The sequence below is a fragment of the Ranitomeya imitator genome, chromosome 5 (genome assembly GCF_032444005.1).
Source record: "Ranitomeya imitator isolate aRanImi1 chromosome 5, aRanImi1.pri, whole genome shotgun sequence".
Lineage (NCBI taxonomy): Eukaryota > Metazoa > Chordata > Amphibia > Anura > Dendrobatidae > Ranitomeya > Ranitomeya imitator.
In genome coordinates, this window is record NC_091286.1 from 107,784,196 (window position 1) to 107,928,374 (window position 144,179).

Sequence of the window (144,179 nt, forward strand, 5' to 3'; positions counted from 1 at the left end):
AACCTCCGATCGACCAAACCGCTGCATGACCAGCTCTACCCTCGCCTAGTGTATTCTCACCCATCCCTTGTAGATTGTGAGCCTTCGCGGGCAGGGTCCTCACTCCTCCTGTACCAGTTGTGACTTGTATTGTTCAAGATTATTGTACTTGTTTTTATTATGTATACCCCTCCTCACTTGTAAAGCGCCATGGAATTAATGGCGCTATAACAATAAATAATATTAATAATAGGCACAATTTTATGAGATTATTACCCAGTGTGCCAGGCAAACATGACCAACGTTCCAGCTGTTGCACACGCACACATGCCAAAAGTTGCTTACCCTTAATCTTTATTTTTTTGTTTTTACCCAGATTATAGGTGCTAGCCTATAGGTGAAACTGAAGAAAGAGTTAATGATATGTTTCATATTCACTCCATGTGAGATCTTGTAGGTCCCATGAGAATCCACCCCTTAGATTTCTATATCAGCGTAGTGTATGTCTCTCCTGTGGGTGCCATCCTGTGGTGTACATGTATTGTACTTTAAAGCACCACACCAGCGGGGGGTTTTATCAGCGCTGGAGTGATGCTTCTAATCTAAGGTCCTAGACTTACCCATTGCTGTCTTCACCTTTTATCGGCGCCACTCTGGTCCTGCGGTGCCATCTATTGACCGCAACTTCTGACTGGCTGAAAGTCAGATGTAACGGTTCCAAGCACTCAATGTAAGGCTGCCGTCACACTAGCAGTATTTGGTCAGTATTTTACCTCAGTATTTGTAAGCCAAAACCAGGAGTGGAACAATTAGAGGAAAAGTATAATAGAAACATATGAACCACTTCTGGGTTTATCACCCACTCCTGGTTTTGGCTTACAAATACTGATGTAAAATACTGACCAAATACTGCTAGTGTGACACCGGCCTAAGTCTGTGAGAGCCAGAGCGAGGCCAGAACGAGGCTCTCATAGACTTGCATTGAAAAGCGATCTGTGGCTCGCTCTTGCTCTATGAAACACTGTAGTGATCCGCAGGTCACAAACTACTGGCGACCGACCGGAGCGGCGCTGATAGGTGAAGACTGCAGCAGCTAAGTATGATAGTAGGTTCCGGGATCTTAGATTAGAAGCACCACTCCAGCATTGCGATAAAATACTCTCTGAAGTGGTGCTCTAATATCTTACATATCCAGTCTTATTATGACTGTGTACAGTCTGGGTTGTACAGATTAATATGGGGTCATGGTCTATCATTATATGACTCCCATTTTCATATATGATGTGATCACTTTACTGCAGGGACACTGTGTGCCGCCATACAGACTGTATATCAATCTAATATATAATTGCCTAGAATACTACTTCCTGCAATTTGTGCCAACTTCCGTGGCTTTGTCCGGAGCTAATGTCCGGAGCTAATGTCCGGAGCTAATGTCCGGAGATTAATTGCCTAGAATACTACTTCCTGCAATTTGTGCCAACTTCCGTGGCTTTGTCCGGAGCTAATGTCCGGAGCTAATGTCCGGAGCTAATGTGCGGAGATAATGTCCGGAGCTAATGTCCGGAGCTAATGTCCGGAGCTAATGTCCGGAGATAAGTGACGTCAACAGTGTCCAGTGTCTGATTGGTTGCCGCCTGCTGCGAGCGACCAATCAGAAACGTGCCGTACTGTGACACACTCCGCCCGCCATTTTGGTGTGATTTTTGAATTTTTACCTCACAGCAAGTTTCTACTGCGTGGAGGCGGGCCCAGTGACGTTGCTCTTCAAGCTCCTGCCGAATTTCGTCAAAAAAATGATAATACCATTTACCAAAACTATATATATTTAGTTGTGAAGTGGTTCAGTGACATTTTCACACCAATTTTGAACTTTTGTTTGGTGTTTTCTCCATATACTGCCTATTATTTTTGTTCTTTCTTACTATTATTTATTAATTGTATTATTCTTACATTTGAATAAATAAAGTATATATGGATTCTAGACTCCCGATTCTTTAGAATCGGGCTGCCATCTAGTTAATAATAATTTTATTTCAAAAGTGCCAATATATTCTGCAGCACTTTCATGCATGCACGCGACCCTTCCTATGTACATCAAAACACCCGGTGCACCCCTTGGAACTTGAAAGAAGCCGGAAAACAGTATTATCTTCTATCACCTGCAGAGTGTTGTGTAACTACGGTTGACAGATATTAATCTCCTTCTGCGTGCCTTTAATCATTAGGTTGGTGACTTCATAAATGTGCTATAAACATGTTTATGTGATTGCACATGAAGTTATTCATTGTGGTGAGAGGGAGGAGTAGGTGTGTGATGCTGGTTTGCTGCTGAACAAGGGTTGGAAAGTAGAAGAAATGTCTTGTATTTTAATTACTGTTCATTTGCATACTAATGCTCATTGTCTGAATGTTTGCAGTTTATGATCTAATAAATGGGGCACGTCTCAATCAGATAACGAGGCACGTGAAAGTTCACATGATGTGTTTGTTTTGTATCACTACATTTAGTAGACGGCGCCCAGTAGAGATTAGTGAATTGGTTCGATATGAATCAAATTCATGTTGAATTTTTGAAAATTCCCAGGACTTGGTGAATTTTAACAATTTGCTATTCATATTGCAGAACACAGTGCAAAAGATCGCATCAGACTGAGAAAGCTCACATGATCTTGTCCGTGATCATCTAGGCTTTTCCATATGGAAAGCCATATAGTGTATTAAACCTACAGCGTCGTTCCTATTTTTATTTTTTCTCATTCACAAAATTATGGGTTAACTGTAGGGTATTTTTTAAAATTTAATTGAATACTAATCACCATGGTGGTATATATATTGAGCAATATGACTTCTCCATAATAAATTATTAAAGGGAACCTGTCACCCTCAAAATCGATGGTGAGGTAAGCTCACCGTCGTCAGGGGCTTATCTACAGCATTACAGAATGCTGTAGATAAGCCCCTGACGATGGTGAGCTTACCTCACCATAGATTTTGAGGGTGACAGGTTCCCTTTAACTGCAAGGCACACTGAACATACGGCTCTTGGATTGTCAGGAGAGGAACGCGTGAAAAATATCACTGGCATCATTACAATTGCTAAGGTTTTTTTTGTTTTTTGTGAATGCTTAATCTAAAAAGAAAAAAATATCTTTCTATCATATCTATCTATCTATCTATCTATCTATCTATCTATCTATCTATCTATCTATCCATCTATCTCATAGTATAGCACAGTCCATTATAGCCTGTATGAAAGCCGAGGTAGGGAATGTAGCGTAGCAACCATTTTTGGGTGAATCTGCTTAGAGAGAGGATGTCATAGCTCACATCTTAGTAATAAAAAAAAAATGATACCATCCATATAGTTGTATATGTGGAGGCCATTTTGACATTTTTGAATAAGGCTGGAAACAGTTCTCGGAGACATAAGAAGAACTGTTCTCACTTTTGGGGTACTTGAGATTCCACAAAAATCTAATTTTTAGGAAAAATTTGCTTAATATGGCAAATTTGAATTTTGAAACATTCGACCACTTCTAGATTATTTCATTCTACCATTTGACTTGCGTTAAGTGTTGTTACACTATTACAATAAAGAATGAATAAACATTTAATATAATTCATATAAAGTCAAACTGCTACATTCAGGTGTAATCTGATAAGAAACTTGCAGGGCATCATACAATTCATATTCTCCATCCTATGAAGGATTTAACAGCAAAAGCTTCAGGAGACAATGCTAAATTTATCGAGATTTGGCAGCCTTGGATTCTTTTCAAATAATCTACTGAATTTCCGAGCCGGTTCTCTGTTTAGGGCCCAGTTAGCCAGGGTGCCTTCTAAGAGAGGTTACAATACCAATAATACATTAACAAGCTTATTGATTATACCTTATCATCTACCCATCTCCACCTTCCCATCTGCCTATTCTTGACTAGGGTCTAAGGGGTATCGTTTCTCCTTATGGAGAGTAACATACCATCTCTGGCTTGTCAAGGTAAGGAGGCTTTCTCGCCGTGCAATGCTCCTCTGGGAAATATAATATGCAAATTGCCTCTTCTGAGAAAAAGAGGACTTAAACTCTATAGCACCACCTGTTGGACGTAGCGATCCTACAAGTCACAATCAACTCTTTAACGAGTCGTGCAATATGACTTAGGATAAAAGCCAAATCAGTATCTCAATTCGCAGACACGGTGTTTCGGGCTGTTGGCCCTCATCAGTGCGAAGCATGAGAACTAATTTGGCTAGGTGAGAGGCTCTGGACTGGGGTCTAAGGGGTATCGTTTCTCCTTATGGATAGTGACATACCATCTCTGGCTTGTCAAGGTAAGAAGGTATTCTTGACTATATTTCTTTGTTCTTTTTCCTTACTCATTCCTCTATAGTGCCCTCCTTCATTGTAACTATCTTTTAGACTGTAACACGAATTACAGGGAGTATCTGCTCATCTCTTTTATATTCAAGTTACAAAGGAACTCTTTATGGTACATTGCTTCACAATATTGTACTGTTAATGTGGTCCACAATGTAGCCCTGCGTGGCTATATTCTTGCTATTGACTTTTTGATTGTTCTTTTCTGTTTTTATGAAAATGTTCCCTTAATGAAATATGATTAAACATAAAATTCATATTCTCAACCTGCCATGAATCTGTAAATAGAATTGCAGGTTGCCATTTACAGCGGCCTAGACAATTTGTGGAGCAGTACGCACTGCATGACATAACTCTTGTGCCTGTTATTGGACTGGCGAGGCATCCCTAATGATTTTAATTTCACCATTTTTAATATTAATTGGTTGATTGATTGCTCTTTGTTGTGATGTCTAGTGAGGCTTCAGTTGAGAAATGCCAGAAGATTGCAGACAAGGGGGGAAAGTGGTAGAGCACCAAGTATTTTATGATTTGGTGATGGTTCAACATTTGTGGTACAAATGTGGACTGTAACGTTCATGCAATTCCACTCTCTTTTGCCTTAGCCCATAGAAGTCTATAGAAACTAGCACCATTATAATAGCACATCACATGTTAAAAACTACAGAACAGTCATGTGTTTTGATCAAAAAAGCATAACAGCCATTCCAACACGATAAGGTGTACCCAACCGGGAAAGTCCCTAGCTCTTGTAGTTCGCCTCACTATGTGGCAGCAGACGTAAATGTAGTTAAGGGCAGAGCAGGACCGGGTCCCAACTGTTCAGGCACCTACCCATGGAAAGCTATGTAAAAAAAAATAACCTCCCATAAAGGGGAACCATGCCCCTGTTTGTGCAAAGTCCAAAAAAACTAAAACAGCTAAAATCCCAAAAATCAAGCCGACACCTATGTTTGTATAAGTGCAATGCATAGGTGAGCATTCACACTGTGACCATTTAACAGACAGTATCTACCATAAAAACAAAGTTGCATTGCCACATCCTCTCTTCTACAAAACTGGAATGGCTGCATGTTATTAGGTCAATTCAAAGGAATCTCTTGATGATGCTATTGAAGTCACATTGATCTGAGTATAAACAAAGGAGTAATGCTACATTGTGTTCTGCTGATTTCTAATGGTTTTTTTTTTTATAATTTTCAATGATCTATTAGGTATATTTGACTTTTTAGGAACTATTTAAGCTGAGCAGTATTTCTAAATAATTTCAAGCCAAGAACATAAGAGAACACCTGTCACCCAACATCCATCAGAAAATCTACGACTTTCTGCTGTGCGCGCAGTTTAAGGAATGGGATGACATTGTTTTTCGGTAAACACTGATTTTTGTGAACATAACACAGGATTTCCTGACGGATGTTGTTTAGTTTAAACAACATCCTGGAGGAATAATGTGAATGGGAAGTAAAGCTGACGTATCTGAGCTGACCGGTGACAATGGACTCACATTTACATCCTTCCTGATTTTCCATGTATCGTACAACACCGGATCTTGCTGTTTGATTCCATTTATTGTCACATGGCTGCAAGTGCTTCACTGACAATTAAGCCTCCCATAGTGTGCGCCGGTGCTGGCCTTCTGATCTCAGGTTTATGAGTTCATGCTTTGAAGTAATGGAGTGGGGCCTTACGTTTGATGATTGCGTGTTTTGCCCTATTTGTGATGGCGGCCATTTAGTTAGCTTGATATTGAAAGAATATAAATTCTGTTAGATGTTACTGGTTTAAGGGAACTCAATCTCTTTCATTTCTGTGAAATATTTCGTAATGAATCACATGATGAGCTCCTCTCCAACAGGGATTACTGCATGCAGAGTGTGAAATGGCATCAAGAAATATTTCTCTGGTATCCAGTGTCTCTTGTAGTAAAAGGGAACCTGTCATGTAAAATATTAACCAGTAGATATGGGACTAATCTGCAGGTTAATAGCATTCTGACACCACATGGTGCCGGAAGTGGATGCCCCACTGCCAGGAGGAAATTATCTTCCAATATTAGGGTCGGCACCTGGTTTCAGTCACTGCTCAATGTATAGAAAGTGGCAGCTGTACCCGAGCCTGTGGCACTGACTGACATTATGATCATCATTAGAGCTGGCTGTCAGTCAGTGCCAGGGACTCGATTACAGCCATAACTCTATGCACATTGAGTGGTGACTGAAACCATGCTGGCACCACCCCTACGACTGGAAGCAGAACACTGTTTGGGGGAACAGAGTTCATTTCCTCCTGGCATCGGGGCTCTCAGTGTCGGGCCACACAGTGTCAGAATGCTATAAATCTGCAGAGTAACCCCCATATCTACAGGTTAATAGCGTACATGTCAGGGTTTAAAGGGACTCTCTCAGAATTCAATATTGATGACCTACCCTTAAGGTACCTTCACACATAACGATATTGTTAACGATATCGTTGCTATTTGTGACGTAGCAACGATATCGTTAATGAAATCGTTCTGTGTGACAGCGACCAACGATCAGGCCCCTGCTGGGAGATCGTTGGTCGCTGAATAAAGTCCAGAACTTTATTTCGTCGCTGGACTCCCTGGAGACATCGCTGGATCGGCGTGTGTGACACCGATCCAGCGATGTCTTCACTGGTAACCAGGGTAAACATCGGGTAACTAAGCGCAGGGCCGCGCTTAGTAACCCGATGTTTACCCTGGTTACCATGCTAAAAGTAAAAAAAAACAAACACTACATACTTACCTACCGCTGTCTGTCCTCCAGCGCTGCGCTCTGCACTCCTCCTGTACTGGCTGTGAGCCGGAAAGCAGAGCGGTGACGTCACCGCTCTGCTTTCCGGCTCCCAGACAGTACAGGAGGAGAGCAGAGAAGCAGAGCGCAGCGCTGGAGGACAGACAGCTGTAGGTAAGTATGTACTGTTTGTTTTTTTTTACTTTTAGCATGGTAACCAGGGTAAACATCGGGTTACTAAGCGCGGCCCTGCACTTAGTTACCCGATGTTTACCCTGGTTACCGGCATCGTTGGTCGCTGGAGAGCGGTCTGTGTGACAGCTCTCCAGCGACCAAACAGCGACGCTGCAGCGATTCGGATCGTTGTCGGTATCGCTGCAGCGTCGCTAAATGTGAAGGGGCCTTTAGTCTAACCTCTGAAACCCCTGCTGATCACCTCAATTAAATGGAGGTGGCATTTCTGCAAGCCCTGAGTCCACTTGACTGCTTACACAGGCGCATCCGTGCATGCAAGAATCTGTGCTAGTTAAGGGGAACCTGTCAAAAGGACTATGCACAATAACCTACAGACAGTGTCATGTCGGCGCCGTTATACTGATTGCAATGATACCTGGGTTGATGAAATCTGTCTTGTGGTTGTTCTTTAATCTGTGTTTTCAGTTTTTAGTTAATGATATGCTCGTGCTTCAGGGCGGCATTTGGAGGTCTGCATGTGGTGCTCTGCTTAGGTATTCATAATACAGACTTCTGACAGGTCATTGATTTCTCACTGAACTGCCCCCTAGTTTGCATTATAAAGATCTGTACATACTTAAAAAAACAAAAAATCTTATGTAGACAGGCGCCAGCCATGGCACCTGCGCTGCAGCATAATCGCATGTTTCATTTCCCAATAATACATGTTCCTGATGTTATTCTGCTAGAAATAAAATCAATTTGAAAATGGCACCCACTGTGCGTGCGCAGTAGGAGCTATCGGTGCTGTGATACTTCAGCTGCTACTGTACATGCGCCAGCGGCGCCAACTTACTGGAGAAGATGAAAAAAATTCCTCCTCCAAGATGGGCCGACACATGGGCAGTATCAGCTATACCTAATCAGAGCAGCACATGCAGACCCACCACAGGCCACCCCAGAGCACGAGCCTATCATTAACTCAAAACTGAAAATAAAGATTAAAGAACAACCACAAGACAGATTTCATCAACCAAGGTATCATTTTAATCAGCATAATGGCATCGATCTGACACTGTCTGTAGGTTACTGTGCGCAATCTTGCTGACTGGTTCCCTTTAAGGTGCATTTACACTACATGATTATTGGGGAAAAAGTGTTCCTAGGAAGGGGAAGTCTCTTTTCCCATGGGCTGCCGATCATCTAACAAATGAGCAAGACAATCTTTTGGCTGACTTAAAATTTCATCATTCTCTGCGGCACATCATTCTGTGTAAACTGGACATGTGCTTGCTGTCTAAACAGTCTATTAAAATGACCATAAATTGGTAAATATGTATCTATTGTCATTTTAATGCTGCACATCATGTAAATGTATCCTCACTAGGGGCTGTGGAATAAGTAAGCCTAAGTTCCAACTGCAGCTCTTCTATTTCTCTATCAGCACCCAAACACACTGGTTAAACCCGTTTTTGATAATTAGTTGCTTTAAATTGAAGATCATGAAATATGTCTATATTAACACTTCTAAACTTTTCTACATTCCTGTGAAAAGTCAATAAATGAATTGTACAATCTTAGTAACAGCCAATATACGGTATGTTTATTTTTAAAGCTGAAGTTTAATTTCATACCTTTCTGCCAATTCCGACTCTGGATCCACAGCCATAGCTGCAAATTTTTAACTTTGAGCCTCATTCATGAAAAATAAAGCATCTTCAGTGGAAAGCGCAGGACCTCCTGTCTGGACAAGCCGCTGTACATGAGTAAACAATGTATTCTACAGGGTCACTCCCAATGATCAGATATTGGTGGCCTCTTCAACCCTCAACCTATGGGGACAATTTCGTTTTTTTTTTTTACTTCAACATCTATTTGTGGCTAAAAGTCGTTTTTCCAATTAGGTTTCACTAAAAATGTTGAACCATATACTTTCTCTAGCCTGTGTGTTGCAGTGTCTATTGTTGGCTGCAGAGTGAGTCAACTGTGAATCTACCAGTCTGTCCACTGTGACAGGGAGTTTTGTACTAGACCACATCAAAGAGTACGTTTCCAGGAAACGAAGAGCTTTGTAAAAGCCTAATAATGCAACATTTTTAATAAAACACAATTGCAAAAATGCTCCAGTGATCACCAAAGTCCCTTTATCCTGCAGTTTGCTAGAGCTCTTGGCCTCCATTTACCATATGTAGTCTGCCCATTCTTATATAAAGCCATCAAGAAAAAAATAATTGAAGACGTAATATTATTTTTGTTACAATCACTTTAAAAAAAAATTGCTTACAGATTTCCTTTAATGTAATCTGAGAGTAGCATAATATAGAGAACAAGACTCTGATTCCAGGAATGTGTCACTTTTTAAGCTGTGTGTTGTAGCTTTAATGCAATCAGGCTAATCTGTCCAACCCCACTCCCACCCTCGAGTAGCAGTTTGCTCACATTGCACAGTGTATGCAAGAAGCTGTCAGTCAGGTGTGTGGGCGGGTTATACACAGAGCAGAAGACTTAGCTCTGTTACATCAGGCGAAACAGGTATTCTATGAAAACTAAACTAAGCAGTCCAGTAAGTGATACGTCTCTGGAATCAGGCTTTCTTACCGTGTATTATGCTACTCTTAGATTATATGCAGTGGCTAGTGTTGAGCATTCCGATACTGCAAATATCAGGTATCGGCCGATATTCGTTGTATCGGAATTCCGATACTGAGTTCCGATATTTTTGCGATATCGGGAATCGGGATCGGGATCCATATTCATGTAAAAAATAAAGAATAAAAATAAAAAATATGGATATACTCACCCACCGACGGCCCCTGGCTCTTAGCGGTGCAACCGGCAGCTTCCGTTCCTAAGAATGCAGTAAGTGTAGGACCTGCGATGACGTCGCGGTCTTGTGATTGGTCGCATGACCGCTCATGTGACCGCTCACGTGACTGCGACGTCATCATAGGTCCTTCACTCTCTGCATTCTTAGGAACGGAGGCAGACGCTTGCAGCAGTGACAGCCAGGGCTCATCCGAGGGTGAGTATATCCATATTTTTTATTTTTATTCTTTATTTTTTACATGAATATGGATCCCAGAGCCTGAAGGAGAGTTTCCTCTCCTTGAGACCCTGGGAACCATCCAGGATCACTTCCGATATTTGTGTCCCATTGACTTGGTATCGGGTATCGGTATCGGCGATATCCGATATTTTTGGGATATCGGCTGATCCAATGCGATACTTTCAAATATCGGAAGGTATCGCTCAACACTAGCAGTGGCATATAAAAGTTTGGGCAGCCCTGGTCAAGAGTACTGTTATTGTGGAAATAAGATAAAATGATCACTAAAAGGCCTAAAGTTAAATATGGCACATTTTCTTTGTATTTTAGGCAAAAAAAATATTGTCATGTTTTACATTTTAAAAATTACACAAACGTAAATGGGCTGATGTAAAAGTTGAGGCACCGTTGGAGATTTGTGGGCTCAGATATCTTTGACCAAGGTTTCAGACCTTACTTAGCCTGTTGGGGTTATGGCTTGTTCACTATCATTCTATCACTATCGTTCGGAAAGGCCAGGTGATGCAAATTTCACAGCTTCATAAAAACCCTGCCTTCTCCAACCTTGTGCCAAAAACAGCAGCCATGGGCTTTTCTAAGCAGCTGCCTAGCACTCTGAAAATTAAAATGGTGGAGGTCCACAAAGCAGACAAAGGCTATAAAAAGATAACAAAGCATTTTCAAGTTACCCTTTCCTTAGTTCGAAATGTAATGAAAAAATGGCAGTTAACAGGAACAGTAGAGGTCAAGATAAGGTCTGGAAGACATTTCAGTAAGAGCTGCACGGAGGATTGCTAGAGAGGCAAATCAGAATCCCCACTTGAATACAAAAGACCTTCAGAAAGATTTAGCAGACTCTGTAGTTGTGGTACATTGTTCTACTGTTCAGAGACATCTGCACAAATATGACCTTCATGGAAGAGTCATCAGCAGAACACCTCTTCTGCGTCCTCCCCATAAAATTCAGCATCAGAAGTTTGGTGATGAGGTTAAAACAGAACTATTTGACCAGAATGATCAAATGTATGTGGGGAGAAAAAAGGGGTAAAGAATTTCTGGAAAAGGGCATCTCGCCAACCATTAAGCATCAATCATACTTGGGGGTTTAGTTGCAGCCAGTGGCACGGAGACGCCTTCATGGGTAGAGGGAAGAATGGATTCAATGAAATTTCAACAAATTCTTGATGCAAACATAACATAATTTAGGAAAAAGCTGAAGTTGAAAAGAGGATGGATTTTACAAACAGATATTAATCTAAACGCACATCAAATTTCACAATAGACTACCACCAAAGGCACAAACTGACGGTCTTACAATGGCCCTCACAGTCCCCTGATCTGAACATAAATGAAAATCTGTGGCTAGACCTCAAAATAGAGATCATTTCATGTTCAACTTAGTAACATTGTAACATAGTAACATAATTAGCAAGGCCGAAAAAAGACATTTGTCCATCCAGTTCAGCGTATATTCCATCAGAATAAATCCCCAGATCTACATCCTTCTAAAGAACCTAATAACTGTAAGATACAATATGGTTACGCTCCAGGAAGACATCTAGGCCGCTCTTGAACTCTTCGACTGAGTTCGCCATCACCATCTCCTCAAGCAAGCAATTCCAGATTCTCACTGCCCTAACAGTAAAGAATCCTCTTCTATGTTGGTGGAAAAACCTCCGCAGAGAATGCCCCCTTGTGACCGTCACCTTCCTCAGTATAATCAGATCCTCAGAGAGATATTTGTATTGTCCCCTTATATACTCACGCATGGTTCTTAGATCACCCCTCAATCATCTTTTTTATAGACTAAATAATCTTAATTTTGCTAATCTCTCCTTATTTGTTCACAATAATAGTAACTTTGGCCAGTGGTGCCCAAACTTTTTCATGCCACTGTATCAAAAAGCTGGTGACAGATTCCCTATAATATGTAAATTCACTGTTATTTTTTCATTTTCCTCTTTACTGCAGAGATCATATTAAAGGTCTCTATAGTTTCCATACAAATATGTCAGAGTGCAAGTTGTATTACAGTGGACTGTATTCTGCCTAACGACGCAGTTTGCGACTTGCTGACGTGCGTTGATGAGCTGACTGGAAGATATTACATTTCCACATAGCTTCTGCTTGTAATTGTGCAATCCGAATAATGGACATGTGAAGGGAATTTCATGCACGTGTTGGTGAATTTAGACTTCAACCCCTCACAGATTTTATACACACAGTGAATAATCTTGTAATGTAAAAGCATGTCCTATTGATTGATTTCATTAATGTATAGAAATCTAACAACTCAGACCGTAAACATTGAGCGTTACTTATATAAGGGCAACACCTGGTATTTGTTAATGTTACAAAGCCCGTGAGTGAAGGGTCTCGCCAAGTCATCCCATGTAAAGCTACTATATAAGGAAATTTCCCTGGCCACGCTTCAGCTATAACACCGTATAACATATCTTGGCTGTGTTATGTTGGACATTCTGTATTTTCTCTTTGGGACGTTTGCTCCGCTTATCATAAATCACATCTGAGTTTCATTATTTCTGTTTAGGATAGAGGAATAATGGACTTAATGGTTAATATATTTTATAGAAAGGTTATTAATTTTTCCAGGAGTCATTTCAATTTTTGTGACTGGTTACATCAGTAATAAGTGAACATTTTATTTTTTTGATTTGCTACATTTGGATAGCTGAAGCTGATGTATGTGTGATTGACAGTGAATAAAATATAACACTTCATTGGATACATATATTTTCACTGGGTTTGACAATGGCTGATTTTAGTTTATGCACCACATAACATAAATTAGAATTCTTGTTATAGTTATGGCATATGTCAAAGAACATTTTTATGAATTGCTCTACTGCTTAACGTGAACAAGACTTTTTTATAAATTGTAGAAGAAATGTGATTGATCCATTGTAAAATATTTTAGAGTCTACATATAATAGTACAGTATTTAAGGGTTTTAAGGGCACTGTTTTAGATTCAGACACCCGGGACTTCAAATTACTTCTCCACATGATACATTGTGACTAGAGTGATTAATTGCAGAGCATGATTGCCGAAGTAAGAATAGGATTTAAAGTTGTAATTGTGACACCAAAGACTTAAGTACTTCCTTTTGGAGTGAGAAAGGAGGCCACAGTCCACAAAACTTACTGCCTATACAGCATAAAGTCCACTACATTAGTGGATTTTGCTGGCTGCTTACAGGAACAAGTTTAGCCTCAAGTAAGTGCAATTTGGTCAAAGTGCTATTGAAAAAAAACAAGGGTTGTGTTACACACAACAGATTGCAATAAAGCCATCTTAAACTCTTAGAATTAAGGGACGGGGTTTATTTTAGGGCTGATCTATATCTATATAGATTTGTACATGTAAACTAAATCCAATGTTCATGATTTCTTCAACGGTGTATTCAAATTTGGCATTCCTAGCCTGTTTTGGTTATGTTTTAGGCTAGGGTCACATTAAAGGGGTATTCTCAAGTAATTAAATTTCTTTAATTAGCATGAAATAATCTAACTTTGAAATTGACTTGCTTTTTCTATCTGCTGTCATTCTCCTGTTCTAAGAGCTTTTATCTTACACAGTGTACAGCTTGTTTACATGGAACTTGGCCAGAAGAGCCCAGTTGAGTTTGTGCAATAGTAACATTCAAAGTGAGGAGTTAAAGGGAACCTGTCATCCCCAAAATGGAAGATGAGCTAAGCCCACCGGCATCAGGGGCTTATCTACAGCATTCTGTAATGCTGTAGATAAGCCCCTGATGTATCTTGAAAGATGAGAAAAAGTGGTTAGATTATACTCACCTGGGTGGGTGGTTTGATCCGATGGGCGTCGCGGTCCGATCCGATGGGCGTCACGGTCCAGTCCAGGGCCTCCCATCTTCATAGGATGACACCCTCTTTTTGTCTTCACGCTGCGGCTCCTGCGCAGGTGTACTTTGTCTGCCCTGTTGAGGCGCCGGGCCTCTGACCTTTCCTGGCGCCTGCGCACTGCAGTACTGTGCTCTGCCCTCAACAGGCAAAGTATACCAGCGCCGGAGCTGCAACGTGAAAACAAGAAGACGTCATCGTAAGAAGATGGGAGGTCCCAGACCGGACTGCGACGCCCATCGGACCGGACCGCAGCGGGACCACCCCTGGGTGAGTATAATCTAACCTCTTTTTCTCATCTTTCAGGATACATTGGGGGCTTATGTACAGCATTCCAGAATGCTGTAGATAAGCCCTTGATGCTGGTGGGCTTAGCTCATCTTCCGTTTTGGGGGTGACAGGTTCCCGTTAACGCCTAACATCCCAGTTAGCTCATTCTAGCCCATTGATTTGTATAGAGCGGTTTGCTGCTCTCCTCTCTCTTCCTCCCTCCCTGCCCCTTCCACTCAGCTCCTGATAGGATTCTTATCAGAAAATTATTAGTGTACAAAAAATATAGCACACCAAGAATAGGCACGGAAAGGAACTTTTTTTGAATGCTTTTTATTTTATCTCCTTATATTTAAAAAATGACACCGCAAGGTGAAGTGGTGAAGTATAGTAATATTTTGTGTGATGTACCCTTCATCAAGCTTTAAATGAGATAAATGAGGTGTTTGTCTTGGATAAAAAAGCACCAAAAATTCTCATGTACCAGTATATGAAGGAAAAGGAATCGATGGGCTGTCCAGAAAGAGAGTATAGAAATTACTGTTACCGTAAGGGACGGGGTCCAGTGATACAAAAAGCAGCGGATGTAGAGAAATGCGGTATGACAGTTCTCCACCAAAAAAAGGGGATTGCAGAATTTCAAGTGACAACTTTAGAATAACCCTTTCAGTTTGTGCCTTAAATTTGTCATGCGCTTGTGAAAAGTGCCACTGAATTCATGCTTCAGACATAATTAATAATATGCCATCATCTGGGATTAAAAATGAAATTTATAGTTTGCAGTAAAGATTTTTTCTGTTTTATATTTGCTGAGATGATCAGTCATTGTAACTTTACTAATAAGCTTAGAAAGTATTACTTAAAAAAGTTTAAAGTAAATTACATCTACATACAATAAGGCACAAGGTGACAAAATATAACAGTAGATTAAAAACAGTCTATAATTATAAATGCTACAAAGATGTACAGGAACAGAGATGAGAAAACAAGACAAGGATTAGAGCCTATCAAAGTTCCTGGCATGTCTTGACAAGATCCAAGCTTCCCTTTTTAATGATTAGTTAAAAACTCAATTCTTAAGATTTCTGGGGCTTCAAATCTACTATATAATTGTCTAAGGTGTACTTCCGTCTGTTCTTCTGTCTGTCTGTCTGTCACGGATATTCATTGGTCATGGCCTCTGTCTATCATGGAAATCCAAGTTGCTGATTGGTCGCCGCAAAACAGCCATGACCAATCAGCAACGGGTACAGTCCGGAAGAAAATGGCCGCTCCATACTCCCCGCAGTCAGTGGCCGGTGCCCGCTCCATACTCCCCGCTCCCCACAGTCAGTGTCCCCGGCGCTCCGCTCCCCGCAGTCAGTGTCCCCGGCGCTCCGCTGCTTACTCCCCGCAGTCAGTGTCCCCGGCGCCCGCTCCATACTCCCCTCCGGTCACCGCTAACACAGGGTTAATGCCGGCGGTAACGGACCGTGTTATGCCGTGAGTAATGCATTCCGTTACTGCCGCTATTAACCCTGTGTGTCCCCAACCTTTTACTATTGATGCTGCCTATACGGCATCAATAGTAAAAAAAAGTAATGTTAAAAATAGTAAAAAAACAAAAAACCTGCTATACTCACCCTCCTTTGTCCGCTGAGGCGCTCGCCTGCCGCCATCTTCCTTTCCCAGCGATGCTTTGCAAAATTGCCCAGAAGACCTAGCGGTCTCGCGAGACCGCTAAGTCATGTGGGTAATTTCGCAAAGCATCCTGGGAACGCAAGATGGTGGCAGCCGTGCGCCCATCTGCACAGCGCCGTTGGATCCAAGGAGGCGGAGAGACGGGGACACTGAGGAGCAGCGACAAGAATGGTGAGTATGTTAAACTACAAGGGGCCCTCGGATCATTAGGTGAGTATGTTTATTTTTTATTTTTTTAACCTGTGACATACGTGGCTCGGTAATATACTACGTCACTGGGCAATATACTACGTGGCTCTATGCTGTATACTACAAGGCTGGACAATATACTACGTGGCTCTGTGCTGTATACTACGTGGCTGGGCAATATACTACGTGGCTCTGTGCTGTATACTATGTGGCTGGGCAATATACTACCTCGCTGTGCAATATACTACGTGGCTCTGCTGTATACTACGTGGCTGGGCAATATACTACGTGGCTCTGTGCTGTATACTATGTGGCTGGGCAATATACTACCTCTCTGTGCAATATACTACGTAAATGGGCAATATACTACGTAACTGGGCAATATACTACGTCGCTGGGCAATATACTACGTCGATGGGCAATATACTACGTGGCTGGGCAACATACTACGTAGCTGGGCAATATACTACGTGGACATGCATATTCTAGAATACCCGATGCGTTAGAATCGGGCCACCATCTAGTGTCTCTATAATCAAACCCCTAAATTCTTATACTATTAATGAAAATATATTTTTGCAATTACCGTATATACTCGAGTATAAGCCGAGATTTTCAGCCCATTTTTGGGGGCTGAAAGTCCCCCTCTCGGCTTATACTCGAGTCATACCCAGGGGTCGGCAGGGGAGGGGGAACGGGGCTGTCTAATTATACTCACCTGCTCCTGGCGCGGTCCCTGCACGTCTTTTCCTCAGTGCCGGCAGCTTCTTCCTGTTCTGAGCGGTCACATGGTACCGCTCATTACAGTAATGAATATGCAGCTCCACCTCCTATTAGGGTGGAGCCGCATATTCATTACTGTAATGAGCGGTAACGGTGACTGCTCAGTACAGGAAGAAGCAGCAGCGCTGGGGAAGCAGGGACTGCACCGCGCCAGGAGCAGGTGAGTATAACGAGGAGGGGAGCGCAGCTCTGCGCGATATTCACCTGCTCCTCGTTCCAGCCGCCACTCTGTCTTAAGCGTCTTCTGCAGTGACGCTCAGGTCAGAGGGTGCGGTGACGTGGTTAGTGCGCACCCTCTGCCTGAACGTCAGTGCAGAAGATGGAGCGGCGCCGGAACGAAGTCAGGTGAATATTGAAAGTGCCAGGGGCCTGAGTGACGGAGAGGTGAGTATGTGATTTTTTTTTTTATCACAGCAAATGGGGCAAGTGTCTGTATGGAGCCTCTTCTGGGGCCATAACGTTTGTGCAGCACTAAAATGGGGCAAGTGTCTGTATAGAGCCTCTTATGGGGCCATAACGTTTGTGCAGCACTATATGGGGCAAGTGTCTTTGTAGGGCCATAATCAATGTTTGTGCAGCACTATATGGGGCAAATATCTTTATGGAGCATCTTATGGGGCCATAATCAACATTTGTGCCGCATTATATTGGGCAAATGTGTTTATGGAGCATCTTATGGGGCCATTATTAACCTTTATACAGGATTATATGGGACATATTTTAATATGGAGCATCTTATGGGGCCCATCATAAACTTTATGGATCATTATATGGGGCTCCTGATTCAATATGGATATTCAAAAACACTTAACCTACTGATGTCTCAATTAATTTTACTTTTATTGGTATCTATTTTTACTTTTGACATTTACCGGTAGCTGCTGCATTTCCCACCCTAGGCTTATACTCGAGTCATTAAGTTTTCCCAGTTTTTTGTGGCAAAATGAGGGGGGTCGGCTTATACTCGGGTCGGCTTATACTCGAGTATATATGGTATGTTAACTACTTAACATGAATGTCTACTATCAATGATTGGTTTTAAACAATGAACATTTCAGCAATAATTAACTAGTTGATAGAAATATTAAACATTTATTCCACCGTTTCTAGAAAAGTTAGGTAACTGGAACTATTACTGATAGTATTCGGGTTATCATCTGGTTTTCTATCTAGGTCATCATTGCATAACTTGGCAGATCTTCATTTCAGGAATCTGGTAATGATTGGTGGCAACCCAAAAATTATAAATGTTTTTAATGTCTGATTTTTTTTACCACTTGACAGACAAGGACACTTCAATTGATTATATTTGCAAAGTTAAATAAGCAAAATTCATGAGTTTGGAAGTTAGATGAGATGGAGAAAACTTATTGATGTGCATCTTCGCTCTATTCATTCTCAACCTCCTTTTCATTCAGGCAAAGGCTGTTTAGAACACTGTGCTCCCAGTGATCAGGAAGTTATCCTCTAATTTCTGAACAAGAAATTAAATTTGGGTAAAATGCTTTAACTGTTAACTATTTTAAAACAAAGAAAAAATCGTCGATAACCAGTAAAGCATCAAAAGCTACTACTTCCTCCAAAATATATCCTTTCCTGGCTACTGTCTTCTTTTATTCAACAGCTTTAGTAATTTCGGTATAATAATGGTGTCTGTTTTCGATAACTAGGATACTTCAACTTGGAGCTGCTTGACAAACAGGAAACTAACTCTTTATAAATATCTTCATATCATAGGAGATGTAGAAGCTTGAGTGGAATACGTGATGGGACGCAGAAGTTGAGTGCTTAGCTAGTGGAAATGGATCCTGTAGAGTATAACTGACTGCTGACCTACTGATAAAATACATGTGCTCAAAGTATTATGCTATGAGATACAAGCACTATTCTCTCTTTGGGCAGTCGAGTAATCTTCTATTTTATTGAGAAAGACAGTTTCAGACAGATAAAGTCATCTACTCCCATCTTATGATACTATAAGAAAGTTCTGTTAAATTAATAAAATGTATTAACCAATGTGGCAGTTATGGGTGATAAATCTTGACTAATGGTTATTGGCAGTAAAACCTAATGTCTACTTTAACTTTAATGATATTACATGATGGCTAGTTTTAGATGCTGGACACAGATCCTTCTACCGAAGAACAAGTATGTTTGGGATTTAATTAAAAGAAACACATACACTTTATGGAACAATGCAAATAGGACTGCAAACTCAATGAGCAGAGAGTATGACTAATGGTTGTCCCATCAAGATAACACATGCCCATATGCCTGTCTGACCAAGACTGCGTGAACTCATGATTTCCTTTATTAACCAGAGCTGCAGCTCTTGAGGCCTCAGTACAATTATGCCTTATACTAAGCTCACACTTCCTTTTTAATAATATGTTGCTCTGTTCCATTTTTAGCATTAGACAAAATATTGTAAAAAATGGATTAGCTGCATGACTGATTCAGATGAACCCCATTGATTATTATGGGTTCTGTCTGGTTTCCATTATGTGTCAATTTATAGAATGGAAGAAAATCGCATCATGAAAACAGACACATAACGGCTCAAAAATAGAGCCCATGATAATCCAGATTATTTCTGTGCTACCTTTTTGCGTCAGTTATGTTACGAATACTTTTTTTACATCATTGTCAAAAGGGAAATGAGAACATAGCTGAACATAATCACCCATTCAACACATAATACATTCAATTGCAGTCAGTAATGTAAGTAGAAGTAAGTGATCCTTTATTCAGTACAACCAGACAGATGTATACAGATACATATCCGACTTTTTGACCAGAATCTGTCTTTGTCCGGACTTTCTGAATACATATAAAATAATATCATGAAAATAATATACCAAAAGGACAAATGGTGACTAAATAACATCAAAGAGAAGTACCGGTATATAAATATTGTGACATATAGTTGCGTTAAAAAATGTTTGGGCCCTTCCTGATTTCCTTTTCTTTTGATGAAGAATGTCCCCACTATCTTTGTACCCCATATACCACACCATACCATCATTTTTTGTGTACCAACAGTCTTGGAGGGATCTATCCACTGTGTTTTGCTATCAGTGTGTCAAGAGTGGGAGAAGAGGGTTGCATTGACAATGCAACACAATGAGCAACACTTGGAACACATTTTATAAGTTGTCATAAACTTGTAAATAACTCATGTACGAATAAAGTTACATTAAAACCAAGCACACCATTGTTTTTCTTGTGAAATTCTCAATAAGTTTGATGTGTCATATGACCCTCTTCCCATTGGAAAAAATAAAGTTGGGTCCAAAATGGCCGCCTTCAAAATGGCCGCCATGGTCACCACCCATCTTGAAAAGTTTTTCCCCTCCAATATACTAATGTGCCTTAAACAGGAAGCTGATATCACTAACCCTTCCCATTTTATTTAGGTGTATCCATATAAAAGGCCCACCCTCAGGGGGGCCATCATTATTGGCACCACTTCATTTTTTTCATAGACTGTACAATATCTTCAGAAATAAATGGAAACGTACCATAGTTATAGCCTCAGGATTTTTAATTAGTGGTCCAAAGTAATGCAACAATAAAACTTTGTTTTTCAATTTACATGTTGCAAATTCAAAGAAGAAACAGAGTAAACAGCATGTGCAGCAATAAAGGAACCCCTAATTAATACTTGGTTGCACACCCTTTGGCATTGAATCCAGTTTCCAAATGTTTATTCTAGCAATCTATAAGTATCTTGCATTTCTAAGTTGATATTTTCTCCCAGCGTCCTTTGCTGTTTGTTCAAGCTCTTGAATGTTTGCAGGCTTTTCTCAGTGGCAGATTTCATCTCACCCCAAATATTTTCAATTGGATTGAGGTCAGGACTCATTGCTGGCCATTTAAAAAAAGTCCATATTGTTCTTTTTCAACCATTCTTGGGTACTTTTTAATGTGTGCATTGGGTCCTTGTCTTGCTGGAGGATCCATGATCTTTGACTAAAACCAAGTTTTCTTACAATGGTTAGGACATTTTGCTTTAAAATCTCTTGATAATTCTCTGAATTCATGATTCCTGTGATACAGTCAAGGCCTCAGTACCAGAGTCAGCAAGGCAATCCCACAGAATTATGGATATTCCACCATGCTTAACTGTTTGTAGGGTGTTTTTTTTCTTATAAGGGGCATTGCGCCGTCTGTAATCAAACTGTTGCTCTGTAAACAAACTGTTGCTTTGCATTGCCAAAAAGCTCTATTTTTCTTTCAACTGTCCACAGAACATATTCCCAGAAGGATTGTGGTTTGTTAAGGTACTCTTTGACAAATGTCAGTCGTTTCTTTTTAAGTCTTATTTACAGCAATGGTTTCTTCTTGGGCCTTCGCCTGTAAAGCTGCTTGGTTTAGTGTGTGGCATATGGTACTTATTGAAGCCATGACTCCAGACAGTTCCAGGTTTTATTTCAGGGGTCTTTGGATGTTTTATGTGGTGTTTTTTCCACCTTTTGCACTAGGCTTATCTTGTCAGTTTTCCTCTTTACCCACGTCCAGGAAGGTTCTTCACAGTTCCATGCTTGGCAAACTTCTTAATAACATTGCGCACTGTTGAATCTGGAATACGAAGGTCTTTGGAGATGGCCTTATACCCTTTGCAAGTCTTGTGTTTGCTAATAATAGCAGTTCTGATGTCCTCAGACAGCTCGTTTGTCTTCACCATTGTGAAAAAGGAACAGGGCTTCCCATGTGGCTTTTTAAAACACTGAAGTCCTCATTTACGGGCTAATTCATGTCACATGGGCACTGTCAATTAATCACAAGTTATTCTCATTGGTAATTTACCCCAGGCAAGTGAAAATGTATTTCCATACTAACTTAATTTAAAGGGTGCCAGTACCAGTGTCACAGCAAGATTTAGGTTTTTCTATTTTTCCCTCCCATTGTTTTTTGTTTTAAATCATTGTTTATTATATGCTCTTTTGTATTTAACACGAGGGCTCTTTACAAATTAACTGTATCACTTGGTTCATTTTTTTTCAGGAGATGTTCCACATTATGTACTTAAACTTCATAGGTGCTAATAACGATAAGCAGGACTGTGCGTGTTTATACAGGGTGGTCCAAAAGTAGGTGGACAGAAAATAGCATTTATTATTATTATTATTTATTTAGAATTTTTATTATGTTAAACCAGAGAGGTATGTGACACAAAATGGTTAATAAATAACATTTCCCACATGTCTACTTTACATCATCACAACTTTGGAAACAAATTTTTTTTTTCGTTAGGAAGTTATAAGGGTTAAAAGTTGACCAGCGATTTCTCATTTTTACAACAAAATTTGCAAAACCATTTTTTTTTGGGACCACCTCACATTTGAAGTCAGTTTGAGGGTTCTATATGGCTGAAAATACCCAAAAGTGACACCATTCTAAAAACTGAACCCCTTAGGATATGTGCACATGCTGCGGATTTTGCTGCGGATTCCGCAGCTGCAGATCCTCAGCGGTTTCCCATGAGTTTACAGTACCATGTTAACCTATGGGAAACGAAATCTGCAGTGCACATGCGGTTTACGTTCCGCAGCATGTCAATTCTTTGTGCGGATTCCGCTGCGGTTTTACACCTGCTCCAAAAGAAAACTGCAGGTGTAAAACGGCAGCGTAATCCGCAGTAGAAACCGCGAAACCGCGATAAATCCGCAGGAAAAAACGCAGCGGTTTTGCACTGCGGTTTTTCCAAATCCGCTGTGGAAAATCCCCAGTCCTCCAGAATACGTGTGCACATACCCTGAAGGTGCTCAAAGCCACATTCAAGAAGTTTATTAACCCTTCAGGTGTTTCACAGCAGCAGAAGCAACACGGAAGAAAAAAATGAACATTTAACTTTTTAGTCAAATTTAGTTTTTTATTTTTCCAAGGGTAAAAGAAGAAAGTCGACCACAAAAGTTGTTGTTCAGTTTGTCCTGAGTACGCCGATACCCCATATGTTGGTGTAAACCACTGTTTGGGCGCACGTCAGGGCTCGGAAGGGAAGTAGTGACGCTTTGGAATGCAGACTTTGATGGAATGGTCTGTGGGTGTCATGTTGCGTTTGCAAAGCCCCTGATGTGCCTAAACAGTAGAAACCCCCCACAAGTGACCCCATTTTGGAAACTAGACCCCCCAAGAAAATTATCTAGATGTGTGGTGAGAGCTTTGAACTCCAAAAACCATGTTTGATAAATCTCCCCCTTCATAACCCTATTACACCTACTGTCCACCTACTTTTGGACCACCCTATTATGTATATACTTCTTTTCTATTTTATTTAGTCATCATCGGTCCTTTCATAATATTATTTGTATTAGGATAATCTTTATAAAAGCTGATTCTGGTTAAAAAATCAGATATTTATCTGTATACACCTGTCTGGTTATACTGGAAAAGCATAATTTCTACTTACCCTACTACATGATATTTTGTATCGAAGTTAACCCTCGCTATTTATGACTGTGGTAATTTCTTCAGAGCACCATTCATCTACTGCTAGTAGTGCTAACTTACTGTATCTACCTATAATCACCTATTCAATTCTGTTTGCTCAAACATCCATGATTATTTTATTAGCAGTAGGTCTTCACGTTAGGGTATGTGTCCACTTTCAGGATGGCCGGCGGTATCGCCGGAGCGGCTTAGCCGCTCTGCGGTAAGCCCCGCCCCCTTTCTGGGACGCGATGATGCCGGATGTGTTCACCGCACACATCCGGCATCATCGCTCCCCACCATAGGGCCCTGTGCTATATCTTGCGGCGACGCTGCGTCGCCGCAAGATATACGGACATGCTGCGATCTGAAAAGACGCGCAGCATGTCCGGAGTCGCAGGGCCGCCGCGTGCGTGTTACCACGCATAGTGGAGACGGGATTTCATTAAATCCCCTCCACTATGCTGTAACATCTGGACGCTGCGTGTCTGACGCTGCGGCTCTATGCAGCGTCAGACACGCAGCGTTTCCTGCACGTGGAAACATACCCTTAGGTTGTACAAGTGGGACAAAATCTTTAAATGAAGCAGAGTGGTGAATTCAAGATAACAACAAACCAGCTCATATCAAGATGAACTTCCCTTCAAGATTAAGTACAAGACTATTTCCATCTGACTTAACCTACAATGTGTCTCTATTAATACTTCTACTTTGACAAGTTACTAAATACTATAAAAATGTAATATAATATATTTTATTTAGATAGAAAGTGTGTTGGCTGTTTTTTGGCTGTAAAGTTAAAGTTTTGGTCTAACCCTATTGTTTAGTTGTATTCCACAGCTTTTGTTCTGCCAAGTTTTAAAAGAATTATGGTGGTGGATTATATCAGTTATTGAAGCTAAGCTGTAAATTATACTTTCTTTGCTCAGTCTTGCAAGTTGTGTTCTTTTTCTTATGGCAACATAAATTCTGTATGTTATTACTAATCTTGTTATAAACTTTTAAGTCTCTAAGGAAGATTGAATCTTTCCAGTTTGTTTTGTGAAACGTCACAATTATCTATGCTGATGGATCTGTTGTCTAAATAGTTGTATTTTTGGGGGTGGAAATATAGCAGACAGTAATGATCAATTACTATCAAATGTGATAGTTATTCTAACAGTGAACATTGACAGATCCATGGCTCCTGAATGTATTCAGATTGTTACAGTCACATTTGACCAAGTTGAATAAATAATACGCTTTTTTGCATTAATAATCATTATCTTTATTTTTTTTATATAGCGCTAACATATTCCACAGCGCTTTACAGTTTACACACATTATCATCGCCGTTCCCGATGGATCTCACAGTCTAAATTCCCTATCAGTATGTCTTTTGAATGTGGGAGGAAACCGGAGGAAACCCAGGGAGAACATACAAACTCCTTGCAGATGTTGTCCTTGGTGGGATTTGAACCCAGGACTCCAGCGCTGCAAGGCCGCAGTGCTAAGCACTTAGCCACCATGCTGCCCATATAGCAGCTTTTTCCACTTGACTATCGGGTTGTTTCATCAGAGATAATATTTACATATTTCTAGAATGTCTGAGTACTGTGATACCCACCAATCACAGGAATAAAGTGGCTGCAAAAAAGCCAATAGAACGTCCTGGAAATGAAGTGGAACTGTGTGTTCCTAGCACCACTGCAATTTGGTCTAGAAGTGTCAAGTGAGTAACGTCAGCCTGGGGGTAAAAGATCACTGGGTATTGTGAATCGCAGATCTTCCATTTAGCCTGTGTGTTTGGATCACATATTAAATAAATTTTGGTTTCCTTTGGTGCGGAAGAGGTTAACGACGCTTTCTACGCTGATCAGACACTTGCAGCTTCATTTCCAGCTGTTTCTGAGTTGGCCATTACCTCTCCCTATAAAACATGGCCAGACCCTCTCTGTCTTGCTGGTTAAAGCTTTGATTCCTATCTCCTTGGAGACACTCTGCTGAATTGGAGATTTTTGTTGCTACTAGAGATTGTTGTGTGCTGTTTATGGTGTAATCTTTCTGCTTTGTTCCTATTCCTATTTGGTTAATACCTGCTTATCCTTGACTATATTCCTCCATACACTTGGTGAGTGTTTTTGTATGTAAGTTGCCTTTTGTTATCCCTGCTTGTCTTATGTGTTTATACTCTAACATATCTGTCCCAGGCCTCTTGGGGGAGGTGAAAGCTCTGGGTATCACAGGAGCATAGTAAGGTTGGAGACTCAGGCCTCTCTACCATCAAGAGTACCCCAGGGGCAGAGATATTTAGGGTTCCAGAGATAGTTTGAGGTTCTCCTTCCTTACCGCAGACAGTCACAACAGGACAAGCGGTCATTGAAGTCAGAGCAGATATGTAATAATAGGGAATTCATGGGTTAGCAGTTACACTTGGAGCCTGAAGGGTCCAAAAAATTATTCTGCTCCATATGTGGTCAATACCAGCACTGTGGAGTCGGAGTCATGGTGTTGGAGTCTGTTTCCACTTTAGTGGAGTCAGGTTTGGAGTTGGTATAAAATGGACCGAGTGGGAGCCCTCATCTACATTTTGCATTGGGGCCCAGGAGCACCAGATCAAAAATGTATTGCCTATCCTACATAGAGAGACCCTAATCACAGGACAATAAAACAATCCTTATCTAAGAATTGGCCCAATATTTATGGACGTAACTGTTTATCACCCATGGTAATTCTGCTTCATGTCACCTGGCTTATCCATGGTTTTTTTTTTTTTTTTTTTCCTATACTATGTTGTGCATAAATATGTGATTCTTCAGAATTTGTTTTAGTCTTTGCCTGATGAAGAGACCTGTGTAGTCTCGAAAGCTTGCAATTTGTTACCATCTTTTCAGTTAGCCATTAAAAGGTATCAACCACTGAGGACTCTCAATTCTAAATATTTTTCTTGCCTATCCTAGCAATTTTTCATAGTCTTTGATGAGACAGCTCTTATAATGAATAGATTCTCAGTGGATACCACAGCTATTATAGAATCTACAGGGTATAAGCAAGCACATTTTCCACAAGCCCTAAATAATATATGTCTACATAATATAAATAATAATTTTCAAAAACTATCAATTTTTGTGAGGGACGGGATCTTTAGTAAATGGTATTGCTATCTATCTCCTTATTTCCTCACCATTTTTCCCACCATTCACCTTCCTATCCACGTCTCATTGGTTTATCTCCCGCCCTCTACCAATAAAGCAAAGCAAGAATACATAACTACCCTCCCCTCTCTCCTGTTTTCCCTCTCCCTTTACCATATGTTTGTGTTTGTTGAAGAAAATGTTTAAAATTCTTAATAAAGTGTTTGGGAACATGATCTCTAGTAAAGTGGATGACTCCACATATTGCGCTGTAATGTCGGCTATTAGAAGCTGGAAAATAACTTCTGTTACTGATACTCATGTGGGGGGATCAAAATAACCACAAAATAAATTAATAGAATATTTAAATGGGATGCACCAATGTTGAATATTATCCCCTATCCTCAGGTTATCCTCTATACAGTTGTTATTGGTCCAACCAATGGCGCTGAGTATCCCACCAACCTGAGAACTGTAGCACTGAAGAGCTCCATGTGAATGGAATAGTGGTCAATCATGTACAGATCCACTCCATTCATTCTAAATGGCAGTACCACAGATTTGCTGACTGCTGCACTGGATGATTTATTTTGACTTTACCCAGTGCTATATTGCCATTTATTCCACAGTGCTTTACAGACATTAAATATTATGTTTAATGATTGGTCTGAGAACTGCACTCTTAAGGCTCACTCCCACTTGCGATGCAATTGGACGAGGGCAATCCGATGAAAAGTCGGATTGCACTCGCCCCAATGTTGCTTTATGTAGCTCATATCTGTGATCATTTTATCATACCGATTCAGCATACAAAAACAATCGCAGCATGCTGTGTTTGCACCCGGGTATCGGATCGCACGCACACATACAGTATAAGTCTATGGGTGCGTGTAATGCATCGCACTGCACTTGGATATCACATGAGTGCAGTGCAATTACGGATGGAGAAATGACTGAGCAAAGGATGAGAATGAGCAAAGGAGATTCAAAGGAGATGGAGAAATGACTTTCTCCATCTCCTCCACAGCTGTGCTCCGATCCTCTCAAGCGAGAGGATCGGAGCTCTGACAATCAGCTCACGCTCGCAACAGAGCAGGAGCTGAGAGTCATTGGTATATCGTATTCGATGATCTCGCATGTGAGAATCATCGGATGCCATACGCTAATGGGACCCCTGCCTTACTGTTTTATTAAGCTCAAAAATGCATTACATTTAAAAGAGGAAAATGATGACTAAGAGGAAGTGTCATTTCTTGGTCATCATTAAACACATTCTGAAGTTGGATAGGAAGTCATTTTACTGTGAGCTTTGTGATGTAATCTCAGTCCATGAGGGTTGTTTTCTATGGCCATTTATATGCATAGCAATTGGTCATTTCCTGGTTTCTTGCCACAAAGTAATGTGAGGATTTGACAAAGGGTGAAGTCACCAACTGGTTGTCAACCACTGAGGAAGTTCAATAAATTTTGTAGATACAATCATATCCTGAAAGAATTACCTCATTTACCTTTGATAGCAAATGACTACTTCAGATCTTCAAAATCCAGAGTTAGTAACATGCACATTTTTTTCTTAGGAGACATCATTAATTTGTGATTGGTGCGAGTCTGATCTTCTGAAGATAAACCATTATAATATGTTCCTTGAAATATCTTTTTAAGCAGCCTTCCATGACTTAACAGGTTGATTAGACTTTAGGACCCAACATATGAGTGGTGATAATCCATCTCCCAGTGTATGAACCTAACCTCAGTAAGTTCAGCACTTCAGCAAAGACAGTTTTTCTTATGCACATTTTGGATACATGAGGACTTTTTGCCAAATTTTTCTTGTTTAACTCGACACACAATGTAATAGTGGCTACGAACGGAAATAAAACATTTTAGTTGGTTAGTAATTGCGCGCCTTCATTACAGAGATATTAGCAATCAAAGTATTTGACATCTAATCAGTTAACTTCTGTTATTTCTCCACAGTATTCACGGAGGAAAATAAAATGCTAGTTGAGATGCCGAGAGACAAAGAAAACCCTATATTAAGGGTCACCAATCTAACCCAAGAAGAGGTGCAAAACTGGCTAAATTAGATTAAAATAGATAAATCTCCGGGTCCGGATGGCATACACCCACAAGTACTAAGAGAACTAAGTAATGTAATAGATAAACCATTATTTCTTATATTTAGGGACTCTAGAGCGACGGGGTCTGTTCCACAGGACTGGGGCATAGCAAAAGTGGTATCAATATTCAAAAAGGGCTCTAAAAGTGAACCTGGAAATTATAGGCCAGTAAGTCTAACCTTAAACCTATGTGCACACGTCCGGAATTGCTGCCGCAATTTCCGCGGCAATTCCTCAACTGTGCGCTGGTAAAAAGCATGCAGAATTGGCATGCGTTTTCCCGCTAAACACTAGCGTTTTACAAGTGTAATTAGCTTGCAGAATGCTAGCGTTTTCCAAGCGATCTGTAGTATCGCTTGGAAAACTGATTGACAGGTTGGTCACACTTGTCAAACATAGTGTTTGACAAGTGTGACCAACTTTTTACTATTGATGTTGCCTATGCAACATCAATAGTAAAAAGATCTAATGTTAAAAATAATAAAAAAAATCATGATACTCTCACCGTCCAGTGTCCCCCGCAGCCTTCCCGCTACTTGCGATGCTCTTGTTCCCAATAAGGCCTCGCGACAATGACCTGTGATGACGTAGCTGTCTCACGAGACCGCACGTCATCACAGGTCATTGCTGCAAAGCTGGGAACGGGAGCATCGCAAGGAGCGGGAAGGCCGCCGGTAGGTGAGTATATCACGATTTTTTCCTTTAATTCTTTTTTTACAGGTATATGGTTCCCAGGACCTGGAGGAGAGTCTCCTCTCCTCCACCCTGGGTACCAACCGCACATGATCCGCTTACTTACCGCATGGTGGGCATAGCCCCATGCGGGAAGTAAGCGGATCAATGCAATCCTATGTTTGTGGAATCCCCACGATTCTGCACAAAGAATGAACATGCTGCGTTTTGTTCCAGAATGTGATTCCGCCGCGGAAAAAAACGCAACATGTGCACAAAAATTGCAGATTGCATTCTAATAATAAAATGCTTAATGTATGCGTTTTTTTCACTGTTTTATCATGTTTTTATAGCGAAAAAACACAAAAAAACGTGAAAAATCCTGAATGCGTGCACGTAGCCTTATTGTTGGTAAAAAATTTGAAGGGTTTCTGAGGGATGTTATTCTGGATTATCTCAATGAGATTAACTGTTTAACTCCATATCAGTATGGGTTTATGAGGAATCGCTCCTGTCAAACCAGTTGTTACGGAACTGCAACACAGAACTAGGATAGAAGGGGGAAAAGTGAACCTGCACTGAGACTAGGCTGATACCCTATGATGGAGTGGGCAACCCATTCCTTGCAAATAGACCCACCGACGATCCTAGGTTAATCTCAAGCGAAGACATATAGATAGGGGGAAGGAGGTCCCTAAAAGATCTAAGGACTAGGTACAATAAAAGGTCACCTCCTAATAGAAAATACAGAGAAGGCTGCAGAAACCAACAGAAAACAGAAACTAAGGATAGCAGGTCTGTCCTCTCATCATGGCACCTCATATCTTTTGACTGGCTCTGCTTTAATGGCCTCCTGATGAACCGTGTGGACTGGGAAACGCGTCGAGGCGGGAAGCTAAGTTTTCTTGGTTAACCCCCAATTTTCTATTCAATAACCACAAACTAACTATTTATGCTGATTGCAAATAAGCGTAGTTAATTGGTATGATCTTGTCTGCTGAGCTGTAAGCGAGTTTTGTGGCCCCTGGTTTTTTATGTAAAAGTCCACATTACTTGGAAAGGGCCCATGAGATAATTTATTGGATATGGACCCCCCAAGATAATTACCGTACATGAAACTAAACTATATCATATAGAGTGCCATGTTTGTACTTTAACCTAATATCTCATAAGTATCATTAAGTACTATCCCATTTCTTTTAATTGCTTATTGTTTTCCTACCTTTAATAGAATAGTGAATCAATAGGGTGAGCTGGGGAGAGCCGCCGCTGAATGGGTGCGCCCAAAAATGTATCTTTTAGGGTGCCAACCCCCACTGGTAGGAAGGGACAGTTAGTAAGTGTAGGGATAGATAGGTTAAAGCTGTACCTCTACATTGTTTTGTCTTGCACTGGGAAGAAATTTTTTATCTTTTTCATGAAAGATATATTTTTAAGGGGATTACATGTTAAACACAGCATGTGCCGCAATACATGCTGCTGGCCAATGAGAGGCCAGAAGCTGATGATGGCGTACACGCAACTGGGCGCATGGCAGTGACGCCATGCGTCCCGTCGCTTGGACGCTGAAATCATCTGCCAGCTTCAGAAGACGATGCGGAGCCCCTTGGAAGAGGAAGAAAGGTGAGTAGCCCTGTTTTTCTTTTTTTTCTATGCAATGAACAGCGGCACTGTCAGAATGGGGAGATATACAATAATGTGGTGACATTTAGAAGGACGGGGGCATATATATCAGAATGAAGGGCATATGCAAGGATGTGGGCATATACATGGAATGGGGGGAGCATTTATTCCAGAATAATGGGCATATACCAGGATGGGGTGCATATACAAGGATGGTTGAGCATATACTAGGATGTGGGAGCTTATACATGGATTTGGGGCATCTACATGAATTGGAGGAACATACACAGTGATGGGGGAGCATATACTCGGATAAGAGCATGTACATGGATGGGGGGCATATATATGGATTGGGGGAGCATATACCAGGAAGGGGGAACATATACCTGCATGGGGGTACATATACCAGGATGGATGGCATATACCAAAATGAGGGGCATATACCAGGATTAGGGTGAATATACCAGGATGAGGGTGCATATACCAGGATTAGGGTTCATATACCAGGATGAGGGTGCATGTACCAGGATGAGGGTGCATGTACCAGGATGAAGGTGCATATACCTGGATGAGCGGCATATATCAGGATGGGGAGAGTATATTCCTTTATATCTGCAGTCTGGTACATCTACTCCTGTCTGTGGCTGTGCTCTGTTGCCCACGTCTGCTTTCTGCATCACCGTGTTGTGGCACTTTGCGATAAATAAGGTCTCTAAAAGGTTCGCCATCACTGCTTTATGGTGTTGCTATCTAATAAAAGCCACTTGGACTTAACAACGGTTAACTCATTAGGTACTTTGATTGCTAGTATCTCGGCAACGGAGAAGCAAAATTGAAAAATAACAACAATGTTTTATTCTGCTCTTCAGCCCTTATTATATCATGTGTCCACTTCAATATGAAAAATTTGGTGAAAGGTTCTAGCTCACTGATTACCCTTCAAAGGATTGTTTGCATTATTCCGTTTCTGGAGCGCATTGCTCCCCGGCTTCCTACTTATAACAAAAGCATTGTTACGCTGCGAGCGCGACCTGTGCACTCTTCCAGACGGCCTTACCTCTGCAGCATTGGAGAAGTGCAGTGACACTAATGCTTGCCGGATCTGGTCAGTCTCCTAGCTGCAGAGGTGTCCTTACAAACTCTATAGTAAAAGGTATGTAAGGACTGTGCTTCCTGCCTAGAAGTCTGGCCACCACTGATGGACTGCAGCAGTCGCTGGTAGCCTAGTCAGCACATATTAAAAATACAAATATTACTACTTTCTTGACACTGGAGAGGGTTTTTAATAAAGTGAATTGGAAAACTGCTTGTTTTTAGAAGCACCCTGAAATTTATATTATTCGTCATAATGAGAATAACTCTTTGAATTAGCCATGTACTTGTGATTTTTGTCATATTCTGTTGATTTTTATTGAATCTATAAATCTCCTGTCTATAGAACCCATACACGTTAGATTAAAGTTGTCCGGACCATCAATGTCGGCATAGGGGCCAGGGCTATGGAGTCGTGGAGTCGGAGCACATTTTGGTGGAGTCTGAGTTGGAGTCATGGAAATTGAGGAGTTGGAGACGGAGTCGGAGGTTTGGCTTACCGACTCCACAGCCCTGAATTAGGGACGTCTCTAGAGGTGTTGCTTAACTGCAACTCACAATCTGTTTGTTTTCCCACGTGATCAATTTCTACTAAAGGTGTCCACAATGGCTTACATTTCCTTCTACAGTGAAAACCTCTGCACTCTCAGCTGTGAGTCAAAAGAGACAGCTGTTGGTCAAATAAGCATATGGTTGACCACTATGGTCACCTTTTCTTAAGAGTCCAGCTGTCACTTGTTGGAAGAATGGATTGGACTATTTGGATTTTTATTCCCGTACTTGGTTAAAATGTCTTTCTAAATGGACATGGTAATAAGAGCTGGAGAAGCGGACACCTACAGAAGAGGTCTCTGTGCAAAAACAATATATGGGCCTTTTGCTGTCCAATAGCTCATCATAACCACAATTCCACCTGCTTTGAAGGTAGAAGTGACTTCTTAACTATCGGGACCTTGTGCGGCTGTACAGATTGCCCCCGATGGGCAGGTCATAGTGAGGTACTTTATGCCTGTAGCTCACTTCAGTGGACAAAGCTAGTTTATAACAATGTTGGAAAACTACAGCTCCTAGAATACCATGCAGCATGTCTTTAAGTTCTGTAATCTATCTTATAACATACTTAATTTATTTCATTGTGTGCCATAATACAATATCCAGGGGTTTTTTATTTTAACATGAATGAATTAGAAGAATGAAAACTGGAATGTGACTCATATTCTCATAGTATTCAAAAGAAAGCAGTAACTGAAGGTCTGTTTGTCTACATGCCAGAAATTGCAACCGTTGTTATTCCAGAGACATTGCTAACGTTTGCCAAGTGAAGTTATTAAAACATTTTTATCATTTGAATCACCGGCTGTGTAGCTACAACATCATAATTAACCATATAAAGGAGACTTGCTGCATTTTTGGAATTAACGCACCAATTTACAGCACGTACCGTTATGTGAAACTTTTTTTTTTTAATTAGAAGTTACAGGAAGTTTAGATGTAATTATTGCAGACATTTATAACTTAGGGGCATAATTATAAGACTCGCAAACAGTTTTACTTTGTGTACTTTATTGGAAACAGAAATTGCTACTGAAAATATATCATAACCGATATATTACACAGGCACACAATATACCGTACGCATAGCATGGCATGACATTCTATGACATACAGGAAAAAGGACCCGAAAATACTTAATATAACAGAGCAAGTCCTCTCCATGGGTGTAGAGCTGGCATGCTCCAGTCTCAGTGATTTGGCTGCAGTGGTGACGTTATGTCCATAGTGCGCATCACTGCAGTAGCCATCGTTGAACTTGGTGGCTCGTGCTGTCTACCTTCAGTGACTTCAATGATTGACTGCAGTAATGGGCCATAGATCTCACATTTCTCTTGGATGTCCCATTTTTTGTCTGAGAGAAGAGTGAGAATTGCAGCCCATTACTGACCACTAATTGACTGCAGTACTCACGTGGCATAACCACGTAACAGGAGCGCCGAGAGACGCAGCCGAGACTTAGCTAGAACGACACCGATGTATGAGGTGAATATCTGAAATTCATATTTTATGCTTGAGGAGTAAAATATTTCGGAAAGATTTCTCAGAATAGTGGATAACCCCTGATTTTGCTTGTGGTTAGATTTGAACTGTGGACCCCTTGTTTTTAAGGTGACCTAGATAAGGTGGTCTAAATAAGAGACCCGTTACACCCAGCCACATGGGTCTGTACACATATCCATTATATTATTACATGCTTATTTTCATAATTCTGTAATTTTCTTCCGTTATGGATAGTACTTGACTGCCGAACACATGACTGAGAAGAAAGCTTTCTGTATCTCCCAGGAGACAAACAAGTTCTTAAAGAATCTTTACCATCTATATCTCTATTCATACTAAATATCCATTCATCTTGTCATTAGTAATCGGTGGTAATCACCACTGTGCTCACTCATCCAGAACACTGCCCAGGGATATTCAGCAATGGTATCTCGATCTCTCCAGATAGTCAGCAGTTGTTACTGAAGCATCCAGCACTCCTCTCATCTGTGAGGATGCTGCAGGAAGCAGCTGTTTCTGAGACATTCTTCAATCCTTTCTGTAGAAAGACTGCAGTTGTCACTTGATGCCTGGGTATGTTGTTAGTGAATAGATTGTCTGAGATCATCATACCCTGGGCCATAAAACATAACAATACAATAACACTGTTGTTTAATAAATAATGATTTTGAGCATAATTATCTATAGTGTCATTATCATCACATCACTTTAGTTTCAGCTCATCTAATTCATGACGTGCCTTGTGCCAGAAATCTTATTACAGTCCCTGACAGGAGGAAGGTTTGTGGCGAAACGGATGGAGGCTCAGGCCACTTTTTAGATGCGACGGGTTTATTAAGATGCGTGCGCCTCTTAATGAATCAGGTGCGTCTGACTTCAACATGCCTCCTCATCAAGAACGGTGTTTTTCACACTAGGCTTAATGAATCCAGGCCATTGTCTTTGCTGTAGGTAAATAATAGCTTGATATGCAAATTAGGGTGTTCGTTTCTACCTTGACCACCGTGGCCACAAGTGCTCAGGGCACTAATCAATTACCATGCTTCTCCTCTTCCGCCTATGTTGATCAACAACACTCACTTGGTCAAAGTGAGCATGGCTTTAAAAGAAAGCTGTGGCACTTGAGGACACAGTATTACTGCAGGAGTGAGTGCAGCGCTTTCTGCTCTCTGCTGCGGCCCCTCACTGCCCTATCAGTAAAGCAAGCAGCCACAGTAGAGAGGAGAAATTGCTGCACTCACTCCTGTACTAACACCGAATGCTGGAGTTTCCTTTTTCTTTGTGCAAGTGAATGCTTTGCTCTGGAAGCCATGCATGGTAATTGAGGGATGCACTAGTGCACTTAGCCTTTATGTCCACAGTAAGAGTCCACTCTTATTTGCATATCAGACAAACTACTTTTTATGCACATCAGAGACCGTGTTTACTACAGGGAATGTAGGATTTTTATAGGGGCTAAGACTACAAGTTTAAATAGTTTTTTTTTTATAAACTCCCTTTAAATATATTTAATGTAAAAACCTAATTTAATAGATAATTATTTATTTATCCCCTTTAAGGCTTTGTAAGTAAACTGACCTTTGGTATTTCCATGTTTTGCTCTTTGGTTACTAGTATTTTAAATTATGTGCACACGTTTAAGTATTTGGGGCAGAAATTTTTACACCGTTTCTGCATCTTTTGGCAGGAAAAAAAGCATCAACAAAAAGGCACTTTTTGCCGTGTTTTTGGTGCATATTTTCCCCTACTCATTAGTATGGGTGAAATCTTCAGCAAAAACGCTGAAAGAGTTGACTTTCTGCAGATTTAAATGTGCACCAAGTCACGAAGAGGCAACGTGTGCATGAGTCTTCAGGATTCTCATTCACTTTGCTGACATCAGGAAACCATTCAGGTTTTGTGACAAATCTGCACACAGCAAAAACACCCCTTAAGGATATGGGTAACATTACATGGATTTTAATATGACATGTAATGAATATTACCAGATCTTGTGTGAGTAGGTGGAAGGGTTATTACAATTGAATTGATTTTCCCTCAAATAAAGATGACATAAAACATAGTGTATATATAACCTAGTGTAGAAAGGCCATACAGTCAAAGTCCTTTTAAAGTCTGAAAATTCAATTAAACCTGTAATAACCCAACAGCCGCTATAATCATAGGCTCCCAGAATCCATTTTTTTGATGATTTAGCACTTACAGGACTGGGATAAATGTTTAGCATTATTTCATTTCACAGGCGCTTTCCTCCCATTTTCTTTAGAGCTGTTTTCATACCAGGAGAAAGATTACTTTGGAGAGCAACAAAGCAAGAATTTTCAGCCATCAGCATTTCTCTTAATCTTTTTATTTCTGCAAGAACAAATCATTATGTAACGGCTTTAGGTGCAATAAATACATTGAGTAACAGCGCTTATAATGCAGTTATGTGGCTGTAGGTGACAAGGAAACCGGATTTTAAAGTATTTGTGTAATTCCACAAAATATATTTTATTGGCCACTGTCATTACAATGGATGGCAAATGCAATTCCAACATAACTGCAAAGTACTTTTTTGCTTAAAAACAAAACGTTCGCAAAGTACTTTTTTCCTTAAAAACAAAACATTTTAGGCATGAAAAGTCACTCCAAATGCCAGCACTATGGTTCTGATTCATCATTGCTGTTTCACCAGTTTTCTGTAGTAATTACCGTAGCTCTTTTTTAGAGTCTTTAGCATTGCTCCTTATTCGCTATTTGTTTTACACCCTTTTAAGTTGCCTTTCTTTTTTACATCTTTTATATTTTTCCTTGACAACTTTGCTTATCCAGATGTAAGAAAACAGATTCATGAAATGTGACTTTTACCAAATGTCGTATTTTTGGGCTCATCTCACTCAAGTCTTTGCCTGGAGTAATGTTTCTATTGTAATTTTCAATTTGTCACATTTTTAGACAATCTTGGAACTTTTTAAAGGATTTTTGACTTTTGGTGCTGAGAAGTCCCAGTTAGGGACTAAAATAAAGAGCATTTTTTATTTTGTTCCAAATTCACGAACCACATGTACCGTTTTAAAGAATTTGGTGCAAAAAAATAAGCAAATACTACAACTCAAAAAAAGAGATGTAACTTCAAGAAATCGCAAATGATGAATTGGATCCTTGGTGCTTGTTTTCTGTCTAACTTTCTACACACTGTGCCTGTTGTGAAGTGCAAGCCTTCTCTAACAGCAGATGTCAAGAGCTCAGAAAAAAGATTTGGAGGACACAAGTCTTGTTCTGCTTGGCCTAGTAATCAAAAGAAGCATTAGGGATGCCGGCAGGTAGAAGTTTTTCAGGCTGGACAAAGTCATCTGAAGCTTTTTGCTCACCTCTAACTAAGACACTACAGATGCACTCAAAATTAATAACTAAAATAAAAAACAATGTATCACATTTTTTCTCATTTATATTTTCAGCGTTAATTTAAGTATAGCCTTTCTTTATTCCTAAAAAAAGGTTTCTGCATTTACACAAGATCATAGCAAATGGTTAGCTCAAACTGACAGTAAACAGCTCATTGACATTTTGGATTTAGTGCTTCTTATTTGAAAAGCTGTTTAATTCAATGTCAGGTTTTTATTGGTAAGCCTCGGAGCGGTTATTATATGCAAATTCCATTGTCATTAGTAGTGCACGCCATTACAGCGGATTTAGAATTAAACTTTAATTGAGCTCTCCATGGAGAGGAGAGAAGAAATATCATACAGGCTGTCTTGATAATACATTTTTTCTTACATAGTGTATTGTAACATTTGGTGTCATTATGATTGTCTTTGCTGTCTTAAGCTGTATTTACCTTGAAAGTTGATCATGAATAAGCCTTCTTAAGAATTTGTTTCACAATAATTTTTGCAGTATAAACAGGCTGCCGGATACCTGGTAAAGGAACAAAATTCTTGTTCATCATGTGAAATTATTATTTTTATTTATTTATATAGCACCATTAATTCCATGGTGCTGTACATGAGAATGGGGTTACATATAGAGTTATAGATATCGTTTATAGTAAACAAATTTACAATGACAGATTGGTGCAGAGGGGAGAGGTCCTTGTCCTTGCAGACTTACATTCTACGGGATAATGGGGAAGAGACAGGAGGTTGGGGGTGCGGCAGCTCGGGTGGTGGTGAGGTGGTAGCTCTGGTGGTGGTGAGGAGGCAGCTCGGGTGGTGGAGAAGCGGCAACTTGGGTGGTGGCGAGGCAGCAGCTTGGGTGGTGGTGAGGCGGCAGCTCGGGTGGTGGTGAGGCGGCAGCTCGGGTGGTGATGAGGCGGCAGCTCGGGTGGTGGAGAGGCAGCAGATCGGGTGGTGGAGAGGCGGCAGCTCGGGTGGTGGAGAGGCAGCAGCTCGGGTGGTGGTGAGGCGGCAACTCGGGTGGTGGAGAGGCAGCAGCTCGGGTGGTGGAGAGGCAGCAGCTCGGGTGGTGGAGAGGCAGCAGCTCGGGTGGTGGTGAGGGGGCAGCTCAGGTGGTGGTGAAGCGGCAGAATGGTTATTGCAGGCTGTAGGCTTTCCTGAAGAGATGGGTTTTCAAGTTCCAAGGGTGGTGGATAATCAGACGTGTTGAGGCATGGAATTCCAGAGAAAGGGGGATATTCGGGAGAAATCTTGCAGGCGGTTGTGTGAGGAACAAATAAGTGTGTAGAAGAGTAGGAGGTCTTGGGAGGATCGAAGATTACGTGAGGAAAGATATTGGGAGATTAGTTCAGAGATATAGGGAGGGGACAGGTTGTGGATGGCTTTGTAGATCAGTGTTAGTAGTTTGAACTGAATTCGTTGGGGAATTTGGAGCCAGTGGAGGGATTTGCAGAGGGGAGAAACAGTGGAGTAGCGAGGAGAGACGTGGATTAGCCGGGCAGCAGAGTTGAAGACAGTCTGGAGTGGTGCAAGAGAGTTGGCGGGGAGGCCACAGAGGAAGGTGTTGCAGTAATCGAGGCATGAGATGATGAGGGCATGCACAAGAGTTTTAGTAGATTGAGGGCTGAGGAAGGGATGGATTTTGGAAATATTTTTGAGTTGGAGGCGACAGGAGGTGGCAAGAGTTTGAACCTGCTGTTTGAAGGACAGGGCAGATTAGAGAGTTACTCCGAGACAGCGAATTTCAGGTACGGGAGAGAGCGTGATGCCATTTACCATAATAGATAGATCGAGTAGGGGGGATACGCAAGATGGAGGAAAGATGATGAGTTTGGTTTTGTCAACATTGAGTTTTAGGAAGCGAGAGGTGCAGAAGGAGGATATGGCTGATAGACTCTCTGGGATTCTGGACAGCAGAGAGGCGACATCTGGGCCGGAGAGTAGATCTGAGTGTTGTCTGCATACAGGTGGTACTGGAAGCCATGGGACTTTATGAGTTGTCCCAGGCCAAGGGTATAGATGGAAAAAGTAGGGGACCCCGGACAGAGCCTTGAGGGACTCCAACAGAGAGAGGTGCGGAATGAGGAGGTAGTGTGGGAGTGAGAAACGCCAAATGTGCGGTTGGAAAATTATGAGGCAATCCAGGACAGGGCAAGGTCTTTGATGCCAAGGGAAGAAAGGATATGCAGCAGTAGGCAGTGGTCGACTGTGTCGAAGGCAGGTGAAATGATATTTTGTGCAGCGCAAAAGACTATCGTTCTTGCTGGCAACTCATCTTGCGTAAATAGGACAAGCACTGCCGAAAACCATGCCAGCCAAGGCGCACCAAGTGATCTATTACATCATTTACTGTCTTCTGACTATGTAAACAGGTTACTAAAAGACCGCCAATTGGTAAAGTTGGTTTTGTAGCCCATTACAGCTTTGTGCAGGTCTACGATCTAGCCTACCCTTAAAATTATAGACTGTTCATGTCTTTGTCAGTGGGCAAACTTACAAAATCAGCAGGGGATTAAATACTTATTCCCATATTGTATGTATATATATATATATATATATATATATATATATATAAATATATGTATACACAGTGTGTCCGTAAAGTCATGGTGCACTTTTGACCAGTCACTGGAAAGCAACAAAAAACGATAGAAATGTGAAATCTGCTCGAAATAAAAGAAGAACTCTCCCAGTTTCATACCTATTCATTGCAGTTCAATGAGGGCTCCATTTGTTGCCCTACACATCCAAATGATAGTGAAGTTCTTGCCACACACGGGTAAGGATGTCTGGTGTAACAGAGTGTAACAGAGTGAATAACGTCTGTGATTCCCTGTTTTAAGTGATTAATGTTGTTGATGCGTTCAATGTACACATGTTACTTCACATAACTCCAAAAGAAAAAGTCTAAGGGCATCAGATTCGAGGATCGTGGTGACCATGGCTTGACAGAACCCCTGCCTATCCAACGCCGGGGAAAGTTCTATCCAGAAACTCACGAACAGTGGTTGCGTAGTGTGGAGGAGCGCTGTCCTGTTGAAAGATGACACCTTCTGGAAATTGTGGCACTGCATACAATTCCAACATGTCAAGATACGTGTTTGCCGTCACAGACCGCTGTGCGAAAAAAATGGGCCTATCACGGGGTTTGTCAACCAAACTGCTGGTTTCCTTCAACTGCTTATCCCTATTCCTATGTGGTGGCGATATTCACATATCACGGATTCGAATTTAGCGAGCCACAGAACTCGCTGAACTTTCCTCTGCACGCCAACATCTCGACAGGCATGGAAAACCACCCAGCTGCCATAAGCTTGTGGTTGCATGATGTCACAGACCTGGCAGTGTATTAATTAGAATTTAGATTATCAGGGGTTAATCTGACTGGGGCTCAGCAACAGCTTGAATAAGTTTATGTTGTTTGATTGGTTCTTGTTATCTCTCCACATTAACAGGTCTGATATGATTGGGCCAGAGAAAGGGTGCCAAAATGTAAACTATAAGTAGATCCTGTAACTGATCAAAAGTGCACCATGACTTTACGGACACACTGTATATATATATATATATATATATATATATATATATATACACACACACATACATATACAAAATGTATTTGTTGACTTGGTAAAAAAAAAAAATCTTCCCAAAGCAGGAAAAAATATTTATATAGCAGTGAAAGACCTTGTCCCATTTTCTTTCATGTAGCTTAGAGGAGGAAATCCACATCAAAAAGTAAAATTGCAGAGTGGAACAATCAGATTTTTCACTAATTGATGTGTTGAAAGAAAGTGAATGACCTGTGAAAAATGTGTTATTGATGTATTATTTTCTGTGTTTTTTAGGGTTCCATAATTTACGGAAAAACATATATACATGAAGCAGATCGATCGCTGGCAGTTGTGTCCAGGAGATCTCAACAAGCTTTTCCAGAGAACTGAGATTATCGGAATTTCATCTACATCTTGAGAATGTCACTGAGATTGTCTTCTAAAGCAGCAGGGCCAAGAATGTGACTTCTTTTTACAGAAACATAAACTTTAAATTGGGTCATTTATTGTACATTGCTTCCTTAGACCATTTCAAGATGCCTGCGAAGACACCCATTTATCTAAAGGCTGGAAACAACAAAAAGGGTAAAAAATTTAAACTGAGGGATGTATTGTCCTCAGACTTGATCAGCCCACCATTAGGAGATTTTCGGCACACTATACACATTGGTAAAGATGGACAACATGACGTCTTTGGTGATATCTCATTTCTTCAAGGTAATTATGAACTATTGCCAGGAAACCAAGGAAGACCAAGAAGTCATATAAATGGACATAATGAATTTATGAGGGCAAACAGCACTTGTGACTCAATATTTTCGGACACATCTTCACCTGTTCTTAAAAATGCAATCTCTTTACCAACAATTGGCGGTTCACAAGCGTTGGTCTTACCATTGCTATCTGCTGTGACTTTTAACTCTAAAAGGGACTATTACAGTCCTTCTAAGTCACCCAGACTTAGCTGTGAGCCAGTAATAGAGGAAAAGCTGATGGAAAAGTGTGAACCTTACGAGAGTGAACACCAGTTTGACCGCGGAAGTTCATGGAAGGTCGGTGGCTCTGCATCATGCTCTACAAATGGAAGGTCAAGCCATTCATCTAGTCTCTCTGAACAATATAGTGATTGGCAAGGGCTTGACTTGTTTGAAGATAGTCATAGTCCTTGTGAAATTGAGAATACTGATTTAAAATCAGAGGAATCTCTTTCTGACTTGGCAGGTTCTCTTCTAACGCTGCAGCTTGACTTGGGCCCGTCTCTTTTGGATGAGGTTCTTCATGTAATGGACCGGAATAAACCATGAAATATTTGACTTGCAGTGTACATCAGACACATGGTACATATAAAATATTCTACATATCTAGAAAAAAAGCAAGGCTTCAATTTTGGTCTACATTTTTGAGTATATTTTCACGGGGCATGTTTTTCATGATTAGTAGTAGCAATACTGGAGTGAAAGATTTTGTTTCTATTCTTAAATCTTATGTAAATATCAAGGTCAACCTTCCCATTTTAATGTATTATTTGAAAATTCTGTATCCCGTGGGCTGAGAGACTTTTGTAGGGCTTGACAGCGAAACATAGCTTTTTTTCATATTCTAATCTCTCTGTATGAGAGCTATACATGCTATCCATTCCTTAATTCTGTGGACTATACTAATATAAGGACATCTATGGGTCTTAACAAGATTCTGCCCCAGGTTTGTACAAGAATATGTTTACAAACATGTTACACAATTGGGGGAAAATTGAATATCTGCATACAGATGCAGACACTTCATTTTAGTTCATTTGTACTTTTCTATTCATATCAATGAATGTTACATTTTATTATATATTTCAAATGCCAATTCAGCTTCAGCAATAAGTGTCATTAAATTTCCGTTTAGGATTTATGATGCCAAGCTTTAAGCTACATGAACTGTTGCAATGATCATAACTTATTTCTGTTTAAATATCCTTTCATGTGCCTTTGTATTTTTACTGCAAAGTTTGTATTTTTTAAATATTGCATCACCATTTGTATTGCTTGCAGATTTTTCATTGCAGGTCTATTGTATATTTTTGTGAGTGTTCAAGGAATTGTGCATCTTTTTTTATTTCTTATCTACATCCTTCAAATGCTTAAAGCTTCAATGTTACATTTGTAAATGAAGCATTAGTTTAACACATTGATAAAGTACCTACAATAAATAGTTAAACTGCTTGGTTGGAAGTCAGTATTTATAGATTGTAGCTAGTGAAAGGGAAACTAAACACTAATTTATAGTTGGGCAAAAAATGAAATATAATATTTTGCATTGATGACATATCACTCCTTGCATTTTTTGCGTATGGGATCAAAAGTTCTACCACGCCAGTATAAATTCTCACATTTTTTAGCTCTGTAGGTATCTGTAGGTGTCTTTTTAGGCCCATTTATTTTAGTGTTGAGTTTCCCTTTATGAATACAACCAATACTATGTATAGTAGCTCATCTGCAATAGCATAAACAGTGTTTGTTTGGATTTACACCGCCACTTTATGAACACAAATTAAAAGCACTTGTCATTTTGTTTCCATTAACGTTTTAAATGCATTTCTTATATTTAGGAAATGTTAAATACTAAAGGTAAATAAATTTCCTTTTACATAAATTACAAAAAGTGTGTAGACATTTTTTTTTAGAATGTAGAATCTCATTGATATATCATTAAACATGATGCAATAACATTTAAAGGATAAGGACAAATCTGTGGCATTGATAGGGGTAAGGAATGGTGGAATCCAGCATTGAACCATTACAAATCCAATTTTATTAGGTCTACATTAAAAACAGGAATAAAATGAACCAAAATAGGACATGGAGCCTCAGAAGACACCAAAATTAGATTTTTAATGGTTGTGTGTCAGATTCCATCCCCTTATACTTTGTCTACTCGTGGATACTGGTCCCAAAGATCTGTGCATTGGTCAACATCTTGAATCCATGGACATGTCACTATTGTTGGTGAACTGATTACTTTTATTGGTGGCATCGATATGCATCTGTGTACTGTCCGTATTTAACATTGCAAAGAATAGAAGATTTGTCATTTATATATTTATCCATCTATGAAAACCACTGATGGTAAAAACAAACACACAGACCAGACGCTGATGACACACTGATCCAAAACATTGAAGACACTGGTACCAATTTCTCATGCACAAGTTTACACACGGACGTGTAAACAAGGCCTTTAGACAATTGATGCTAAAAAACGCAAAAATGTATCAGTTGTCATCAGTCTTTTTCACCATTTTCTTCCAGACACTGGTTCAGGACCTAATAACAACATTGATCAAGTGTTGTGATCTGGCCCCAGAAATTTTTCTGCACCTATGAGATCAGACAAGCAAACAATGGTATCACGTTATCAATTTCCATATGTGAGGTTGCCCTGACCGGAGAGGTTCTAACTCTTATCTTCCTTGTTCTCATCTCTTAGCTGATTTATGACCACGTGAAATTTGAGACCATCTTTATGATCGTAAATCTGCTCTCTAAAGAGTGCTTTTCTTGCCTTTTAGGCCACGTTCATATGTTCAGTATTTGATCAGTATTTTACATCCGTATTTGTAAGCCAATACCAGGAGTGGATGAAAAACGCAGAAGGGGTGACGTGTTTCTATTATACTTTTCTTCTGATTCTGTTCTACTCCTGATTTTAACTTACAAATACTGATGTAAAATACTGACCAAATACTGAACATGCTCTAATTAATGCTGTCTTATTATCCTCTGCATATTATCGTATTTTTTCTATCTTTTTTTTTTTACTATCTACTATTTACATTTAATTCCATTACATCTTTTTCTATTCCCTTTGAGCTAAATATATCTGTCTGCAGTGGAGGAATATTGATCCTATTTGAGATTTCACCATGCACCCTACTTTTTGGGATTAGTACCTATGCAGTATCCAGGAGAACTGTTTCCTCTAGGGTTTATACTGTGGAAGTGGTGAATAATAAATAATAATCTTTATTTATATAGTGCCAACATATTCCGCAGCTCTTTACTGTTTAACAGTTCATACACAAGTCATAAGTAACGACGTTAAAAATAATACAATAATTAAAGCAAAATAAGACGACCCTGCTCGTGAGAGCTTACAATCTACAATGAGGTGGGGGCAGACAAAATATAGGGGCTTATTTAAAATTATGGTCCTGCCATCTTTAGGGAGTGGGGGATAGGTAAAGGCTGCATGAGCTAGTCACCAGACAGTATTTGTGGTGCTATTGGTTGTTGTGAAGTTTGATGGAGGGTTATTCTTAGATAGTGAGTGGGCTATACTCACACACACAAAAGGACTTCGATTAGGGAACGTGGTAGGCCACCCTAAACAGATGTGTTTTTAGGGAGCGCCTAAAACTGTAAGTTGTGGATGATTCTAATTTCTTGGGATAGAGCATTCCAGGGGATGGGTGAGACCCGGGAGAAATCTTAAAGCTGGGAGTGGGAGGTACGGATTAGTGCAGAGGTTTGTTGAAAGTCTCTTGCAGAGCGTAATGAGTGGGTAGGCCAATAAACAGGAATGAGGGAGGAGATGTAGGGAGGGCGCACTGTGGAGTGCTTTGTGGATGAGAACAAGCAGTTTAAATTGGATCATATAATGAATGGGCAGCCAGTGCAATGACTGGCGAAGAGCAGATGCGTCTGAGTACTGATTAGCCAGATGGATGACCCTGGCTGCTGCATTAAGGATAGACTGGAGAGGAGAAAGTTGAGTGATTGGGTGGCCAGTTAATAGAGCATTACAGTAGACCAGGCGGGAGTGGATCAAGGCAACAGTGAGGGTCTTTTTTGTTTCCATGGTGCGAAAGGGGCAGATTCTAGAGATGTTCTTTAGGTGTAAATGGCAAGAACAGGCAAGAGATTGTATATGGGAGGTGAAGGAAAGATTGGTGTCAAATGTAACACCCAGACAGTGCACCTGCTGATTAGGCGTTATTATGGTGCCACACATGCAGAGGAAGATGTCAAATTTAGGGAGGTTAGTAGACAGCAGGAGAAGAAGTTCATTTTTGGAAAGGTTGAGTTTCAGATAGAAATCGGACATGATGTTAGAGACTGCTGACATTCACTGGTGTTCTGTAGTACAGCGGGGGGTAAGGTCAGGGGATGACGTGTATAGTTGTGTGTCATCAGCATAAAGATGGTACTGAAAGCCAATTCTGCTAATGGTCCATACAATTGGGTCCATGTAGAGAGAGAAGAGGAGGGGCCAAGCACTGAGCCATGGGGGACCTCAACAGTGACAGGAAGAGGAGACGAAGTGGAGCCAGCGAACAAAACACTGAAGGAGCAGTCCGAGACATAGAAAGAGAACCAGGGGAGGGCAGTATCCTTTATGCTTATTGATTGGAGGATACAAAGTAGGAGATGGTGCTCAACGGTGTCAAAAGCTGCAGAGAGGTCGAGAAGAATGAGCAGAGAGTGGTCACCGTTACATTTTGCTGTCAGAATATCGCTAATCACTTTGATGAGTATAGTTTCTCTAGAATGTAGGGGTGGAAGCCGGATTGTGAAGGATCTAGGAGACGGTGAGTGGAGAGGTAACAGGTAAGGTGGGAGTAGACCAGGCGCTCCAAGAGTTTAGAGATGAAATGGAGATTGGAGACTGGTCTGTAGTTATGTGTGAAGAATGGATCGAGAAAGGGTTTTTTTTAATAATGGAGCAATGATAGAGTGTTTGAAGGAGGAGGGGAGAATACCAGAAGAAAGGAAGAGATTGAAGATTGTTATTAGGTGGGTAGTGATGCCAGGAGAGAGATACTGGAGGACATGTGAGGGAATGGGGTCGGTAGTGCATGTAGTAGGATAAGAAGAACAGGAGCCTGGAAATTTCTTCTGTGATGGGATCAAATGTAAAGTGTGAGCCAGAGGAGATGAGGGAGGGGTGGGAGTCACGGCACCTGGTGGCTGGGAGTGAATTTCCTAACATATTCTCTATTTTCTCTATAAAGTGGGAGGACAGATTATAAGTACAGATGTCTGTAATAGGGGCCTGTGTTTTTGGACTGAGGGAGTGAAAGGTGTCAAAAAGTTTTTTGGTTTGTTAGTGAAGAGATCAGGGTTGTGTAGTAGATCTGTTGTGCGAGGAGAAGGGCAAGAGTTATAGGTCCTTAACATAAATTTGTAGTGGATGAAGTTTTCTGGTAAGCGAGATTTCCTGCAAGTGTTTAGCACTCCTAGAACATCGCTGGAGAAATAGAGTTTGCGATGTGAGCCAGGGCTGTTTTACTCTGTGTTTGGAGGTTCTAAAGGTGAGGGGCACTGCTTCATCCAGGGTGCTTCTGAGAGTGTCATTGTAGTGGTCTACAGCCAGATCAGGACAGGAAAAAGAGGAGATTGGGGACAGTGATGAGTGTAGGGAGTTTGAAAGTGTATGAGGGTTTAAAGGGAATGTGTCACCTACTTTTTCGTATATAAGCTGCGGCCACCGCCATTAGGTGCATATCTATAGTATTCTGTAATGCTGTAGATAAGCCCCCAATGTAACCTGAAAGATAAGAAAAACAAGTTATATACTTACCGGGGGGTGGTCCTGTTCGATGGGCATCGCAGTCCGGGTCTGGCACCTCCCATCTTCATGCGATGACGTCCTCTTCCTTGCTTCCTGTCGCGGCTCCTGCGCAGGCGTACTTTGTCTGCCCTGTTGAGGGAAGCGTAAAATACTGCAATGCACAGGCGCTGGGCTTCTTGGACCTTTCCCGGCGCCTGCGCACTGCAGTACTTTGCTCTGCCCTCAACAGGGCAGATAAAATACACCTGCACAGGAGCCGCGACCGGAAGCAAGAAAGAGAACGTCATCCCATGAAGAAGGGAGGCGCTGGACTCGGACCGCGATGCCCAAGGGACCGCACTGGACCACCCCTGGGTGAGTATAATATAACTTGTTTTTCTTCTCTTTCAGGTTACATCGGGGGCTTATCTACAGCATTATAGAATGCTGTAGATAAGCCCCTAAATGCGGTGTCCGCAGCTTATACAGGTCCTTCTCAAAAAATTAGCATATAGTGTTAAATTTCATTATTTACCATAATGTAATGATTACAATTAAACTTTCATATATTATAGATTCATTATCCACCAACTGAAATTTGTCAGGTCTTTTATTGTTTTAATACTGATGATTTTGGCATACAACTCCTGATAACCCAAAAAACCTGTCTCAATAAATTAGCATATTTCACCCATCCAATCAAATAAAAGTGTTTTTTAATAACAAACAAAAAAACCAACAAATAATAATGTTCAGTTATGCACTCAATACTTGGTCGGGAATCCTTTGGCAGAAATGACTGCTTCAATGCGGCGTGGCATGGAGGCAATCAGCCTGTGACACTGCTGAGATGTTATGGAGGCCCAGGATGCTTCAATAGCGGCCTTAAGCTCATCCAGAGTGTTGGGTCTTGCGTCTCTCAACTTTCTCTTCACAATATCCCACAGATTCTCTATGGGGTTCAGGTCAGGAGAGTTGGCAGGCCAATTGAGCACAGTAATACCATGGTCAGTAAACCATTTACCAGTGGTTTTTGCACTGTGAGCAGGTGCCAGGTCGTGCTGAAAAATGAAATCTTCATCTCCATAAAGCATTTCAGCCGATGGAAGCATGAAGTGCTCCAAAATCTCCTGATAGCTAGCTGCATTGACCCTGCCCTTGATGAAACACAGTGGACCAATACCAGCAGCTGACATGGCACCCCACACCATCACTGACTGTGGGTACTTGACACTGGACTTCAGGCATTTTGGCATTTCCTTCTCCCCAGTCTTCCTCCAGACTCTGGCACCTTGATTTCCGAATGACATGCAAAATTTGCTTTCATCAGAAAAAAGTACTTGGGACCACTTAGCAACAGTCCAGTGCTGCTTCTCTGTAGCTCAAAAGTGGCTTTACCTGGGGAATGCGGCACCTGTAGCCCATTTCCTGCACACGCCTGTGCACGGTGGCTCTGGATGTTTCCACACCAGACTCAGTCCACTGCTTCCTCAGGTTCCCCAAGGTCTGGAATCGGTCCTTCTCCACAATCTTCCTCAGGGTCCGGTCTCCTCTTCTCGTTGTACAGTGTTTTCTGCCACATTGTTTCCTTCCAACAGACTTACCATTGAGGTGCCTTGATACAGCACTCTGGGAACAGCCTATTTGTTGAGAAATTTCTTTCTGGGTCTTACCCTCTTGCTTGAGGGTGTCAATGATGGCCTTCTTGACATCTGTCAGGTCGCTAGTCTTACCCATGATGGGGGTTTTGAGTAATGAACCAGGCAGGGAGTTTATAAAAGCCTCAGGTATCTTTTGCATGTGTTTAGAGTTAATTAGTTGATTCAGAAGATTAGGGTAATAGGTCGTTTAGAGAACCTTTTCTTGATATGCTAATTTATTGAGACAGGTTTTTTGGGTTATCAGGAGTTGTATGCCAAAATCATCAGTATTAAAACAATAAAAGACCTGACAAATTTCAGTTGGTGGATAATGAATCTATAATATATGAAAGTTTAATTGTAATCATTACATTATGGTAAATAATGAAATTTAACACTATATGCTAATTTTTTGAGAAGGACCTGTATACAAAAAAGTAGGTGACAGATTCCCTTTAATGGCTTGTAGATTTCTGCATGCATGGTAGGTAGGAGTGTGCTGGGGTGAGCGAAGATTTGTGAGCGTAAAGGAAAGAATGTTGTGGTCAGAGAGGGGAAGAGGTGAATTATCTAAGTAGGAGATTGAACAGAGTCGGAAAAAGACCAGATCAAGGGTGCTACCGTCTTTGAGTGTGTCTAAGGTTGAGAGAGGTGAGAAGCCAAGAGGAGTGGTTAGAGATAGAAGCTGGGATGCAGATGGAGAAGTGGGGCTGTTTATGGGGATATCGAAGTCCCCCTGGATAATGGTTGGTAGTTCTGAGGACATGAAGTGTGACAGCAAGGCAGAGAAATGGTCAAGGGAGTGGGTGGGTGAGCCTGGTGGACGGTATATGACAGCTACTCTAAGGTAGAGTGGATGGAAGAGCCTAATGGTGTGGACCTCAAAAGAAGTGAATGAGAGTGATGGAACTGGAGGCATGGAAAGTGCATTATGGGAACAGAAGTTTGCCGACTCCACTACCAAGTCCGTTTGTGAGTCTCGGGGAATGGGAAAAATATAAGCCGCCATGAGATATGGCAGCAGGGGAGACAGTATCAGAATCCTGCATCCAGGATTCAGTGAGGGATAACAAATTAAGAAAGTTGGTCATAAAGTAGTTGTGCGGGAAAGGAAGCTTATTGCATACAAACCGTACATTCCAGAGTGCACAATTAAAAGAGGGAGATGAAGGAGTACAGCTAATGTTAATCAGGTTAGTAAGGTTTCAATGTGAGGAGGGGGAAGGGTTGAGGTTGGTGTAGGATGGACTGGGTTTCAGAGAGATGTCCCCTGAAATAAGTAGAAAGAGAAAGAGCAAGTATTGTGACAAGGTTTCTTGTGTGATGTTTTTCGCCAAGACGGCCTGAGGTTTTTCAGGAAGGTTAGAAGTGCATGCATACATGCGACAGGGAAGTAGAGAGGGGCTGATGTGTATGAGGGGTGATGGAGAGGGGGATGGGGCAGTGAATGTGGATGGCAAGGGCACACAGGGAGATGGAAATAAAGCACATGGCTAAAAGGGAGTACAAAGTGTTACCTGTCTCCTGCCCTGACTAACTACCATTGAATTAACTGCTTCTTCTGGATATTTAGCTACTGGGATACTTTGCTTAAGGGGACACCACAGGCATGCAACCCACACCTGTCATGAGATAAAGTTAATAAGTTCAAAGGTAGATGTGGTTTCAGGTTCGTTTATTATTAGTAGTTTTTTTAAACTCTTTCCTTTCTAGTATGAGTGGTAAGGAGCCTAATGAACTTCTAAGTCAACCTTTTAAGTGTAAAGTGTATTTTAGCTGTAAGCTCCAAGTGCTTTACCATTAAATCCTTTAAATGTCAAGAACTTGGAGATCATAACAGAGATCAATTTAATCAAGCATATCACATCCACTTTGTATCACATTCCTATGGCTTCCTGATCTTGTGCTGTATTTCAGATACACTGTGCCAGGTTAACTTAATCCCTAGCCTTCAGTCCTGATTTGTCTGCCATGTGCCGTTTACAGTCTTTTCATGTCTAAAATATCTATGTGCCATTCCCTATGGCATAACAGACATACAAAGTGTCAAGGCTAGATACTAGTCAGTGCCCATCAATTATGTGAAACAGGTGTGAACAAAGAGGTCATCTGGAAAAATGACCTGCATGAATGACCCTTGTAAATTAAATTATCTTCTTTTATGTAATACTATACTCTGACCTGAAACCGAGAAGGTATAGACATCATTTTATGGGCCAAGGCCAATGTATTTGTGCTGCATGTTCTCTCCATAAACTGACCCCAATACAACAAATGTCACTTGATACACACCATACTTGTGATAAATGACCCAAAGCATTTCTTAGGAAAATTAAAAATGGGAATAAATTACAAATTGATATATTCAAATAGAATTGAAAATCAGGGGAATATGAAAAATTTGACATGAAAAATGCCATTGAACACAGTCTTTTTTTTCAGTAAAGTTACAACAAAATGAAAGGATTATCGTGTTTTATTTTTTACATATTCCATAGCATTTTATAGCATCAAAAATGTGTAACCATTCTAGTAATACGAAAGTATTCATTCATGGGAATGAGATGGGAGCACTGTTCAAAGATACTGTATAGCAGGGTTGGGGAGGGGACCTTTTTTTCTGCCAATGGGCATTTATATATTTATACCATCATCGGGGCAATTATCAACTTACAAATTATCCACTACTCTCAGTTTAGCAGGGTAAAGCATAGAATACTGTCATTCCAGCACACACATCCTTCTTTTTATTTCAAACAAAATGTTTGTTTTGAACTTCCATTGAGAAATCCAGGAAAAGATAAATCATATGCCCACCAAGAGTAATCTCCTGCTTTTTCTGGGCTTTCTGTAATATAATGTCTTGGTCCTTATAATGAGGAATCTTGATCAAAACTGGTCAAGGTGTTTGCTCACCGACCCAGAACTTGTAGGGATTCTAAGGAAATCTATGCTCCCTTTCCACCGCAAACAGAGGATTGCGAATGTCTTTACTGAAAGTGACAAGTAGCCATTTTTCAAAGAAAGACCCAGGGCCCCCTCCTTACACCTTTTCAGGTACCCCTACAAGTCTGATGTTATCGTGTCTGGCGATTTTTCAAATCATCCGTTTTGGCCAACAATGCCACCACAGTCTGTGTATGACTTAGAATGTATCTCCTGTCAGGGGGAAGAGCATCTTCAAGCTCACTAACTCAATCCTCTCACATGACAGGTTCAGAGCACAGCTGCGGAGGAGACAGGGAAAGTAATTTCTTCATCTCCTCTGCTGCCAGTGTCGGCAAGAATCGAATTGCACTTGGGTGATATCTGAGTGCACTGCGGTGTTTCACTCACACCTGTAGACTTTAATGGGTTTGAGTGAGCAGAGTCTCGCTGCCAATCACAGCATGCTGCGATTGTGTTCTCATGCCGAATTGGCATGAGAAAATAATCATATCTCAGCTGCTCTGTAGTATTACACTGGGCCGTGTGCTATGTGATGTTTTATGGTATGGCACATGGCCATGTTATATGGTAGTGTTATTCCATCCTAGCAGTGATTGGGAATTCCCCACTTGTGCATCAACGCCACATTCTTTTTTCATGCAGAGTTTTCCGGGACGTTTTGTGTAGATGGGGATACCTCAGGACAATTGTCCTCTTTCTCCTCCAAGGCTAAGGATGAAAATCAATATCCTGCTGCTGACGCTCTTTGTGACCACTACATAGTGGCTATCAGTCTCTAGCCTGTGGGAGTTGCAGTATGTGCTTTATGTGCATATTTTTCCAACTTAGCATCTGCATTGCTGCTGACATCCCTTTGACTCCTCTCAAAGTATGCATGGGCCCCATTTTGGGACCTCTTTTGCTGTTTCCCAACCTTCTTCTCCATCCTATTGGTGTGGGTCATTGTCTTACCGCAGCCTAATTTCTGTGTACCAGGCCCCAGAGATCCACTGACACCCTCTGCTTAAGCCCTCTACCTGTAGAGCATTGTGAGGTAAATTCAACGGTGCACATACCCAGGAGTCACTTCTTTACAGCTCATTCTCACTTGGATGGGAAGCGCATTTATTCTTCTGCCACCAGACCCACCGCTATCACCGCAGCTGGACTGTTGAGTCAGGAGTGTCCAGGAGCATCTTGACCGATCGAGGGACCAGCGCAACAGGTAATTGTGAAATGTCCGTGCCTCTCTTTTTCTCTCTCCACTAATCGCACTGCTCTGTAACTGGATCCCAAGATGGCCACCACGTCACTTCCCACGCTCAGCTCTTCGTGATCTTTCCGGCCACTCAGTACAGGATTTGAAATGCAACCACTCTCTGGCACAGCTTAGGCTAGTTTCACATTTGCGTTCGAATCCGCAACATTTAATCCGCATCCGCAAGTGCAGGAAAAAACGCATAGAAACACATACAAACGCAGCGTTTTTTAGACATATGGGGGAACGTTTTGTCATGCGTTTGCTTTTTTTGTGCGCATGGTGGAAAATTTTACTGGAGAAAAATCTAGATAACCAGACACCGCCAATCAGAGGGCGTGTATTATGGGATATCTATATATAGATCCTAGGACTGCTGAAATCTTAACAGTGTGCTACTGTATCCTGTGTCATGATGGAGAGCTTTTATTTCAACCTGGATTTAAGCATCAAGCTGTTTCTTGCCTGTGCGTTTGCTTGGGAGCAACACAGAAATCGCGAAAGATGGAGAAGGACACGGCATAGGCATTTTTGGCGACACCCCATTATCGAACTACGTGAGAGCCGTGGAGCCTATCACACGCTGTATGGCGAGCTTAATGCCAACCCGGACAAATTCCCGGAATATACCAGGATGTCGCAAGACTCTTTCTGGTATTTGCTTGCTCGTGTCATCTGGAGACAGGACACTCAGCTCCGTAGAGCGATTCCACCAAAGGAACGTCTGCTTGTACATTAAGGTACGTAACAATTCTAAACAAATGCCAGTGCTAATTTTGGGTGTTCTGACATGTATTCTTTGTATTTTCCTTTATGCCTTTAGCAGAACAACACCATAAATAGAATTGATTGTAATTTTTTTTAATTTAATTTCTTCCAGATTTCTGGCAACCGGAGAGAGCTTATCATCCCTCCACTTCCAATACCGGCTTGGAATTTCCACCCTGTCCGGAATAGTTGAGGACACCTGCCGGGCTTTGTGGAATGTTCTCCGGGATGAGTTTATACTCCTACCCACCGCGGACATGTGGATTGAAATAGCTGAAAAATTCTGGAGTGTGTGTGATTTCCCCAACTGTTTGGGAGCGGTGGATGGAAAGCACATCCGCATTATCAAACCCGCCAGAACTGGATCGGAGTACTTCAACTATAAAAAATGTTTTTCTGTTGTGCTCATGGCAATAGCAGATGTGGTCTGTCGCTTCATCGCCGTGGACATTAGAGCTTTTGGCCGTGGCAACGATTCCCAGACTTTCAAGAACTCGGATATGGGGTGCCATGTGTATGGCAAAAATATAAATTTTTCACGGCCACGACCTCTCCCCAACACTCAAGGTCCACCGATGCCATTTGTTATGGTTGGGGATGGGGCCTTTCAGATGTGTGAAAATCTACTGAAGTCATATTCCAGTCGGGACTTGAACCACACTAAAAGGATCTTTAACTACAGATTGACCAGGGCCCGAAGAACAGTAGAGTGTACCTTTGGGATTCAAGAACGTAATAGCAACAATAGATATTTAATATATTCAAATAAAAAATAATATATAAAAATATATACGTATACACCAATCACTTGTTGCTAAAAAGTAAAGAAAGAGAGTGGCAGACCACCCGGGCTTGGCATAAAGGGTCAATGAGCTGTCAAAGGACTCCCAATGCTAGCAGCAAACCATATATATATATATATATATATATATATAAAAACAGAAAATATACTTAAATATTATAAGAAAGCCAGAGAAAGGTAAGTCAAATAAAAAGGCCTTTATTATAATAGTATGGCAACATCAGCACAAAAGTGCATGTGCTTGGGGAATAATTACACACAGGTATGCAAGTAAAAAATACGATAAAAAATATCTATATATATAAACAATCCCACAATTATAAGCGCATGTATGAAAAAAATTACGTGCATCCAAGGGAAAAAAACATAATATTTAAACTAGTGGAGAAGGTGCTAAATATGTATGAAAAAAAAAAAAATATATATATATATATATATAAAATCTATTTGTACATATTTTGTCAACAAAACCAATGTGCAAAAAGGTGCCAGAGTATAATGTGCAAATTTTGCAAGTAAAAAGAAGAGACAAAGTCTAAAGTGTGCAATATGTCCCCTCCTGCACTATAATATCATACATGCATCCAATGTCTGCTGTGAGATGTATGGGGATTAGTAGGATACAGCCGTATATATACCTGCCGGTCCTGCGTGCCCAAGCACAGAGCACCCCGACGCGCGTTTCGGTGATTCCTTCATCAGGGGGGGTCTGTCGCTTCATCGCCGTGGACATTAGAGCTTTTGGCCGTGGCAACGATTCCCAGACTTTCAAGAACTCGGATATGGGGTGCCATGTGTATGGCAAAAATATAAATTTTTCACGGCCACGACCTCTCCCCAACACTCAAGGTCCACCGATGCCATTTGTTATGGTTGGGGATGGGGCCTTTCAGATGTGTGAAAATCTACTGAAGCCATATTCCAGTCGGGACTTGAACCACACTAAAAGGATCTTTAACTACAGATTGACCAGGGCCCAAAGAACAGTAGAGTGTACCTTTGGGATTCTAGTCTCAAAATGGCACATTCTTGCAACAGCCATTAATCTAAAAATGGAGACAGTCGAGGTGGTCAAAGCCTGTATGGTTCTCCACAATTGCATAATGGCTAAGGAGCGACCCAACATTGAATTGGATGAACCAGTTGGAAACCCATTGCCAGATTACCAGCATCACCCGCTGCGGTCAACTGCTGAAGTTGGCAACATGCGGGATCAATTTGCTGCCTTTTTTTTATTCAGATATTGGACGTGTGTCATGGCAGGCATTTTTTAAATGTTACTAATATTTGTTGTTAATAAACTTTATTTTTTGGTATCTTGACCGTGTCTCCTATGTATTTCCTCTACAAACCAAGGCTGCCCTCACACTAGCAGTATTTTGTCAGTATTTTATATCAGTATTTGTAAGCCAAAACCGGGAGTGGATGATAAATGCAGAAGTGTAAATATGTTAATATTATACTTTTCCTCTAATTGTTCCACTCCTGGTTTTGGCTTACAAATACTGATGTCAAATACTGACCACATACTGCTAGTGTGATGGCAGCCAGGTTGTTAGTGGTAAGGTTGTTGACGTCATTGCATCCAGATTCTGTTCTGCAGTATCCATTGGACGCAGACTGAAGAGACAATGGCTGTTAAATACAAAACAGATCTATACTCATCAAGTCAGGTGTCAGAAATAATGAATTCGTGATGCACATATAACAGCCTCATGATTTCACTATTTATGACACATGTCCAGGTGAGCATAGATATGCCTTGTATGACCGCCATCGTCCCTTCACTTTGTGTGAAATAGATTACGTACACAGAAGAGAAAATGGAGGTTAAACAAGGCAGTTCTCTACTCACCAGGTCAGGTGTCCTAACTAATGAGTTTTTGGACACCTGACCTGTTGAATATAGTTCTGCATTGTATTGCCGCCATTTTCTCTTCAGTCTGCAACACTAGTCACAGACTAAGCAGAAGGAAGAGGTTATGGAGAAAATACAAGTATAAATTTTTTGGCCCACCTCATATCTCTATACTAAAGACACACAAAACTGCAGTGTTGTACTTGCTAACTACTGGAGCTATGATGTAGGCAAAAAATAAAGTGTGCGGCGCAGTTTTTTATTTGGCGCACAGTGTGTGTTGCCGGCGGCGAAATACACAATTAACCAAACCTTTTTGGGAGCAAAAAACATTATTATTTATTTTTTTAACAAATAAAAAAAATTAACTGCACCTGCTAGGGGTTGAGTGCTGTAAACGGGGGTATGTAGCTGTGAAGCTTGACTCACTGTGGACGACGCAGGGGTGGCAGGAGAAGGGGCAAGTAAATTACTTGGGTCTGACAGATCGGGGATGGGGCTCGATGCATGAGAGGGCTGAGACACACTGGAAAGGTGAGACAAACCTAAATAACAGACACATTGGGAGGTGAGGGGGAGGAATAAAAATAGTCCGTTTTTTTCTCCCTTTTTGGGATCGGCGCAGCGGTCTGGGGAGCCTTGGCGGGCTCATTTCTTGCGGCCTGGTCATAGTGGCCAAACTGTCACTGTCTTTATCATGCTGCTGCTGCTGCATGGTTGCGGTAGAAGTTTGTAAGGCCATGCTAGGGTCCTGCTGCATCGTGGTGGCGGAGCAGAAGGGAATGCCAGGGTCCGGCTGCATCGTGGTGGCGGAACGGATGGGAATGCCAGGGTCCTGCTGCATCATGGTGGCGGAGCGGAAGGCCATGCCAGGGTCCTGCTGCATCGTGGTGGCAGAGCAGAAGGCCATGCCAGGGTCCTGCTGCTGCATGGTGGTGTCAGTGGAGGACGTCCAAGCAGGAGCATCAGTTGTCATGGTGGTGGCGGTGGGCTGTCCTACAGCACTCGGCATGGTAGTGGTGCTGTAGTGGTGTCCGGCAGTGCTTGGAATGGAGGTGGCTGTGCAGTGGTATGCAGCAGAGGTCAGCATTGAGGTCAGTCGTGACAGTGTAGGCACAGGTGGATATGCCACCATTGTCTGCTTAAAATACCGACTCTGCTGCATAGCCTGCACGTAAGCAGCATTGCAGGCCTGCATGACATTAAGCTGGAGATCAGGAGTAAGGTGTTCCGAAATGCACTGTTCAATTTGGTTAAAAAAATGATGTGCTGGCCTCTGGAGGTCAGCTTTTACTTGGTCAAGGCTTTTGGTGACCTCCTGAATACGTGTATTCATATGGCAAATGGCAGTATCCAGTCGGTCACCCAAAGCTTTGAGTCCATCGTGAAAAACCAAGCTCAAGTGCAAAAACTTGGGCATGAGTGACCTGTCCAATGCCCTCTGCCGCTGCCAGGAGGTGCCCAAAAAAAAGGGGCAGGGGCAGAGGACTGGGAAAGGGGAACACCTGATGGACCAGCTTCCTGGTCTCCAGTTAGTGTGGCAGGCCCACTTGCAGTGCTGCAGGATGGCTTGGACGGGTCCGTGGCTGATGAAGGACCGCTCCAGAACATGGGTCAACAATGCTGCTCCATGTGCTGTGAAAAAAGGAAAAAAAATAATACCAAAAACTAAAAAAATGCCAACTCCTGTTGAATAGAAACTTAAAGATTATGGCAATACAACACAACCTAATACACAGGAAAAATACTTACGTTCTCTGGGCAAGGACCGGTCTTAAAAATGCCAGAATGCGGTGGTATGTATACTTTTGGATCCTTGCTCAAGAACCACTGGGAACACGGCTCTCTTGACGCAGGTCCTTGTTGAAGCTGTCCTTCATCGAACGCCAACGTGTTTTGACTTTAAGCACTGGTGAAAAAACAAAAAATAATGGTTAGACAATGGACTTTTGGCCGTGCCCACACAACTGTGTGTGATGACAGAATCTCCTGAGAGTTTGTGTTATCACACACAGTTGTGTGAGCACGGCCAAGGTCTATACTGCTTCACACTACACTGCAATACTTACAAAATGCATTTCGGACCCGAGTCAGGGCGTTGTCCCAGCCATCCCACATCGCTTTGGCCACCTCATTCCGTAGCCACTGGATCTTCACGTTGTCCGAGTGCTGTGGATTCCGGGTGTCCCACAACAGGACTCGCTCATGGACCAGGGAGATGAGGATATCGTTGTCAATGAGGTCCTCATCCTGTTCTGGAACCTAAAAAATAAATGAAGACATTAATGTTGGATACATTAACATAAGGAAAAGAAAGAAAACCGAGGCTGAGAAATGGCATGAATAATGAAAGTCAAGATAAAAAAGGAGTCCAGAAGAAAAATGTAAAGAAAGAGGAAAGTAAAGAAAGGAAGATTCAAGAATACTAAAGTGAGGATACAGTAAACAGTCAGCCAGGTATACTAACATGCTGCCGCCTTGCCACCCGACCGTGACCCCGCTGCTCCTGCTCACCCTCTGCCATAGTGGAAGAAGTGCTCTAAAAAAAGGAAAAACAAAATTATCACATGTATAGATGTGACAGTGAATACTTACCAATCTGAGGAGTTGAGTACTCACTTCACTGACATGTTTGGCTTGAGAAGGCCCATGACGTTGCTCCTCATCAGAAGAAGATGACATTCTGATGTCAATATACCATCTGGCACAGCCAGTATCAGTGTGCATGCAGGACAGCATTCACTTGTGGCTGTCCATCACAAGTTAAGACATTCCCCAAGACAAGATTGAAGGGGCATAATGGTATACCCGTATCATAGCTGCACCATTGGTGCACCAAAGCCCCCTCACTTGCAAATGGATAAAATTTATTTTCACAGACACTGTACCAGTAACAGGTATAGTGCTAGTAAGATTTTTATAAGAGTGAAGTCCCTTATATTACTATATGATTAGCCTAAAAAACATGTTGAGGGTAGTAGACTCCTGTTAACTATTAATCAGCTTGACTGACTGTGAAGAATATTGGAGATATAATATTATGTCAATCATCTGTTTCCTATTGGGCATAGAATGGAATAAAACTCTTTCAGCACGTGCAGTGGTAACATGACACCTGGCCAGCTTCAATCAAGGGATTCACCCCCAGCAAGCTGTTATGCGACGTTCCATGGGAAGACCCCCTGTGGATCCAAGCCATGCGGTCTGAGTCGTTTCATCCAGCTAGGATTTCATAAAGGAGTTATGGAAATGCTATATGTCCTAGCTGTACATCGTGTATGTTTCAGAGATCCCAAAAATAGGTCAAGTGCCTGACTGGGACTCAAGTCATTTCAGCACACACTTGAAGGGATTTACATAGAACAGCCACTAGCAGCTAGGTAGCAAAACTGTGTTTAGTCTCTATGAGTAGCAGAGGTCCAATCGGATCCGATGGCACCAGAACCGAGGCCCTGGGACAGCTCAGAAAGGAGTTATGATCTTTCATAGGTTTTTGGGAGATTTATCTCTAAATCTCCAGGGGATGGGATTTAGGTTCAGCCTAGAGGGAAGGAGCATATCCCATTGCTTTTTCTCTGGGTGGTTGCGAGGACAAATTGTGTGAGGAGAAGTAGCACACAAAAGAGACCACAAGCTTCCCAAGTGGCAGCCACTCCCCCGCAAGCCACGCCTTTCATCTAACTGGTATCTGACCATATGTTGTCCTCAAATCTTTTGTCCTACCACTATTGTATTTGCATATCTGACCATTATATATGTATAACTTTTGTGTATATATAGTGTATTGTCTAGTGTATCTTAAGGTGATTAAATATATCATTTAACCTTGGGCTGCTCTTTTATCTCAATCCACGAATCCACACATCTGTTTCTCAGCCTAATCTCACACGCTACTGGGGCAAGTTTTCTGGCCTGATATAACCCTGCTAACGGACCAGGAGGAATATTGAACGAGGAAATAGTGGCAGTCCTACTGGGCGCAATTTTCCATACGCTTAGGGTCTCCATTTTTTTTATCTCGGTTTGGGTGAGGGCATATTCTTGCACGCCGAGCTAATGTTTTTAATGATACCACTTTTGTGCAGATACGTTCTTTTGATCACCCGTTAGTACATTTCAATGCAGTGTCGCGGCGAACAAAAAAACAATTCTGGCGTTTTGATTTTTTTTCTCGCTATGCCGTTTAGCGATCAGGTTAATCCTTTATTTATGATAGATAGGGCGATTCTGAATGCAGCGATACCAAATATGTGTATATTTGATTTTTTTATTGTTTTATTTTGAATGGGGCAAAAGGAGGTGATTTAAACTTTTATTTTTTTTTATTTTTTTCATATATTTTAAATCATTTTTTTTTTTACTTTTGCCACGCTTAAATAGCCTCCATGGGAGGCTAAAAGCTGGCATAGACTGATTGGCTCTGCTACATAGGAGCAAAGCTCAGATCGCTCCTATGTAGTAGAATTGCTGCATTGCTATGAGCGCCAACCATAGGGTGGCGCTCACAGCAATCCAGCATCAACAACCATAGAGGTCTTCAATAGACCTCTGGTTGTCATGCCGACGCATCGCTGACTCCTGATCATGTGACAGGGATCAACGATGCGCCCATTTCCGGCCCGATGGCCGGAGGCGCTAGTTAAATGCCGCTGTCAGCGTTTGACAGCGGCATTTAACTAGCTAATAGTGGCGGGTGAATCGCGATTCCACCCGCTGCTATTGCGGGCACATGTCAGCTGTTCAAAACAGCTGGAAAAAAAAGTTGGATCCAAAATGACTGACTTCCAAATGGGCGCCATGATCACCACCCATCTTGAAAAGTTTTTCCCCTCCCATATACTAATGTGCTACAAACAGGAAGCTGATATCACCAACCATTCCCATTTTATTAAGGTGCATCCATATAAATGGCCCACCCTGTAAACTACCAAGTGCTATCTATTGTATCTATACTACCAAGTGCTGAGTCACTCACAAAACAGTACTAGTATAGGTATATCTATGCATCATTAGATAATGACATCATGGAACAGTGTCGGTAAGTACCTCAGCTTTACAGCTAGGGTCTGTTTCTACTATTTAGATTTCTAAAGCTAATTGTGTATACATTGAGAGATTAAACTGTTACAGTTCCTGTATATTATAATGTCTCCAGACATACATTCTGCCAACTTGGCCTCGTGTTTAAGTTATAAAGGACATTGACGGACTAGTAAAGTCAAGCAATCTCTAAAGTTGTAGAATTTCAACATTTAGTTAAAACAAAATAGCGCGTGTTCTGCTGTATCTCACCCTCTGCTTCCTCACATCTACCTTTTTTTTACTGTCTATAATCACTATGCTAAAAATCTTTCAATTACTAGTTTAAAAAACCAGAACATGTGCAGTATTCTGTAATGGACACTCTTATCTAGAGAAGAACACATGATGTAAAATAAATGTCCTTTTTTCCCATAGGATCTAGAACCTTGTGGAAGATTTGGCTTCTGTAGATGAAGTATAATACACATGTATTTTGACCTATGGAATTAAAATATTTTTCATGTGAAGCATGATTGTGCAGGTATCATTGGAAAAATTTGAATTATTATTTTTTCTACAACTGTAGACATAAATGTAGCACAGAAAGAAATTTTGCATTTTACATGTATATTTTGGGTCAGTTTCGTTCTGACTGCTAGTCTCTGTAAATGCAAATGGTGAATGTCTTCTGAGTGGACAGGCTTTTCCTGGTGTGATTGTGATGTTAGAACAGTGGTTTGTGCTCTGAGCTAACCAAATGTATCTTCTAGCTTTTTTTTCTTCTGTTCCACGGCATGTAGTCTCACACACTCTAAGGAAGAGAGCCGGCGTTGCATCCCACTCTGTCCTTCCTTTTATTACAAGATTACTGGTTGCATATTATACATTACATATTACTTTTCTAGTTGCTGGAGTGGTGGGCACACCCGGTTGATTGACAGTCCAGTCAACAGCTTTGTGGCACTGCTCGTCTGAACTATGCACCCTTGCGATGCTACTACATGACGCAACCTTGTCTCTGCAGCATTGGAGCTCAATGGAGCTGGAGAGAGGTGGCTAGGATTATGAGCTATGAGCTCACTAGACTTACAAGCTCTTTACACTGCTCATGCTTGTCCAATGCTGCTAGACTGTGATGGTATATAACACTAGAGTAACCACTAATAAGTAGTCAACTCAATGAAGCTCACCAATTATGAAGTCATTTAAAATTTAACATTTATTAGAAATATATAAAAGATCCAAATAACCACTTAAAGAATATTTTAACACAGACAATAGCCCCAAATCAGAGGGGAACATCCACCTACAGACTAGCACATATAGATTAATCAATAAATATCAATGAAATTAATAACAGCTGGCAAGGAAAGCTGCACCATATAATTAGCCAGGACTGTAACACCTAAAACACATAGGCACACACCTATAGTACCCATCAGCTCTATTTATAATAAGTGCAAAACAGCATCCCAAACGATTATAAACTGATGAGAACCGCTACGAGTGCCAAGATAATGACATGGTGAAAGCCCTATCCGGTGAAATAAACAGCCAACACCTTACCAAATGAGTGCCCGTATAGTGGATGTCCTCCTCCGGCGCCCCGATGCGCGTCTCGCCCTCTGCTTCTTCTGGGGGCGTCAAGACTGTGATGGTGGCTGGTGGTCCCCTTGACCATGAGCAATAAATAAAATATTAAAGTTGTGCTAACAACAGAATGTGGGCAAATTTGTTATCAAAGCACCACTCTAGCATTTTTTTTATTGCAGGGCTGGAGTGGGACTTACTAATGTAAGATCCTTGCACTTAGTCTCATACTTACCTGTCGTTGTCTTAATTTTTTACCGGATCACTCCTGATAGATCGCTTCAGTGATTAACCCCTTCATGACCCAGCCTATTTTGACCTTAAAGACCTTGCCGTTTTTTGCAATTCTGACCAGTGTCCCTTTATGAGGTAATAACTCAGGAACGCTTCAACGGATCCTAGCGGTTCTGAGATTGTTTTTTCGTGACATATTGGGCTTCATGTTAGTGGTAAATTTAGGTCAATAAATTCTGCGTTTATTTGTGATAAAAACGGAAATTTGGCGAAAATTTTGAAAATTTCGCAATTTTCACATTTTGAATTTTTATTCTGTTAAACCAGAGAGATATGTAACACAAAATAGTTAATAAATAACATTTCCCACATGTTTACTTTACATCAGCACAATTTTGGAAACAAAATTTTTTTTTGTTAGGAAGTTATAAGGGTTAAAATTTGACCAGCGATTTGTCATTTTTACAACGAAATTTACAAAACCATTTTTTTTAGGGACCACCTCACATTTGAAGTCAGTTTGAGGGGTCTATATGGCTGAAAATACCCAAAAGTGACACCATTCTAAAAACTGCACCCCTCAAGGTACTCAAAACCACATTCAAGAAGTTTATTAACCCTTCAGGTGCTTCACAGCAGCAGAAGCAACATGGAAGGAAAAAATGAACATTTAACTTTTTAGTCACAAAAATTATCTTTTAGCAACAATTTTTTTATTTTCCCAATGGTAAAAGGAGAAACTGAACCACGAAAGTTGTTGTCCAATTTGTCCTGAGTACGCTGATACCTCATATGTGGGGGTAAACCACTGTTTGGGCGCACGGCAGGGCTTGGAAGGGAAGGAGCGCCATTTGACTTTTTGAATCAAAAATTGGCTCCACTCTTTAGCGGACACCATGTCACGTTTGGAGAGCCCCCGTGTGCCTAAAAATTGGAGCTCCCCCACAAGTGACCCCATTTTGGAAACTAGACGCCCCAAGGAACGTATCTAGATGCATAGTGAGCACTTTGAACCCCCAGGTGCTTCACAAATTAATCCGTAAAAATGAAAAAGTACTTTTTTTTCACAAAAAAATTCTTTTAGCCTCAATTTTTTCATTTTCACATGGGCAACAGGATAAAATGGATCCTAAAATGTGTTGGGCAATTTCTCCTGAGTACACCAATACCTCACATGTGGGGGTAAACCACTGTTTGGGCACATGGTAAGGCTCGGAAGGGAAGGAGCGCCATTTGACTTTTTGAATGAAAAATTATTTCCATCGTTAGCGGACACCATGTCGCGTTTGGAGAGCTCCTGTGTGCCTAAACATTCGCGCTCCCCCACAAGTGACCCCATTTTGGAAACTAGACCCCCCAAGGAACTTATTTAGATGCCTAGTGAGCACTTTAAACCCTCAGGTGCTTCACAAATTGATCTGTAAAAATGAAAAAGTACTTTTTTTTCACAAAAAAATTCTTTTCGCCTCAATTTTTTCATTTTCACATGGGCAGTAGGGTAAAATGGATCATAAAATTTGTTGGGCAATTTCTCCCGAGTACGTCGATACCTTATATGTGGGGGTAAACCACTGTTTGGGTACTCGGCAGGGCTCGGAAGGGAAGGCGCGCCATTTGACTTTTTGAATGGAAAATTAGCTCCAATTGTTAGCGGACACCATGTCGCGTTTGGAGAGCCCCTGTGTGCCTAAACATTGGAGCTCCCCCACAAGTGACCCCATTTTGGAAACTAGACCCCCCAAGGAACTTATCTAGATGCATATTGAGCACTTTAAACCCCCAGGTGCTTCACAGAAGTTTATAACGCAGAGCCATGAAAATAAAAAATAATTTTTCTTTCCTCAAAAATGATTTTTTAGCCTGGAAATTCCTATTTTGCCAAGGATAATAGGAGAAATTGGACCCCAAATATTGTTGTCCTGTTTGTCCTGAGTACGCAGATACCCAATATGTGGGGGTAAACCACTGTTTGGGCGCACGGCAGGGCTCGGAAGGGATGGCACGCCATTTGGCTTTTTAAATGGAAAATTAGCTCCAATCATTAGCGGACACCATGTCACGTTTGGAGAGCCCCTGTGTGCCTAAACATTGGAGATCCCCCAGAAATGACACCATTTTGGAAACTAGACCCCCAAAGGAACTAATCTAGATGTGTGGTGAGGACTTTGAACCCCCAAGTGCTTCACAGAAGTTTATAACGCAGAGCCATGAAAAAAAAAAAAAAATTATTTTCTCAAAAATGATCTTTTAGCCTGCAATTTTTTATTTTCCCAAGGGTAACAGGAGAAATTTGACCCCAAAAGTTGTTGTCCAGTTTCTCCTGAGTACGCTGATACCCCATATGTGGGGGTAAATCACTGGGCACATGCCGGGGCTCGGAAGTGAAGTAGTGACGTTTTGAAATGATGCAGACTTTGATGGAATGCTCTGTGGGCGTCACGTTGCGTTTGCAGAGCCCCTGATGTGGCTTAACAGTAGAAACCCCCCACAAGTGACCCCATTTTGGAAACTAGACCCCCAAAGGAACTTATCTAGATGTGTGGTGAGCACTTTGAACCCCCAAGTGCTTCATAGAAGTTTATAATGCAGAGCCGTGAAAATAATAAATACGTTTTCTTTCCTCAAAAATAATTATTTAGCCCAGAATTTTTTAATTTTCCCAAGGGTAACAGGAGAAATTTGACCCCAATATTTGTTTTCCAGTTTCTCCTGAGTATGGTGATACCCCATATGTGGGGGTAAACTACTGTTTGGGCACATGCCGGGGCTTGGAATTGAAGTAGTGACGTTTTGAAATGCAGACTTTGATGGAATGCTCTGCGGGCGTCACGTTGCGTTTGCAGAGCCCCTGATGTGCCTAAACAGTAGAAACCCCCCACAAGTGACCCCATTTTGGAAACTAGACCCCGAAAGGAACTTATCTAGATGTGTGGTGAGCACTTTGAACCCCCAAGTGCTTCATAGAAGCTTATAATGCAGAGCTGTGAAAATAATAAATACGTTTTCTTTCCTCAAAAATAATTATTTAGCCCAGAATTTTTTATTTTCCCAAGGGTTACAGGAGAAATTGGACCCCAAAAGTTGTTGTCCAGTTTCTCCTGAGTACGCTGATACCCCATGAGTGGGGGTAAACCACTATTTGGGCACACGTCGGGGCTCAGAAGGGAAGTAGTGACTTTTGAAATGCAGACTTTGATGGAATGGTCTGCGGGTGTCACGTTGCGTTTGCAGAGCCCCTGGTGTGCCTAAACAGTAGAAACCCCCACAAGTGACCCCATTTTAGAAATTAGACCCCCCAAGGAACTTATCTAGATATGTGGTGAGCACTTTGAACCCCCAAGTGCTTCACAGACGTTTACAACGCAGAGCCGTGAAAATAAAAAATCATTTTTCTTTCCTCAAAAATTATGTTTTAGCAAGCATTTTTTTTGATTCACAAGGGTAACAGGAGAAATTGGACCCCAGTATTTGTTGCGCAGTTTGTCCTGAGTATGCTGGTACCCCATATGTGGGGGTAAACCACTGTTTGGGCACACGTCAGGGCTCGGAAGTGAGGGAGCACCATTTGACTTTTTGAATACGAGATTGGCTGGAATCAATGGTGGCGCCATGTTGCGTTTGGAGACCCCTGATGTGCCTAAACAGTGGTAACCCCTCAATTCTACCTCCAACACTAACCCCCCCACACCCCTAACCCTAATCCCAACTGTAGCCATAACCCTAAACACAACCCTAACCGCAACACACCCCTAACCACAACCCTAACCCCAACACACCCCTAACCATAACCACAACCCTAATTCTAACCCTAACCCTAAGGCTATGTGCCCACGTTGCGGATTCGTGTGAGATATTTTCGCACCATTTTTGAAAAATCCGCGGGTAAAAGGCACTGCGTTTTACCTGCGGATTTTCCGCGGATTTCCAGTGTTTTTTGTGCGGATTTCACCTGCGGATTCCTATTGAGGAACAGGTGTAAAACGCTGCGGAATCCGCACAAAGAATTGACATGCTGCGGAAAATACAACGCAGCGTTTCCGCGTGGTATTTTCTGCACCATGGGCACAGCGGATTTGGTTTCCATATGTTTACATGGTACTGTAAACCTGATTGAACACTGCTGCAAATCCGCAGCCAAATCCGCACCGTGTGCACATAGCCTAATTCTAAAGGTATGTGCACATGCTGCGGAAAACGCTGCGGATCCGCAGCAGTTTCCCATGAGTTTACAGTTCAATGTAAACCTACGGGAAACAAAAATCGCTGTGCCCATGCTGCGGAAAAACTGCACGGAAACGCAGCGGTTTACATTCCGCAGCATGTCACTTCTTTGTGCGGATTCCGCAGCGGTTTTACAACTGCTCAAATAGAAAATCGCAGTTGTAAAACCGCAGTGAAATGCGCAGAAAAACCGCGGTAAATCCGCCATAAATCCGCAGCGGTTTAGCACTGCGGATTTATCAAATCCGCAGCGGAAAAATCCGCAGAGGACCAGAATACGTGTGCACATACCGAAACCCTAACCCTAACCCTAACCCTACCCCTACCCCTAACCCTAACCCTACCCCTAGCCCTAACCCTAACCCTAGCCCTAACCCTACACCTAACCCTAACCCTACCCCTAACCCTACCCCTAACCCTATTCTAACATTAGTGGAAAAAAAAAATTTCTTTATTTTTTTATTGTCCCTACCTATGGGGGTGACAAAGGGGGGGGGTCATTTATTTATTTATTTTTTTTGATCACTGAGATAGATTATATCTCAGTGATCAAAATGCACTTTGGAACTAATCTGCCGGCCGGCAGATTCGGCGGGCGCACTGCGCATGCGCCCGCCATTTTGGAAGATGGCGGCGCCCAGGGAGAAGACGGACGGGACCCCGGCTGGATCGGTAAGTATGATGGGGTGGGGGGGGACCACGGGGGGGGATCGGAGCACGGGGGGGGGAATCGGAGTGCGGGAGGGGTGGAATGGAGCACGGGGGGCGTGGAACAGAGCACGGGGGGGCTGGAATGGAGCACGGGGGGGTGGAACGGAGCACCGGGGGGGTGGATCGGAGTGCAGGGGGGGTGATTGGAGCACGGGGGGGTGATTGGAGCACGGGGGGAGCGGACAAGAGCACGGGGGGGAGCGGAGCACTGGACGGAGGGGAGCCGGAGCAGTGTACCGGCCAGATCGGAGGGCTGGGGGGGCGATCGGAGGGGTGGGGTGGGGGCACACTAGTATTTCCAGCCATGGCCGATGATATTTCAGCATCGGCCATGGCTGGATTGTAATATTTCACCCGTTATAATGGGTGAAATATTACAAATCGCTCTGATTGGCAGTTTCACTTTCAACAGCCAATCAGAGCGATCGTAGCCACGAGGGGGTGAAGCCACCCCCCCTGGGCTAAACTACCACTCCCCCTGTCCCTGCAGATCGGGTGAAATGGGAGTTAACCCTTTCACCCGATCTGCAGGGACGCGATCTTTCCATGACGCCGCATAGGCGTCATGGGTCGGAATGGCACCGACTTTCATGACGCCTACGTGGCGTCAAAGGTCGGGAAGGGGTTGATGGAGTGAGCCAGAGGTCAATTTTCAAGGCAAGTCAATGAGAGCCTCATTCTGGATCTCATAGACTTGCACTGAGAGCTTGTGACCAATACCTCTGACTTTCAGTCAGTCAGAAGTTATGGTCTCAAGATGGCGACGCTGGATCAGCGGGGCACTGGGAACTGCTGAAGATGGCAACTGGTAAGTATAATACTATGTGCAGAGATCTTGGATTTGTAGCATCACTCCAGGGCTGAAATATAAAAAAACCGCTGGAATGGTGCTTTAATTAAAAAATAATTGCAAACTTGCTTGTTCTTACAAGCATTAAGCAATTATATCATACTACAAAGATGTGATTAACCCTTAATATGCATACTCTGAAAATAAATTATTATGTATGTCACTTTGCTTTTATACAGCAATATGCATATGCAGCACCCCAGAGTCCTGGTCGTTGCAGTAATGTCGCTCTGCCACTAAGGGGAGTGATGTTATGTCTGATTGCACTAAAGGAGTTCACCTGACCAGGTATCACAGTCACACATTACACTTCACACTCCGGCCACCAGGAGGAGCAAAAGGCACTATGTATTAGGCCACTCCTCACACTGGTAAAACTGGGGGTTGGAAAGGAAGTTAGAACAGAAAGCAGCCTGGGAGAGCTCCAAGGAGGACCTGTCAGGGGTGCGTTCCTGGCAGGTACCTAGCAGAAAGAGAAAGTGACAGAGCCGCGCCTGCACTACCTTGCGGCGGCATCCTAAGAAGGGACACAAAGAGAAGGATATTGTGGAGAAGTGAGAAACGAGATCAAAGCACAAAGGAGAGCCAGTAGGAGTCGTGCTGTTATGGACCTGGTGGTTAGGAGCACCCGGAATGACCTGATGGTTAAACTAACACAGGACAAGCTCTGGGAAGTGGGAGCTCTGCTGACCGCAACCCCTAATCCTATCACACACACTAGAAATAGCCGTGGAGCGTACCTAATTCTGCCTAGACGCCTCTTCACAGCCTAAGAGCTAACTACCACTAGAGATAGGAAATAAAGCCTACCTTGCCTCAGAGAAATTCCCCAAAGAAAAAGGCAGCCCCCCACAAATATTGACTGTGAGTTAAGATGAAAGTCACAAACACAGGAATGAAACAAGTTTCAGCAAAGGGAGGCCAGACTTACTAAACAGACTGAGGATAGAAAAGGTAACTTTGCGGTCAGCACAAAAAACTACAAAAAGACCACGCAGAGTATGCAAAAAGACCCCCGCACCGACTCACGGTGCGGAGGTGCCACTCTGCATCCCAGAGCTTCCAGCTAGCAAGGCAAAATCATGATAGCAAGCTGGACAAGAAAACAAAGAACAACAAATAAACTAGCAGGGACTTAGCTTCTGCTGGAGTAGACAGGTCACCAGAAAGATCCAAGAGCGAACTGAACCAGTACTAAAACATTGACAGCTGGCATGGAGTAACGATCTGAGTGGAGTTAAATAGAGCAGCCAGCCAAAGAATAAACTAGGTCACCTGTGGAAGGAACCTCAGAACCAGCAGCTCCACTCACAGCCACCAGAGGGAGTCCATGGACAGAACTCGCCGAAGTACCATTCATGACCACAGGAGGGAGTTCGATAACAGAATTCACAACAGTACCCCCCCCTTGCGGAGGGGTCACCGAACCCTCACCAGAGCCCCCAGGCCGATCAGGACGAGCCAATTGAAAGGCACGAACCAGATCGGCAGCATGAACATCAGAGGCAACAACCCAGGAATTATCTTCCTGACCATAACTGTTGTGAATTCTGTGGCTGAATTCACTCCTGTGGTCACAAGTGGTACTGCAGCTTCTGAGCTTCCTCCCTCAGGTGTTCTGGTGAGCTCGTTGGCTGCTTTGTTATTTAACTCCGCCTGATTCTGTCTTCCTTGCTCCTTGTCAATGTTCCAGTGTTGGATCTGAGCTTCTGGATCTTTCCTGTGGCCTGCTGCTCTGCTTAGATAAGTGCTTCTTTGCTTTTGTTGCTACTTTTTCTGTCCAGCTTGTCATTTCGTTTTGCTGGAAGCTCTGAGACGCAAAGGGTGTACCGCCGTGCCGTTAGTTCGGCACGGTGGGTCTTTTTGCCCCCTTTGCGTGGTTTTTTGCTTTAGGGTTTTTAGACTGCAAAGTTCTCTTTGCTATCCTCGCTCTATCTAGAATATCGGGCCTCACTTTGCTGAATCTATTTCATCCCTACGTTTGTCTTTTCCTTTTGCTAACAGTCATTATATGTGGGGGGCTGCCTTTTCCTTTGGGGTATTTCTCTGAGGCAAGCCAGGCTTGTATTTCTATCTTCAGGCTAGTCAGTTCCTCAGGCTGTGCCGAGTTGCATAGGTAGTGTCAGGCGCAATCCACAGCTGCCTTTAGTTGTGTTTAGGATAGGTTCAGGTATTGCGGTCTACAGAGATTCCACATCTCAGAGCTCGTTCTATTGTTTTTGGGTTATTGTCAGATCACTGTATGTGCTCTGATTGCTGGCACACTGTGTCACTGGATTGCCTACATAACAGTACAAGGAGCCAACCTAATGATTCTCAATAGAGGGAAAAAAGAAGTTCTGACATCATTTTTTTTTCTCAGCTCTGTGTTCAGTCTTTTTTTTTCCCCTAGACATTTGGGTGTTTCAGGCCACAGGTGTGGACATGGATATTCAGGGTCTGTGCTCTTCAATGGATAATCTCGTTACAAATGTACAAAGGATTCAAGATACTATTGATCAGAAATCTATGTTAGAACCAAGAATTCCTATTCCTGATTTGTTTTTTGGAGATAGAACTAAGTTTCTAAGTTTCAAAAATAATTGTAAGCTATTTCTGGCCTTGAAACCTCATTCTTCTGGTAATCCTATTCAACAGGTTTTGATTATTATTTCTTTTTTGCGCGGCGACCCTCAGGACTGGGCATTTTCTCTTGCGCCAGGAGACCCTGCATTGAGTAATGTCAATGTGTTTTTCCTGGCGCTCGGATTACTTTACGATGAGCCTAATTCAGTGGATCAGGCTGAGAAAAATTTGTTGGCTTTGTGCCAGGGTCAGGATGATATAGAAGTATATTGTCAGAAATTTAGGAAGTGGTCAGTACTCACTCTGTGGAATGAATCTGCGCTGGCAGCTTTGTTCAGAAAGGGTCTCTCTGAGGCTCTTAAGGATGTCATGGTGGGTTTTCCTATGCCTGCTGGTTTGAATGAGTCTATGTCTTTGGCCATTCAGGTCGGTCGACGCTTGCGCGAGCGTAAATCTGTGCACCATTTGGCGGTATTGTCTAAGATTAAACCTGAGCCTATGCAGTGCGATAGGACTATGACCAGAGTTGAACGGCAAGAACACAGACGTCTGAATGGTCTGTGTTTCTACTGTGGTGATTCCACTCATGCTATTTCTGATTGTCCTATGCGCACTAAGCGGTTCGATAGGTCTGCCGTCATTGGTACTGTACAATCCAAATTCCTTCTGTCCATTACCTTGATATGCTCTTTGTCATCGTATTCTGCCATGGCGTTTGTGGATTCAGGCGCTGCCCTGAATCTGATGGATTTGGATTATGCTAAACGTTGTGGGTTTTTCTTGGAGCCTTTGCGGTGTCCTATTCCGTTGAGAGGAATTGATGCTACACCTTTGGCCAAGAATAAACCTCAGTACTGGACCCAGCTGACCATGTGCATGGCTCCTGCACATCAGGAAGTTATTCGCTTTCTGGTGCTACATAATCTGCATGATGTGGTCATGTTGGGGTTGCCATAGCTGCAAACCCATAATCCAGTATTGGATTGGAACTCTATGTCGGTATCCAGCTGGGGTTGTCAGGGGGTATATGGTGATGTTCCATTTTTGTCTATTTCGTCATCCACTCCTTCTGAGGTCCCAGAGTTCTTGTCTGATTATCAGGATGTATTTGAAGAGCCCAAGTCCGATGCCCTACCTCCGCATAGGGATTGTGATTGTGCTATCAATTTGATTCCTGGTAGTAAATTCCCTAAAGGTCGATTATTTAATTTATCCGTGCCTGAACACGCCGCTATGCGCAGTTATGTGAAGGAATCCCTGGAGAAGGGACATATTCGCCCATCGTCATCACCACTGGGAGCAGGGTTCTTTTTTGTAGCCAAGAAGGATGGTTCGCTGAGACCGTGTATTGATTACCGCCTTCTTAATAAGATCACTGTTAAATTTCAGTATCCCTTGCCATTGTTATCTGACTTGTTTGCTCGGATTAAGGGGGCTAGTTGGTTCACTAAGATAGATCTTCGTGGTGCGTATAATCTGGTGAGAATCAGGCAAGGAGATGAATGGAAAACTGCATTTAATACGCCCGAGGGTCATTTTGAGTATCTAGTGATGCCGTTCGGACTTGCCAATGCTCCATCTGTGTTTCAGTCTTTTATGCATGACATCTTCCGTGAGTATCTGGATAAATTCCTGATTGTTTACTTGGATGACATTTTGATCTTCTCAGATGATTGGGACTCTCATGTGAAGCAGGTCAGAATGGTTTTCCAGATCCTGCGTGCTAATTCTTTGTTTGTGAAGGGATCAAAGTGTCTCTTCGGTGTGCAGAAAGTTTCATTTTTGGGGTTCATCTTTTCCCCTTCTACTATCGAGATGGATCCGGTGAAGGTCCAAGCCATCCAGGATTGGACTCAGCCGACATCTCTGAAAAGTCTGCAAAAATTCCTGGGCTTTGCTAATTTTTATCGTCGCTTCATCTGTAATTTTTCTAGCATTGCCAAACCATTGACCGATTTGACCAAGAAGGGTGCTGATTTGGTTAATTGGTCTTCTGCTGCTGTGGAAGCTTTTCAGGAGTTGAAGCATCGTTTTTGTTCTGCCCCTGTGTTGTGTCAACCAGATGTTTCTCTTCCGTTCCAGGTCGAGGTTGATGCTTCTGAGATTGGAGCAGGGGCGGTTTTGTCACAGAGAGGTTCTGGTTGCTCAGTGTTGAAACCATGTGCTTTCTTTTCCAGGAAGTTTTCTGCTGCTGAGCGTAATTATGATGTGGGCAACCGAGAGTTGCTGGCCATGAAGTGGGCATTCGAGGAATGGCGTCATTGGCTTGAAGGAGCTAAGCATCGCGTGGTGGTATTGACTGATCATAAGAACCTTACTTATCTCGAGTCTGCCAAGCGCTTGAATCCTAGACAGGCCCGTTGGTCGTTATTTTTTGCCCGCTTCGACTTTGTGATTTCGTACCTTCCGGGCTCTAAAAATGTGAAGGCGGATGCTCTGTCTAGGAGTTTTGTGCCCGACTCTCCGGGTTCATCTGAGCCGGGGAGTATCCTCAAGGAAGGAGTCATTGTGTCTGCCATCTCCCCTGATTTGCGGCGAGTTTTGCAAAAATTTCAGGCGAATAAACCTGATCGTTGTCCGGCAGAGAAACTGTTCGTCCCTGATAGGTGGACTAGTAAAGTTATCTCTGAACTTCATTGTTCGGTGTTGGCTGGTCATCCTGGAATCTTTGGTACCAGAGAGTTAGTGGCTAGATCCTTCTGGTGGCCATCTCTGTCACGGGATGTACGTACTTTTGTGCAGTCCTGTGGGATTTGTGCTAGGGCTAAGCCCTGCTGTTCACGTGCCAGTGGGTTGCTTTTGCCCTTGCCGGTCCCAAAGAGGCCTTGGACACATATTTCGATGGATTTCATTTCTGACCTTCCCGTTTCTCAAAAGATGTCAGTCATTTGGGTGGTCTGTGATCGCTTTTCTAAAATGGTTCATCTGGTGCCCTTGGTTAAATTGCCTTCCTCCTCTGATTTGGTGCCTTTGTTCTTCCAGCATGTGGTTCGTTTGCATGGCATTCCTGAGAATATTGTTTCTGACAGAGGTTCCCAGTTTGTTTCAAGATTTTGGTGAGCCTTTTGTGGTAGGATGGGCATTGACCTATCTTTTTCCTCGGCTTTCCATCCTCAGACTAATGGCCAGACCGAACGAACCAATCAGACCTTGGAAACATATCTGAGATGTTTTGTTTCTGCAGACCAGGATGATTGGGTGTCCTTTTTGCCGTTGGCTGAGTTCGCCCTTAATAATCGGGCCAGCTCGGCTACCTTGGTCTCTCCATTTTTCTGCAATTCTGGGTTCCATCCTCGTTTCTCTTCAGGACAGGTTGAGTCTTCGGACTGTCCTGGTGTGGATTCTGTGGTGGACAGGTTGCAGCAGATCTGGACTCAGGTAGTGGACAATTTGACCTTGTCCCAGGAGAAGGCTCAACTTTTCGCTAATCGCAGACGCCGTGTGGGTCCCCGACTTCATGTTGGGGATCTGGTTTGGTTATCTTCTCGTCATATTCCTATGAAGGTTTCCTCTCCTAAATTTAAACCTCGTTTTATTGGTCCGTATAGGATTTCTGAGATTCTCAATCCTGTGTCTTTTCGTCTGACCCTCCCAGACTCCTTTTCCATACATAATGTATTCCATAGGTCGTTGTTGCGGAGATACGTGGCACCTATGGTTCCATCTGTTGAGCCTCCTGCCCCGGTTTTGGTGGAGGGGGAATTGGAGTATATTGTGGAGAAAATTTTGGATTCTCGTGTTTCTAGACGGAAACTCCAGTATCTGGTTAAATGGAAGGGTTATGCTCAGGAAGATAATTCCTGGGTTTTTGCCTCTGATGTCCATGCTCCAGATCTTGTTCGTGCCTTTCATGTGGCTCATCCTGGTCGGCCTGGGGGCTCTGGTGAGGGTTCGGTGACCCCTCCTCAAGGGGGGGGTACTGTTGTGAATTCTGTGGCTGAATTCACTCCTGTGGTCACAAGTGGTACTGCAGCTTCTGAGCTTCCTCCCTCAGGTGTTCTGGTGAGCTCGTTGGCTGCTTTGTTATTTAACTCCGCCTGATTCTGTCTTCCTTGCTCCTTGTCAATGTTCCAGTGTTGGATCTGAGCTTCTGGATCTTTCCTGTGGCCTGCTGCTCTGCTTAGGTAAGTGCTTCTTTGCTTTTGTTGCTACTTTTTCTGTCCAGCTTGTCATTTCGTTTTGCTGGAAGCTCTGAGACGCAAAGGGTGTACCGCCGTGCCGTTAGTTCGGCACGGTGGGTCTTTTTGCCCCCTTTGCGTGGTTTTTTGCTTTAGGGTTTTTTGTAGACTGCAAAGTTCTCTGTGCTATCCTCGCTCTATCTAGAATATCGGGCCTCACTTTGCTGAATCTATTTCATCCCTACGTTTGTCTTTTCCTCTTGCTAACAGTCATTATATGTGGGGGGCTGCCTTTTCCTTTGGGGTATTTCTCTGAGGCAAGCCAGGCTTGTATTTCTATCTTCAGGCTAGTCAGTTCCTCAGGCTGTGCCGAGTTGCATAGGTAGTGTCAGGCGCAATCCACAGCTGCCTTTAGTTGTGTTTAGGATAGGTTCAGGTATTGCGGTCTACAGAGATTCCACGTCTCAGAGCTCGTTCTATTGTTTTTGGGTTATTGTCAGATCACTGTATGTGCTCTGATTGCTGGCACACTGTGTCACTGAATTGCCTACATAACACATAACCCTTCCACTTGACCAGGTACTGGAGTTTCCGTCTCGAAATACGAGAATCTAAAATCTTCTCCACCACATACTCCAACTCCCCCTCGACCAACACCGGGGCAGAAGGGTCAACGGAGGGAACCATAGGCGCCACATATCTCCGCAATAACGACCTATGGAACACATTATGGATGGCAAAAGAAGCTGGAAGGGCCAAACGAAATGACACAGGATTGAGAACTTCAGAAATCTTATAAGGACCAATGCAACGAGGCTTAAACTTAGGAGAGGAAACCTTCATAGGAACATAACGAGATGACAACCAAACCAAATTCCCAACACGAAGTCGGGGACCAACACAGCGACGGCGGTTAGCGAAACGTTGAGCCTTCTCCTGGGACAATGTCAAATTGTCCACTACGTGAGTCCAAATTTGCTGCAATCTGTCCAACACAGAATCCACACCAGGACAGTCCGAAGGCTCAACCTGCCCTGAAGAAAAACGAGGATGGAAACCAGAATTACAGAAAAAAGGCGAAACCAAAGTAGCCGAGCTGGCCCGATTATTAAGGGCAAACTCAGCCAAAGGCAAGAAGGACACCCAATCATCCTGATCAGCAGAAACAAAGCATCTCAGATATGTCTCCAAAGTCTGATTGGTTCGTTCGGTTTGGCCATTAGTCTGAGGATGGAAAGCCGAAGAAAAAGACAAATCAATGCCCATCTTAGCACAAAAGGACCGCCAAAACCTCGAAACAAACTGGGAACCTCTGTCCGAGACGATGTTCTCCGGAATGCCATGCAAACGAACCACATGCTGGAAAAACAATGGCACCAAATCAGAGGAGGAAGGCAATTTAGACAAGGGTACCAAATGGACCATCTTAGAGAAGCGATCACAAACCACCCAGATGACCGACATCCTTTGAGAGACAGGGAGATCTGAAATAAAATCCATGGAAATATGCGTCCAGGGCCTCTTCGGGACCGGCAAGGGCAAAAGCAACCCACTGGCACGAGAACAGCAGGGCTTAGCCCGAGCACAAGTCCCACAGGACTGCACAAAAGAACGCACATCCCGTGACAAGGAAGGCCACCAAAAGGATCTAGCCACCAAATCTCTGGTACCAAAGATTCCAGGATGACCAGCTAACACCGAACAATGAACCTCAGAGATAACCCTACTAGTCCATCTATCAGGGACAAACAGTTTCTCCGCTGGACAACGGTCAGGTCTATCAGCCTGAAATTTCTGCAGCACCCGCCGCAAATCAGGGGAGATGGCAGACAAAATTACCCCCTCTTTGAGAATACCAGCCGGCTCAGAAACATCCGGAGAGTCAGGCACAAAACTCCTTGAAAGGGCATCAGCCTTCACATTCTTAGAGCCCGGAAGGTATGAAACCACAAAATCGAAACGGGAGAAAAACAGCAACCATCGAGCCTGTCTAGGATTCAACCGTTTGGCAGACTCGAGATAAGTCAAATTCTTGTGATCCGTCAAGACCACCACGCGATGCTTGGCTCCTTCAAGCCAATGTCGCCACTCCTCGAATGCCCACTTCAGAGCCAACAACTCTCGATTGCCAACACCATAATTGCGCTCAGCAGGCGAGAACTTTCTAGAAAAGAAAGCACATGGTTTCATCACCGAGCCATCAGAACTTCTTTGAGACAAAACAGCTCCTGCTCCAATCTCAGAAGCATCAACCTCGACCTGAAACGGGAGCAAAACTTCTGGCTGGCACAACACAGGGGCAGAAGAAAAACGATGCTTCAACTCCTGAAAAGCCTCAACGGCCGCAGAGGACCAATTGACCACATCAGCACCTTTCTTGGTCAAATCAGTCAACGGTTTAACAACACTAGAAAAATTAGCGATGAAGCGACGGTAAAAATTAGCAAAGCCCAGGATCTTCTGCAGGCTCTTCACAGATGTAGGCTGAGTCCAATTATAAATGGCCTGAACCTTAACAGGGTCCATCTCGATAGTAGAAGGGGAAAAAATGAAACCCAAAAATGAAACCTTCTGAACTCCAAAGAGACATTTAGACCCCTTCACAAACAAGGAATTCGCACGAAGGACCTGGAACACCATTCTGACCTGCCTCACATGAGACTCCCAATCATCCGAAAAGACCAAAATATCATCCAAATATACAATCATAAATCTATCCAGGTACTTTCGGAAGATGTTATGCATAAAGGACTGAAACACAGATGGAGCATTAGAAAGCCCGAATGGCATCACCAGGTACTCAAAATGGCCCTCGGGTGTATTAAATGCTGTTTTCCATTCATCGCCCTGTTTAATACGCACAAGATTATACGCCCCTCGAAGATCTATCTTGGTGAACCAACTAGCCCCCTTAATCCGAGCAAACAAATCAGTCAGTAGCGGCAAAGGGTACTGAAATTTGACCGTGATCTTATTAAGAAGACGGTAATCAATACAAGGTCTCAAAGAACCATCCTTCTTGGCCACAAAAAAGAACCCTGCTCCCAATGTTGATGACGACGGGCGAATATGCCTTTTCTCCATGGACTCCTTTATATAACTCCGCATAGCGGCGTGTTCTGGCACAGATAAATTGAACAGTCGGCCCTTAGGAAACTTACTACCAGGAATCAAATTAATAGCACAATCGCAATCCCTATGAGGAGGTAGGGCACTGGATTTGGGCTCATCAAATACATCCCGGTAATCCGACAAAAACTCAGGGACTTCAGAAGGAGTGGAAGACGAAATTGACAGCAATGGAACATCACCATGTACCCCTTGACAACCCCAGCTGGACACAGACATTGATTTCCAATCCAACACTGGATTATGGACCTGTAGCCAAGGCAACCCCAAACGACCACATCATGCAGATTATGCAACACCAAAAAGCGAATATCCTCCTGATGTGCAGGAGCCATGCACATGGTCAATTGAGTCCAGTACTGAGGCTTATTCTTGGTCAAAGGCGTAGCATCAATTCCTCTCAATGGAATAGGATACTGCAAGGGTTCCAAGAAAATACCACAGTGCCTGGCAAACTCTAAGTCCATCAAATTCAGGGCAGCGCCTGAATCCACAAATGCCATAACAGAATAGGACGACAAAGAGCAAATCAGAGTAATGGACAAAAGAAATTTAGACTGTACCGTACCAATGGTGGCAGACCTAGCGAACCGCTTAGTGCGCTTAGGACAATCGGAGATAGCATGAGTGGAATCACCACAGTAAAAACACAGCCCATTCTGACGTCTGTGTTCTTGCCGTTTAGCTCTGGTCAAAGTCCTATCACATTGCATAGGCTCAGGCCTCTGCTCAGAGAATACTGCACAGCTTTGCGCTCACGCAAGCGCCGATCGATCTGAATGGCCAAGGACATAGACTTATTCAGACCAGCAGGCGTGGGAAATCCCACCATAACATCCTTAAGGGCTTCAGAAAGACCCTTTCTGAAAATTGCCGCCAGGGCACACTCATTCCACTGAGTAAGCACAGACCACTTTCTAAACTTCTGACAATATACCTCCGCTTCATCCTGACCCTGACACAAAGCCAGCAAGATTTTCACTGCCTGATCCACTGAATTTGGTTCATCATAAAGCAATCCAAGCGCCAGAAAAAACGCATCTACATCACGCAATGCAGGATCTCCTGGCGCAAGGGAAAATGCCCAGTCTTGAGGGTCGCCACGCAACAAAGAAATAATGATTTTTACTTGCCGAACGGGGTCACCAGAGGATCGGGGTTTCAAAGCAAGAAACAGTTTACAATTATTTTTGAAATTCAGGAATTTAGATCTATCCCCAGAAAACAAATCAGGAATTGGAATTCTAGGCTCTAACATCGGATTCTGAACTACAAAATCTTGAATGCTTTGTACCCTTTGTACCCTAGGGGCAGCACGGTGGCGCAGTGGTTAGCACAGCAGCCTTGCAGCGCTGGGGTTCTGGGTTCTAATCCCACCCAGGACAACATCTGCAAAGAGTTTGTATGTTCTCTCCGTGTTTGCGTGGGTTTCCTCCGGGTACTCCGGTTTCCTCCCAAATTCCAAAGACATACTGATAGGGCATTTAGATTGTGAGCCCCATCTGGGACAGTGATGATAATGTGTGCAAAACTGTAAAGCGCTGCGGAATATGTTAGCGCTATATAAAAATAAAGATTATTATTATAAAGATTATTACCCTTGCAGTGAGATGATCCACAGAAGAGGACAGACCTTGAATGTCCATATCTACACCTGTGTCCTAAACCACCCAGAGGTTAAGGGGAAAAGAAAGACAAAACAAACTGCAGAGAAAAAAAAATGGTCTCAGAACTTCTCTTATCCCTCTATTGAGATGCATTAACACTTTTGGCCAGCTGTACTGTTATGGACCTGGTGGTTAGGAGCACCCGGAATGACCTGATGGTTAAACTAACACAGGACAAGCTCTGGGAAGTGGGAGCTCTGCTGACCGCAACCCCTAATCCTATCACACACACTAGAAATAGCCGTGGAGCATACCTAACTCTGCTTAGACGCCTCTTCACAGCCTAAGAGCTAACTACCCCTAGAGATAGGAAATAAAGCCTACCTTGCCTCAGAGAAATTCCCCAAAGAAAAAGGCAGCCCCCCACAAATATTGACTGTGAGTTAAGATGAAAGTCACAAACACAGGAATGAAACAAGTTTCAGCAAAGGGAGGCCAGACTTACTAAACAGACTGAGGATAGAAAAGGTAACTTTGCGGTCAGCACAAAAAACTACAAAAAGACCACGCAGAGTGTGCAAAAAGACCCCCGCACCGACTCACGGTGCGGAGGTGCCACTCTGCATCCCAGAGCTTCCAGCTAGCAAGGCAAAATCATGATAGCAAGCTGGACAAGAAAACAAAGAACAACAAATAAACTAGCAGGGACTTAGCTTCTGCTGGAGTAGACAGGTCACCAGAAAGATCCAAGAGCGAACTGAACCAGTACTAGAACATTGACAGCTGGCATGGAGTAACGATCTGAGTGGAGTTAAATAGAGCAGCCAGCCAAAGAATAAACTAGGTCACCTGTGGAAGGAACCTCAGAACCAGCAGCTCCACTCACAGCCACCAGAGGGAGTCCATGGACAGAACTCGCCGAAGTACCATTCATGACCACAGGAGGGAGTTCGATAACAGAATTCACAACATCGTGCCCCGAGAACGGCAACTTCCTACTGAGGCGCGTAGCCGGTGACCGTAACACCAAGGAAGTAACTGACTCCAAGCATTACTTCAAATAATGGCAGGACAGTTGATTATAGGTTGGCTGTCCACCATACATCACCTAAGAAGACATAGGGGGCAAGCGTGGAGAGGGGCGTCTCTAGGGTCCCAGAATAGCTCCGAGCCTTCCCGCCAAACAGGTGCGTCCTATCCAGATAAACTTGGGGGACGGAGAGAGAGAGAGAAAGAACGAACACAAAAGTTGTGAGGACTATCCCGAATGCTCAGCAGGGAAGAACTGCAACACACAGGTGCTAGTGGTAGGCACTGATTTCCACCTGCAAAGGGAACTCTGGATGTGCCTTCGGACCAGCCGGTCTCAGCCAACCCAGTTAGCAGTGCTCTGGATTGAGGATCCCGAAGTCTTCAGTGAAAGGTAAAGAGACTGCAACCCTGTGTCTTCGTTATTAACTGCGCCTCACATCATCACCACCTACACTACTGGGAAGCCCTGGGGATATACTTCACCTGTGGGAAGGTATACCATCTAGCTGCTATTACATCACCCCAGCGGACCCCAAGCAGCGTCGGTCACCCTGACCAAATACCACAGGTGACGTCACGAAACCTTAGCCAGCTTTCATCACCCCTTTCATTGGACGCCCCTTAGAAGGGTCTCGGACCGGGTCCATCCACCGTGACAACCCTAGAACCGAGATAGAGAGGACCGGTACCGAGTAACCTGCGGCCCTGCATCAGGGGGCGCTCCAACTTGGCGTCACGAACAGGATCGTACTTAAGCCTGAAGAATCAGGTCATGTGTGTCTTGGAACTGTGTTGGAATTGTGCTTGAACTGTGACTTATTGCAAAGACTGTGCATTGCTAACTGCCACAAAGATTCCCGCCAAAACTGCCACCATTACAGCGCCACGAGAAGCGCAGGAGAAGAAGAACGGCGTAGAGTTGTGGGCGTGAATGAACTGAGAAGCGCAAAAAGTGATGGCCGCCCAGTCTAAGTATTTTTGTACCTTGAAGATGTGTCCGTCAGCAGCCGAGATCCGCCTCCTGATCCTCAATGGCGGGCGGAGACAAAGAAAGCGAAGCCGCCCATGGAGGAGAGAGCGGGAAAAGGACGAGGGAGAAGAAGTGAGCCACGTGGGAGACGCCATGGCCAGCCAACCGGGATCGGAGCATGGGGTCAGAGCAGAGGACTCCCCCAGCTACCCAGAGAGATACTGGGGCCGAGCCTCACCTGTTGGCCCCGACTTCCTGCAGGCCGGAGTGGACGAGCTCAGCGATCAATTCTAGCGGACGCAGCTGAGAACTGAGGCCGGGTGGAAGGAGACCGTCACCGGGGGCCTCATCAGACGACTGTCGGCAGCCTCGTCTGGTCCGGAGCAAGAAAGAAGTTCCAGTGCTCCGAAGGCAGAAAGCAAGGCCCTGCCGGAAAGCGAGATATTGCCAACAGAGATGACAACGCCACAGCGCAAGGCCCCGCAGTCAGCGTTCCAGATCCCAGCGGAGACGGAGTCGGCCGACCCCCAGGACACCGTGGTGGCAGTTAAGGACGCTGACCCTGCCCCAGTGACAGAAGACCTACTGGTAGGCCCCGTAGCAGCGCCACCTGCTGTCATGACTAAGACTAACTCTGAACTGATAAATCCTAATACTACTACTGCCACAGTGGGCATTATTGCCGCCACTGAACCTACTATCAAAATTGACATTCGAACCCAGAATATACCTGAAAAACCGATTAGTGACATTGATACCGCATCGGATGATAAGTCGAATACAGATCTTCCCAGGCCAGGAAGTGTTCGCTACCAACTGATGCCTTGCAACCTACCGTCGCAAGAGTAAACCTCGAAACCCCGAAAATGTAAATAGTTAACTGTTTGTTTCCTGCTCCCTTGCTGCTTCAACCCGTTGAGGGTTAATCCTTAAAGGGATCCCTTTGTTGACCTGGGATCCCTATTGTTTTACGTTTTCCTTGCATAAGTTTATCATTGTTTACAAAGACTGCTGAATCATGGACGGTGAATAATTCACGAACTGGTTTTGTAAATAGTTTGCACCTTCTTAAAGGTGCTCTCTACTGGTTTTACAAGGAAAGAAGACTTTGCGAAGAAACGATTCCTGATGACAACGTGGAAGTTTCTTGTGTCTTACAGTTTATTAGTGACTCGGTGATTGTTTGCACTACCTCAGAGAAGACTGATTTTCCCTCTTAAAGGGAATGTTGTTTGTTGCCTTTTGATAATGATGCCTTAAGTAGTAAGATAGTGATAATGTTTGCATAGTAGATGCCATGTAGCTAGAGAGCTAGAAAGTGAACCCGTAGGGGTTAGTGAGTCTGAGAACCATAGAGAGATGGTTTCTGTGAACCTAGAAGAAGAGAGGCAGTAGGCCCGGAAGAATAGCCAGGCGGTCCTGCATCTGTGTGAAGTTAGAAGAAATAAAGAAAAAGTTAGATTTGTACTGTAGCGTTTCATAGTAAGCCTTTAGTGGGTTCAGCTTATACGCCCTTAAAGGAGAAGTTATGTTATGTGATGTTATGATGTTATGTCTGATTGCACTAAAGGAGTTCACCTGACCAGGTATCACAGTCACACATTACACTTCACACTCCGGCCACCAGGGGGAGCAAAAGGCACTATGTATTAGGCCACTCCTCACACTGGTAAAACTGGGGGTCAGATAGGAAGTTAGAACAGAAAGCAGCCTGGGAGAGCTCCAGGTAGGACCTGTCAGGGGTGGGTTCCTGGCAGGTACCTATCAGAAAGAGTAGAAAGTGACGGAGCCACGTCTGCACTACCTTGCGGCAGCATCCTAAGAAAGGACACGAAGAAAAGGATATTGTGGAGAAGTGAGAATCGAGATCAAAGCACAGAGGAGAGCCAGTAGGAGTCGTGCCCCGAGAATGGCAACATCCTACTGAGGCGCGTAGCCGGTGGCCGGAACACCGAGGAAGTAACTGACTCCAAGCATTACTTCAAATAACAGCAGGACAGTTGGCTGTCTACCATACATCACCTAAGAAGACATAGGGGGCAAGCGTGGAGAGGGGCATCTCTAGGGTCCCAGAATAGCTCCGAGCCTTCCCGTCAAACACAAAAGTTGTGAGGACTCTCCCGAATGCTCAGCAGGGAAGAACTACAACACACAGGCGCTAGTGGTAGGCCCTGATTTCCACCTGCAAAGGGAACTCTGGGTGTGCCTTCGGACCGGCCGGTCTCAGCCAGCCCAGTTAGCAGTGCTCTGGATTGAGAATCCCGAAGTCTTCAGTAAAAGGTAAAGAGACTGCAACCCTGTCTCTTCGTTATTAACTGCGCCTCACATCATCACCACCTACACTACTGGGAAGCCCTGGGGATATACTTCACCTGTGGGAAGGTATACCATCTAGCTGCTATTACATCACCCCAGCGGACCCCAAGCAGCGTCGGTCACCCTGACCGAATACCACAGGTGGCGTCACGAAACCTTAGCCGACTGTCATCACCCCTTTCATTGGACGCCCCTTAGCAGGGTCACAGACCGGGTCCAGCCACCGTGACAACCCTAGAACCGAGATAGAGAGGACCGTTACCGAGTAACCAGCGGCCCTGCGTCTGGGGGCGCTCCACATAGCTCCATTGAAATCACTATATTTGAGATCATGTAGTGAATCCCAAATATCATTTTGTGGAGACATTGTTCTATTTTAAAGCAATTAAGCTGTTTTTTTTTATTTCAGAAAAGAACATATTTAAATTTTGAGTAATGAGTTTTTCCCGAGCACGCTCAGGTGGTCTCCTAGCATTGGCTTTTACCTCTCTCTCTCCCACACCGGTATGCAATTTACCTTATTGGATTTATTATTTAAGCACACACTGCTGCACCTTTAGCTTCACTTCCCCTGACGAAGCTGCTGCGGCAGCGATACGAGTGGGGTGTGTTCCCACCATATCCTCCTCCTACCTCAGGGCCATTTTGGGGCTCTTTTGTTCCCTGGCTCTATGTGGATTTAACCCCTGTGGTGCCCTGTGCCTTTTGACATCGCTGCATCTCCATATACCAGAATTTACGCAGGACAGGTTGTATCCACGGCTGTTATATAGCATGCCACCACATTTTTATCCTAGGACCATGTATGGCATTGATGTTGCATTTTCTGGTTATTAGCAGTGGATACCGACATATTGTGGTCAAGTCCTTTGCGGCCTGTATAGGCACATTTTGCAGGAGAGCACATTTGATTAGGTGCACCTAGGGTAGGATATATGTTTACTGTTAACATATTGTATTATGGGACTGTCATTTATCGTGGGATATGGTGGGTATAGGGATTTGGATATTTGATTTTAAATGTTTTTAACATGTTTTTTGAGGTGTTTAATAAAGGTGTTTTGCTTTATGTAGCTAACGATTGTCTTTATATTTGGGGTTGTGCATACCATTTTTAGTCTACCCTTTCTCTTTTCCTTTGTCGTCTCCTAGCATTTATGACTGCTCTTAGATTTAGTTTTCATCACGGCAGCTGAATGATTTACAGCTACTAGGGAGCTTGATTACATGTGGGGCTTCCCTAGCAACCAGGCGACCCCCACATGTACTCAGCCTGGCTAGTAGCCGTAAATCATTCAGCTGCTGTGATCAAATCTAAATCTGGGAACACTAACAAATATTCAGAGACCACCCGAGCAACGAGTACACTCGCTCATCACCAATTTTGAGTTTTTCTTTTGTTTTGTGAAATTATATTAGAATACTCACTGAGAAATATTTTTTTTTTTCATTTTGAGAGTAAAACTAATTGCAAAAAGTCTATAGAAGAGGGCAAATGATTCAAGTTTTTACTTGTTATTATAAACAAGACCCAATATCTGAAAACTCACATGTCGCCTTTTTAACAAGTGTGGGTATTTCTCTGTTGTAGTTGATTTGTCTATGTTTGGGGACAAGCTAGTGAGAATACAAAATCAGTCAACTGATGAGAGCTGCATTCCTCTAGAATCTGACCACAGGTCTGGTACCAGCACAGCATTCCAAGCATTTCATACAGATGATTGAATTCCAAATCCCCTTGGTAATAGAAGTCTTTCCCCCTTTCACAATATCCAAATTCCTTGTTTTAGCATGGTTACAAATCACGTATAGGCACTAATGTTATGTAACACCCCCCAGCTGAAGGAACACAACTGTATTTCCTATTAGTATATAAAATTCTCTCCCTCTTTATATTTATATAGACAGTTTTATTTCACAGAAGTTTCATTTACTTGGATTTAGATTCTGTTGTTTAAGTGTTCCCTTTATTTTTTTGAGCAATGTATATACATATATATATATACATTTATATATACACTGCTCAAAAAATAAAGGGAACACTTAAGCAACAGAATATAACTCCAAGTAAATAAAACTTCAGTTTGCTCCAGAAGCAGTGTGAAAGACTGGTAGAAAGTATGCCAATACTCATGAAAGCTGTGATTAAAAATCATGGTTATTCCACAAAATATTGATTTCTGAACTCTTCATGAGATAAAACATTAGTATTGTTGTTTCTAAATGATTAAGAACTTGTTTTTTTGCTTTATTTGAGGTCTGCAAGCAATGCATTTTTGTTATTTTGACCATTTTTCATTTTCAGAAAATAAATACAAAATGTATTGCTTGGAACTTCGGAGACATGTTGTCAGTAGTTTATAGAATAAAAGAACAATTTACATTTTACTCAAAAATATACCTATAAAATGAAATTTTTTGCCAGAGCTGTATATATATATATATATATATATATATATATATATATATATATACATATATATATATATATGTATATATATATATATATATATATATATATATATATATATATATGGATAGATGGATAGATATAGATATATAAATATAGATATATATATATATCTATATATATGTCTAGATAGATCACAAAAACAGGCAGCACTCCATATTCTTAAAGGTGATATGCAGGTGTTTATTAAGCCCACATCTCCATGGAGATGTGGGCTTAATAAACACCTGCATATCACCTTTAAGAATATGGAGTGCTGCCTGTTTTTGTGATCTATCTGGATTGGTAAATAACCATTGGACGGGTTGTTTGGGCTCTGCACCCCAAGATAAGTATAGGATTTGTGCTGTTCCATTTTTTTCTACTATATATATATCTATATATATATATATATATATATATACAGTTAGGGCCAGAAATATTTGGACAGTGACACAATTTTTGCGAGTTGGGCTCTGCATGCCACCACATTGGATTTGAAATGAAACCTCTACAACAGAATTCAAGTGCAGATTGTAACGTTTAATTTGAAGGGTTGAACAAAAATATCTGATAGAAAATGTAGGAATTGTACACATTTCTTTACAAACACTCCACATTTTAGGAGGTCAAAAGTAATTGGACAAATAAACATAACCCAAACAAAATATTTTTATTTTCAATATTTTGTTGCAAATCCTTTGGAGGCAATCACTGCCTTAAGTCTGGAACCCATGGACATCACCAAATGCTGGGTTTCCTCCTTCTTAATGCTTTGCCAGGCCTTTACAGCCGCAGCCTTCTGTCTTGCTTGTTTGTGGGTCTTTCCATCTTATGTCTGGATTTGAGCAAGTGAAATGCATGCTCAATTGGGTTTAGATCTGGAGATTGACTTGGCCATTGCAGAATGTTCCACTTTTTGGCACTCATGAACTCCTGGGTAGCTTTGGATGTATGCTTGGGGTCATTGTCCATCTGTACTATGAAGCGCCGTCCAATCAACTTTGCAGCATTTGGCTGAATCTGGGCTGAAAGTATATCCCGGTACACTTCAGAATTCATCCGGCTACTCTTGTCTGCTCTTATGTCATCAATAAACACAAGTGACCCAGTGCCATTGAAAGCCATGCATGCCCATGCCATCACGTTGCCTCAACCATGTTTTACAGAGGATGTGGTGTGCCTTGGATCATGTGCCGTTCCCTTTCTTCTCCAAACTTTTTTCTTCCCATCATTCTGGTACAGGTTGATCTTTGTCTCATCTGTCCATAGAATACTTTTCCAGAACTGAGCTGGCTTCTTGAGGTGTTTTTATGCAAATTTAACTCTGGCCTGTCTATTTTTGGTATTGATGAATGGTTTGCATCTAGATGTGAACCCTTTGTATTTACTGTCATGGAGTCTTCTCTTTACTGTTGACTTAGAGACAGATACACCTACTTCACTGAGAGTGTTCTGGACTTCAGTTGATGTTGTGAACGGGTTCTTCTTCACCAAATTAAGTATGCGGCGATCATCCACCACTGTTGTCATCCGTGGACGCCCAGGCCTTTTTGAGTTCCCAAGCTCACCAGTCAATTCCTTTTTTCTCAGAATGTACCCAACTGTTGATTTTGCTACTCCAAGCATGTCTGCTATCTCTCTGATGGATTTTTTCTTTTTTTTCAGCCTCAGGATGTTCTGCTTCACCTCAATTGAGAGTTCCTTTGACCGCATGTTGTCTGCTCACAGCAACAGCTTCCAAATGCAAAACCACACACCTGGAATCTACCCCTGACCTTTTAACTACTTCATTGATTACAGGTTAACGAGGGAGATGCCTTCAGAGTTAATTGCAGCCCTTAGAGTCCATTGTCCAATTACTTTTGGTCCCTTGAAAAAGAGGACGCTATGCATTACAGAGCTATGATTCCTAAACCCTTTCTCCGATTTGGATGTGGAAACTATCATATTGCAGCTGGGAGTGTGCACTTTCAGCCCATATTATATATATAATTGTATTTCTGAACATGTTTTTGTAAACAGCTAAAATAACAAAACTTGTGTCACTGTCCAAATATTTCTGGCCCTAACTGTATATATATATATCTATATATATATATATCTATATATATCTCTCTCTATATATATATCTATATATATAATTGTCTAAGGGTTTTTCCGTCTGTCTGTCTGTCTTTCTGACCAATCAGAGACCGGCACAGCATCGACGTAGAAATCCCGCGTCTCTGATTGGTCGAGGCCACCAGGCCTCGACCAATCAGCAACGGGCACAGCGACGATGATGTCATAATGGTTGCCATGGCGACGATGATGTCATAAAGGTTGCCTCGACCAATCAGCGACGGGCACAGTCTGCCGCGAATTCTGGAATCATCATTGTCCATATACTATGGGGACATGCATATTCTAGAATACCCGATGCGTTAGAATCGGGCCACAATCTAGTATATATATATATATATAAACTTTTTATCTCTCCAGCAATCAGTCCAATGGTAGAGTAAAATATACCTTTTTTATCCATTAAAAAGTTCCAGATTTCTTCAGTTACAATATTGCATACATTCAATCCCTTATGGATGACATGTTTCAACACCACATGTGTCTTCCTCCAGGTCCATGTGGTGTCGAAACTTGTCATTAATAAGGGATTGATTGTATGCAATATTGTAACTGAAGAAATCTAGAACTTTTTAATGGATAAATAAAAGGTATATTTTACTCTACCATTGGACTGATCTCTGGAGAAACAAAAAGTTTTTTCTTTACCTGTGTGGATTTGTCCCAATCCGTTTTCCGTGCGAACTGTAACCACAGGTTGGATGTATCCCTGTTTCTTCAAATCGGTAATCTGGCTTTGCCAAAAAACGCTCTATTTTATATATATATAGTAAAAAAAATTGGAACAGCATCAAAGTACTACCTTACAAGGCATGCAGAGCTCTTCCGACCAGCAATCCAATGGTCAAAAAGTAATAAACTCAAAAAAGGAAAAGCAGCACAAAACAATTGAAAAAAAGTGGACTTTAATGCCTGAACGGCGTGGCAACGTTTCGGATAGATCCATGATCGTGGACATAGACAAGTGTCAATCACATTACCAAGAACTCATGTTTGAACACATTGCAAGTTTGCTTGAGAAGGAGGAAAGTATAAGCATTATTTATGGTATTTACCCATTATTTGTGTCTTGCCTTGAGGTTGGTCCCGTTCCCGTTTCACGTAATATCGCTTCCTAAGGCTTTGTACAAAAGTGTTTGTTGGTAATGACAACTTCAAGATGCCTCCTGAATAGAGAAAGTTAGTGGCATGCATTGCTCATTCTTGTATTTTGGCCGATTCTTCCACATTCTGCCACTTAGTGAAAATAGTGATAATTTCAGTTGTTTCACATTTTTTTGTTAAGTATATAATTCCACATGTGTTAACACATCCGAAACGTTGCCACGCCGTTCAGGCATTAAAGTCCACTTTTTTCAATTGTTTTGTGCTGCTTTTCCTTTTTTTGAGTTTATATATATATATATATATATATATATATATATATTATAGACCAAAAGTTTGGACACACCTCATTTAAAGATTTTTCTGTATTTTCATGACAATGTAAATTGTACATTCACACTGAAGACATCAAAACTATGAATTAACACATGTGGAATTATATACTTAACAAAAAAATGTGAAACAACTGAAATTATGTCTTATATTCTAGGTTCTTCAAAGTATCATGAGATTTTTTTGTGTGGCTACTTGGTAATAGGACACCTTTTCATAGTCCATCAGTTGAACCAGCTGATATTATTTTTCACTAAGTGGCAGAATGTGGAAGAATCGGCCAAAATACAAGAATGAGCAATGCATGCCACTAACTTTCTCTATTCAGGAGGCATCTTGAAGTTGTCATTACCAACAAACACTTTTGTACAAAGCCTTAGGAAGCGATATTATGTGAAACATGCGTTGGGGAACGGGACCAACCTCAAGGCAAGACACAAATAATGGGTAAATACCATAAATAATGCTTATACTTTCCTCCTTCTCAAGCAAACTTGCAATGTGTTCAAACATGAGTTCTTGGTAATGTGATTGACACTTGTCTGTCCACGATCATGGATCTATACATATACCCATAAAATTCTTGTAATTGTTACGTGTTTAATATTATGGTACTTTCTATTATAATAACATTTTGTATTGATTATTAATGTCATAATTGTCTCCAATTCTCGTTGTTTATTCAAAGACTTTTATACAAAGAATTAATTACATTTCAGTAAGCGTGTTCAATACTTTTTTCTTTTTTTTTTTTTCATTTATGGACATTTACAGTATGGTTTGGTTGCTTTACCTGTGTGGTTTAGGTGGATTCTTACCAACATCTGGTGAGAATTTCATGTAAATAGCACTTTTTGAAATATATTTACTTAGAAAATTGGTGACTTGCTCAATACCCATTTCATTCGCTTAAGGGTACGTGCACACGTAGGTGGGATGTCTGCGGATTTTTCCGCACCTGTTTTTGTAAATCCGCAGGTAAACCACACTGCGGAATACCTGCGGATTCACTGCGGAATTACCGCGGATTTACTGCGGTTTTTGTGCGGATTCCATCTGCGGTTTTACACCTGCAGATTCCTATTATGGAGCAGATGTAAACCACAGCGGAATCCGCACAAAGAATTGACATGCTGCGGAATGTAAACCACTGCGTTTCCTCATGTTTTTTCTGCAGCATGTGCCCTGCGGATTTTGTTTTCCATAGGTCTACATGGTACTGTAAACTCATGAAAAAGAGCTGCAGATCCGCAGCGTCAAAACCGCTGCGGAACTGCAGCAAAATCCGCAACGTGTGCACATACCCTTACACCGTGTTCCAAATTATTATGCAAATTGGATTTAAGTGTCATAAAGATTTAATTGTTTTGTTTTCCAAATAAACTCATGGATGGTATTGTGTCTCAGGGCTCAATGGATCACTGAAATTAATCTTAAACACATGTGATAATTAATTTTCCAGGTGATTCTAATTAAAGGAAAACTACTTAAAAATTATGTTCCATATTATTAAGCAGGCCTCAGTTTTCAAGTAACATGGGAAAGAAAAAGGATCTCTCTGCTGCCGAAAAGCATCAAATAGTGCAATGCCTTGGTCAAGGGATGAAAACATTAGATATTTCACGAAAACTTAAGGGTGATCACCATACTGTGAAGAGATTTGTGACTGAAACAGAGCACAGACAGAGTTCATGCAGATAAAGGCATAATGAGGAATGTTTCTGATAGACAAATTCTTTGGATTAAGAGAGCAGCTGCCAAAATAACACTACAAAGCAGAAAACAGATATTTGAAGCTGCTGGTGCCTCTGGAGTCCCCCGAACCTCTAGGTGTAGGATCCTTCAAATCCTTGCTGTGGTGCATAAACCTACTATTCGGTCACCTCTAAACAGTGTTCACAAGCAGAAACGTTTGCAGTGGGCCCAGACATACATGAAGACTAATTTTCAAACAGTCTTGTTTTCTGATGAGTGTCGAACAACCCCGGATGGTCCAGATGGATGTAGTTGATGGTTGGTGGATGGCCACCATGTCACAAGGCTGTGACATCAGCAAGGAGGTGGAGGAGTCATGTTTTGGGCCGGAATCATGGGGAAACATTTGGTAGGGCCCTTTAAGATTCCTGAAGGTGTGAAAATGACCTCTGCAAAGTATATAGAGTTTCTGACTGACAACTTTCTTCCAAGGTATAAAAAGCAGAAATGTGCCTTCAGGAGCAAAATCATCTTCATGCATGACAATGCACCATCTCATGCTGAAAAGAATACTTCTGAGTCACTGGCTGCTATGGGCATAAAAGGAGATAAACTCATGGTTTGACCACCATCTTCCCCTGACCTCAACCCTATAAAGAACCTTTGGAGTATCATCAAGCAAAAGATCTATGAGGGTGGGAGGCAGTTCACATCAAAACAGCAGCTCTGGGAGGCTATTCTGACTTCATGCAAAGAAATACAAGCAGAAACTCTCCAAAAACTCACAAATTCAATGGATGCAAGAATTGTGAAGGTGATATTAAAGAAGGGTTCCTATGTTAACATGTAACTTGGCATGTTAGGATGTTTTGGAAATAAATAGCTTTTTTGTTCAGTGAATGTGACCTCCTAATGCTGCAAATTCCACAAATGAGCATTTTCAGTTCTTTAAAACATATCAAATGTTTAGAATTTTTATCGTGCCTGATAATTTGGAACAGTGCATTTTGAGTTTTTATTCAATTTGGAGATTATACTGTAACTAGATGGTGGCCCGATTCTAACGCATCGGGTATTCTAGAATATGTTTGCATGTATGTATAGCAGCCACATAGTATATAGCACAGGCCACGTACCAAACAGTATATAACACAGCCCACGCAGTATATAACATAGCCAACGTAGTATATAGCAGCCACGTACTATATAACAGTGCCCACGTAGTATATAGCACAGCCCACGCAGTATATAACACAGCCCACACAGTATAAAACACAGGCCACGCAGTATATAACACTGCCCACGATATATATAGTATAGCCCACGCAGTATATAACACAGCTCACGCAGTATATAAAATTGGCCACGTAGTATATAACACTGCCCACATAGTATATAGCAGCCACGTAATATATAAGACAGCCCACGCAGTATCTAACACTGGCCACGTAGTATATAGCAGTGTGGGCACCATATCCTTGTTAAAAAAATAATTAAAATAAAAAATAGTTATATACTCACCCGCCGCCGTCCAGCAAAGCTGTGTCGATGCTCGCGCGGCTGCTGCCAGATTCCGTTCCCAGGATGCATTGCGAAATTACCCAGATGACTTGTGAAGTTGCAGACAGACAGATGGAAGTACCCCTTAGACAATTATATATAGATTATTGTGAGGTTTCTTCAATAAAATTCGATATATACTCTAACGGATGATGACTTTTATTAGACTAACTGTCATTTGCACCGACCATTTAGGAAAATCCAAGAAAAATATCATTTGCATAATAATTTGGAACATGGTGTATATACATATATACAGTTGTGCTCAAAAGTTTACATACCCCAGCAGAATTTTTGCTTTCTTGGCCTTTTTTCAGAGAATATGAATGATAACACCAAAACTTTTTCTCCACTCATGGTTAATGGTTGGGTGAAGCCATTTATTGTCAACCTACTATGGTTTCTCTTTTTAAATCATAATGACAACCCAAAGCATCCAAATTAGCCTGATCAAAAGTTCACATACCCCTTTTCTTACTAATGTGTATTTGCCCCCTCTAACATCAATGACAACTTGAAGTCTTTTGTGGTAGTTGTGGAAGAGGTTCTTTATTTTCTAAGATGTAAAGCTGCCCACACTTCTTGGCAAAAAGCTTCCAGTTCCTATAAATAAAAAAAATAAAAAAAAGTTCCTATAAATTCCTGGGCTGTCTAGCATGAACAGCGCACTTGAGATCTCCTCAGAGTTGCTCAATGATATTGAAGTCAGGAGACTGACATGACCACTCCAGAACATCACTATGTTTTGCTGTAGCCAGACAGGTCAACTTGACCTTGTGTTTTGGAAGAAGTGTCATTCATCAGCACTCATTTTGCTGAAATTGCGTGAAAGTGAATTGCAAAAAATCAGCAATTTAGTGAATGTTTGTAATTTTGTAAAATTCAAGAACAATTCAATTTCACTCTAAGTTAATAGCTCATCTCTACCTTACACATTTATTGTGCAAAAATGCTGCTGAAAAGAGCAGTGTCTACAACATCAAACACATACCAAATATTCATCGCCAAGTTTCTTTTTCATGTAAATTTCTCAAAGTTAACATATTATACCCTTTTGCCTTTACAATATCTTGACCAGTTTTCCTTTATTGTATTGCATTGATAGTCACAGAAAGAACAATTTATTAAAAAGAAGTTTACTAAATGTAGGTGTGTTATGTATTCAAGAGAGGCCTGGATGAGTTCAAGAGAGGCCTGGATGTCTTCCTGGAGCAGAACAATATTGTATCATACAATTAGGTTCTGTAGAAGGACGTAGATCTGGGGATTTATTATGATGGAATATAGGCTGAACTGGATGGACAAATGTCTTTTTTCGGCCTTACTAACTATGTTACTATGTTACTATGTATGAGAACATAATGTAGCCACATTCCAGACACTTTACTGTAAGGATGTTGAGAACCATTGCTTTATGAAAGCTCAGGAAATTCCAGTATGAATATGTTTACCATACAGGATATATCATTTCTTATAATACACAGGCTTACAATGGACTCTGAGTTTGGTACTTGCATGATCTAATCTAAATATTCAGCAATGTTTAACAGTGGTGTTGAGCATTCCGATACTGCAAGTTTCGGGTATCGGCCGATATTTGCTGTATCGGAATTCCGATACCGAGTTCCGATATTTTTGCGATATCGGAAATCGGAATCGGCGTGTGCGGTGCGTATGGTTCCAAGGGTCTGGAGGAGAGGAGACTCTCCTTCAGGCCCTGGGATCCATATTCATGTAAAAAATAAAGAATAAAAATAAAAAATATGGATATACTCACCCCTCCGGCGAACCCTGGCTGTCACCGCTGCAAGCGTCTGCCTCTATTCCTAAGAATGCAGTGAGTTAAGGACCTTTGATGACGTCACGGTCACATGAGCGGTCAGGTGACCGGTCACCTGACCACGACATCATCGAAGGTCCTTCACTCACTGCATTCTTAGGGGCGGAGGCAGATGCTCACAGCGGTGACAGCCAGGGTCCTTCGGAGGGTGAGTATATCCATATTTTTCATTTTTATTCTTTATTTTTTACATTAATATGGATCCCAGGGCCTGAAGGAGAGTTTCCTCTCCTTCATACCCTGGGAGCCATCCAGGATACCTTCCGATATTTGTGTCTTATTGACTTGCATTGGTATCGGGTATCGGTATAGGCCATATCTGATATTTTTTGGATATCGGCCAATACCATCCGATACCGATACCTTTGAATATCGGAAGGTATCGCTCAACACTATTTAACAGTCATACATTCCTGCTGAGAGCACTCATGTAAGCACTTTAACACTAATAGTACTTAACTTGCCAACAAATGTGTAATTTAAAGAAGCACTCCCAACAAACTTTTTATCCTCTTGTATATTGCAATCATCATATTATAGAGCACTGTGTACTTACAATTGCTCATTTCCATTTCTACCGAGTTATTTCTTCTGTTCTCTGCTCTATGTAGACACAGGAAGTCTCTTTTCCTTGCATTTACTGTATCATTATCCTTTTCAACTCTTTACCCATGTGGCTCCACTCCTCCCCCTACCATGGACTTTTTCAAAGAGTTATGAGTCAGCAGGGACCTACTGTTTCTATATAGAGCTTAGGGTACCGTCACACTGTACGATTTACCAACGATCACGACCAGCGATACGACCTGGCCGTGATCGTTGGTAAGTCGTAGTGTGGTCGCTGGAGAGCTGTCACACAGACAGCTCTCCAGCGACCAACGATGCGGAAGTCCCCGGGTAACCAGGGTAAACATCGGGTTACTAAGCGCAGGGCCGCGCTTAGTAACCCGATGTTTACCCTGGTTACCAGCGTAAAAAAAACAAACAGTACATACTAACCCATTCCGGTGTCCGTCAGGTCCCTTGCCGTCTGCTTCCCGCACTCACTGACTGCCGGCCGTAAAGTGAAAGCAGAGCACAGCGGTGACGTCACCGCTGTGCTCTGCTTTCACTTTACGGCCGGCAGTCAGTGAGTGCAGGAAGCAGACGGCAAAGGACCTGATGGACACCGGAATGTAAGTATGTAGTGTTTGTTTGTTTTTTACTCTGGTAACCAGGGTAAACATCGGGTTACTAAGCGTGGCCCTGCGCTTAGTAACCCGATGTTTACCCTGGTTACAAGCGAACGCATTGCTCGATCGGTGTCACACACACCGATCCAGCGATGACAGCGGGAGATCAAGCGACGAAATAAAGTTCCAAACGATGTGCTATGACGTATGATTCTCAGCAGGATCCCTGATCGCTGCTGCGTGTCAGACACAGCGATATCGTAACGATATCGCTGGAACGTCACGGATCGTACCGTCGTAGCGACAAAAGTGCCACTGTGTGACGGTACCCTTAGAGGGACTCAGCTAGACACTTTTAATTACTTAAAGACCTAATGGAAAAGAGAAAAAACTAACTGGTAATTTCTACACAATTCAAAAACTACGTAATGTGTATAGAGATATTCTGACTCTCCCACAATATTAGGTTTCAGTGGAAAGAAGGATTGGTTAAGTTGGGTTTTATGATGACAGCATACAGGGTGGCTTTGATGTTTGTCTACTATGCGTGTCTCTTTTTTTGTGTCTCTCATCAATTAAAAGTGTGTTTGCAGGCTGAACTAATGGCCAACTCTTTGTTGTGCCATAGAGGGAAAAAGATAGATGAGCGTGAAGATGACAACTGAATTATAGAAAATAGAGGTGCTAACAACCTTTATAGCTCTTAGCAGAGAGCCTGTAACATGTATTTAGCAACAAAAGGTGAGCCTTATTAAAATATTTTGAAAATGTAGTTGATGTACTCCTACACTTATAAAGGCTTTGCACAAAGTGCAAAGCCGGGAAAAAGTTATAAGGATGGAAAAATAGTCATCCATAGACCCTTGAAGGCAACAACTTGCAGGCCACATTTAAACATTTTAAAAGTGTAGTTGGTGTACTCCTGCACATGTAAGTGCAAAGCCAGGGGAAAAAAATTATAAGAAAGGTTATCCAGTTATCCATAGCAGGGCTGGTGTCACCACCAGGCTCACCCGGGCAAGTGCTGTGTCATGATTGGACTGGCGAGTAGAGTTGAGCGACCTTGACCTTTTTAGAGTCGAGCCGGGTTTCGCGAAACCCGACTATCTCAAAAGTCGGGTCGAGTGAAATCGGCCGATTATGACGTAAAGTCGGGATCGACCGAAACACGAAACCCAATGCAAGTCAATGGGGCAGCATAGTCGGCAGTGAGTGGGGGGCCAGGAAAACACCTAGAGTGCCCATTTTAATGTCAAAACCATCCATTCTTCTTAATGAAGCTTGTCAAGCGTAATTTACCTTATAATAATTGTAAGGCATTTGAAATTGGGGGTCATTTGGCTAAAGTTGTGGTGGGTAGGGCTGGTTCAAGTAATTAGTGGGCCCAGGAAATCTGGACCACGTCACGGCAGTGGAGCAGGGAGAGGTAAGTATTTCAACTTTGCAAGTGCTGTGAACCTGAGCAAGCAGGGGGGGCCCACTCGTTGGCATTGGCACTGGCACAGGGCCCCTCAAAGTACAGCGGTGTGTTTGCACGGCGGGGGCGCCTCCCACCGGCAGCAACACTTTTGCGTACTATGAGAGGCCCTGTGCCAGTGACGTCGCCAACTAGTATTCCTCCCCCCACCTGATGAAGGAACCTGCACTTTCATCTGCACCTTCCTCTTTGTCCCCGTGTAAGGTGGTATGGTATGCGGGAAGAGCAACCTGACTTTCAGCAGGGTCACAATGTTGTTGTGTAGCGTGCACGGGGAATGTTGCGTTATGGGTCAATGTACCAGCAGACTCATCTATCACTGGCTGGGCAATGGGCAGGATGAGGAGGAAACACAGATATAGGCCCAAAGAATAAAGTTGGCTAAATGCAGTTCAAAATTGGTAACACAGGAATAACCAGGGGGCATTGCAGTGGAGGACAACTGGAATGAGAGGCTGACACAGAGAGTAGGCCCAAATCAGTAAGTAGTCGAAATGCAGTTCAAAATTGGCAACCGTAGTAAACAGGCGGCACAGCTTTGTTCAGTGGAGGAGAACAGCAAGGAGTGGCAGACACCGATAGTAGGCCCCAACCCAACTAGTAGGCCAAATGCAGTCTAACATTAACAACTACTTAACGAGCGCCTGAAAACGGAATTTCAGGACAGGAAACCAGGAGAACAGCAAGAAGTGGCAGACACCGATAGTAGGCCCCAAACCAACTAGTACGCCAAATGCAGTTGTTCCGTTTAACCACAAATTAATGAGAGCCTGAAGATAGAAGTTCAGGAAAGGCAACCTGGAGAACACCTTGGAGTGGAACACACCATCTCTCTACACCCCATACCCAATTTGTAGGCCTAATGCAGTGTAGTTTCCAAGAACTACTAAACGAGAGCCGGAAGATCGAAGCTCAGGAAAGGCAACCTGGAGAACACCTTGGAGTGGAACACACCATCTCTCTACACCCCATACCCAATTTGTAGGCCTAATGCAGTGTAGTTTCCAACAACTACTAAACGAGAGCCGGAAGATCGAAGCTCAGGAAAGGCAACCTGGAGAACACCTTGGAGTGGAACACACCATCTCTCTACACCCCATACCCAATTTGTAGGCCTAATGCAGCGTAGTTTCCAACAACTACTAAACGAGAGCCGGAAGATCGAAGCTCAGGAAAGGCAACCTGGAGAACACCTTGGAGTGGAACACACCATCTCTCTACACCCCATACCCAATTTGTAGGCCTAATGCAGCGTAGTTTCCAACAACTACTAAACGAGAGCCGGAAGATCGAAGCTCAGGAAAGGCAACCTGGAGAACACCTTGGAGTGGAACACACCATCTCTCTACACCCCATACCCAATTTGTAGGCCTAATGCAGCGTAGTTTCCAACAACTACTAAACGAGAGCCGGAAGATCGAAGCTCAGGAAAGGCAACCTGGAGAACACCTTGGAGTGGAACACACCATCTCTCTACACCCCATACCCAATTTGTAGGCCTAATGCAGTGTAGTTTCCAAGAACTACTAAACGAGAGCCGGAAGATCGAAGCTCAGGAAAGGCAACCTGGAGAACACCTTGGAGTGGAACACACCATCTCTCTACACACCATACCCAATTTGTAGGCCTAATGCAGCGTAGTTTCCAACAACTACTAAACGAGAGCATGAAGATGGAAGCATTGGCGAGGAAACCTGGGGAACACCTTGGAGTGGAACACACCATCTCTCTACACCCCATACCCAATTTGTAGGCCTAATGCAGTGTAGTTTCCAAGAACTACTAAACGAAAGCCAGAAGATCGAAGCTCAGGAAAGGCAACCTGGAGAACACCTTGGAGTGGAACACACCATCTCTCTACACCCCATACCCAATTTGTAGGCCTAATGCAGTGTAGTTTCCAAGAACTACTAAACGAGAGCCGGAAGATCGAAGCTCAGGAAAGGCAACCTGGAGAACACCTTGGAGTGGAACACACCATCTCTCTACACCCCATACCCAATTTGTAGGCCTAATGCAGTGTAGTTTCCAAGAACTACTAAACGAGAGCCGGAAGATCGAAGCTCAGGAAAGGCAACCTGGAGAACACCTTGGAGTGGAACACACCATCTCTCTACACCCCATACCCAATTTGTAGGCCTAATGCAGCGTAGTTTCCAACAACTACTAAACGAGAGCCGGAAGATCGAAGCTCAGGAAAGGCAACCTGGAGAACACCTTGAAGTGGAACACACCATCTCTCTACACCCCATACCCAATTTGTAGGCCTAATGCAGCGTAGTTTCCAACAACTACTAAACGAGAGCCGGAAGATCGAAGCTCAGGAAAGGCAACCTGGAGAACACCTTGGAGTGGAACACACCATCTCTCTACACCCCATACCCAATTTGTAGGCCTAATGCAGTGTAGTTTCCAACAACTACTAAACGAGAGCCGGAAGATCGAAGCTCAGGAAAGGCAACCTGGAGAACACCTTGGAGTGGAACACACCATCTCTCTACACCCCATACCCAATTTGTAGGCCTAATGCAGTGTAGTTTCCAAGAACTACTAAACGAGAGCCGGAAGATCGAAGCTCAGGAAAGGCAACCTGGAGAACACCTTGGAGTGGAACACACCATCTCTCTACACCCCATACCCAATTTGTAGGCCTAATGCAGTGTAGTTTCCAACAACTACTAAACGAGAGCATGAAGATCGAAGCATTGGCGAGGAAACCTGGGGAACACCTTAGAGTGGAACACACCATCTCTCTACACCCCATACCCAATTTGTAGGCCTAATGCAGCGTAGTTTCCAACAACTACTAAACGAGAGCCGGAAGATCGAAGCTCAGGAAAGGCAACCTGGAGAACACCTTGGAGTGGAACACACCATCTCTCTACACCCCATACCCAATTTGTAGGCCTAATGCAGCGTAGTTTCCAACAACTACTAAACGAGAGCCGAAAGATCGAAGCTCAGGAAAGGCAACCTGGAGAACACCTTGGAGTGGAACACACCATCTCTCTACACCCCATACCCAATTTGTAGGCCTAATGCAGCGTAGTTTCCAACAACTACTAAACGAGAGCCGGAAGATCGAAGCTCAGGAAAGGCAACCTGGAGAACACCTTGGAGTGGAACACACCATCTCTCTACACCCCATACCCAATTTGTAGGCCTAATGCAGCGTAGTTTCCAACAACTACTAAACGAGAGCATGAAGATGGAAGCATTGGCGAGGAAACCTGGGGAACACCTTGGAGTGGAACACACCATCTCTCTACACCCCATACCCAATTTGTAGGCCTAATGCAGCGTAGTTTCCAACAACTACTAAACGAGAGCCGGAAGATCGAAGCTCAGGAAAGGCAACCTGGAGAACACCTTGGAGTGGAACACACCATCTCTCTACACCCCATACCCAATTTGTAGGCCTAATGCAGCGTAGTTTCCAACAACTACTAAACGAGAACCGGAAGATCGAAGCTCAGGAAAGGCAACCTGGAGAACACCTTGGAGTGGAACACACCATCTCTCTACACCCCATGCCCAATTTGTAGGCCTAATGCAGCGTAGTTTCCAACAACTACTAAACGAGAGCCGGAAGATCGAAGCTCAGGAAAGGCAACCTGGAGAACACCTTGGAGTGGAACACACCATCTCTCTACACCCCATACCCAATTTGTAGGCCTAATGCAGTGTAGTTTCCAAGAACTACTAAACGAGAGCCGGAGGATCGAAGCTCAGGAAAGGCAACCTGGAGAACACCTTGGAATGGAACACACCATCTCTCTACACCCCATACCCAATTTGTAGGCCTAATGCAGCGTAGTTTCCAACAACTACTAAACGAGAGCATGAAGATCGAAGCATTGGCGAGGAAACCTGGGGAACACCTTGGAGTGGAACACACCATCTCTCTACACCCCATACCCAATTTGTAGGCCTAATGCAGTGTAGTTTCCAAGAACTACTAAACGAGAGCCGGAAGATCGAAGCTCAGGAAAGGCAACCTGGAGAACACCTTGGAGTGGAACACACCATCTCTCTACATCCCATACCCAATTTGTAGGCCTAATGCAGTGTAGTTTCCAAGAACTACTAAACGAGAGCCGGAAGATCGAAGCTCAGGAAAGGCAACCTGGAGAACACCTTGGAGTGGAACACACCATCTCTCTACACCCCATACCCAATTTGTAGGCCTAATGCAGTGTAGTTTCCAACAACTACTAAACGAGAGCCGGAAGATCGAAGCTCAGGAAAGGCAACCTGGAGAACACCTTGGAGTGGAACACACCATCTCTCTACACCCCATACCCAATTTGTAGGCCTAATGCAGCGTAGTTTCCAACAACTACTAAACGAGAGCCGGAAGATCGAAGCTCAGGAAAGGCAACCTGGAGAACACCTTGGAGTGGAACACACCATCTCTCTACACCCCATACCCAATTTGTAGGCCTAATGCAGCATAGTTTCCAACAACTACTAAACGAGAGCCGGAAGATCGAAGCTCAGGAAAGGCAACCTGGAGAACACCTTGGAGTGGAACACACCATCTCTCTACACCCCATACCCAATTTGTAGGCCTAATGCAGCGTAGTTTCCAACAACTACTAAACGAGAGCCGGAAGATCGAAGCTCAGGAAAGGCAACCTGGAGAACACCTTGGAGTGGAACACACCATCTCTCTACACCCCATACCCAATTTGTAGGCCTAATGCAGTGTAGTTTCCAAGAACTACTAAACGAGAGCCGGAAGATCGAAGCTCAGGAAAGGCAACCTGGAGAACACCTTGGAGTGGAACACACCATCTCTCTACACCCCATACCCAATTTGTAGGCCTAATGCAGCGTAGTTTCCAACAACTACTAAACGAGAGCATGAAGATCGAAGCATTGGCGAGGAAACCTGGGGAACACCTTGGAGTGGAACACACCATCTCTCTACACCCCATAGCCAATTTGTAGGCCTAATGCAGCGTAGTTTCCAACAACTACTAAACGAGAGCCGGAAGATCGAAGCTCAGGAAAGGCAACCTGGAGAACACCTTGGAGTGGAACACACCATCTCTCTACACCCCATACCCAATTTGTAGGCCTAATGCAGCGTAGTTTCCAACAACTACTAAACGAGAGCCGGAAGATCGAAGCTCAGGAAAGGCAACCTGGAGAACACCTTGGAGTGGAACACACCATCTCTCTACACCCCATACCCAATTTGTAGGCCTAATGCAGCGTAGTTTCCAACAACTACTAAACGAGAGCATGAAGATCGAAGCATTGGCGAGGAAACCTGGGGAACACCTTGGAGTGGAACACACCATCTCTCTACACCCCATACCCAATTTGTAGGCCTAATGCAGCGTAGTTTCCAACAACTACTAAACGAGAGCCGGAAGATCGAAGCTCAGGAAAGGCAACCTGGAGAACACCTTGGAGTGGAACACACCATCTCTCTACACCCCATACCCAATTTGTAGGCCTAATGCAGTGTAGTTTCCAAGAACTACTAAACGAGAGCCGGAAGATCGAAGCTCAGGAAAGGCAACCTGGAGAACACCTTGGAGTGGAACACACCATCTCTCTACACCCCATACCCAATTTGTAGGCCTAATGCAGCGTAGTTTCCAACAACTACTAAACGAGAGCCGGAAGATCGAAGCTCAGGAAAGGCAACCTGGAGAACACCTTGGAGTGGAACACACCATCTCTCTACACCCCATACCCAATTTGTAGGCCTAATGCAGTGTAGTTTCCAAGAACTACTAAACGAGAGCCGGAAGATCGAAGCTCAGGAAAGGCAACCTGGAGAACACCTTGGAGTGGAACACACCATCTCTCTACACCCCATACCCAATTTGTAGGCCTAATGCAGCGTAGTTTTCAACAACTACTAAACGAGAGCATGAAGATCGAAGCATTGGCGAGGAAACCTGGGGAACACCTTGGAGTGGAACACACCATCTCTCTACACCCCATACCCAATTTGTAGGCCTAATGCAGCGTAGTTTCCAACAACTACTAAACGAGAGCCGGAAGATCGAAGCTCAGGAAAGGCAACCTGGAGAACACCTTGGAGTGGAACACACCATCTCTCTACACCCCATACCCAATTTGTAGGCCTAATGCAGTGTAGTTTCCAAGAACTACTAAACGAGAGCCGGAAGATCGAAGCTCAGGAAAGGCAACCTGGAGAACACCTTGGAGTGGAACACACCATCTCTCTACACCCCATACCCAATTTGTAGGCCTAATGCAGCGTAGTTTCCAACAACTACTAAACGAGAGCATGAAGATCGAAGCATTGGCGAGGAAACCTGGGGAACACCTTGGAGTGGAACACACCATCTCTCTACACCCCATACCCAATTTGTAGGCCTAATGCAGCGTAGTTTCCAACAACTACTAAACGAGAGCCGGAAGATCGAAGCTCAGGAAAGGCAACCTGGAGAACACCTTGGAGTGGAACACACCATCTCTCTACACCCCATACCCAATTTGTAGGCCTAATGCAGTGTAGTTTCCAAGAACTACTAAACGAGAGCCGGAAGATCGAAGCTCAGGAAAGGCAACCTGGAGAACACCTTGGAGTGGAACACACCATCTCTCTACACCCCATACCCAATTTGTAGGCCTAATGCAGCGTAGTTTCCAACAACTACTAAACGAGAGCCGAAAGATCGAAGCTCAGGAAAGGCAACCTGGAGAACACCTTGGAGTGGAACACACCATCTCTCTACACCCCATACCCAATTTGTAGGCCTAATGCAGCGTAGTTTCCAACAACTACTAAACGAGAGCCGGAAGATCGAAGCTCAGGAAAGGCAACCTGGAGAACACCTTGGAGTGGAACACACCATCTCTCTACACCCCATACCCAATTTGTAGGCCTAATGCAGCGTAGTTTCCAACAACTACTAAACGAGAGCATGAAGATGGAAGCATTGGCGAGGAAACCTGGGGAACACCTTGGAGTGGAACACACCATCTCTCTACACCCCATACCCAATTTGTAGGCCTAATGCAGCGTAGTTTCCAACAACTACTAAACGAGAGCCGGAAGATCGAAGCTCAGGAAAGGCAACCTGGAGAACACCTTGGAGTGGAACACACCATCTCTCTACACCCCATACCCAATTTGTAGGCCTAATGCAGCGTAGTTTCCAACAACTACTAAACGAGAACCGGAAGATCGAAGCTCAGGAAAGGCAACCTGGAGAACACCTTGGAGTGGAACACACCATCTCTCTACACCCCATGCCCAATTTGTAGGCCTAATGCAGCGTAGTTTCCAACAACTACTAAACGAGAGCCGGAAGATCGAAGCTCAGGAAAGGCAACCTGGAGAACACCTTGGAGTGGAACACACCATCTCTCTACACCCCATACCCAATTTGTAGGCCTAATGCAGTGTAGTTTCCAAGAACTACTAAACGAGAGCCGGAAGATCGAAGCTCAGGAAAGGCAACCTGGAGAACACCTTGGAATGGAACACACCATCTCTCTACACCCCATACCCAATTTGTAGGCCTAATGCAGCGTAGTTTCCAACAACTACTAAACGAGAGCATGAAGATCGAAGCATTGGCGAGGAAACCTGGGGAACACCTTGGAGTGGAACACACCATCTCTCTACACCCCATACCCAATTTGTAGGCCTAATGCAGTGTAGTTTCCAAGAACTACTAAACGAGAGCCGGAAGATCGAAGCTCAGGAAAGGCAACCTGGAGAACACCTTGGAGTGGAACACACCATCTCTCTACACCCCATACCCAATTTGTAGGCCTAATGCAGTGTAGTTTCCAAGAACTACTAAACGAGAGCCGGAAGATCGAAGCTCAGGAAAGGCAACCTGGAGAACACCTTGGAGTGGAACACACCATCTCTCTACACCCCATACCCAATTTGTAGGCCTAATGCAGTGTAGTTTCCAACAACTACTAAACGAGAGCCGGAAGATCGAAGCTCAGGAAAGGCAACCTGGAGAACACCTTGGAGTGGAACACACCATCTCTCTACACCCCATACCCAATTTGTAGGCCTAATGCAGCGTAGTTTCCAACAACTACTAAACGAGAGCCGGAAGATCGAAGCTCAGGAAAGGCAACCTGGAGAACACCTTGGAGTGGAACACACCATCTCTCTACACCCCATACCCAATTTGTAGGCCTAATGCAGCGTAGTTTCCAACAACTACTAAACGAGAGCCGGAAGATCGAAGCTCAGGAAAGGCAACCTGGAGAACACCTTGGAGTGGAACACACCATCTCTCTACACCCCATACCCAATTTGTAGGCCTAATGCAGCGTAGTTTCCAACAACTACTAAACGAGAGCCGGAAGATCGAAGCTCAGGAAAGGCAACCTGGAGAACACCTTGGAGTGGAACACACCATCTCTCTACACCCCATACCCAATTTGTAGGCCTAATGCAGTGTAGTTTCCAAGAACTACTAAACGAGAGCCGGAAGATCGAAGCTCAGGAAAGGCAACCTGGAGAACACCTTGGAGTGGAACACACCATCTCTCTACACCCCATACCCAATTTGTAGGCCTAATGCAGCGTAGTTTCCAACAACTACTAAACAAGAGCATGAAGATCGAAGCATTGGCGAGGAAACCTGGGGAACACCTTGGAGTGGAACACACCATCTCTCTACACCCCATAGCCAATTTGTAGGCCTAATGCAGCGTAGTTTCCAACAACTACTAAACGAGAGCCGGAAGATCGAAGCTCAGGAAAGGCAACCTGGAGAACACCTTGGAGTGGAACACACCATCTCTCTACACCCCATACCCAATTTGTAGGCCTAATGCAGCGTAGTTTCCAACAACTACTAAACGAGAGCCGGAAGATCGAAGCTCAGGAAAGGCAACCTGGAGAACACCTTGGAGTGGAACACACCATCTCTCTACACCCCATACCCAATTTGTAGGCCTAATGCAGCGTAGTTTCCAACAACTACTAAACGAGAGCATGAAGATCGAAGCATTGGCGAGGAAACCTGGGGAACACCTTGGAGTGGAACACACCATCTCTCTACACCCCATACCCAATTTGTAGGCCTAATGCAGCGTAGTTTCCAACAACTACTAAACGAGAGCCGGAAGATCGAAGCTCAGGAAAGGCAACCTGGAGAACACCTTGGAGTGGAACACACCATCTCTCTACACCCCATACCCAATTTGTAGGCCTAATGCAGTGTAGTTTCCAAGAACTACTAAACGAGAGCCGGAAGATCGAAGCTCAGGAAAGGCAACCTGGAGAACACCTTGGAGTGGAACACACCATCTCTCTACACCCCATACCCAATTTGTAGGCCTAATGCAGCGTAGTTTCCAACAACTACTAAACGAGAGCCGGAAGATCGAAGCTCAGGAAAGGCAACCTGGAGAACACCTTGGAGTGGAACACACCATCTCTCTACACCCCATACCCAATTTGTAGGCCTAATGCAGTGTAGTTTCCAACAACTACTAAACGAGAGCCGGAAGATCGAAGCTCAGGAAAGGCAACCTGGAGAACACCTTGGAGTGGAACACACCATCTCTCTACACCCCATACCCAATTTGTAGGCCTAATGCAGCGTAGTTTTCAACAACTACTAAACGAGAGCATGAAGATCGAAGCATTGGCGAGGAAACCTGGGGAACACCTTGGAGTGGAACACACCATCTCTCTACACCCCATACCCAATTTGTAGGCCTAATGCAGCGTAGTTTCCAACAACTACTAAACGAGAGCCGGAAGATCGAAGCTCAGGAAAGGCAACCTGGAGAACACCTTGGAGTGGAACACACCATCTCTCTACACCCCATACCCAATTTGTAGGCCTAATGCAGTGTAGTTTCCAAGAACTACTAAACGAGAGCCGGAAGATCGAAGCTCAGGAAAGGCAACCTGGAGAACACCTTGGAGTGGAACACACCATCTCTCTACACCCCATACCCAATTTGTAGGCCTAATGCAGCGTAGTTTCCAACAACTACTAAACGAGAGCATGAAGATCGAAGCATTGGCGAGGAAACCTGGGGAACACCTTGGAGTGGAACACACCATCTCTCTACACCCCATACCCAATTTGTAGGCCTAATGCAGCGTAGTTTCCAACAACTACTAAACGAGAGCCAGAAGATCGAAGCTCAGGAAAGGCAACCTGGAGAACACCTTGGAGTGGAACACACCATCTCTCTACACCCCATACCCAATTTGTAGGCCTAATGCAGTGTAGTTTCCAACAACTACTAAACGAGAGCCGGAAGATCGAAGCTCAGGAAAGGCAACCTGGGGAACTCCTTGGAGTGTAACACACCATCTCTCTCCACCCGATACCCATTTTGTAGGCCTAATGCAGTGTAGTTTTCTACAACTACTAAACGAGAGTCGGAAGACCGAAGCAATGGCAAGGAAACCTGGGAAACACCTTGGAGTGTATCACACCATCTCTCTCCACCCCATACCCAATTTGTAGGCCTAATGCAGCCTACTTTCCGACAACTACTAAACGAGAGCATGAAGATCGAAGCTCAGGAAAGGCAACCTGGAGAACACCTTGGAGTGGAACACACCATCTCTCTACACCCCATACCCAATTTGTAGGCCTAATGCAGCGTAGTTTCCAACAACTACTAAACGAGAGCCGGAAGATCGAAGCTCAGGAAAGGCAACCTGGAGAACACCTTGGAGTGGAACACACCATCTCTCTACACCCCATACCCAATTTGTAGGCCTAATGCAGCGTAGTTTCCAACAACTACTAAACGAGAGCATGAAGATCGAAGCATTGGCGAGGAAACCTGGGGAACACCTTGGAGTGGAACACACCATCTCTCTACACCCCATACCCAATTTGTAGGCCTAATGCAGCGTAGTTTCCAACAACTACTAAACGAGAGCCGGAAGATCGAAGCTCAGGAAAGGCAACCTGGAGAACACCTTGGAGTGGAACACACCATCTCTCTACACCCCATACCCAATTTGTAGGCCTAATGCAGTGTAGTTTCCAAGAACTACTAAACGAGAGCCGGAAGATCGAAGCTCAGGAAAGGCAACCTGGAGAACACCTTGGAGTGGAACACACCATCTCTCTACACCCCATACCCAATTTGTAGGCCTAATGCAGCGTAGTTTCCAACAACTACTAAACGAGAGCCGGAAGATCGAAGCTCAGGAAAGGCAACCTGGAGAACACCTTGGAGTGGAACACACCATCTCTCTACACCCCATACCCAATTTGTAGGCCTAATGCAGTGTAGTTTCCAACAACTACTAAACGAGAGCCGGAAGATCGAAGCTCAGGAAAGGCAACCTGGAGAACACCTTGGAGTGGAACACACCATCTCTCTACACCCCATACCCAATTTGTAGGCCTAATGCAGCGTAGTTTTCAACAACTACTAAACGAGAGCATGAAGATCGAAGCATTGGCGAGGAAACCTGGGGAACACCTTGGAGTGGAACACACCATCTCTCTACACCCCATACCCAATTTGTAGGCCTAATGCAGCGTAGTTTCCAACAACTACTAAACGAGAGCCGGAAGATCGAAGCTCAGGAAAGGCAACCTGGAGAACACCTTGGAGTGGAACACACCATCTCTCTACACCCCATACCCAATTTGTAGGCCTAATGCAGTGTAGTTTCCAACAACTACTAAACGAGAGCCGGAAGATCGAAGCTCAGGAAAGGCAACCTGGAGAACACCTTGGAGTGGAACACACCATCTCTCTACACCCCATACCCAATTTGTAGGCCTAATGCAGCGTAGTTTCCAACAACTACTAAACGAGAGCATGAAGATCGAAGCATTGGCGAGGAAACCTGGGGAACACCTTGGAGTGGAACACACCATCTCTCTACACCCCATACCCAATTTGTAGGCCTAATGCAGCGTAGTTTCCAACAACTACTAAACGAGAGCCGGAAGATCGAAGCTCAGGAAAGGCAACCTGGAGAACACCTTGGAGTGGAACACACCATCTCTCTACACCCCATACCCAATTTGTAGGCCTAATGCAGTGTAGTTTCCAAGAACTACTAAACGAGAGCCGGAAGATCGAAGCTCAGGAAAGGCAACCTGGAGAACACCTTGGAGTGGAACACACCATCTCTCTACACCCCATACCCAATTTGTAGGCCTAATGCAGCGTAGTTTCCAACAACTACTAAACGAGAGCCGGAAGATCGAAGCTCAGGAAAGGCAACCTGGAGAACACCTTGGAGTGGAACACACCATCTCTCTACACCCCATACCCAATTTGTAGGCCTAATGCAGTGTAGTTTCCAACAACTACTAAACGAGAGCCGGAAGATCGAAGCTCAGGAAAGGCAACCTGGAGAACACCTTGGAGTGGAACACACCATCTCTCTACACCCCATACCCAATTTGTAGGCCTAATGCAGCGTAGTTTTCAACAACTACTAAACGAGAGCATGAAGATCGAAGCATTGGCGAGGAAACCTGGGGAACACCTTGGAGTGGAACACACCATCTCTCTACACCCCATACCCAATTTGTAGGCCTAATGCAGCGTAGTTTCCAACAACTACTAAACGAGAGCCGGAAGATCGAAGCTCAGGAAAGGCAACCTGGAGAACACCTTGGAGTGGAACACACCATCTCTCTACACCCCATACCCAATTTGTAGGCCTAATGCAGTGTAGTTTCCAAGAACTACTAAACGAGAGCCGGAAGATCGAAGCTCAGGAAAGGCAACCTGGAGAACACCTTGGAGTGGAACACACCATCTCTCTACACCCCATACCCAATTTGTAGGCCTAATGCAGCGTAGTTTCCAACAACTACTAAACGAGAGCATGAAGATCGAAGCATTGGCGAGGAAACCTGGGGAACACCTTGGAGTGGAACACACCATCTCTCTACACCCCATACCCAATTTGTAGGCCTAATGCAGCGTAGTTTCCAACAACTACTAAACGAGAGCCGGAAGATCGAAGCTCAGGAAAGGCAACCTGGAGAACACCTTGGAGTGGAACACACCATCTCTCTACACCCCATACCCAATTTGTAGGCCTAATGCAGTGTAGTTTCCAACAACTACTAAACGAGAGCCGGAAGATCGAAGCTCAGGAAAGGCAACCTGGGGAACACCTTGGAGTGTAACACACCATCTCTCTCCACCCGATACCCATTTTGTAGGCCTAATGCAGTGTAGTTTTCTACAACTACTAAACGAGAGTCGGAAGACCGAAGCAATGGCAAGGAAACCTGGGAAACACCTTGGAGTGTATCACACCATCTCTCTCCACCCCATACCCAATTTGTAGGCCTAATGCAGCCTACTTTCCGACAACTACTAAACGAGAGCATGAAGATCGAAGCTCAGGAAAGGCAACCTGGGGAACACCTTGGAGTGTAACAAACCCTCTCTCTACACCACGGAAGGGCTGATTCTTAGGAAGGAAGGCTGTCGGAAAGAAGCAGGGCGCGTCCGAGGGTGATTATATTCTTATTAGGTATATACTCACCCTCGGACGCGCCCTGCTTCTTTATTTGTAATGAATTTTTATTTGCAATGTGGTTTTGACTTACTCTATTTTTTTGGTAAATAATGATTTTATTATTTTCATTGTTTTGCATCTTCTTGGCAATAATATAAAGAAGACGCGACAGGACAACACTCGGTGGATGCCATATCTGTGTTTTAAATTGAAAAAAACTTTCAGTTAACTACTTGCAGGAGAAAGTTATTGTAGCTGGTGGCCATTTTTAGTACTGTACCAGATTTTTGTTGTATGTGTTTGTTTTTAATGTTAAAATGTCTGCATTTGATATCTCTCCAGTATTTTCTTTTTTATAAGCAAAATACTTATTTTTATATTTTCTGATGTTGGTTCAAGGGGTACACGGGCAGCAGTAGACAGGTCAGTGGAGGCCTAGTGGAAGGAGGGACCGCAGACAGGCTTCGAAGCCCTAACATAATAAATTGGGCTGGCTGTAGGCAATTTAAAATTGGTTCCAGGGGAACACGGGCAGCAGTAGACAGGTCAGTGGAGGCCTAGTGGAAGGAGGGACCGCAGACAGGCTTGGAAGCCCTAACATAATAAATTGGGCTGGCTGTAGGCAATTTAAAATTGGTTCCAGGGGAACACGGGCAGCAGTAGACAGGTCAGTGGAGGCCTAGTGGAAGGAGGGACCGCAGACAGGCTTGGAAGCCCTAACATAATAAATTGGGCTGGCTGTAGGCAATTTAAAATTGGTTCCAGGGGAACACGGGCAGCAGTAGACAGGTCAGTGGAGGCCTAGTGGAAGGAGGGACCGCAGACAGGCTTCGAAGCCCTAACATAATAAATTGGGCTGGCTGTAGGCAATTTAAAATTGGTTCCAGGGGAACACGGGCAGCAGTAGACAGGTCAGTGGAGGCCTAGTGGAAGGAGGGACCGCAGACAGGCTTCGAAGCCCTAACATAATAAATTGGGCTGGCTGTAGGCAATTTAAAATTGGTTCCAGGGGAACACGGGCAGCAGTAGACAGGTCAGTGGAGGCCTAGTGGAAGGAAGGACCGCAGACAGGCTTCGAAGCCCTAACATAATAAATTGGGCTGGCTGTAGGCAATATAAAATTGGTTCCAGGGGAACACGGGCAGCAGTAGACAGGTCAGTGGAGGCCTAGTGGAAGGAGGGACCGCAGACAGGCTTCGAAGCCCTAATATAATAAATTGGGCTGGCTGTAGGCAATTTAAAATTGGTTCCAGGGGAACACGGGCAGCAGTAGACAGGTCAGTGGAGGCCTAGTGGAAGGAAGGACCGCAGACAGGCTTCGAAGCCCTAACATAATAAATTGGGCTGGCTGTAGGCAATTTAAAATTGGTTCCAGGGGAACACGGGCGGCAGTAGACAGGTCAGTGGAGGCCTAGTGGAAGGAGGGACCGCAGACAGGCTTCGAAGCCCTAACATAATAAATTGGGCTGGCTGTAGGCAATTTAAAATTGGTTCCAGGGGAACACGGGCGGCAGTAGACAGGTCAGTGGAGGCCTAGTGGAAGGAGGGACCGCAGACAGGCTTCGAAGCCCTAACATAATAAATTGGGCTGGCTGTAGGCAATTTAAAATTGGTTCCAGGGGAACACGGGCAGCAGTAGACAGGTCAGTGGAGGCCTAGTGGAAGGAGGGACCGCAGACAGGCTTCGAAGCCCTAACATAATAAATTGGGCTGGCTGTAGGCAATTTAAAATTGGTTCCAGGGGAACACGGGCAGCAGTAGACAGGTCAGTGGAGGCCTAGTGGAAGGAGGGACCGCAGACAGGCTTCGAAGCCCTAACATAATAAATTGGGCTGGCTGTAGGCAATTTAAAATTGGTTCCAGGGGAACACGGGCAGCAGTAGACAGGTCAGTGGAGGCCTAGTGGAAGGAGGGACCGCAGACAGGCTTCGAAACCCTAACATAATAAATTGGGCTGGCTGTAGGCAATTTAAAATTGGTTCCAGGGGAACACGGGCAGCAGTAGACAGGTCAGTGGAGGCCTAGTGGAAGGAGGGACCGCAGACAGGCTTCGAAGCCCTAACATAATAAATTGGGCTGGCTGTAGGCAATTTAAAATTGGTTCCAGGGGAACACGGGCAGCAGTAGACAGGTCAGTGGAGGCCTAGTGGAAGGAGGGACCGCAGACAGGCTTCGAAGCCCTAACATAATAAATTGGGCTGGCTGTAGGCAATTTAAAATTGGTTCCAGAGGAACACGGGTAGCAGTAGACAGGTCAGTGGAGGCCTAGTGGAAGGAGGGACCGCAGACAGGCTTCGAAGCCCTAACATAATAAATTGGGCTGGCTGTAGGCAATTTAAAATTGGTTCCAGGGGAACACGGGCGGCAGTAGACAGGTTAGTGGAGGCCTAGTGGAAGGAGGGACCGCAGACAGGCTTCGAAGCCCTAACATAATAAATTGGGCTGGCTGTAGGCAATTTAAAATTGGTTCCAGGGGAACACGGGCGGCAGTAGACAGGTCAGTGGAGGCCTAGTGGAAGGAGGGACCGCAGACAGGCTTCGAAGCCCTAACATAATAAATTGGGCTGGCTGTAGGCAATTTAAAATTGGTTCCAGGGGAACACGGGCGGCAGTAGACAGGTTAGTGGAGGCCTAGTGGAAGGAGGGACCGCAGACAGGCTTCGAAGCCCTAACATAATAAATTGGGCTGGCTGTAGGCAATTTAAAATTGGTTCCAGGGGAACACGGGCGGCAGTAGACAGGTCAGTGGAGGCCTAGTGGAAGGAGGGACCGCAGACAGGCTTCGAAGCCCTAACATAATAAATTGGGCTGGCTGTAGGCAATTTAAAATTGGTTCCAGGGGAACACGGGCAGCAGTAGACAGGTCAGTGGAGGCCTAGTGGAAGGAGGGACCGCAGACAGGCTTCGAAGCCCTAACATAATAAATTGGGCTGGCTGTAGGCAATTTATAATTGGTTCCAGGGGAACACGGGCGGCAGTAGACAGGTCAGTGGAGGCCTAGTGGAAGGAGGGACCGCAGACAGGCTTCGAAGCCCTAACATAATAAATTGGGCTGGCTGTAGGCAATTTAAAATTGGTTCCAGGGGAACATGGGCAGCAGTAGACAGGTCAGTGGAGGCCTAGTGGAAGGAGGGACCGCAGACAGGCTTCGAAACCCTAACATAATAAATTGGGCTGGCTGTAGGCAATTTAAAATTGGTTCCAGGGGAACACGGGCAGCAGTAGACAGGTCAGTGGAGGCCTAGTGGAAGGAGGGACCGCAGACAGGCTTCGAAGCCCTAACATAATAAATTGGGCTGGCTGTAGGCAATTTAAAATTGGTTCCAGGGGAACACGGGCAGCAGTAGACAGGTCAGTGGAGGCCTAGTGGAAGGAGGGACCGCAGACAGGCTTCGAAGCCCTAACATAATAAATTGGGCTGGCTGTAGGCAATTTAAAATTGGTTCCAGAGGAACACGGGTAGCAGTAGACAGGTCAGTGGAGGCCTAGTGGAAGGAGGGACCGCAGACAGGCTTCGAAGCCCTAACATAATAAATTGGGCTGGCTGTAGGCAATTTAAAATTGGTTCCAGGGGAACACGGGCAGCAGTAGACAGGTTAGTGGAGGCCTAGTGGAAGGAGGGACCGCAGACAGGCTTCGAAGCCCTAACATAATAAATTGGGCTGGCTGTAGGCAATTTAAAATTGGTTCCAGGGGAACACGGGCAGCAGTAGACAGGTCAGTGGAGGCCTAGTGGAAGGAGGGACCGCAGACAGGCTTCGAAGCCCTAACATAATAAATTGGGCTGGCTGTAGGCAATTTAAAATTGGTTCCAGGGGAACACGGGCAGCAGTAGACAGGTCAGTGGAGGCCTAGTGGAAGGAGGGACCGCAGACAGGCTTCGAAGGCCTAACATAAGAAAAATGTCAATACAATGGTATTGACAGTGCCAGGCATTGAAGGATGTCAGCGCATAGACTAAACATTGGTGGAGCTGTGAGAGAAAATTTTGCAAGTCGTAGAGCACTGTTTGACCTGGGGGGGACTGTGTTGTGGCCGGCGGTACAGGCCCAGGGCCCCTCATATTACAACGGTGTGTCTGACGTTGGGTGCGCACCACCACCGCCAGACACTTTATTGTACTATGAGGGACCTAGTGGCAGTGCCGTCGACCAAAAGCAGGCACACCCACCTCTTCAGACAAACAGTACTCTCACGGGTGCTGGCGCCAAGTGGCGATACCACGGCCCCGTGTGGGGACTTTGGCCATTTAGGGAGGTGTTAACATGTCGGATGCTGGACAATCAGGTGCTGCAAATTACGAGATTGGAAAAGTCGTTCAGAATAGTCCACAGGCAAGACCTTTACATAGGAAAGCTAGGTGTCAGCCGGGCAAGGTGGGGCAAAAGATTTCGAAATCCAGTTGTGGTTCATTTTAATGAAGGTTAGATCATCTACATTTTGGGTAGCCAGACGAGTCCTTTTTTCTGTTAGTATTGAACCTGCAGCACTGAATACTCTTTCTGATAGGACACTAGCTGCCGGGCAAGCAAGCTCCTGCAATGCATATTCTGCCAATTCTGGCCAGGTGTCTAAATTTGATGCCCAGTAATCAAATGGGAATGACGGTTGAGGGAGAACATCGATAAGGGATGAAAAATAGTTTGTAACCATACTGGACAAATGTTGTCTCCTGTCACCTTTGAATTGATGCTGCAGTACCTGTCCTGTCTGCGGTCATAGCAAAATCACTCCACAACCTGGTCAGAAAACCCCTCTGGCCAACGCCACTTCTGATTTCTGCCCCTCTAACTCCTCTGGTCTGCTGGCCCCTGCAGCTCGTGTGAGAACGATCACGGGCGCTGTGTGCAGGGAATGCCAGAAGCAAACGGTCAACAAGAGTTGATTGTTTGGTTGCTAATATTAGTTCCAAGTTCTCATGTGGCATTATATTTTGCAATTTGCCTTTATAGCGAGGATCAAGGAGGCAGGCCAACCAGTAATCGTCATCGTTCATCATTTTAGTTATGCGTGTGTCCCTTTTGAGGATACGTAAGGCATAATCCGCCATGTGGGCCAAAGTTCCAGTTCTCAAATCTCCGGTTGTGCTTGGTTGAGGGGCAGTTTCAGGCAAATCCACGTCACTTGTGTCCCTCCAAAAATCAGAACCCGGCCTTGCCGCGCCACCAATTTCCAGTGGCCCCGGAAAAGCTTCCTCATTACAAATATAATCATCCCCATCATCCTCCTCGTCCTCCTCCTCATCTTCGCCCGCTAACTCGACCTGTACACTGCCCTGGCCAGACAATGGCTGACTGTCATCAAGGCTTTCCTCTTCCTCAGCTGCAGACGCCTGATCCTTTATGTGCGTCAAACTTTGCATCAGCAGACGCATTAGGGGGATGCTCATGCTTATTATGGCGTTGTCTGCACTAACCAGCCGTGTGCATTCCTCAAAACACTGAAGGACTTGACACATGTCTTGAATCTTCGACCACTGCACACCTGACAACTCCATGTCTGCCATCCTACTGCCTGCCCGTGTATGTGTATCCTCCCACAAAAACATAACAGCCCGCCTCTGTTCGCACAGTCTCTGAAGCATGTGCAGTGTTGAGTTCCACCTTGTTGCAACGTCTATGATTAGGCGATGCTGGGGAAGGTTCAAAGAACGCTGATAGGTCTGCATACGGCTGGAGTGTACGGGCGAACAGCGGATATGTGAGCAAAGTCCACGCACTTTGAGGAGCAGGTCGGATAACCCCGGATAACTTTTCAGGAAGCACTGCACCACCAGGTTTAAGGTGTGAGCCAGGCAAGGAATGTGTTTCAGTTGGGAAAGGGAGATGGCAGCCATGAAATTCCTTCCGTTATCACTCACTACCTTGCCTGCCTCAAGATCTACAGTGCCCAGCCACGACTGCGTTTCTTTCTGCAAGAACTCGGACAGAACTTCCGCGGTGTGTCTGTTGTCGCCCAAACACTTCATAGCCAATACAGCCTGCTGACGTTTGCCAGTAGCTGCCCCATAATGGGAGACCTGGTGTGCAACAGTGGCAGCTGCGGATGGAGTGGTTGTGCGACTGCAGTCTGTGGACGAGCTCTCGCTTCTGCAGGAGGACGAAGAGGAGGAGGAGGGGGTGCGAACGGCTACAGCCAACTGTTTCCTAGACCGTGGGCTAGGCAGAACTGTCCCAAACTTGCTGTCCCCTGTGGACCCTGCATCCACCACATTTACCCAGTGTGCCGTGATGGACACGTAACGTCCCTGGCCATGCCTACTGGTCCATGCATCTGTTGTCAGGTGCACCTTTGTGCTCACAGATTGCCTGAGTGCATGGACGATGCGCTCTTTAACATGTTGGTGGAGGGCTGGGATGGCTTTTCTGGAAAAAAAGTGTCGACTGGGTAGCTCGTAGCGTGGTACAGCATAGTCCATCAGGGCTTTGAAAGCTTCGCTTTCAACTAACCGGTAGGGCATCATCTCTAACGAGATTAGTCTAGCTATGTGGGCGTTCAAACCCTGTGTACGCGGATGCGAGGCTAAGTACTTCCTTTTTCTAACCATAGTCTCATGTAGGGTGAGCTGGACTGGAGAGCTGAAGATCGTGGAACTAGCGGGGGTGCCGGTGGACATGGCAGACTGAGAGACGGTGGGAGATGGTATTGTTGCCGCCGGTGCCCTAGATGCAGTGTTTCCTACTACGAAACTGGAGATTCCCTGACCCTGACTGCTTTGGCCTGGCAAAGAAACCTGCACAGATACTGCAGGTGGTGCAGAAAATGGTGGCCCTACACTGCCGGAAGGGATGTTGCGTTGCTGACTAGCTTCATTGGCCGAGGGTGCTACAACCTTAAGGGACGTTTGGTAGTTAGTCCAGGCTTGCAAATGCATGGTGGTTAAATGTCTATGCATGCAACTTGTATTGAGACTTTTCAGATTCTGTCCTCTGCTTAAGGTAGTTGAACATTTTTGACAGATGACTTTGCGCTGATCAATTGGATGTTGTTTAAAAAATGCCAGACTGCACTCTATCTAGCATCGGATACCTTTTCAGGCATTGCAGACTGAGCTTTAACCGGATGGCCACGCTGTCCTCCAACAGGTTTTGGCTTTGCCACGCGTTTTGGGCAAGATACGGGCCCGGCAGATGGAACCTGTTGCGATGTTGATGCCTGCTGCGGCCCCTCCTCCTCCGCTTGAGAACTGCTGCCGCCTGCACCCTGTTCCCCCAATGGCTGCCAATCGGGGTCAAGAACTGGGTCATCTATTACCTCTTCTTGTAGCTCGTGTGCAACTTCGTCTGTGTCACCGTGTCGGTCGGTGGTATAGCGTTCGTGATGGGGCAACATAGTCTCATCAGGGTCTGATTCTTGATCATTACCCTGCGAGGGCAATGTTGTGGTCTGAGTCAAAGGACCAGCATAGTAGTCTGGCTGTGGCTGTGCATCAGTGCACTCCATGTCAGATTCAACTTGTAATGGGCATGGACTGTTAACTGCTTCACTTTCTAAGCCAGGGACGGTATGTGTAAAGAGCTCCATGGAGTAACCCGTTGTGTCGCCTGCTGCATTCTTCTCTGTTGTTGTTTTTGTTGAAGAGGACAAGGAAGCGACTTGTCCCTGACCGTGAACATCCACTAACGACGCGCTGCTTTGACATTTACCAGTTTCACGAGAGGAGGCAAAAGAGCTAGAGGCTGAGTCAGCAAGATAAGCCAAAACTTGCTCTTGCTGCTCCGGCTTTAAAAGCGGTTTTCCTACTCCCAGAAAAGGGAGCGTTCGAGGCCTTGTGTAGCCAGACGACGAACCTGGCTCCACAGCTCCAGACTTAGGTGCAATATTTTTTTTCCCACGACCAGCTGATGCTCCACCACTACCACTACCCTCATTACCAGCTGACAATGAACGCCCCCGGCCACGACCTCTTCCACCAGACTTCCTCATTGTTTTAAAAACGTAAACAAACTAACGGCATTTGTTGCTGTCACACAAATTACACTGTGAGCTATAACTTCAGTATGATTTAGCTACCCTTTACAGGTGAGTGAGACCACAACGAAAATCAGGCACAATGTTACACACTTTGTTGTTGGTGGCAACAAATGAGAGAGATGCCACACACGCAGGACTGTCACTGAAGCACAAATGTAAATATTAATCTCCCACTGATTTGATTTTTTTTTTTTTTTCAGGGAGACTTTAGGAAAAAAAAATAATAGAATAAAATGATTTTTTCAGGAAGAATTTAGAAACCAAATACAATAAAATGATTTTTTCAGGGAGAATTTAGAAAACAAATAAAACAAAAAAAGGCTTTCTATGGCCCACTGAGTGAGAGATGACGCACACAGGAGTCAGGAGTGGCACACAAGCCCAGAGGCCAATATTTATCTCCCACTGATTGATGTAGTGATTTTTTCAGGTAGATTTTGGAACCCAAATCAAGCTAAAAAAATAATAGGCTTTCTATGGCCCACAATTGGAGAGAGAGAGAGAGATGGCACACCCAGGAGTCAAGACTGGCACACAAGCAGAAAGGGCAATATTAATCTCCCACTGATTTGATTTTTTTTTTTTCAGGGAGACTTTAGGAAAAAAACTAATAGAATAAAATGATTTTTTCAGGAAGAATTTAGAAACCAAATAAAATAAAATGATTTTTTCAGGGAGAATTTAGAAAACAAATAAAACAAAAAAAGGATTTCTATGGCCCACTGAGTGAGAGATGACGCACACAGGAGTCAGGAGTGGCACACAAGCCCAGAGGCCAATATTTATCTCCCACTGATTGATGTAGTGATTTTTTCAGGTAGATTTTGGAACCCAAATCAAGCTAAAAAAATAATAGGCTTTCTATGGCCCACAATGGGAGAGAGAGAGAGAGATGGCACACCCAGGAGTCAAGACTGGCACACAAGCAGAAAGGGCAATATTAATCTCCCACTGATTTGTTTTTGTTTTTTTTTCAGGGAGACTTTAGGAAAAAAATAATAGAATGAAATGATTTTTTCAGGAAGAATTTAGAAACCAAATAAAATAAAATGATTTTTTCAGGGAGAATTTAGAAAACAAATAAAACAAAAAAAGGCTTTCTATGGCCCACTGAGTGAGAGATGACGCACACAGGAGTCAGGAGTGGCACACAAGCCCAGAGGCCAATATTTATCTCCCACTGATTGATGTAGTGATTTTTTCAAGTAGATTTTGGAACCCAAATCAAGCTAAAAAAATAATCGGCTTTCTATGGCCCACAATTGGAGAGAGAGAGACAGATGGCACACCCAGGAGTCAAGACTGGCACACAAGCAGAAAGGGCAATATTAATCTCCCACTGATTTGTTGTTTTTTTTTTTTTCAGGGAGACTTTAGGAAAAAAAAATAATAGAATAAAATGATTTTTTCAGGAAGAATTTAGAAACCAAATAAAATAAAATGATTTTTTCAGAGAGAATTTAGAAAACAAATAAAACAAAAAAAGTCTTTCTATGGCCCACTGAGTGAGAGATGACGCACACAGGAGTCAGGAGTGGCACACAAGCCCAGAGGCCAATATTTATCTCCCACTGATTGATGTAGTGATTTTTTCAGGTAGATTTTGGAACCCAAATCAAGCTAAAAAAATAATAGGCTTTCTATGGCCCACAATTGGAGAGAGAGAGAGAGATGGCACACCCAGGAGTCAAGACTGGCACACAAGCAGAAAGGGCAATATTAATCTCCCACTGATTTGTTTTTTTTTGTTTTTTTCAGGGAGACTTTAGGAAAAAAAAATAATAGAATAAAATGATTTTTTCAGGAAGAATTTAGAAACCAAATAAAATAAAATGATTTTTTCAGGGAGAATTTAGAAAACAAATAAAACAAAAAAAGGCTTTCTATGGCCCACTGAGTGAGAGATGACGCACACAGGAGTCAGGAGTGGCACACAAGCCCAGAGGCCAATATTTATCTCCCACTGATTGATGTAGTGATTTTTTCAAGTAGATTTTGGAACCCAAATCAAGCTAAAAAAATAATCGGCTTTCTATGGCCCACAATTGGAGAGAGAGAGACAGATGGCACACCCAGGAGTCAAGACTGGCACACAAGCAGAAAGGGCAATATTAATCTCCCACTGATTTGTTGTTGTTTTTTTTTTCAGGGAGACTTTAGGAAAAAAAAAAAATAGAATAAAATGATTTTTTCAGGAAGAATTTAGAAACCAAATAAAATAAAATGATTTTTTCAGGGAGAATTTAGAAAACAAATAAAACAAAAAAAGGCTTTCTATGGCCCACTGAGTGAGAGATGACGCACACAGGAGTCAGGAGTGGCACACAAGCCCAGAGGCCAATATTTATCTCCCACTGATTGATGTAGTGATTTTTTCAGGTAGATTTTGGAACCCAAATCAAGCTAAAAAAATAATAGGCTTTCTATGGCCCACAATTGGAGAGAGAGAGAGAGATGGCACACCCAGGAGTCAAGACTGGCACACAAGCAGAAAGGGCAATATTAATCTCCCACTGATTTGTTTTTTTTTGTTTTTTTCAGGGAGACTTTAGGAAAAAAAAATAATAGAATAAAATGATTTTTTCAGGAAGAATTTAGAAACCAAATAAAATAAAATGATTTTTTCAGGGAGAATTTAGAAAACAAATAAAACAAAAAAAGGCTTTCTATGGCCCACTGAGTGAGAGATGACGCACACAGGAGTCAGGAGTGGCACACAAGCCCAGAGGCCAATATTTATCTCCCACTGATTGATGTAGTGATTTTTTCAGGTAGATTTTGGAACCCAAATCAAGCTAAAAAAATAATAGGCTTTCTATGGCCCACAATTGGAGAGAGAGAGAGAGATGGCACACCCAGGAGTCAAGACTGGCACACAAGCAGAAAGGGCAATATTAATCTCCCACTGATTTGTTTTTTTTTGTTTTTTTCAGGGAGACTTTAGGAAAAAAAAATAATAGAATAAAATGATTTTTTCAGGAAGAATTTAGAAACCAAATAAAATAAAATGATTTTTTCAGGGAGAATTTAGAAAACAAATAAAACAAAAAAAGGCTTTCTATGGCCCACTGAGTGAGAGATGACACACACAGGAGTCAGGAGTGGCACACAAGCCCAGAGGCCAATATTTATCTCCCACTGATTGATGTAGTGAATTTTTCAGGTAGATTTTGGAACCCAAATAAAGCTAAAAAAATAATAAGCTTTCTATGGCCCACAATTGGAGAGAGAGAGAGAGATGGCACACCCAGGAGTCAAGACTGGCACACAAGCAGAAAGGGCAATATTAATCTCCCACTGATTTGTTTTTTTTTGTTTTTTTCAGGGAGACTTTAGGAAAAAAAAATAATAGAATAAAATGATTTTTTCAGGAGAATTTAGAAACCAAATAAAATAAAATGATTTTTTCAGGGAGAATTTAGAAAACAAATAAAACAAAAAAAGGCTTTCTATGGCCCACTGAGTGAGAGATGACGCACACAGGAGTCAGGAGTGGCACACAAGCCCAGAGGCCAATATTTATCTCCCACTGATTGATGTAGTGATTTTTTCAGGTAGATTTTGGAACCCAAATCAAGCTAAAAAAATAATAGGCTTTCTATGGCCCACAATTGGAGAGAGAGAGAGAGATGGCACACCCAGGAGTCAAGACTGGCACACAAGCAGAAAGGGCAATATTAATCTCCCACTGATTTGTTTTTTTTTGTTTTTTTCAGGGAGACTTTAGGAAAAAAAAATAATAGAATAAAATGATTTTTTCAGGAAGAATTTAGAAACCAAATAAAATAAAATGATTTTTTCAGGGAGAATTTAGAAAACAAATAAAACAAAAAAAGGCTTTCTATGGCCCACTGAGTGAGAGATGACACACACAGGAGTCAGGAGTGGCACACAAGCCCAGAGGCCAATATTTATCTCCCACTGATTGATGTAGTGAATTTTTCAGGTAGATTTTGGAACCCAAATCAAGCTAAAAAATAATAGGCTTTCTATGGCCCACAATTGGAGAGAGAGAGAGAGATGGCACACCCAGGAGTCAAGACTGGCACACAAGCAGAAAGGGCAATATTAATCTCCCACTGATTTGTTTTTTTTTTTTTCATGGAGACTTTAGGAAAAAAGAATAATAGAATAAAATGATTTTTTCAGGAAGAATTTAGAAACCAAATAAAATAAAATGATTTTTTCAGGGAGAATTTAGAAAACAAATAAAACAAAAAAAGGCTTTCTATGGCCCACTGAGTGAGAGATGACGCACACAGGAGTCAGGAGTGGCACACAAGCCCAGAGGCCAATATTTATCTCCCACTGATTGATGTAGTGATTTTTTCAGGTAGATTTTGGAACCCAAATCAAGCTAAAAAAATAATAGGCTTTCTATGGCCCACAATTGGAGAGAGAGAGAGAGAGATGGCACACCCAGGAGTCAAGACTGGCACACAAGCAGAAAGGGCAATATTAATCTCCCACTGATTTGTTTTTTGTTTTTTTTTCAGGGAGACTTTAGGAAAAAAAAAATAATAGAATAAAATGATTTTTTCAGGAAGAATTTAGAAACCAAATAAAATAAAATGATTTTTTCAGGGAGAATTTAGAAAACAAATAAAACAAAAAAAGGCTTTCTATGGCCCACTGAGTGAGAGATGACGCACACAGGAGTCAGGAGTGGCACACAAGCCCAGAGGCCAATATTTATCTCCCACTGATTGATGTAGTGATTTTTTCAGGTAGATTTTGGAACCCAAATCAAGCTAAAAAAATAATAGGCTTTCTATGGCCCACAATTGGAGAGAGAGAGAGAGATGGCACACCCAGGAGTCAAGACTGGCACACAAGCAGAAAGGGCAATATTAATCTCCCACTGATTTGTTTTTTGTTTTTTTTTCAGGGAGACTTTAGGAAAAAAAAAATAATAGAATAAAATGATTTTTTCAGGAAGAATTTAGAAACCAAATAAAATAAAATGATTTTTTCAGGGAGAATTTAGAAAACAAATAAAACAAAAAAAGGCTTTCTATGGCCCACTGAGTGAGAGATGACGCACACAGGAGTCAGGAGTGGCACACAAGCCCAGAGGCCAATATTTATCTCCCACTGATTGATGTAGTGATTTTTTCAGGTAGATTTTGGAACCCAAATCAAGCTAAAAAAATAATAGGCTTTCTATGGCCCACAATTGGAGAGAGAGAGAGAGATGGCACACCCAGGAGTCAAGACTGGCACACAAGCAGAAAGGGCAATATTAATCTCCCACTGATTTGTTTTTTTTTGTTTTTTTCAGGGAGACTTTAGGAAAAAAAAAAAATAGAATAAAATGATTTTTTCAGGAAGAATTTAGAAACCAAATAAAATAAAATGATTTTTTCAGGGAGAATTTAGAAAACAAATAAAACAAAAAAAGGCTTTCTATGGCCCACTGAGTGAGAGATGACGCACACAGGAGTCAGGAGTGGCACACAAGCCCAGAGGCCAATATTTATCTCCCACTGATTGATGTAGTGATTTTTTCAAGTAGATTTTGGAACCCAAATCAAGCTAAAAAAATAATAGGCTTTCTATGGCCCACAATTGGAGAGAGAGAGAGAGATGGCACACCCAGGAGTCAAGACTGGCACACAAGCAGAAAGGGCAATATTAATCTCCCACTGATTTGTTTTTTGTTTTTTTTTCAGGGAGACTTTAGGAAAAAAAATAATAGAATAAAATGATTTTTTCAGGAAGAATTTAGAAACCAAATAAAATAAAATGATTTTTTCAGGGAGAATTTAGAAAACACATAAAACAAAAAAAGGCTTTCTATGGCCCGCTGAGTGAGAGATGACGCACACAGGAGTCAGGAGTGGCACACAAGCCCAGGGGCCAATATTAATCTCTCTTTTTTTTTTCAGGGAGAATTTATAAAACCAAAAAAAAAAAAAATAAATAGGCTTTCTATGGCCCACTATTTGTGAGAGAGATGGCACGCTCAGGACTGGCACACAAGCCCAGAGGCCAATATTAATCTCCCACTTTTTTTTTTTTGTTCCAGGGAAAATTTATAAACCCAATAAAAAAAATAATAAATAGGCTTTCTATAGCCCACTATTTGTGAGAGAGATGGCACGCTTAGGACTGGCACACAAGCCCAAAGGCCAATATTAATCTCCCACTGATTGATTTATTGATTTTTTCAGGTAGAATTTAGAACCCAAATAAAGCAAAAAAAAAAAAATGGGCTTTCTATGGCCCACTGAGTGAGTGATGATGCACACAGGAGTCAGGAGTGGCACACAAGCCCTGAGGCCAATATTTTTCTCCCACTGATTGATGTAGTGATTTTTTCAGGTAGATTTTAGAACCCAAATCAAGCAAAAAAATAAATAGGCTTTCTATGGCCCACTATTTGTGAGAGAGATGGCACGCTCAAGACTGGCACACAAGCCCAGAGGCCAATATTAATCTCCCACTTTTTTTTTTTTTGTTCCAGGGAAAATTTATAAACCCAATAAAAAAAATAATAAATAGGCTTTCTATGGCCCACTATCTGAGAGAGAGAGATGGCACGCTTAGGACTGGCACACAAGCCCAAAGGCCAATATTAATCTCCCACTGATTGATTTATTGATTTTTTCAGGAAGAATTTAGAAACCAAATAAAATAAAATGATTTTTTCAGGGAGAATTTAGAAAACAAATAAAACAAAAAAAGGCTTTCTATGGCCCACTGAGTGAGAGATGACGCACACAGGAGTCAGGAGTGGCACACAAGCCCAGAGGCCAATATTTATCTCCCACTGATTGATGTAGTGATTTTTTCAAGTAGATTTTGGAACCCAAATCAAGCTAAAAAAATAATAGGCTTTCTATGGCCCACAATTGGAGAGAGAGAGAGAGATGGCACACCCAGGAGTCAAGACTGGCACACAAGCAGAAAGGGCAATATTAATCTCCCACTGATTTGTTTTTTGTTTTTTTTTCAGGGAGACTTTAGGAAAAAAAATAATAGAATAAAATGATTTTTTCAGGAAGAATTTAGAAACCAAATAAAATAAAATGATTTTTTCAGGGAGAATTTAGAAAACACATAAAACAAAAAAAGGCTTTCTATGGCCCGCTGAGTGAGAGATGACGCACACAGGAGTCAGGAGTGGCACACAAGCCCAGGGGCCAATATTAATCTCTCTTTTTTTTTTCAGGGAGAATTTATAAAACCAAAAAAAAAAAAAATAAATAGGCTTTCTATGGCCCACTATTTGTGAGAGAGATGGCACGCTCAGGACTGGCACACAAGCCCAGAGGCCAATATTAATCTCCCACTTTTTTTTTTTTGTTCCAGGGAAAATTTATAAACCCAATAAAAAAAATAATAAATAGGCTTTCTATAGCCCACTATTTGTGAGAGAGATGGCACGCTTAGGACTGGCACACAAGCCCAAAGGCCAATATTAATCTCCCACTGATTGATTTATTGATTTTTTCAGGTAGAATTTAGAACCCAAATAAAGCAAAAAAAAAAAAATGGGCTTTCTATGGCCCACTGAGTGAGTGATGATGCACACAGGAGTCAGGAGTGGCACACAAGCCCTGAGGCCAATATTTTTCTCCCACTGATTGATGTAGTGATTTTTTCAGGTAGATTTTAGAACCCAAATCAAGCAAAAAAATAAATAGGCTTTCTATGGCCCACTATTTGTGAGAGAGATGGCACGCTCAAGACTGGCACACAAGCCCAGAGGCCAATATTAATCTCCCACTTTTTTTTTTTTTGTTCCAGGGAAAATTTATAAACCCAATAAAAAAAATAATAAATAGGCTTTCTATGGCCCACTATCTGAGAGAGAGAGATGGCACGCTTAGGACTGGCACACAAGCCCAAAGGCCAATATTAATCTCCCACTGATTGATTTATTGATTTTTTTAGGTTGAATTTAGAACCCAAATAAAGCAAAAAAAAAAAAAAGGGCTTTCTATGGCCCACTGAGTGAGTGATGATGCACACAGGAGTCAGGAGTGGCACACAAGCCCTGAGGCCAATATTTTTCTCCCACTGATTGATGTAGTGATTTTTTCAGGTAGATTTTAGAACCAAAATCAAGCAAAAAAATAAATAGGCTTTCTATGGCCCACTGACTGAGAGATGGCACACACAGGAGTCAAGAGTGGCACACAAGCCCTGAGGCCAATATTTTTCTCCCACTGATTGATGTAGTGATTTTTTCAGGTAGATTTTATAACCCAAATCAAGCAAAAAAATAAATAGGCTTTCTATGGCCCACTGAGTGAGAGATGGCACACACAGGGATGGCACTCTAGCAGAAATGTCAATCTTAATCTCCCACAAAAAAAAAAAAAAAAAAAAAAAAAAAGGAACTGTCCTTCAATTACTATCTCCCTGCAGTAATCTCAGCCAGGTATGGCAGGCAGCAATAAGGAGTGGACTGATGCACAAATTAAATAAAAAGTGTGTACAAACAAAAAAGATAGCTGTGCAGAAAGGAAGGAACAAGAGGATTTGTGCTTTGAAAAAAGCAGTTGGTTTGCACAGCGGCGTATACACAGCAATGCAGCTATCAGGGAGCCTTCTAGGGCAGCCCAATGAGCTACAGCGCTGAGGGGAAAAAAAAAAAAAATGTAGCTTCCACTGTCCCTGCACACCGAAGGTGGTGTTGGGCAGTGGAAATCGCTACAGCACAAGCGGTTTAGTGGTTAATGGACCCTGCCTAACGCTATCCCTGCTTCTGACGAAGCGGCAGCAACCTCTCCCTAAGCTCAGATCAGCAGCAGTAACATGGCGGTCGGCGGGAACGCCCCTTTATAGCCCCTGTGACGCCGCAGACAGCAAGCCAATCACTGCAATGCCCTTCTCTAAGATGGTGAGGACCAGGACCTATGTCATCACGCTGCCCACACTCTGCGTTTACCTTCATTGGCTGAGAAATGGCGCTTTTTGCGTCATTGAAACGCGACTTTGGTGCGAAAGTCGCGTACCGCATGGCCGACCCCGCACAGGGGTCGGATCGGGTTTCATGAAACCCGACTTTGCCAAAAGTCGGCGACTTTTGAAAATGAACGACCCGTTTTGCTCAACCCTACTGGCGAGTAAACTGGGACCAGGGGCACGTTTTCTGGCCCTAGCACTAGGGGGTGCCCTAACTTGCCATGTTCCAAGGGATACCTCAGATGGCGAGGATGCCAGGGCCTCCGCCCTTGCCCTGTCTTCTAACTGCAGCCGTGCGTCTGTCCCCTTTCCCACCCAGGGAAGAGAGGCGCTACCGTGTACCGCAGTACACCAACCCGACAAACAGGGGAACCAAGACAAGGGTAAAAGGAAACTCCACTCACACAAAATATACTCTCACAAATAACAGAGGTATTCACCAGGGTGTGAAGGAAGGGGAAAGAAAATAAGGCAGGTAAGATGAGGAATTTCCAAGCGTTCAAACCAAACAACTGTTGCACAATAAACTCCTCCAGCTCTCCAGACACCAGCTCCTCACTACTCCAGGTCCATCTAGCAAGTGCTATCTCAGACAAGGATCTGGCCTGAAGGCCTAGCTTTTATAGGAGAAGGGAGTAGTTAACTGAGCACAGCTGAATGCAGGGATTACCACTAGGCCGATTAACCCCTGTCCTGCTGAAAGAAAACAAACACATTCAATATACTGGAGAAGTGCTTCTTCTCAGCGGTGGAGCAGGAGCCATAAGACGCTGCGGTCTTCTAGTACTACTCTGTCGTGGAAACTCCGTGACAGCGGGATCTGGGTACTGTGCACCCAGAACAGGCGGAAAAGCAAAATACTAATGGATCTGGGTACTCTGCCCCCAGAAGAGATGAAAGACAGGTATCAGCTCTCCCAGAACAGAGTACAGACAGAACGGGAGCTGGATGCCTCACACACAAGGCTAGACTTAGAAACACAATGCAATGCTCTGGCAATGCCCAACAGGAAAGAGAGTTCATATATAGGAGCTGCCCCTCAGTAATAGGCTGAGGAAAGCAACACAGGTGCACACACAAACCATAATAAAAGCAGGGTAGGTGTGGCCACGCACACCTTAAGCACAAACAGAAACCATTACAGCACAGTCAGCACCGGAACTGAGTCTTAGGGAACCTGGCAGCGACTGCAAGCCTGAACACACATTGTCATGCACCAGATGCAGAGGACCTTGAAACCCGCGGATAGCTTCCACAGCAGCAGCCAGGGACCGCACATGTGGATGGTCATGTAGCAGAGCAAACACATCACAACACATAGGCAGCTATGCAGCGGAGCATGGAACTGAGCCGCATCTATACAGGTGGAATGATGACCCTATGGTAGCCAGTATATATCTTCTACCTAAAATACATAAAGATCCGGTCACACCCCCAGGTAGGCCCATTGCATCTGGGGTTAATAGTCTATGTGATCCAATCTCTAAATTAATTGATTTTTATTTGAAACCTTTGGTAGAATCTTTGCAGTCATTTCTCAAGGACACAACGGATGTCCTGAGAAAATTAGATGGCTTACAATTGGAGGAGAATATGGCTCTGGTCACCTGTGATGTTGAGTCATTATACACCTCGATTCGACACCAGGATGGCCTAGAAGCTATTTCCTTTTTTCTTTATAATAGTGGATTGGATCAAGATTTATGTGTGTTCTTGATTAAGGCTTTGGATTTTGTTCTCAGGCATAATTTTTTCATATTTCGGGATTCTTCTTTTCTTCAGTTACAGGGTACTGCGATGGGGGCATCTTGTGCGCCCTCTTACGCTAATCTGTTTTTGGGATTATGGGAGCGTGAAGTTTTTCAGACTAATTCACACCCTTTGAGCCATAAGGTTGTCTCATGGTGGAGATACATTGATGATGTTCTTATGATATGGCAGGGGACACAGGATGAGTTGAATTTATTCATTAATATATTAAATTCTAATGTCAAAAATATTAAATTGACATACAAATATGAAATCAGAAAAATTGACTTCCTGGATGTCTCCATTATTGTTGGTGTTGGGAGTGATGGAACTATCCACACAGACCTATTTCGTAAAGAAACGTCTGTAAACTCCCTTTTGCATTCATTTTCACAGCATCCACATAATTTGATTAAAAACATCCCTACTGGAAAATTCTTACAGGCAAGAAGAATTTGCTCCAATGATGAATTATTTGAAAAACAGGCCCAGGACCTATGTAAACGCTTTAGTGATCGCGGATATGGGAAGAAGACTATCTGCCGCCATCAGCACCAGTGTCATGGACAGGGGATCTGGAAGCACCTGGCACAGAGGAAGAAACAGTGGTATCACCCACTGGCACCAATCGTGGACTCAGGCGTTCAGCCCACTGAAGCGGTTGCTTAGATCTCAAGTGCCTGATCATGCTGGTGATGGTTAGGCTCTTAGTGGTCAGGCCTCTGCTGATCTTGGCATGGAACAGGTTGAAAATTACCTTTTTCGGTCTCATAATTCTCTTTAAAAAAGTCTCAGACAGGGGAACACATAAATCTTTGACAAAGAAATTCTGGAGTGTTGGCGATATGTGGGACAATTGCCTATCTTCTCCCTCTGGTCACCCCACTGCCTCTTTCTGTCTGTTTCAGTGCTACAGATCCCTTCCCCTCAGCACTGCTGGCCTCACTCTGCATGCCAGCTTTCTAGTTTGGGTCTGTGACTTCGTTAAAGTATAACCATGACTAATTGACTTCAGAAAAAAACAAAAAACCAAAAAGATTCATGTGGTCACGTGCAGCAGCTTTATATTTAGCAATTGACTGCAAAATGCTAAGCTCTGCCTAGAGGCTGTATTCTGCCATTCTCACTGCTCCTGCAACTGTATCTAGGCTAAATGAAGAATGTATTTGATACTAACAGCAAAGTGCAGGATTAGCCCTTAAAAGGACTGTTAGTATGATGGTTCAGCATCATCACCAATATCACCACGAGAGGACTTTGATTAGTTAAACTGTGCACACACAGGCCTCGATTACTGCTCTTTTCCTCCAATCACAATTGTCCCTCAGCTGTGCAATAGTGTCAGTGAGGCGAGCATGGCAGCGCCTTTCCTTTTATAACCTCTGAATAGGTAATGCGGCCAGCCAAACACAGTAATGCCTCTACCAAGATGGATACAGCATTACAATGACTGGCATGCAATTCCCATATGTTTATTGGCTGTGTAACAGGCGCCAAACATCCGGAGCGGGGATTCGAGTTTCGAATTTGAGCACCAGCCAATGCACGTCGAGTGCAGAACCCAGATAATCGAGTGCTATCCGAGTATCACGGAGCACATTCTCTCATCCCTAGTATTTATCACTAGGATAAGCAATGGATCAATTTTATTATTCACTGAAAAACAAATTAGCTTGGGCAGTGGAAGACGTGTATAGAAAAGAATAGCTGCATTTTGCCATAGAAAACATAAGAGGTGAGAGTCTTAGTCTTCTTTTCCTATGACTAAACAGAGTAACTTTTTTAATACTATTTAAATAGGAACTTCCTAGAGATACAACAAGATGCACCAATGCATTTTATGAGCACATTTTAAAAATAGAGTCATCTTGCCATCATAAAGCCAAAGTAATCAGTGGTTCTGCTGCAGACATTTTCCACTCAGTGTGATTTCTTTCAGGCTACATAGTGTATGCCCTGTGTGTTGTACAAAGAAGCAGTATTAAAGCTCAGTGAAATGAATTTTTAAAGCAGAATCTTTCCATTAATCGTCCCATGTTTCAGCTTTTTTCACCTGAAATACTGGTCCATTCTACAAGTTGTTAGAGAATAACAATCAGTTCATTGTTTGCAAAGTAATACATTTAACTTCGATGAGAAGAGCCATGATATACCCTGCGGTGTTGGAACTGAATCATACATTTCGAGTCTTAGCAGCAATGCTCAAGGGGCCAGTAGACAAATAATTTAAATTTAAAATGAAATCATTTTTTTGTTTCTGGTCTTAACTTTCTATTCATATTTGGCCCAAATTCTCTTTTGAAATACGACTTTGATATATAAGAATGTACGAAAAAACATTACGTATAACATAACCCAATCTCTCTTGCATGCCTGAAGAAGATAAATCCAAGTAAATACGCAATAGAGAAAGGAAAAAAACTTTGGAATTTAACCTTAAAACTGCTTTAGACATTGGTAAGGACCGCAATTAATATTGCAATAGTTCACAAGAAAACATCAGCATTCAGCACTAATATGTATACTTTTTCAAAAATGTGATTTATAGCAAAAAAAACATTCACTGAAGGCCATGACAATACATTGACTAGATCATTACTATGATCTAATGTTTTCATGAAGTTTTTATGTTATGTAAAATTGTAAAAAAAAAAAGTTATGTTAAGTCAATTTTTTTTTCATTTTCCATATCACTATTTATGTAAAAAAAGGTAAAGTCTTGGAATTTCCACATTGGCTACTAACTAGTCTAATTCTAGGCTCATACTTGCTGTTTTACACCAACTCTTTCTATGCAATTACCTCATTATCATCATAAACAGGATTATAAAGAAAGCTGAAATCTCCATATAGATAACATAAGATCACATAATTTACAATTGATAATGGTCACAGCTCATCGCATTCCTCTTTTGCATGATGATCTTTGCATACATAGAAAAGTCTCCTATAAACGTCATTTAATGAGCTTCAGATTGTTACTAGCTTTGATTCATGTGACTGTAAATGCTGTTAACAGAAGATGGTTGTCCCCAAAACCATGCCAAGAAAATAAGTTTAAAAAAATCGAGAAATCAGAAAACCAAAACAAATTAGTAAGAAAAAACATGTATCACTTTCTCGCTTACTGAACAGTATTAGTAGAAACTCTTTAAAGCGAAGCTGTCAGCAGTCGATATAAGATACGGCCACCGCCTTTCAGGGCTGATGGGTTGATATACAACATTCTATACTGCTATAGATAAGCCCCCGGTCCAACATGAAAGATAAGAAAAATAAGTTTTATTATACACACCTGGGAGGGCAGTGCGGTCCGGTCCGATGGGTGTCGCAGGTTTGGGTCCAGAGCCTCCCATCTTCTTGCAATGCTGCCTTCCTGTTGCTTCATCGCTCCCCCCACATCGCGGTCCTGCACAGGCGTACTTATCTGCCCTGTTGAGGGCAGACCAAAGTACTGCAGTGTACAGGCGCTGGGAAAGGTCAAAAAGGCCCTGCGCCTGAGCACTGCAGTACTTTACTCTGCCCTCAACAGGGCAGATAAGTACGCCTGTGCAGGACCACAATGTGGGGGAGCGATGAAGCAACAGGAGGGTGGCATCGCAAGAAGATGGGAGGCGCCGGACCCAGACCTGCGACACTCATCGGACCACACCGCACCGCAGCCCCCCAGGTGAGTATAATAAAACTTATTTTTCATATCTTTCATGTCGGACCGGGGGCTTATCTACAGCATTATAGAATGGTGTAGATAAGACCTCAAAGGCAGTGGCCGTATCTTATAACGGTCAAAACTGCTGACAGGTTCCCTTTAAGATCTTACTGTAGGTTCAGTTTTGGGTCTTTGGGGGTATGCTATACCAAGGAAATTTTCTTTTGCTGTATTTATATGACAGCTGTAAAAGTTTACAGATTATTTAACCTCTTCACGACCTTAGATGTATCCGAGTCACTAGGGTGTGTAGTGCATGATCTAACTAACTTGTGTCTGCTGCACAGATAGGTTATGAAGCATAGCAAGCAATGCTTCTGCATTGCTATGCTTTAGAAATGCAATTAGACCTGTCAAAGTCCCGTAGTGTGACAAAGTAAAAAAGTTTTTTAAAAAAAGTTTAAAAAAATGAAAAAAATATTTTAAAAAAATTACAAAATAAAAATATATTGTACCAATAAATAATTACTTTTACACCCAAAAAGTACACATATTTGATTTTGCCACATCCAGAATGACCCAACCTATAAAACTGTCCAATAAGTTAACCATTTCAGTGAACTGCATAAAAAAATTAAAAACAAGGCAAAAAACAATGCTTTTTCATCATACTGCTGCCAAAAAGTGGAATAAAGCACAATCAAATAGACAATGTAAATAAAAAGGTATAGCTGAAAACATCTTCTCCCATAAAAAACAAGTCATCATACAGCTCCATCAGCAGAAAAATAAAAAAGTTATAACTCTCAGAATAAAGCAATACAAAAATAATTAATTTTTCTACAAAATTATTTTTATTGTGTGAAAGTGCCAAAACATAAAGCTTATAAATGTGGTATTGCTGTAATAATTCTGACCTGAAAGATAAAGCTGCTTTATCAATTTTACCAAACTGAGATGGCATAAAAAACGCAAAAAAAACAATTACTGAATTGCTGGTTTTTGTTCATTCTGCCACCCAAAAATCAGAATAGAAAGTGATTAAAAAATTTCATTTGCCCAAAAATGGTACAAATAAAAACGTCAACTCATCCAGCAAAAACAAGCCCTCACATGATTCTGTCAGCAGAAATATGAAAAATTGTAGCTCTCAACAGTGGTGAAAAAATTTGTTTTTGCAAAAAAACAAACGTCTTTTTGTGTGTGAAAGCAACCAAACATAAAAACCCCATAAATAATTATAAATAAAAAACAATTCTTCATCTGTTGTTGATTTATTCATTCTGCCTTCCAAAGATCACAGTATGGCTGATATGGATGAGTAAAGACTAAAATGCTCGGGTGCTCGTTGCTCGCACTGAGCAATTCCTAAGGCTCGAATGCTCGTTTCGAGTAACGAGTATAATGGGAGTCAATGTGAAAGCCAAGCTTTTTTCTGGCAGACCCTACAAAGAGGTCTGAGAGGCAGTGAAAATGTTCAAGTGGATGGGAAAAGTGCAGAATGGAAGGTGAACAGCATAGGGAAGACTCCTAGAAGCATCTTTGACTCCCAGATCGCTGCTGAGCACAATGGTGTCACACTTTGACTCCTCTCAAATAAAACATTCCCAACCGACGAGAAATTGCATTTTACAGGAAAACAAATGTTAAGAAACATTTTTTCCTTTATAATGACTTGTATAAAGGCAAAATGAAATTTAAGTTAACTGAAGTTGATTTTTTTATATTAAAAAATAGGAATTTTCTGTATAATTTATGAAGGCAGCAAGAACTGCCAAAAATAAGGAACTCAGATACACCCTGTGTTGGTGTATTAGACATAAGGGAGAGCCTCAAACACATTCTATTCAAATTGTCATGTATTGGTACTCCTAAACACATAAAGCTATGCAATTTTGAGGGTTATATACCAACGATATGTATTCCAGACCACGGAATAGTCTATGGGTGATCAATATAATAGCGATAACATTGTGAACATGTTTTTTGAAGGTGATATACCAGCAATATGTACCCAAGAACATGTAATACTGTTTGGATGAGAAATGTGACGCCCACCAGGGCCGTGGGGTACTCAGAACCAGGTCAGAGTTCTTTGGGGAAGTCATTGAGCCGTGACCCGACTCCATGGCCCTGGCTGTGCTGTAAAATGAGGAATATGTACAGTATATGGGATTTAACATGACACCAACTGTGGTGTTCGGCAATGGATGGCCGACGCTGCCAAAGGAGACCTCTGGGGCTGATGGTGACGCAGCTAGGATGGTTCCCCCTACAGGTGGAGTGGGGTCCCAGGGCTACCATTTATGTCAGGCTTCATGTACCTTGTGGTGCAGGATTCAGGGCGCAAGAGATCACTGAATGACACAAAGGCTGTAGTTTTTTCCTTTACTTGATGATTGATAGTACAGACCGGGTTACTGGTAACAGATCGTAATGGAGAGCCGGGCAGCCTCGAAGCAATTTTTGGATACACCTGGCCAGGTAGGTACGGAGGCCTTCCTTCTCGCTGTCCTCTCTTTTTTCTTGCTGCCTAACAACTCACCCCCTGCTGCTAACTGTCTCTCTCAGTTTTTAAAAACTAACCTTTCCCAAATGGCAGGAAGCTTGAGCCCATCACAGGTGACGCTCCTTTGTGTCGGCTCCGGGCTCTGGTATGCTGCTGTGCCGCTTGGTATTAGATCAGGCCAGGAGACCTGCAGTCCCCTGCCCTCCGGATTTAGCTGCTGGGACTTCAGTGTCCACACAACCACAGACTCCGGTATCCGGTTCCTAGTGCTCAGCTCTGGGATGAGTTTAATCACAGCTCCACTCCCCAGGTTCTGCTTTACTTCTCTCCTACTGACACCTGGTAAGGGGACCCCTTCTTGCTTCCAGGCATAACATTACTCCCTGTTAGTGAGGCAATGCCACTGTGGCAATCGGACTCCTGGGGCGCCACAGTTGTAACCCAGCAAAATGTTTATTTTGAGTGCTATATATCACAAAAAGGTTACCCAGAACACGGAATAGTTTATGGGTAAGAAATGTGAACAAACAAGCACATTTTTCATATGCTTTTTTTCTACTGTTATATACCATCAAAATGTGACACAAAGCACATAATACTGTATGGTGAATAATCCAATCCCAAAATATTTTTCTACGCTTTTTGTAAGTTTTACATACCAGCATAGTGCAACAATAACCGTGTTAAACTGTATGGATGAGACATTGCATCCATAAAGAATTTTTTAATAAAATATTTTGAAAGCGTAGTTAATGTAATTGTTAGAGATGAGCTAATACTTCAATGTTCGGTTCGGATTACGATTGCTGAATTTGCAATACTCACTTATTAATTCGTCGAATATTCGCTGAACATAACCAAACACAATTCAGGTCAATAGGTGGCAAAAACAAATGCATGCACAACACCTTGTAACTGCCTCAAATGCTGCCGAAACACATCAAATGAGGGACAGACACTAGGAAAGTGTTCTAAAATCACCCACAGTACTAGTTGTAGCATGGCACAGCAGCAATCAGCCAGGCATGAGGTATTGGGGTCTGAGACAGCATTTACAGCTTTCAATTGAATGTCACATTAAGAGGAGGTTGGTGAGGGATCGGTGTAGGCCTCCTGTGCTGGGAGTCCTGATACCACATGCAACAGCTCAACCTGCTTTTATACTCAGCCACACTCACAAATATATACATTTTGTAGACTACTATTGTCAGCAAAATCTATGGATAGTAACATGGGTAGTTGACTCCAAGGAAGTGGAGGCCTGATGGTCTTGGAGGCCTACTGCTACAGGCAACACGCATGAAGGAGACCCAACCAAGAGTCTACACATTTACAAAAATTAGTGGCAGACACCAACAAGGTGGCATCAATTGCAATAAAGTAGAATTAGTATAGTGGAGATGGACACCTCTTCCACTACAGCCAACCCAGCATATGGAGACTGTAACAGGCACGGCGGAGGAATCACTGTTCTATATCCTTCTGAAAGCCTGGAAGGGGTGTAACTAGGTGGCCTACCAAATTCCTACTCGGACAAGTGGCAGCAGGTGAAAACTGTGACCTAAGGGGGTACTAAGAGGTGGCACCAGGTGCTACTCCATGGCTGACCTGCAGAAGGTGGCAGCTGATCCTGTACAGCGGGTAAGCTGCTACGGCCCAAAGGAGGGATAAAAAATACAGGGAGACACTGTAGGGAACCACAGGTGCAGATGGGACCAGCTGAGGAACAGAAAAGAACTGGGAGATGCGGGCTGGACCGGGTGTTAGACAAATGGCTACTGGCAGGTGCGATCTGGACCGGTTGATGGATAGAAGAGCACAGACAGGTGCGAGCAGCTGGGCACAGATAGGTAAGAGCAGATGGGTACAGGTAGACAAGTAGACAGGCGGACCTGGGAAACCTGACAACTAGCAAGCATGCAAGGCAAACTAACAACGTAGCTCAGGCACTTCCATATTGGAGAAGAACCCTTAAATAGAAGGTGTTTTCCAGCTATAGGTTGAGAATACCTTAGGTTGATGCGGACGGTCCCTTTAAGAGGGAGGGAGTGCGTGTGTGCGCCATCTAAGCATAGTTCATGATCCTAAAACTGAACCTTGGTGAACACCGACACATAGGGGGCGAGATGAGAAGGTGGTGTCTGAGTGTGAGACACTGAATAATCTGTCTCTTAGGTACGAGGAGATCCAACAAAAGGACAAGTCTGTAAAGTCAACAGATCAGAAATTCTGTAGTAAGAGGGAATGTTCCACTGTGTCAAAGACAGATGCCAGGTCCAGGAGGAGGACAAACTTACGTCGCTTTCATTTGGCGGTAAGTAGTTCGCCGGTGACTTTAGTCAGGCAGTTTCAGTGGAATGGTGCGGTCTGAAGTCAGATTGTAAGCGGTCAAAGAGGGAGCAAGAGGAGAGATGGGAGGACAGTTCAAAATGGACATGTTGTTACAGTAGTTTGGAGGCATAGGGGAGAAATATTATTGGATGATAGGTAGACACAGATGATGTGTTAAGGGTGGGCTTTTTGGGGATGGGTGTGATCGATGTATGTTTCAATCAGGATCGAAGACACCAGTTGTTGGTGACAGGTTGAAGAGGTGGGTTAGGCTTATGATGAAGACTGTGGTAAAGTTTGGAATTAGGTGGGACGTTATTGCATCATGTTCACAGATGGAGAGGAAAAGTATTCAGCTAAGATGAGAGGAGAGGGAGGGGGAACTGGTGGATGCAGGAAAGAATTGAAGGTACCGCATCTTCTGATCCTTCCTCCTCCCTTACTGTGGCAAGTGTTGTCACATAGGTCTCCAGGCAACGAATTTACACTTGTTTACCCCCTACAGGTGGGGTGATTGAGAGCCTGTCAGCTGATATAGAATTGGACATGCCTGCTGTTTTTGACTGATCGTACATACCAGGCACACCCCATCTTTCTCAATCCACCGTAACATCTCCGCTTACTCCTCTCTCACAGTCCAGCAGCTTGTCATGTTCACCCTACACCACCCTATGTCAGTGGAGCACCCGCAAGGGCTAGGGGAACTCGTTACCGGGCCCTTTGGTTCTCAAGGGGGATGTCACAGTGGCTGACCCAGTCTGTGGCCCTCGGGAGGTCCGTTGAAAAAAGGGGAAAGGTCTTTAAAGGGATAATATTTGTGACGCAACCTGTGGTATTCGGTCAGGGTGACCGACACTGCTCAGGGTTCCGCTGGGGTGATGTGATGGCAGCTAGATGGTATACCTTCCCACAGGTGAAGTGTGTCCCCAGGGCTTCCCAGAGTGTAGATGGTGGATGGTGAAAGGCGCAGTGAAGAACGAGGACACAAGGTTGCAGTCTCTTTACCTTTTTACTGAAGGCTTCAGCATCCACAGTCCAGAGCACCAGATCACAGGGCAGGCAGAGTCCAGCTGGTCTGAAAGCAAATCCAGAGTCCCCTTATCCAGTTGGAAATCAGTAGCCTTCCTCTAGCACCTGAGTGTTGTAATACCTTACTGCTGTGCTTCTCATGAGGTCCTCACAACTGTTGGTGTGTTCTAGATTTTATCTCTTTCTCTCTGTCCCCCAGATGGATAGGAACAACCCGTATGACTGATGGCCTGAGGCTTTTTACAGGGACTCTAGCACGCCCCGACCCCACAGTTGCCACCGTGCCTCCAGGGTAAAGGTCGGGAAACCAATATGGAATTAGCTGTCCTGCCGGTCTCTGGAGCCAGACTTGGAGACGATGACTCCCTCGGTGTTCCGGCTATCGGCTTCTGCACCTGAGAAGGAGGCAGCCTTTTACAGGGCAGAACTCCTTCTGGTTTCCTCTCCTTTTGCTATGACTTCGTCTCTCACTCATTGCAACGCAATAATCCTTCAATGTCTTTTTCTTAGGGTGCTGCCACACGTGGGGCAGGTGCAGCTCTGTGGCCTTCTATCTAGGTCTCTGACAGGATCCCACCCCTGTCAGGGACCCACTACCTGAGTAGAGCTCAGATAGCAGCTCACTGGGTGAAGCTCAGCCAGCTTCCACCAGACTGGTGCTGCCTGGGTGAAACCCAGCTCGCTTCTGCCTAACTTCCTATCCAGACCACCAGTTTTAACTAATTGTGAAGAGTACCCTAATAACATTGCTCCCCCTGGAGGGCTGGAGTGTGATGTGTGTTGTGTGGTTTGTGATACCTGGTAAAATGATCTCCTTTATTGCCTTCGGACGTAACATCACTCCCCCTGGTGGAAGAATGACATATATATAAAGGACTTTGATTAGGCTGCCCTAAAGAGATGTGTTTTTAGGGAACACCTAAAAATGCCCAAGTTGTGGTTATACTCCTAATTTCATGGGGGACAAATGGTAAGAGGTGAGTCATCTAGGTAAGAAATTGAACTAAACCGGACAAAGTCCAGATCAGGGGTGTTACCATCCTTGGGTGTCTCAGAATTTGACATTTGTGAGATGCCACGAGAATTGTCTAGAGATAGAATCTGGGATGTAGTTGGGGAGGTGGAGCTGTTGAAGTCTCCCTTGTGGCTGCAATGCATAAAAGTGGTCAAGGAAGTGGGGGTGTGAGCCTGGGGGTCGGTATATGACTGATACTCTGAAAGAGAGGGGATGGAACACCCTTATTGTGTGAATCTCAAAAGAAAAATGGCATCCAATCAGCCTGTATTTATTTAATGTATTAAAAACAGTATTGTTGTTGGCAGGGTGGAGTGTAGGGTTATCGTGGAGTTAGGAGTGATCATATCGTGGGATATACACATATTCCATGTGGTATAATCTGGACGTTGCTAAGCCGTACACTCACTATTACTTTTCTGAGAACTAATTATTGTGAACAGCCTGCGGCCTCCTCGAATGATTCATTGCCCAATAATGTCATTGTCAGGACGATAGGGGCCAGCTGAGAGCTATTCCCTAGAAAGATCACAGTGCTTGTTTCTGTATGACTTTTGGCCTGTGATCTCTGTGATTATTGCATGGCCACTCCAATCTGTTGGCCACGGAAATGCAGCCTTTCCGCCTTATGGATACAGACAGTTTCTGAAAGCTGATGGCTGTCGCAGTCCCCCTAGTACCAGTTGCCCAGTCACCATTACTTCTCTAACAAAGATGTGCTTGCGTTACAGCAACAAGTCGCAGACAACATCATCCATTCCCTGAAAAATCCTATGTCTGTCAGGGTGCATTTCAACAATAACACCTGGATGAGCAAGCATGGAAAGGGGAGTTACATCATACATGACTTGGCACTGGGTGACTCTGGTGGCTGTAGGGGAAGTCGGGCAAGGGGCTTCTCCACAAGTTTTACAATCCCCAAGGCTTGCAGGGTGCTTGGGGATGGAGAGATGAACCACTACACACTACAAGATGGATAACTAAACTACTAGACAACAGGGGTTGGAGAACTAAACTACAAAACAGCTATGATTGCAGAACTAAACAAATTAACACCAGAACATGGAGAACTAAACTAATAGACAACAGGGCATGGAGAACTGTTGTGAATTCTGTTGTCGGGCTCCCTCCTGTGGTCATGAATGGTACTTCGGCTGGTTCTGTCCATGGACTTCCTCTGGTGGGTGTTTCTGAGTTTCACAGGTGACTAGGTTTATTCGTTAGCTGCTGCTCTATTTAACTCCACTTAGATCTTTGCTCTATGCCACCTGTCAATGTTCCAGTATTGGTCTAGTTCACTCCTGGATCGTTCTTGTGACCTGTCTTCCCATCAGAAGCTAAGTTCCAGCTTGTATTTCTTTGGTTTTCTATTTTTCTGTCCAGCTTGCTATTTAATTTGTTGTCTTGCTTGCTGGAAGCTCTGGGACGCAGAGGGAGCTCCTACGCACCGTGAGTCGGTGCGGAGGGTCTTTTTGCGCCCTCTGCGTGGTCTTTTTGTAGGTTTTTGTGCTGACCGCAAAGTAACCTTTCCTATCCTCGGTCTGTTCAGTAAGTCGGGCCTCACTTTGCTAAATCTATTTAATCTCTGTGTGTGTATTTTCATCTTTACTCACAGTCATTATATGTGGGTGGCTGCCTTTTCCTTTGGGGAATTTCTCTGAGGCAAGGTAGGCTTTATTTTTCTATCTTCAGGGCTAGCTAGTTTCTTAGGCTGTGCCGAGTTGCATAGGGAGCGTTAGGCGCAATCCACGGCTATTTCTAGTGTGTTTGATAGGTTTAGGGATTGTGGTCAGCAGAGTTCCCACGTCCCAGAGCTCGTCCTTATTATCAGTAACTATCAGGTTATTCCGTGTGCTCTTAACCACCAGGTCCATTATTGTCCTGACCACCAGGTCATAACAGTACAGGTGGCCCAAAGTACTAATGCATCTCAATAGAGGGATAAGAGAAGTTCTGAGACCATTTTTTTTTCTTTGCAGTGTGTTTTGTCTCTATTTTCCCCTTTACCTCTGGGTGGTTCAGGACACTGGTGTAAACATGGACATTCAAGGTCTGTCCTCTTGGATGGATAATCTCACTACAAGGATACAAAACATTCAAGATTTTGTGGTTCAGAATCCGATGTCAGAGCCTAGGATTCCAATTCCTGATTTGTTTTTTGGTGATAGATCTAAGTTCTTGAATTTCAAAAATAATTGTAAATTGTTTCTTGCCTTGAAACCTCGCTCCTCAGGTGACCCTGTTCAACAAGTAAAGATCATTATTTCTTTGTTACGTGGTGACCCTCAAGACTGGGCATTTTCCCTTGCGCCAGGAGATCCAGCATTGCGTGATGTTGATGCATTTTTCCTGGCGCTTGGATTGCTTTATGACGAACCTAATTCAGTGGATCAGGCAGAGAAAATCTTGCTGGCTCTGTGTCAGGGTCAGGATGAAGCGGAGATATATTGTCAGAAGTTTAGAAAGTGGTCTGTGC

General features: G+C 43.2%; 1 protein-coding gene across 1 annotated transcript; it reads left to right on the forward strand.

Moving 5' to 3' along the window:
* Positions 1-41,573: 41,573 nt before the first annotated feature.
* Positions 41,574-42,624, forward strand: CDC42EP3 (CDC42 effector protein 3). The gene has a single exon (XM_069769017.1). It carries the CDS (start codon positions 41,714-41,716, stop codon positions 42,479-42,481), a length of 768 nt encoding a protein of 255 aa, XP_069625118.1. The 5' UTR covers positions 41,574-41,713; the 3' UTR covers positions 42,482-42,624.
* Positions 42,625-144,179: the final 101,555 nt, after the last annotated feature.

Excerpts from the sequence above, each read along its gene's own strand:
- CDC42EP3 (XM_069769017.1), top strand. The coding sequence starts at position 41,714 with ATGCCTGCGAAGACACCCATTTATCTAAAGGCTGGAAACAACAAAAAG.